Source organism: Streptopelia decaocto (assembly GCF_964273445.1).
Source record: "Streptopelia decaocto genome assembly, chromosome: 6".
Classification (NCBI taxonomy): Eukaryota; Metazoa; Chordata; class Aves; order Columbiformes; family Columbidae; genus Streptopelia; species Streptopelia decaocto.
Genome location: NC_138660.1, coordinates 41161647 through 41305825, shown reverse-complemented (window position 1 = coordinate 41305825; position 144179 = coordinate 41161647). Strand labels below are relative to the sequence as shown.

The 144179-nt window shown below is 38.2% G+C and overlaps 7 protein-coding genes across 18 annotated transcripts in view; 3 read left to right on the top strand and 4 right to left on the bottom strand.

Moving 5' to 3' along the window:
- SLC40A1 (solute carrier family 40 member 1) overlaps positions 1-5599 on the bottom strand; it is a 16739-nt gene extending 11140 nt beyond the window's left edge. The window contains exons 1-3 of the mRNA XM_082055559.1: positions 5306-5599; positions 4973-5040; positions 758-917 (exon numbers count right to left, since the gene is read on the bottom strand). Of these exons, the coding sequence (XP_081911685.1) occupies positions 758-917; positions 4973-5040; positions 5306-5348 (271 nt within the window). The 5' untranslated portion in view covers positions 5349-5599. The remainder of the gene's footprint in view (positions 1-757; positions 918-4972; positions 5041-5305) is intronic.
- Positions 5600-34812: 29213 nt separating this feature from the next.
- On the top strand, positions 34813-38080 carry ASDURF (ASNSD1 upstream open reading frame). Its single transcript, XM_082055319.1, has 4 exons — positions 34813-34977; positions 36378-36431; positions 36977-37052; positions 37945-38080. The coding sequence occupies exons 1-4, from the start codon at positions 34900-34902 to the stop codon at positions 38013-38015; spliced, it is 279 nt and encodes a 92-aa protein (XP_081911445.1). The 5' UTR covers positions 34813-34899; the 3' UTR covers positions 38016-38080.
- ASNSD1 (asparagine synthetase domain containing 1) lies at positions 38038-44285 on the top strand (the record flags this gene model as incomplete). The annotated part of the gene is made up of 3 exons (XM_082055311.1): positions 38038-39522; positions 41132-41313; positions 42391-44285. The coding sequence occupies 3 exons, from the start codon at positions 38038-38040 to the stop codon at positions 42647-42649; spliced, it is 1926 nt and encodes a 641-aa protein (XP_081911437.1). The 3' UTR covers positions 42650-44285.
- Positions 44286-46076: 1791 nt separating this feature from the next.
- OSGEPL1 (O-sialoglycoprotein endopeptidase like 1) lies at positions 46077-52720 on the bottom strand. 9 transcript variants are annotated; one of them, XR_014184299.1, is made up of 9 exons: positions 52106-52720; positions 51352-51739; positions 50255-50459; positions 50022-50170; positions 49365-49495; positions 49147-49218; positions 47931-48041; positions 47101-47179; positions 46077-46178 (listed from the first exon to the last, which is right to left on the bottom strand). XR_014184299.1 is itself a non-coding variant. In XM_082055313.1 (8 exons), the coding sequence occupies exons 1-7, from the start codon at positions 52315-52317 to the stop codon at positions 47948-47950; spliced, it is 1251 nt and encodes a 416-aa protein (XP_081911439.1). In that variant the 5' UTR covers positions 52318-52719; the 3' UTR covers positions 46355-47179; positions 47931-47947. The 9 variants fall into 9 exon arrangements, 5 of the variants coding, with proteins under 5 accessions (XP_081911439.1, XP_081911440.1, XP_081911441.1 ...); XR_014184300.1 differs by having other exon boundaries at positions 47945-48041; positions 52106-52719; XR_014184301.1 differs by having other exon boundaries at positions 47961-48041; positions 52106-52719.
- Positions 52721-52816: 96 nt separating this feature from the next.
- On the bottom strand, positions 52817-60228 carry ORMDL1 (ORMDL sphingolipid biosynthesis regulator 1). 2 transcript variants are annotated; one of them, XM_082055317.1, is made up of 4 exons: positions 59650-59852; positions 58193-58373; positions 55795-55946; positions 52817-54314 (listed from the first exon to the last, which is right to left on the bottom strand). In XM_082055317.1, exons 1-4 carry the CDS (start codon positions 59736-59738, stop codon positions 54179-54181), a joined length of 558 nt encoding a protein of 185 aa, XP_081911443.1. In that variant the 5' UTR covers positions 59739-59852; the 3' UTR covers positions 52817-54178. The 2 variants fall into 2 exon arrangements, with proteins under 2 accessions (XP_081911443.1, XP_081911444.1); XM_082055318.1 differs by lacking the exon at positions 59650-59852 and adding an exon at positions 60043-60228 and having other exon boundaries at positions 52821-54314.
- PMS1 (PMS1 homolog 1, mismatch repair system component) lies at positions 60222-104549 on the top strand. 3 transcript variants are annotated; one of them, XM_082055309.1, is made up of 13 exons: positions 60222-60332; positions 62898-63051; positions 66330-66512; positions 68608-68710; positions 70323-70486; positions 80852-80968; positions 84777-84899; positions 86882-87025; positions 88322-89217; positions 94252-94707; positions 95133-95263; positions 101320-101471; positions 104172-104549. In XM_082055309.1, the coding sequence occupies exons 2-13, from the start codon at positions 62920-62922 to the stop codon at positions 104361-104363; spliced, it is 2793 nt and encodes a 930-aa protein (XP_081911435.1). In that variant the 5' UTR covers positions 60222-60332; positions 62898-62919; the 3' UTR covers positions 104364-104549. The 3 variants fall into 3 exon arrangements, with proteins under 3 accessions (XP_081911435.1, XP_081911434.1, XP_081911436.1); XM_082055308.1 differs by lacking the exon at positions 60222-60332 and adding an exon at positions 60355-60694; XM_082055310.1 differs by lacking the exons at positions 60222-60332; positions 101320-101471 and adding an exon at positions 60415-60694.
- A 27036-nt stretch (positions 104550-131585) lies between these two features.
- MSTN (myostatin) lies at positions 131586-141023 on the bottom strand. The gene is made up of 3 exons (XM_082055911.1): positions 140535-141023; positions 137991-138364; positions 131586-135679 (listed from the first exon to the last, which is right to left on the bottom strand). The coding sequence occupies exons 1-3, from the start codon at positions 140905-140907 to the stop codon at positions 135299-135301; spliced, it is 1128 nt and encodes a 375-aa protein (XP_081912037.1). The 5' UTR covers positions 140908-141023; the 3' UTR covers positions 131586-135298.
- Between the last annotated feature and the right edge of the window lie 3156 nt (positions 141024-144179).

Sequence of the window (144179 nt, the reverse complement as noted above, 5' to 3'; positions counted from 1 at the left end):
GTATTTTTATTTTCCTATTCTCTCCCTAAAATACAAGTGGTAAAACTAGACATCATATTATATTTTTAATCTCCCATTGTCTTAGAGAAACAAATTAATGTCTGATTTAACTTCACAGATGTTAACAATTCAAAGCTCTTAGTAGGTCTTTTCTCAATCAAAACCCAACTGTACCTGTTTAAACACTGACACTATTTTTGAAGGGGTAAAAACAAGACTTATCTTGAGCCTCTCAAATGGATGTTCAGTGTTCCATGGAAGTGATGCTATTTTGTAAATTATTTGGAAGTAAAAATGTGTATGAAGAACTTGATGTTATGTTATTTAAAAAACAAACTAAAGCATACATGTTTAAGACATGTATTAAGCAAATGCAGTGTATGTTTACAATTGAGTGGAAGATGTTTGTATGCAGACAGAAGACAACAAATAATGCAAGTGTATATTAGTATTAGACTGTAAAGAACTTGGTTTGTAGTCCTTAAAGTTACGTGTTTTACCTTTTGCATTTCTGTGCATCTCTATGTATCATACAGGTTTAGCCTGAGTAGTGGACATATCATGACATAAAACTGTTTTCCTCCTGTCTTTGACACTATCTTTGTATAACCATTACCACTCTGAAACACTATTCTTCCTAAAGAAACTAAGCAAGCCCCATTATTGTATTTGACTTGAGGAGTGAACTCCAACAGCTTTATCTTTTCACATTAATTCAATCTATCCTTACGTAAATAACCTGCTCCAGGCATCTAACCTTTGAGCCTGGAGTTCTTGTCCACCCAGTCTCCAATAATGGCTCCCAGGAGAAGAACGGATCCCGCCACTACCAGTCCATAGACTGCAGTCAGGAGTAAGCTGTTGCCATACAGTTCAACCAGGAACACAGACACAGCAAAATGCCACATACGATCTCCCTTGAAGAGGAACAGAGAGTACATACACAGCATTACTATTTTCTATTATAATATTAAAGGACAAAGGCTGTTACCAGCCACATACAACAAGCCTCAGAAAGCTTACATAGATTCTCCAGGATAGACCAAATATTAGCAGGTTTATAGATTAACAATACTATTTAAATAGCTTTTCAAGACAACAGTATGTTCCCAGATGATCAAAGCTTAAATGCTACTTTAAAATACAAGAGCCAGTCAAGTCAAAGCAAGTCATAATACTATTTGGGATAGACACGGGTAAATCAAGGAAGGTGTTGTCCTAAAGCCGAGGGACGTAAGCTCTTTTTAATAATGATAAGCACTGGCATATTAATAAGAGGTGGAGTATCAGGGCTAGTTTAACCTATTGTAAACCCATTCCTAGATCAACCTCTTCAGCCTGTTACTAGTTTAAGCTAGTGCTCAGAATACAGCATTTTCAAGTTCTGATACCACTTACTACATATAAAAAAAAACCCAAAAATGCTAAATGTGTCCAAGTGAAGTAGTTTTTATACTACTGAAAACATTTTTTTTATTTGCTACCAAACAAACCTGTGGCTTGCTAATGAATACTCCAAAGTTTATGTTGTCACATGACAGGAGTCACATCTCACTTTGCTTTTAGACATATTGCAAGCAATGCACTACAGAAACTGCTTCATGTAATCAATTACAAAGCAGATTAACAGAAATCATTGATACTACTCTAGGGTTTCTCTCATAAGGGTCTGCTATAAACCGAACGCGAAACTGTTTTATTCTGCTGCATTATCTTAAATAAGAAATTTCTATGTGATACAGCAAGCAGCACAAATTTCTAAGGACTTGAAATATTCTAAAGGGTTGGGGGAGGTATAACAGAAAATCACTTTTAAAAAAAGCAAAGTCTGCCAAATCTAACACATTACGTAACACAGTAATCAAGAGATACATAAAAAGCATGCTATCTGGAGAGTCAAAATAACTACAGTTTTATTATAGTCTTCAATGTAGCATAAACACATTAAAAACTGTTTGCCTTTTAATGTTATTGAAGTTCTCTGAGTGAGGTTTCTTCAAACATTGTAATGTGTAAACATTCATATTTGTTTCCTTAACCATATGCAGAAAAATAATTACATCCCAATCATGTGGGAACAAAATTTCAGCTGTTCAAGGAAAAACTAGCTATTTTCTGTGTTTTCACATTAAAACCAACGAAAAAAATGCAAACATAAGCACAATCAGCTTAGATGTGCCCTCTCAAATGTAATAAACAAATTTTCACCCTCCAGAGACACATAACTTCTTCTGTAAAATACGTTCCACTTTTATTCCATAGTTAGTAAAGTATGTGAGAAAGTATTGCACAAATGAAAACACAGGAATATAATATCCCAAGTCTAACATTCACTTAAACTTAATATGACCCAAGGTACCTCTTTACCGAATTTTACTTAAAAATATATGCAGGTAGATTAACTAAGTTTTGATTTTATTAAGCTAGAAAAATAAGCCAAGAGAGTACTTTCTTATTAAAATTTCCTAACAGATTTTTTTTTTTTTAATGCAGAAATGTTTCAGTAACTGAATTCTGGCAAGATGAAAAAGGCATCTTTAAAAAAGCATACATATGAGAAAATCAGTGGCAGCCACTGCTGTCAGAGTGAAAAACCTGATCTCACCTGAACCACAGAGGAAGATTCCTTTTACTCCAGTGAGATCATGATTTTGCTATACAACTCACTTAAGGAGCCTGTGAACTCTTTCAACCTTACCCAACACATTTACCCAGAGTATTTTGATCCTGCCAAACCACACAAATAATTTTGGGGGTAAGTAAAGCTGCTCTGACCTGGAAGCATGAGTTTCTTTCAAGAATTGAAAACCATAAAGAGCAAGCAAAGATAAATTAGCATCACAGAAGAACAATATTAGTGAATTACAGAGGTTTGAAGCCAGTATGCAATTTCAAGCTACAATCTACTAAAATTTAAACAGTAAATATTGCCTTCAAAAATGAGCAAATCTTTGATCATGTATACTTAATACCACTTTAAAGTGTCTCAGACACTTTCAACTCTTTCAGATAACTAACTATAGCTATTCAGCCTCACCAACCTTTTAAAGATGGTTATTGCTCTTCTGTCATTTTAGTAATCTCAGACAACGTATACAATCCCATCTCAGACCTGAAGCCCTCAAGTCATGCGTTAGCCAGGCTACTGCCTGGCGTTAGCCAGCCTCCTGAGGCCCGAGTGACACAGGTAAGACTGGGAAGTTACAAGCAACCACCTGGCAAGCACCAGGCCTGGCACCAACAAGCAGAATGCAGCTCCATCCCGTCCTTTCTTTACCAAAAGGTGATAGACAGCAGTGAATTAAAACAAAGGCAATAGCATCAGGTGTGAGACTCCAGCAGCGCAGTCCAGCCTATCAAGATCACACAGGCAAAGCATACATCCAAATGGTTTACTGAAAAAGCGCCAAGACATAGTCTAGACGTTGTTCAAACCTGAACATTTGTGGGGATGTGAAATGTTTAATAATTTACAGGTTCTCTCTGTATTTGGGAATGGCTTAGTAACACAGAAAGCAAATTAGCTCTCTCAATTACAGCAAAACCCCATTTCCATCAGGTTCTGTATTATGGACATAGCCATTTTAGAACTAAAATGATACACTGAGTTCTGAAAATTAAAATGCTTGCTTATTGTTCCTGTTCGCACAAACAGACTAGGAACACTAAAGTTTACAAGATACAGAAGGTGCAGTCCTACAGCCAGGTCTGTCAAAATAAGCTACATTTCTGTTGTTTCAGCAGGTTTGGTTGGTTTTTTTTGAGTTAAGATTTTCAGTACAAAACACGCTGGAACAACGAGTATACTATGAATACTGCTGAGCACCTGGAGAGACATCTTACAGTCTAATGTTTGTTATGGTGTGTGACATGGTTTTCAAACACTGCTCTGTCACCTCTACTCATGTACTGAGAGCAGCCCTACTGCTGAGCTCCAAAGCACTTGGCAGGGAGGGGTCAGCAGGGTTGGCCAAGTGGCCAGTTCAGCACTTTGTGGGCACTACTGACAAACACTGTTGCAGGTAACAAGCCTGGCCTCTGAAAAGCAGTGAACCAAACACAAATTCCACCACCAAGCTCCTTCAGTAATATTAGTATTTGCTAAAACATTGCATTTGTTTAAACAAGCATTTGATGCCATTCCAAGCCTTCTTCCATTAACAGAAACATCAATATGACCTTTCAGGTTAGTGAAAGCAAAGAGCTGCCAGAGTTATGCCTGCGATGTTGTAACTGTATATCAGCCATTTGTTCAATGCTATACAAAGCACACATTAAACCTGTCCAAATCCAGGACTAAAGATAAACCCAAGCATATTAGGGAGGCAACTTTGCACTTCTTTTTGAATCAAGCCACTGGATGGAGACTTAAGATTGTATTATGAGACATATATTCTTAGTTTTATTATATAATACAGAACCAGATTGTCTACTAATTTTTTTCGCATCTTTCAAGTGATTAAAAACTGATATAGTGAGTTACTTTAGTACAGAAGGAAAGCATTTCAGAAGGCAAATATTTCAAGAGAAAAAGACATCCAACACTCTCAACAGGTAGTAATGGGCCCATCATAAACACTAAGTATTTTCCATCAGTGAGAGTAGTAAGTGTACAAGTCTTTCAAAATACATGTTGCAATAGACTATCTTTCATTCTACTATGGACTATGCTTCATTTCTTTCTCTCAGAACTTACTCTATAAGGAGTCTCTCTAGTTCTGTAGTTAAATAAAAGCACAAAAACGTACAGAACCAGGGCCTCAGAAAACAGAGTACTGCACTACCAAAAACTAAATCTACAGCAACATATCACGTAAAGATTATGAAGACTTTTAACAGCAAGGTGCTGTAATGATACCTCTGTGGCAGTGTGCTGTCTTCTTAAGATTTTTTGAAAAGTACCGCTAATGTTCAGATTAGATATAGCTAGATTAATAAAATTCTACCTCTACAAGGCCAATATTTTACTTACCCAAGTGGACAGTGCATGTCCAAGATAAAGAAGAAACTTTGCAGATGTAAAATAGGCAACCACAGATCCTAGACGAGAAATAAGAAACAAATGCTAAAGGAGATTCGGGCACATGCACCGCATTTCGCTACACACCGCGTACTACTCGCTGCCGTGGAGGAGCCCAATATCGTTTTTCAGAGCGAAGCCGCCCCCGGGACGCGCCGTGTTTTGGGGCAGCAGCCGCCGCGCCGGGGCTCGCGGCCGCCGCGCAGCAGCCTCGGCGGAGCCCCTCGCCCCCCGCCCGGGCACCCGGCCAGAGGCGGCCCGGCCGCCCCGCCGCCGCGCACTGACCGCAGGGCCGCCGCTCGCCCGCTGGCTCCGCTCCTCGCGCCATGCCGGCCCGCTCAGCCGCTGCCACAGCCCGATGCCGAGAGGAGGCGGGGGGACGCGCGGCTTCGCTCCGTGTTGCCTTCCCCGACTTAGCTAGCACTGTAGCTGAAGTCGGAAAGCCTTAGCCTTATGCGCCGCGGGCGGCTGGGGACACTCCGCCGCGGAGAGGCCGAGCGTCGTGCGACGCCCGGCTCGGTCCGCAAACCCGCTGCTACCGGAGAAGCGGCAGCCCCGGGCAGGCCGTTGCGCCGCGCACCGCCCTTTGTAGGCGGCCACGGGCACCGCCCCCGCCCGCCCCGGAGGCGGCCCCGGCCTGGGGACGGCCCCGCCTGCGGCCGGGCAGCCGCCACCCGCGGTCCGGGGGCGCGGAGCCCGGAGGGGAGGGGACCGCAGTGCCTGCTCCGCAGCCTTGGCTCCATGCGGCCGTGTGCTGGACCCCCAGGAACCGCCAGCCCCGCTTAAAAATCCGCACAACGTGCTTTCTGTGCCCTGGTCATATGTGTTGCTTGGTTTGTTTGGCTCTTTTTTGTTGCCTTTTTAAAATGTGAAATTATTGACGATTCAAATCCATCAAGAAGTTGGGGTTCTAAGATCAAATATCACAATACTATGCTGAAACACCTACAAATGCCAGTGCTCCCAATTCATACCTTTCAAAAAAAAAAACAACCCACCACCAAAGCAGGGTGCCAAAACTGAAGGTCTTTAACTGAAATAACATTCTGTTTTAGTGAAGATGGTGCAGAATTCACCCATTCGATGCCGGCTCAGGCTGTCTGCTTCAGATCAAGTATCTCAGTTCCTACTGTAATTTTTTTTTTTCCACCTTACGTGATCTATGTTTGGTATTGCGTACCACCAAAACCTGCATTTTTAAAGAACTTAAAAAATTAAAACATACAATAGGCTATTTTGGGGTGATACTATGAAAATAATGAGGAAGTATCTGTCCTTGTGCTTCAGAAAATATAACAACTACTCTTGGTTGCCAGGGCTGAAATAATTTTTTCATTGTGTAATACTGCAAAGTTCCCTCCTACATGTGTAAAATTGCTTTTGGTTTGGGTTTTGTTTTGTTTTGTTTTTTCCCAAGTATATAGGCCATCCCAGAAGCAAACGCCTGACGTAATAGACCAATAATCTGTTCTGGTTTTGCCACTCCTGTGATCTTGTTCAAAGTATTTCTTGTATTAATTAATGACTTTCTGTGCATGAATCATGGTTTATCCTTTGCATAAAGGGAAGTACACCTTGGGAAAAAGTAATACAGAAATAAAAATTCATATAAACATAGGAAGCCTAAAATTACTATTTTAATGAGATTGGTTATCCTAGGTGAGTTAAGTGTTTCTTACAGTATGCTCCTTAGAAAATGCACAAAATCTTTTATTAGATTGGCATCAAATGTAGAGGAAATTTTCTTATAAAGCTTCACTGCTTAAACTGTATTCTTCTTTACTAACATAAAACAAGAATTATTTTTCCTAAGACTTAATATTTTTAATATTACTATCCCATATTAAATAAATAGCCTAAAGTATATCAAAATCAACTGATATTTAGTTGCTTTTAAGTCCATTAACTGTCAGTGCTTGCACCTTTACTGACAATTTTGGTGTATTCTGTGAGTAGATGCAATGAATTAGCTCATGTTTCTTCTGAAGTAAGGCTCTGATTAGCGTCTAAGTTCCTTGTGCCTTAAGCAAGAAGGTGACACACAATTTCTAGCATCACTACGAGATGCTTGCAGTGGTCCAGACAGGCCAACGCATTCCACTTGCATCTTCTCCACCCCTGTCCCTGTGGCACTCGTGGCCAATATTAGGGTTTGGTTACAGGACTAGATGGGCCTGGGCTCTGGTCTAGGCTGTCAGGTGCCTTACACAACACAGCAGCAGGATGCTAAAGAGATCCACTCTCCATACAGTAACACTAGGAACACTTCCCAGAAAAACGTTGCTGCTTACACCTCTTTTTCTTACTAGAGAACAGCTTGGATGAATTATAGTTTAAATAACCATTTCTGATGGAATGCTTGCAGTACTTTACACATGTGCCTTGGATTATATAGCTGAAATGATCATCCGTGTTACTATTTCCTACTGGGCAATGAGTCTTTTGTGATCTTTAAGGCATGAGAAAAAGGCAAGAAAACATACCCACTATCCTTCGAAATATAAACAGCAACAGCTCCCACATCTCTCTGAGATTTCCCAGACAGAAGCATATTTCTCCAGTGTATACACAGTGAACCCAATGTGTCCATGAAATATTGGATTTATTGGATGTCAGTGAAAGATTGTATTGCATGCAATGTAGAGTTGATCTGCACACAAGTGAGCCTGTCTGGAGTACACAGTCTACAATGCAAATGATTTGCATAGTGCAAATAAACCATGCAGTTCATATACTGGAGGTCATGTATGTCCCAGGCATACCAGAGTCAGCCTGCACCAAAAGGTACAGTAGGTACCATCCAGAAATTGTTCGATCTGAAGGCAGTAACAGCAACTTTTCTAACAAATCACCTGCCAAATGTCCAGAGGTCCTAGAAATACAGCTAAAAGGCCATAGCTGATTTATGAAGCATTTGTCTACTTCCAAAAGGAGTAGCGTTGTCAGGTAGCAGAAATCCATAGCTTTTCTCCCGAATTTGCCATCACTTTTCTGAATGAACTTTCCCCAGATGCTTATTAAAATAAGTTTGTGCTCAGCTTTCTTTCCCAAGCAAATGGGGAATAACAGATCATTTGTTGTAAGACTGATGTTAAACATAATACAGTAGCTTGAGCACTTTGAGTTTTACATCTAAAAGGCTTTTTTAAAGTCCCAAAGATTCTTACAAATACCACACTAAATCCAAATTTTGTTAGATTGCTTTGTGAAGCCCTTGTGAATATTTTTAAAGAGGCAGCTCTTGTTCCAGGTTGGCTGGTTCACTGGAGTCTCTTCACCGCAATATTTACAGATTTCAGGTGCATTTAGGGAGGTGTTTAATAGCTCTATAAGAGGAGTTACCAGTTTTACCCGACTCAGCAGTCTTACAGCAATAATTTACATAATGGGACAACAAACCAGCTCTGGATTTGAGCCCAGGCCTGACTAATTGTCACTGGCAGCATGGAAATGGAGACAAAAAATGGGATTTTGGAGACAAGTATTGACCCAAACAGTAAGACAACCTTGCTGTGCAGATAACCAGGGCTTTCCACCACTCTTTGCAATATACATGTTTGTGGGCAGCCCTATAGTGTCTCCTACTTAGTAACATGATATGCCCTGTTCTTACCTACATCTCTGCTTTTCCTACGGGAAGGCTTACTGATTTATTTTATTGCTACTTTTCCAGATTATTAGAGAGCACAATTTATCTTTGTTTTGTTTCTTCTTTCAAGTGAGGAAAACCCTTTCAGAATTTATATTTACTGCTATTGTAGCGGTTACAAAGGCACTTTATTCTCAATAGAAATAGCTTAATTCTTTACAACCCATCACTGGAGATGCACAGGAATTAACAAGATATATTTATGTTATAGTCTTCCTAGCCAAAGTTTTTCAGTGGATAAATTCCTTATGTTTTATTAAAAATATGTGGCTAATGTAATCTCCTTAGTTATTATTTGAGTGAAGAAATGTAACTACTGAATTAGTTTTTAGAATTACTAAGTTTCATATTAAAATACAAAAATAATTTCATTCAAAAGACAAAAAAATCTTCAAAATGTTTCTAATAAGACAGCTGTCTAGAACTGAAAAAAAGTTACAGTATGTTTAACTTGTCTGGCAACAAGGGCAACAATTCAACTACAAGATGTAAACAGCTGAAAATGTTTTAATTATTGGTAAGTGCATAAGTATGATGTCAAGAATATTCAAAGATACCCTTCCAGGAGAAACATGTCTTGAAAAATAAGAGAGGATATATTTTGGCTTCAAGCAAATGCCCACATCAGTGGCAGCTTCTTTAAGCACTATGCTTGTCATAGAGCTGCTGAATCTAGAGCAAAAGCAATTTTACAAAATCATACCCACAAACATCATCATGGTTTAACCAAAGACACATGAATAATAGTGAGAGACCTCATACAAGCTCAGATCTTACACTCAGCTGAGAGGTTTCATGAAGCTTAATTATCATGAAGTTGCCATGCTTCATTAAGATGCCCCTCTTGGTGAGCAAAGTGTTTTTTTACTCAGCTTACACAAGTTCTAGCAAAACTGGAAAGAATATGTGTGTATATACACAATCTGCTGTCTTTTGAAGGATGAAACACAGAAGCCTTTACTGAACTGCCCCATGCTATGACTGAGGCATGGAAAGCTGCGGCCCTGTTGCTCATAACCACACACACTGAACCTTGGTGCTGCTGTCCCCGGACCAGCTGACACTGGGAGGTTGGAATCACTTGCACTGGGAAACAGGCAGAGATGGGGAGGAGAAAATTCTCCCAGGTTTCTTAGGATTCCTGCTTTCTTTTAAAAGAGATGATTTTTAGTTCAAAACTGTTTATTGCACTTACATGTAAGTCATCTGAATACCTATATGTACTAATCCTCATTAAGTAAATGTCTGCTCGCTCCCACTGTCTCCAAGATTCATGGTGTTGTGCTCCTATTGGATTTGTTTCTCTCAGACTTCAAAGTGACAGCTCCTGTCTCTCAGGGCTAGATGACAGACTGCAGTCATTTTAACCTCAAACAATGATCATTTTCATTACCAGAGCTAGATTCTGGTGACAAAGTCTTGTAGAAAAACCATCCAGAAGCTCTAGCAACTTCAGAAATCAGAGGTTTATTTGGAGTGGCTGGAATTATCTAACTTATACAAAACTCCAGCTCAGGGGCCTGAACCAGCTCTGTGCTCACATGCCCAAACTAGGATGTTTGTTATTAAAAAGCAATGGCTTAACAGTGAGCAAAACAACTTGCTTAAAAGCCTAAGTTATGTGTGACAACTGGTTTCAATGAGACTCCTTTTGTCTGATCTCCCTCAGTCATAAGAAAACAATGTACCCAAAACACAAATAACGAAAGCATTTTGTCCCAAATGAGACAAAAGTAATTAAAAAAGAGGAAAACACTACATCTACTAGGAACAAGTGGATGTTTCACACCCAAGTGTCAACAGTAGCACTTCTGCAAACTCCCTATATCATCCTTAACATTCTTTCTCAAGAGTGGGAATTATTGACTTGAATTGGAACGCTGTGTGTTGAGGAAGAGACTGAAATGAGTCTGGAGGGTAAGATAACAGCCTATCTGCAACTTAAGCTCATTTTGTTTAGTTTTCTTCATTAGAACTTTACTGTAGTTTGTCTCCTACAGGGTGTCATTGTTCTGTTACTAAAATATACAACAATGCTTAATAAATATTTTGTTTCCTGTCTGTGTTTTAGTGTGCAATATGAAAACATTGGGATTTGTTTTTTCCCCTACAGCCTTCCAATACTTCCAAATTTTGCCTTTATTTCTTAACTCAATGTTCAGGAATTTTGATACATAAAATAATATCAAACGTGAAAGCAAGTCAGGTAGTATTTGTATTGCTTAAGAAAGAAACCCTGTTTTAAGTAGAAGGCATTCCTCTCTTGAACAACTCTTGTTGAAGATTATGGCTGACCTCATTAAGACAGATTTTGACCTCCCTGTTCACCTTTCTTCAATGCTCTATTCTGATTCTACACCAAGAAAATACTTAAAAGCACTTCAGGCACATAATTAGTGTCCATAAATTTCAATGAAGTTAAAAAAAAAAAAAGATAATTCATAAATTTAAGACAATGTTGAAATACTTTTTGGAATAGAAGTGAATCAGGGAATAAAAGCTTCTTTTGACCTGCCATTAGTTTGAACTCAACAATCCATATTATCAGTGATCCCACAGCAGGGAAAGGGAAATCCCTGAGAAGAACTTCAGTTGCACTATCAATTTCTGTTACTGGGTGTCTCCCAAAACAGTCTTTAGAAAAACATGTTTTTCTTTGTAGACCAATATTCACTTAAGTTCAAATTAGCCACAACTTTAAAGTAATTTTTGGAAGGCAAAGTATAAAGTACAAGAAGTACTTAGAATGACATGATGAAATAAGTATATATCAACAAATAAAAACACTAATTTGAAGTGTTCTGCAGTTTTAGAAATAACATTCACCCCAATAACCATCAGTTTTGCAGGTGAATGAGTACTGGTGGAGCCCTTCGCCCATACACAGCACCCTACGTGAACAGGGCTCTGCACTGGGCATGAGACTTAGCCAAAGAAATCTTTAGCAAAAGCTGCGTAGGTGATTCTGGCATGCATTTATGGGTATTAAAAACCCCTCATACTATCACCTGACTGTACTTGATGTTAGGCACTGATTTACTAAGTTGCCATATCTGATTAAGAATTAATAAGCCTGTATTTTACCCTTTTGCAATATCATTGATAAAATCCTTTAGTGTTAACACTGTACTGATTATTCGTAATAACCCATTTAGTAATTAGCCATCATTCTACAATTACTTAGCTTTCAATTCTCATAAATTCTAGCCTTAGCTTTCAGAGAGTAGTCTACCCATCAGACTTGACCTGACACCTTCTTGTCACTGATGGCATATGACATCACTAACGCTAGTAAACATCAACTAACTCGTTTCAGTCAGATAAAGCTGTTTCCATAGAAAGCTTTGTCCGTCTTCAGGCTTTTTTCTTAAAAGGTGTTTAGCATTAATAAATAATTGAAAAATTAAAATAAAAACCTGAAAAATCTAAGTTTGCTCTAAAATTTTATTTATAGTGGCTCTAAAAAGAACATTAATATAATATTTTTATGTTTATTTTCTAATTCATCTGAAGCGAAACCTAAAGTAATACCAAGCACTCCCTTTCTGTTCCATTAATGACACCTGTGGACTGAATCATATTACAGAGGTACTGCTGGGGAGACCCCCCAATATCCAAAATAGTATGTGGCATCTGTTGGCACCAGCATGTTTATGTGACTGTGCTCAATGACAAGATATGAACCCCTCTGCCTCAGGATGTTTTTCAAAGAGATGGTCTTTGGCCACAATGGTGGTCTTAGGCTTTGGTTTCATCCTTGGGCAAGCACTGCTCTAGCAGGGCTGAAAATGTGGCTTACAGTATTTGCAGAGCTCTTTCTTCAATATCATAAGCACAAATCTACTCATTAGCTTGAATCAAGATACAAGAAAACACAAATATGATTGATAGACTGCTTGTTGTTATCTTGCTATAATATTTCTCCACCCTATTATTATGGCTAGCACTCCCAAATGGATGGGATGACCTGTTATCTTAACCCAGATACCTGGCTAAAGTACAATTTTTCATGAAACAATTATGCTCAATGGCCCAAATTGTGAAACATTTAAATAATTAGGGAAATCCAGTCTCAATCTGAGTGCCCACTGAAAATTTGAAAAACAGGTGTGGTCAACATTTCAACAGAAAGTTCATCAGAAGCAAATGCAAAGTCTTATATCTGAGATCGAATGACTCCAACAGTACAGGCTGGGGGACAATTATATAAGAAGCAGCTTTGAAGAAATGGATCTGGGAGGCCTGGTGGACAACAAGTACAACATGAAACACAGAATCATTTTGGTTGGAAGAGACTCTCAAGATCATCAAGTCCAATCATTAACCTAACTCTGGGCACTAAACCATGTCCCTAAGAACCTCATCTAAACATCTTTCAAACACCTCCAGGGATCATGACTCAACCGCTACCCTGGGCAGTCTGTTCCAGTTCCTGACAACCCTTTCCATGACGAAATTTTTCCAATATCCAACCCAAACCTCCTCCGGTGCAACTTGAGGCCATTTCCTCTTGTCCTATCACTTGTTACTTGGGAGAAGAGACCAATCCCCTCCATGCTCAAACCTCCTTTCAGACAGTTGCAGAGAGCGATAAGGTCTCCCCTCAGCCTCCTGTTCTCCAGGCTGAACCCCCCAGATCCCTCAGCCACTCCCCATCACACTTGTGCTCCAAACCCCTCACTAGCTCTGTTCCCTTCTCTGAACTCTCTCCAGCACCTCAAGGTCTTTCTTGTAGTGACTGGCCCAAAACTGAACACAGTATTCGAGGCTGAATGAGCTGAACATGAAGCAGTGTGTCCTTGCAGCAAAGAAGGACAACTACATTCTGAGTCATTTGAACAAGAGTGTAGTCAACAGGCCCAGGGAATCCATCTTTTCCCCCATCTGACACCTGTGAGACTGCATCTGGAGTACTGCGACCAGTTTTCTATTTGTCTGGACAACAAAGAGGTTGTCATATTGGAGTGTGTTCACCTAAGAGGAGAGGCTGAGGGAGCAAGGCCTGTTCACACTGGAGAAAAGGAGGCTCAGGGTACAGGAGGCTCAAGGTACATCTTAATGATGTCAGAAGCTACAGAGAGGATGGAGCCAGACTCTACTTGGAGGTGCACAGTAACAGGATGAGCAGCAACAGACACAAGTTGGAACATGAGAAATTCCAACAGTTAAAACATATTTTTTTTTTTTTTACCACAAAGCTGGTCAAATACTGGAATAGATTATCCAGAAAGGCTGGGGAATTCCCATCCTGGGGCTGTGCAATACTCAACTGGACAAGTCCCTGAGTAACATGCTCTGGGACCTGCTTTGAACAGGGCATTGGACTCGATGACCTCCAGAGGTCCCTTCCAACCTAAATTATTCTACGATCATGGAAACTTCATCACTTTCAGCACTCAATTTCTCTAACTGCAGGCTGTGGACCTCCCTTTTGGGAGAACTCTAAGTAAATCCCATTACAGATCCACTAAGTAGAGTCAGTGTATGTGAAGTAGAAATGGTCAAAATCTGATCCTATTTGAAAAGGAAATGTTGACTTCAATTTGGAGAAAGCTTGTAAATAACTAGATATTACAGGAGAACTGCTCATGAAAAATAAGTCTGTATTCAGTGCTTATGAGTCAATTCAGTTGAATCACGGTCAAATTAATATAATAAACACAATCAGATCTTTAAGATTTTGCATAGCAGAAGATCAAACATTAGGGGAACTGATAGGGAAAGCTAGCAACATCATGGAGCTCCTGGTCATATGAAGTCTGGCATGTGAGCCAAACATGAGTTAGCAAAAATCCTTTCCCGATATATCAGTGTCCGGAAAAAGAGCAAATATTTTCAAACAACTTCAAACAGTGAGAAGAAAAAAAAATCTAACAAAGTCTGTATATTATTGGTACTGCAAGGAACAGCTGTATATTAGCTATATCCTTACACTACAGTGCATGAGTTAGCACATGAAAAAAGTAAAACAATGGCAAGATCAGTGCGTTTCAAATTGTCTCTTAATACAGTATATTGGGGTTTTTTCTGACCTCAGTTGGGGCTGAGGCAGGGCTGTTGCTTCACTGCAAAAGAGACTGACTTGAGTTGCTTTTCAAGGTAAGTTTCAAGTAAGTAGTCTTTTAAATCTATGGGCTGCTCACTAATTAGGTCTTCAGTCCCATAAAACACATAATTGCCCATTACTGTATTCAGTAGAAATAGTCAAGTACTTATTATGCACGTGCGTCCAAGTGTTTTCAGGATGAGAGTTTGTGCCAGAGTCAATTAAGTACAGGGCTCCAAAGTGGTTGGAAGATTATACAGGATCAACAGGCAGAGGATGTTTCTTAAGTGAAGGTGCAATGGTCTGGATGTCAGACATGATCAGAAGCATTGTTGTGATGTATTTAGCCTTGTGAACAAACAGAAGAGTTGTTGTAACATATAATTATGGAAGAAAACATTGACACAATTAAACCTCTAAGTAATGTCTATTTACACAATATTCACATCCAGCCTGAGGAGCACAGGTTTTTCATTTGTGAATTCCTTTCTTCTGTAGTCTTTCTGTTTTGACTACATTCTTACTGTTAGCAATCAATTTTGTACCTCCTGTTGCAAAACAAGTATTTTATGTTGTTGTGCATAACGAGTTTCAAAATGGTGATTAATTTAGGTAAAAAACTGCACAGTGACTACATGCTATGTAAGGCCAAAATAAACTGCTTAAGTATAGACATCTAGTTTGAGAGACTCATGTGTATCTGAGACACCCAAATGGCAAATACAACATAGGTCCTGTAACAGACCTGTGCTTTTCTGGGGTATTAACTGGGTAGCAGGCAGGATACCCTCTCAGATTATCATCTCAGATGATAACAAAAGTCTAAGTTTAGGAAAACAGATCAAACCTTTACTCTCTAAAAACCTTACTGAGGCTGTTGGAGACATGCTAAATCTTTAGGACAGCATATGTTTATTAATATGGTATGGTTTTGGTTTGTATGTTATCCTCAGAGTATTTTGCCAATATTTCTACATTGAGACTTGGTAGCAATTCTGCAGCACTTCTGCACTAGGTATTACAGTCACATTGTGGAAAGCTGGAGGTTCAGGGAGATAGAGAGCTGCATTCAGTTTCCCCAAAGTGTTTTTCAATCTTTGTGTCCAGCATTTTCCACTGGAAAAGCCTACAGCCAAACAATCAAAACACTATTACTTAGTTGCGCTTTAGATGGCGTGAATTTGGCCTTACATAACTTCCTCCAGGATGATCACTTGGAGCCATCAGAACCCTTGGATGGAGCCTTAACAGGGAACTTGTCCTGGCTGAGTTTTAGAAGGCAGTCTGAAAGGAGAATATGACGGCTCTACAGTACATAAGCTTGTTCTGTTGTAGTGAATAAAAGGTTGTAGTAGTAACTGAAGAAGCTACTCACTAGGACAGTGAGAATCATTCCAAATTGTCCGGAGGAACATGCTTATCTTCACAATCATTATTCCTTATACAATTAAACACATAGAAATTGACTGTGGGAATCACTGTTTGGAATAAAATGTTTCAGTTCTTTAAAATTTTGTATAGGTGCCTAGACTTAGAGATTTAAAGGAAGCCATCAAAAGAAATATTTCATTAACTAATTGAAGACATGAGATTCATGTTTGTGATTCAGCTTTGTTAGGTACAGCCATTTATTTAGTAAAATTATACAGTTATGCTCTGATATATCAAATTAACAAATGCAAGATACATTCAATTCAAGGTTGGTTACTTTTTCTGAAATGCACAGGCCAAAGACAGGACCCAAGAGAACTTAAGGCTGGACATATACTTAAGTAGGAAAGGATGGGGGAAGAAAGAAAATTCAAGACTGTACCTGACAATGTGGACATGATCTGATCTCCACAGGGGCCTGTGGGAAGTGGAAGGCAAATGGGAGGAAAAAAAAAGGGAAAAAAAAAAGGAGGCTTTGGCACACAGGAAGACTGAGAAAGTGAGAAAGAGACTAAATCCAGCAACTGACCAACAGGCTGGGTGCCAGGCATTCTGATCTTGGATTCATTGCTGACTCACCAGGTGGCCACCAACAAATGACTCCACCTTTATGTTTCAGTTTCTCATAAGCAGGGTAATATTTATCTACTAGTCTCATGGAATGTTGTAAAGATAATTAATAAATGTTTGGAAAGTCCTTTGAAGATGAAAGGCCAAATTCACCGTAATGGCTGGGAGAGCATTGAACTAACCTGCTCATTCCTTTTGAGCAAAAGCAGTCTAGACTTCCAGAAAGCACACAAAAAAATGCCAACATACATTTGTTACTGCTGTCTACTCTCTCCTTTACTTATTTTCACCTATGATTACACTTGTATTTAGCTAATGTTTGATTCAGGCAAATCATAGGTGTTCAACTATTTATCAGCTAAAGTTAATCATCTGCCCAACTGATTGTCAGGTAAGATTCCAAGACTAAATGGTGTATAGAGGGCTGTTTTTTATCGTATATCTACAGAAACATCTGATAAACACTTTTTCAAATACAAATAATAATAGCTGGTAAGTTATAAAGAAGCGACAAATACATTTAACATTCATCATCAGCTCTCTGAAGTTGGGACCATTTTCAAGATCTATATTTGTGCCTTATCATCAAAGTACACTATTGATGGTCAGTGTTTGCTAGAATTCTATTGTTAAAATATATACTAAAAATCACCACAAACTATAAGCTACATTTATTATAGGATACATCTGTCCCTACTCATGGTAGTGGGGGTTGGACTAGATGACCTTTAAAGGTCCCTTCCAACCCAAACCACTCTATGATTCTAAGATTATTTCACCTAATGTCAAAAGCCTACTACATGTTAGGCAGCTTTGTGTTTATTTATTCACAATCAGACCGGAAGCAGACTGGTATTCTGGGCTGGTCAAAGTCTGGTTACTGACTTTCCCTAATGATTCCTCTACTCAAGACTGAGGTCTCTCAGGAAGGCAAAGCAGTCTTAGGCCATTAGTGTCTTACAGGTGCCAGAAGTCAACTGTAATTTCTATCCCACTATGCCTGTCCTCCCTATGGGTCTGTTTAAAGTTTTGTGTGTCAGGATTTATGTATGCAACTATCTCTGAAATCACAATGACTTGACCTGATTTGGTAATATTGATGAACAGAAGAAAGCTCAATTGAGAAAGTTTACTAGCCATCCCTAAATAAAGTTTATTCGTAAACTATGCAAACAAATAATTTAATGAATATTTTTGAACTGTATATTTAGTTTGTTGCCAATTAAGATTTGCTGTGTTTGGGTGAGGTACTGCCACTGACCTAAGTAAATTAACATGATCTAATACACCAATAGAAAAGAAGACTGCTATTCAGTGTGAATTAGTAGATGAAATACCAAACATTCCATACTAATCACGTGATTAGTACATTTCTGCTTCTCCTATACCTCATCAGTGAGTAAACATTTTTTTTTTTTTAATCTAGGAGAACAAGAAAAACTGCTGAAAGACCAAAATATTATTAAATGCTGAGACAAAATTTGGTTTTATGGCCTAATACATTTATAGTTTTGGGCAAACCACTGAAAAGCAATTTATCATCCCTGCAAGGTAGAAAGCAGGGCTGTGTGCTTTATTACCCAATCAAAAAGAAAACAGGGTTGTCCAGCCCATTTTCAAATGGGAACAAAGCCAAGTACACACATAGGTTTTGTAAATAAAAGACAGTGTAATAATTTAGCAAACAAAATAACAGTTAGTTAAAAAACAAACACAGGCTGTATCTCCAAACCATAGCACACAACCTCTAGTTTTCAAGAACACCAGGTATAGCATCACTTGGCAAGTTGCAAAAAGTGACATTACATCTAAATATTCACATCTGAATATGAAAGAAAAACAACAATGTTTTTGTGGCTTGAGTGGCTTAACTGAAAATGGGATGCAAACACTGATAATTCACTGCTTGCTGTCTCCTTACTGATACCCAAATGAAATGATCTAGCAGCTTACTAATAGGTAATGTTGGATTCCTCCTCTCTCTGGCTTTGTCAGTGATATACGGTGCACCTGTATTGCAGCCTCTAACACTGATCTGGTTCTGGCGGCCATGAGCTGAGCACAAGCTACAGCCTGTCTAGGAAACGGGGCATGTGCTCAGTCCATGTCAAGCTTTAAGCTGCAAACCTACTACTCCTGATACTGAACTAATACCACATGTGCTACTAACTCCCGGAAAAACATAGCAATAGTGTGTCACATTTACCTTTATGCTTTAGCAGCAGCTTGATAGCTATAAGTGTGACAATCTCCTGGTCAGTGTCTATTTTTGGTTCTATCACAGATCTTTTGTGTATTCCTAAACAAGTGCGTATTTTGGCTTAGTTTCCTGTGCTATAAAAAGAGAGATATTTTCTAAGGTCTTTTAAAATTTGTGGATGAATAGTGTACTGCATAGTAAATTCAGAGTGCTGTCATATGCAGTCATGTCTAGTTTTATATCCTCTTAATTTCCTTATCTATAGAATGAGGACTATTTTATGTGTTACAATTAACAGGTCACTAAGAGATTAAAGTAATGAATGTCAGTCAAGTATTCTGAAAACCAGAAAACGGAGGCAGCATTCAAAGAATATTATCATTAGTTTCACCACATGCATATTACATAAAGCTTCACTCTACACAGAGACCAGGGAGCAGGAGACAGGGAACAGTGATGTTATTGTGCCAGAGTGGTACTAGAATGATTACCATTGTAAGCCAATGTACTCTATTAGCTGAAGGAAACAGCAGCTGAGGCTCAGAACCCAGTATTCCATTAGTTGTGACATTATAAATCAGAGAGATCATAAAAATGAGGTCAGTTCTCTAGGCTAATTGTGTTTGGCTATTTGTTGAGAATTGTTTGTATCGGAAAGGTCTGTAGCTCAGTTTATAGATCTACTGTACTAAAAAATGAGAAATTCAGAAGGCCTAAAACTCAGCTGAGCTCATCCCCCAGTGGTACCTGTCAGGTTCTCTTGTAGCAGGATGCTGAACACTTTCAAAAATCCCACCGAAAAGTATGCAGTTTGCAAGATTCATGTCACGATTTGTTCTTTGGGAGGAAAGATCACACTGTTAACACATAAGACATATGTTTACACAGTGTCCACACTACTTGGTGCTCCTCAGGGAACAAAGCAGTTGGACAAAGCTAAGTACTAGGGCTACTGCTTTATTTTTCCTCACCTACTTGGTTACTAGATACATATATTACACTAGATATTTGGGTAACTCAACCACCATTATCCATCTATCTATAAAAAAATAAATATATTAAAAATATAGCTAACAGCACTGAACAGAGGGAACAAGAGAGAAAGTGGAATTAGCAAAAGGAAAATCTGAAACGCAAGGTGTGATTGTATGGGAATTGCGCAAGAATGGTGAGAAGGCCAATTGTAAATATACTCAAGCAACTGCAGCTGGGGTGTAGAAAAAGCACATACATCACACTAATTGTTTTACTGATCTTGTGTGCTTGACAAGTAGAACCTGTGTTACATGTTACATGTTACGTGTTATGTGTTACATAACATAGACCTGTGAGAAACTCTAAGGCACCTTATTGTTATGCCTGAGATTCCTGCTTTGTTGTGAGAAAGACCTCAAGGCTGAACCTGTTTAAAGCCTTGAAATACAGGTGAACGCAGCAGGCCCAGTGATCTTCTACCAGGGCTGAATTCTGCAACGCCTGTGTCTCCGCTTGTGTCACCTCTGCCCGGGAGCTTAGGTGCTGCTTTGGAGATCCCCCAGTAGCGAGGTAACTAAAATAAATTTGCTCTTTGCAACTGCATTTGTGGTGTCTGGTTGCTTCTTGGGCTGAGCCTGTGTTGGTTCACACAGTGATTCATTTATTTTAGGTGATAGAAAAATCATGGGAATTAAGGAATGGCTGGAGTGAAAGGATGAATGTGGCTTGACTGGCCAGGTCAAAAGGCTTATTCTGGTGCAAACTGTGTGATAAAAGCAGGAAAAGTAGAAAAACTGTTTAATTGATCACATACGGCACTATTATCAGCATGAAAGAGGTAAGGAAATTAACTTCAGTAGTTGACTACATAAAATAACATACCAGAAGACTTCCCAAAAATATAAAGAGCATTGTACACACTGTCCTTGTCCTCTACTCTCTCCAGTATGGAGAGAGTTTAACTTAATGGAAGTTAAACAGAAATTCCATTGCAGCCTTGTACTAGCGTCTGGTGTAGATCAGTGGATGTGGGAAATGGGTTTTAGGTAGCATTCCACACAGATGCAGGTCACCTAACAGAAGCAAGAGATGTGAGCAGCCTCACTGGAAAGAAGGGCAATCAATTAAAGGAGATGTTGCAGGTAAACTTCAGGCAAGATTGTGGCAGGTGGTATGGGCCTTGTGAGATGCTAGACACCTTCAAGCTTTTCTTGATCTCAAAAGATATGAATAATAGGACAATTCAGGTTGGAAAGACCTCAGGAGGCCTCATGTGTAGTCTCCTGCTCCAAGCAAGGTCAGCTATGAGATCAGGTCACTCAAAGCTTTAGCCAGTCAGGTCTTGAAAACCTCCAAGATTGAAGATGGCAAAACTTCCCTGGACAACCTGTTCCACTGCTTTGCTGTCCTCATCTGCATCTGCTTTTATCTCATCTGAGAAACTAATTAATGCTTCCAGTTGCCAAAGATCTCCCGTATCTGTCCCTGCTTCATCCACATTGATATTGGCACCCTGGAATTGCGTTTGTTTTTTTATTCTGTTTTTTATTATTTTTTTTTAATTTATTTACAGAGTTCATACAGTATGAGCTGTAGCAATGTAATGAGAATAAAATACAAGGGAGATGATGCTGCACTATAAACTTAAAAACCCCACCTTTGTTCAGAAGATTGTAAAGCACTAGCAGATGGCATTGCCATGTTATGAACAGTCTCATAGTTGGTATATTTAAATTCTGTAGGCTAAAAGCTGATTCTAGGAGCTTTTACCTCACTTCAGTACAAGCTGAAAACATTCTCACTGTCATCAGAACAAGGATTTTAGTCCCCAGGAATGTTTTATGAAAGAAGAGAAACAGCTGTGCAAGCATTCCTGCCAAAATAATCAACACAACAGTAACTAGCAGTAACTGGAGTAAGTGGGTGTATATTTTGCACCCTGAGAACTGCAGGGAGTCAAAGCGAGAGCAACAGCTGTGGAAGAAGTCGTTAGAGAAATAGAAAAGGACAGCAAGATACTTTATGATACAGATTTTTGTTCATTCTGAGGTAGGCATATTTTTCTTCTGAGACGTGGCCAGGAGGCTCATCACCTCAGAGAATTAAAAATCACCAATGTCGTTTGTGTCACAGACAAAGCAATGATAAATGTGCTTCCCACACCTATGCACAGAGGTGTGGCACTCTGGTCTTCCATCAAATCTCTATTTGCAGGAAAACAGCTTGCTAGATCAAGCTCCTGCATAGTAAGAGCCTTTCACTATGCACACTTAAACCTGACTGGCTTACCCAGGAAATTTCCTCCAATTAATAACCCTTCCTGTTTGAAGATGGGTTTTTTGGATAAATCTGTAGAGACTGCAGTGTGCTCAAGGTCAGGATATTGGCCCAATTATACCACTTTCCCTTCTCAGACAAAATGCAAAATCTTTTGTCAGGATGTTGCAGCTGTTCCACCTCTGTGCGTGCAAGAATTTAGGCCAGGAAACGGAGATTACTTCACACTAATGAGAGTTGGGGATGATTTTTTAAAATTCTCAGAGGTAAAATATTATTTCACAATAAAAATAGTATTATAAATCAATACATGAAACAATGACACCAAAGTCAAGCAGGAAGCCTGTTTAATAACTTTCAAATATGAAGGACTAAAAGTACAGTCTGACACATAAAATGACAGTAACATATGTAACAAATAAAAATATCCTCAGCCTATTCACCTCAACTGCAGAGTTTACAAAAAATATTTAGCCTGTTGTTGGATCATACAGAAGCTGCTCCATCGGCGGTAACAACTACTTGCTTCAAACTTGCACTACATTCTGTTTTATAAGAAACAAACTATTAAGAATTAAATAATGAAATGCTGCTAAATCATTTTTCTAAGCATGAGTAGTAGTATTTGAAAACAACTGCCATCTATTCTGCTGGTCAGAAATTGACAGACATACAATAAACCCTTGCAAAAAGACTTATAACTATCTACAGCTATATTAAAAAAGTCTTACCTTTAAAGATGGACTAGTTAGAAAACAATTGTACCTACTGTACCCTGTGACAAAAGATATCATAAGTCCTCATAAAATTAGTCTATTAAAAAAAAAATCAGCATTTTAAACTAGGAATTTCTGTGCCATTACTTTTTATCCACCGTGTGCAACATTAATATTTTAAGTTCTAAATGTATTATGACCCCACCACCCATCAGTTCTTTTGCTGTTATAAGGCTAAATTAAAAAGAGGCAACAATCCCTACTATTTGGATGTCTCACTCAACCATTTTTCCAGTTCTAATACAACTGTAAATAAATTCTGTCACACATAAACTATATAATATCAGTGAAGTGTTAGATAAGAAAGATAATGAATGTCAACACTATTAGCAATCATCTTGCCAATCATCTAGTATGTATTTCCTCATTGTTGTTCTGTGTAGGGCAAGATATGCAGGCAGAAGAGATGGTGAAACCTGTCATTAGAAGCTCTGCTGGGAAGAGGCTGAATACTGCAAACTTCTCCTCCCCCAGCTTCCGAAAATCACTTCCCTACCTACATATGAGAGCAGCAAATCTTTACCATCAATATCCTCAGCTTTGTCCTCAGCATCAGAATATGAGACACACTTACAACTTTGCAATAGCTAGAAACTGAATTGTCCAGGAACTAGAGTCAAATCTTCAGGTATATATTGAATACTGAATACATTTATCAAGATAACTACTAAGCCATTTTGCATGGTTTTGGAATGGAGTAGTGCCTAAAAGAAAATAGAAAACTGCAGTTATCTTTGATGCATGTTCAAGTCTGATTCATTACACGTGGCAGGGAAACTGCCCCCTTTGCTGCTCCATTTCTACTAGTGTTTTAATTCACCGGAGTTTACATTTTCATGACTTCTGTAAACTTGAAAAAAATAACAGTTGAGTTATCCATGATGATTTTAAAAACCTTTTTGAGACAGGATCCGGCATCTTCAGAGGTCATCAAGCCTAAGAGAAAATTTTTTCTCAGTAGGCAAGGCAGATTGAAAGTGGAGTAAACCCAGTATCTATTAAGGTATACCACTATTTAAAATTCTTCCCATTCTCCTTAAATGTTTTCTGGTTTGGTCATTCTGTTTGGTTTTTTTGTTTTTAAAGTGTTCAGTATCACCTAACGTCCTTCTTTAAATTCTAATTAATTGTTAAATATTTCAAACAATGTGGCTCCATTAAAAATCCAAACTTTTCTTATAAGTAACTTCTAAATTCTTCATCCTGGGAACAGCTATTCAGCATAACACTTCTTGGCACTTAGGGCTTCATCCTGAAATGAGTTTATGCTCTAGGATAAGTCTGACTTTGTCACCTATACAGAGTGCTGATTATTCCCATATATTCCACTACCCACACAATATTTTTCAAATAGTTTACAGTAGTTTTGTTTTTTATACGTAACATATAAACAGAATCTGATCAAGTCCAAACTTAATTTGGAAACTAGTATGGGTTTCAACACAAGCTTGCTTAAGCATGTAGGCACTTTTCTACAGATTCCTAGTGATTTATACCTGGTCCTAACCAAAAATCTATAAAAATCTAGTACTATTTAATTAGAGAAGCTGTTTTACAAAAACTCAGTATCTGTATTGCATCATCATCTCCGCTTTGCTTTCTAGAGTCTCCTAATCTGTTTTTAGTGTACAATTTTAAAACACAGTTCTCTGAGACGATTCAGCCTTTGCCAGTTTTTCCCCATTATTCTTGTTTGATTTTCATTAACAATTTCTTAAGCTTTTCTGTCTATACTTGCAATATTTGATCTTTGCTTTACTCCTTCCCAGGAATGATGCTAACTTCAAAATTATTTTTTTTAGAGTTTAACTACAAACTCCTTATTTGACATCATACATATGAAACATAGAATTCTACAATATAAAGAAATGCTACTAACAATAATTATAATATCTCGGATGATTATTAGCTAATACAATATGCTTATGCGCATATATATAAACTTGTATTTCTGTACTCACACACAAACTGACACACACTTAAATTTATACAAATGAGACATGAAGTTCATTAAAATAACAGAAGTCCTCCAGCAGCAAGACTTTCAAGGCTGTATTGCTTATATTCCCTACAGAAAGAATGCAGTCACCCAAATAATTCTTTCCAAGCTAAATCTTGCTCATCTTGCTAATCACACTTGTAATCAACAGTCATTCGACTGAAATTACCCACAAAAGAAAGGCAGCAGAATTTCGCTTTGTGGACTACTATTCATTTAAACAAATAAGATGGAGATCATATGTCCAAGTTATTATATAATAAGATGATAATTACTTTTATTACTGTTAAAAATACCAAATATAATTGGAAAATAAAAATAAATTTTCTGATTATTACACTGAATAATAAATGCTTTTTATTTCCCAATATCACATGTGAACAAAATGTCTCAATTTTTCAGTCATATAAATATGTATTTTATTCTCCAAGGTGTTAGCTGCTAGCTTTATTAAAAAATAAATAAAGGTAGAGTACCAAAGGAGGAAGCATACAGTCTACAGAAGTCTATCCTAGTGCATGATTGAAAATAAGCATGACAAAGTCTCCTGGCAACACTTTGTGTAACAATGCAGTAAACAAATAAGTGTAAGTTACATGCACAGTAAGTGAATGCTAGAGCCTTCATTTCTTACCTAAAAATAAAACCTAAGTAAAATTAAAAAAAAAAAAAAAAGAACAAGTAATAATCATCTTACTCTGATTTTTAAAAAGATCATGACATCCTTCTAGTTAATATAATTTTTAATCAGATATCTTAATGTAATTTCTGCAGTAGCTTTTGAACTCATGGAGTAAATCTAATAGCTGCAAGGGCTGGCTATGAGGCCCTTTCAGCAGGTATTTGCCAAACCTGTCTGTTCTGCTTTAATTGTGGTGAATACGCTATAAATTCTTTAACAGTTGGGACAAACTTAACACTCAAATTCTGCTCACCAGTAAGCCTGGCACAGACTGTGACACTACTGTTCAGGAGCTTGGCTGTGGGGTTTTTTCTCAGTGGGACAGATACCTCAAGAATCTTTGGAGTCTGACAGCCAACGTCTTAACCATACTCGTTATGCCTAAGGATTGCTTTAAATTTTGAATTGTCTCTTGAGTTTTGAACACTATTACTAAAAGGATTTTGACCGCACTTAATCAAGGATTAAATTATAAGCCTGACATTGACATGAACAGTGAAAATGGGGCAGATCAATTTATGACACTCCCCGATTTAACCAATGCCATGTGCAAATTAAAATGGTCTCAAATAACCATTTTGGGGATTAATTACTTACCACTTGCTGCTTTCTGTATGCTATAAACACACATTGCTACTGCAATATAAGTTATTCTGCAGAGTGTTACCTAAACAAAACGTGGCTGTGTTTCCTTTTTACCTTGCACTTGTGCTAGGAAACTAGTTCTCCTAGTCCAATACATTAAAAGAAGCAAAGAAACATTTATTCCTTAAAAATTCCTCCCAAATGCTTAGCTGTTCACCTGTAACAACTGAGAAACAAGTTCCCAAGAGATTTTGTTACACACTGCATTTTCTTTTTCCTCTCTAAAAAAGTACACACCCAACTCCTCCTTGATCAGCAAACAGTAGGAGACAAATCCATCCCATCTTGTTATGGAAGGCGGTATGATTTCAGAAAAGAAAGTAACTTCTGCCACATACATCAGCATTTGAAACAAATTGTTTTTTCTTGTTTATACTTCTTTGCATGTTGATTGCTGGGCTTCATTTATCAAACACAGAGACAGCATATAGAGCTAGATGACCTTTGATCTGACTCCATGCAGACTTGTATATTATCTTGTGTGTGTAACTTGTGTGCTATCTTATGTTCTAAACTACTTTTTTCCTTCCTGACAAAGTGCCATGTATCAGAAGTAGCAGAATTTTCATTGTACCAGTTTGGTCCTGTAATTCAGATATGAGTGTACCAATATAGTTTTATGACTGAGATAACATTATCAATTATTTTTGGTGCGTTACAAGGAAGAGCCATATCCATGTAATATACACATAGTCCACACTAGAAAAATCTACCACATTCCTTAGGCACCTGTTTTCAGCTTCCATATCAAGGACTGAAATTCATTATCCCCCTGATAATCATTTTTCAACATATCATTGAGGATGGAAACCAGCTGAGAAGGCTAAGAAGATACAAAGAGAGTGAAAAACAGTTGCCAGTTTTCCCTTCCTTTGAGAGAACTTTCATCCTTTTGGAATGGAATAGTTCTAGACGTTTATGTTCCTTCATTACAATTCATTGTAATGCCTCTCTTTTTTTTGTTCTGGTCTGGAGAAAGCAAATGTCGTCACACCTTGCTCATGTTGCTTGCAATTCTAGCAAGGAGGAGTAACTCCCCAGTTTAGTTTCATAAACTACTAGTGCTAGGCCACTCTAAATTTTTTTTCCTTTATGTTAATGTAAAGGTGACAGTAATGTAAGTATCATTTTAACCTATTGAGACTGTAAGTACAATTTGGCAAATGTTGTTTATTCTAAGTTCAATATTCTTATTTCAGTCTTTCGTTGCTAATCAAAGTCACTACTTCTGAGTATGCCTGTCAAGTTACACTGACACTTCCATGGTCCTTTTAAAATGTTTTAAAAGTTTGCTCTAACAGCATTAAATGAACTTGTAATGTCTGTAGGCTGAGATTTTCATTTACAGGTATCTAATGTTAGTTTTGGATTTTTATTTTTTTTTCAGACAACTACCTTACTGTCTTGATTTCAGAAATGCTAAATACCAAAATCTTTCATGAAAGAAATGTTGGTGTACTTATAAAAATAATATTTTGCTCTAATGTTCAATGTTGCAAAATTGTACAATTTATCTAGGCTACCTCTGTCATATATGCTAATGTATATCACTGGCAGAAAGACCTTTTTTAAGATGTCACCTAAACTATTGGTAAGCTTCTGAGCCAGCAGCTATGTTTTGCTAAATATCCATCAGTTAAAATATACACCAGGAATTATTTAACGATGTCTCTCCCTCCCTTGTTATTCTTGCTCTAAATGATAAACTATCACATTCAAAAATGAGCACTGTGAATACTAGGAACTCCATCAACATTACTGCATTTCAAGTAACTGTGTCAGCTACAGATAATACTGACTAGTAACATTCAAAGCCTACCAACATTTACATTGTTGGTTTCTTAGCTTCTAGCGCGTCTGCCTTGGAAGGGACGGAAACCTTTTGAGGACTATTATAATATCTGAAAGATGAGGTTCTTAAACCTCCCGGTAGTTATAGCCCTTTTGTACTACTACACATCCTTCTTCCATAATTATAACAGCTCTAATTATTCCAAAAATTGTGGCAAAAGTGGGAAAGTGTACAGGATCAGTGATGGTGATTCATATGAGGATAGTTGAGGAGAACAGTTAAATCTCGGTGATATTTAGACTTTAAATAAGATGACAATCATAGTAATGCACAGGACACAGCAACTTGCAACTAGTGCATTCTGCCTTTCTAAAGGTTTGATGTTGACATGACAAATGGAACATGCTTTTGTCCTGTGATATTCCAAAGGAAATGTTTAATGAAATCTATTTGTCAGCTTTTCTTTCAGAGTTCACCTAACTGTGGAATCCTTAGTCTGCTGCCTCATGAGAACTTGAACAGAATATCTTCCTTCTGGCTACTGAGATGAAGTGTTAAGGCCACCAAGCAAACATGATGGTTTATAACAATCAACATGAAAACTGCGATAAAATTAAAATAGATACAAATTCACTACTCAGTGCAGTAATTTTTTTTGTAATGAGTAGTTTTCTGACTGTGGCTTCATAAAGCAAAAATAGTAATGCTCATAGGCAGAACATATGAAGAAAAGTCAAGATTCAAAGTTCTGTTCCTCACTCTGCCAAGTAACACAACTTGGGCTTACATTTCATCTCTGTATTTATCTATCTCAGTCAGGCATTTTGAGTTCTATGGACCCTCAAAGCATTCCAAGCAGTCAGTATCATATTCATCATAAAATGATGGTGAACAAGTATAACCCTCAAGACTGAAAACTCCAATAAGATTTCAGTTGTTTGGGTCCCAGGTTGTTTTGCCATGTGTGTAGACTGAGTTCTATCAAAGCTTCAGGTAGAGGGAAGAAAAAACAAAAAAAAGGCTAGAGAGGAATAAGGACAATGGGTAAATGGGAAGCCCTTGGTATAGCCTAAGACACAAAGAATGAAGTATAAAAATAAGTGACGGCCAACAAACTGTCTGATAATGTGGCCTCTAGCACATCAGAATTTGAAAACCTAAGGGTTTTCTTTCAAATAATTCCCCTCTTCAAACCTGGAAAAACTAAATTTTCTCTCCTTAGTGTCCAAGTGGCTGTATTTGCTCATGAGCAAGCACTAAGTTCAAACATCTGTAACAATGGGAACAAAGAGACAAAAAGCACTTGAGAGCAACACATTTAATAAATCAATCTAGGTAAGATCCTAATCCCACTGGGCATCTTAGAACAAACAGCCTTACCTTCACTTTTGCCTCAGAAAGCCTTGCAAAGTTACGAGGCATTTTCCCCTCTCCAGCCTACTTAGCCATGTCCTGGTCTGCCCAAGCTCACACTTTGGCAGGTCTATTTCATGTCTGCGGGAACATGCTTTGTGAGACTGCAACCCACCTCAGGTGAAATGCCCTAGTCCCCAAGTCTAGCAGACCTGTATTAGAGAAACACAAGCAGGCTGCTACTTCTGTATCTTCAGCCCATCCTGCTTGGGCGTGCCTGCTCCTTGAAAGTAATCTAATCTCTGTGGTTTATCTTCAAGAAAATATCAGTTGTACATAGTATAAAACACAGTACTTACTGTCAGGGAGGTACTTCCAGCAGGAAACAGAAGCAAGCGCTTCATTAGTCTTCTCCAGGCTCCCTAGCTCAGCTTGCAAAAAGCAGACTACAGGGCAGGCTGACTCTTCACTCAGGGTGTATTTGGTGCAGTTCTCTTTTCCTTTTCTTGTTAGGCAGAAATATTAGCACTGATCCGATTTTGCATCAGGATGCCACAGTCCAGGGTAACGCAAATGAGCCATAGGTTCAGCCAGTGTTCATGTCAGGGAGGTACTTCCAGCAGGAAACAGAAGCAAGCGCTTCATTAGTCTTCTCCAGACTCCCTAGCTCAGCTTGCAAAAAGCAGACTACAGGGCAGGCTGACTCTTCACTCAGGGTGTATTTGGTGCAGCTCTCTTTTCCTTTTCTTGTTAGGCAGAAATATTAGCACTGATCCGATTTTGCATCAGGATGCCACAGTCCAGGGTAACACAAATGAGCCATAGGTTCAGCCAGTGTTCATGAGCAGTTCAAAGCCACTCATAAGTCTGCTCCTTAGCAGCATCAACAGAAGGGCTTCCAGCTTCACACTGCAAACAAAACATTTGTTCTTGTAAGACAGAGCACTTCCATTTTTAAGATCCCTGAACATTCATTGCTCAAAATGTATACCTGGAAATCTGATTCCATGTTCAAACTTTATGGTTACTATAGTAAAGCTGTGTGTTGGTTATTCAAAGCATGTGAGGGACTGCTGTGCCAGCTTATTAAATCTGTTTAACAAAAGAGACTTTGTAAACAAGAGACAAAACCAAATCTTTTAGTTCTACCTTTCTAAGTCAAACTACTATTCACATGAACTTCTCAACTCTCTTTTAAACTCTAGCAAAGTGCACAAGGTGCACTAAGGAATCAAAGATCGTGAGAATTAAAAGTCAAACTGTGTTCTCAGCCACAGCAACATTAGAGTTACTTCATTTTTACGCTGAAGAATACAAAGTGGACTAGGAAAAGTCTATTTTTAACCCCCCTTTTATTTAAATAATCAGATGAAAGACTATGCTGGGAGCATTCTACAAAGAAACTGCTTGGTCCAGCACTTTTAGAAGCTTTAAGCAATGCAATTAGATTGTAAAAACTAATGATAGTACACAAGTTCTCAGCTATTTTCACAATAGCCTTAGGATCTCTCATGTGAAAGTGATGAAATTCTGCTTTTAATTAGAAAATTAAGAAGTTTATGCATCTGCCACATGCAGAAGTTTTGTGCAATGGAGTTTTTACATTGCTTTGACAGTGTATCAGAAGTAAATACTGAAAGAACTGACTGTATTTCAAGCTCATAAAAGTGCTCAGACTTCTTGTTTTGTTTATAGTAATATGACTTTTAAAGCAGAATGATTATAGGGTTTGCAAGGTTTCTTGTGCAATTGATAATCTAGATACGTAACCAAGGAAACCAAATCTTTACATAGATTTGGTATATAGATCCAGATCCCTGGTTGTATAAACTTACCTAACTCCCTTCAAAACCTAATCTTGCAATCAAATTAGTAGGATTACCATAAAGCAAAACCAATTACTTTGAGCAATTTGAATTTTCCTGGACTGGTATGAGTTGGTAAGTTATTAAATTTTAGGTTCCACTGCGAAGTCAATGTAGACTTTACTGATACATCTCAGAATGTTCTCACATGGATTCTTAAGTTACAATGTCTGAATACAAAATAACCAAGGATCAGAATTTAAAATATTCCAAAAAAAGACAAAATCACAAATGCAAATACTTCCTGACCATGCTCTCCCCCTTCTAGAGATCTCATCTACCTGTCCCATGTCCCAGGCTCCATTCTCTCTTTGACTATCCTGAGATTCACCAAGCGGCCAGCACAGTTTCAGCTTGCTCTCTTGTGGCCAACATTAGAGCTACAATTGTCCTTTACCGTTTAGTTCCAAGGACCTTCAAGAGTGGTTCTTCTAAAAGCATAACAAGTTTCCTCAGATTAGAGTAACTTACAACTGAAACTAGTAAATTGCTCAAATTTGAAGCCACAATCAAGTTATCATGGCTTAACATGTTACCGAGCATCAGCTTAGATGCAGCACTGAATAGAAGCAGATTTCCAGCCCACAGCAAAGCACAGAAACTTGGCACTAAGTCCCAAAGGCATTATCAATGCTACCCTGTACCTCTCGCATTTATCTGTAAAATCACCTAACACAAATGTACTGCCAACGTCTTCAAAAAAGGTCTTCAAGACTGATAGCGGTTTTCAGAAGGATGGCCTAACATCTTCAGCATGCTTTTAACAACAGCCTGTCAGAGCTTGAGCTTCATTATTTGAGGATACTGTTTCGCTCATGTGTTTGCTAACACATAATGGCAACTTCAAATATTTTCTGGTACCAGTAAGGACTGCCTTTTGTTTGTTGGGTCCTTTGTCTTATTTTGTATATTTCTAAAGATCACAGATGCTGAAAAGCTGAGGACTTTAAAAGACTCTGAAATATTCATTTATACTTTATTAATGTTGTGTCAGGCATTATTAACGTCCCAAAAATAGTTTTATGCTAGAAATAGTTTACAGCACCAGAGCTGGCACAAGAGAAGTGCAGAAGCACCATCAGATCAAACAGAGATGTATCAATCACTGAACTGCACTGCCCACTAAGTTGTCAGCCAGTCACATCACCACCCCTTGTGAAGAAAGTGCAAACACGCAGCAAACAACAGAACTACAGCAGCCCTGAAAAAAAGGTTGAATTAAGACATCACAACTTCGCAGAGGGATATAAAAAGTTGTCTACAAAAGGTTCTATAAAAGGTGCCGACCTTTTCCTTTGTTGAGTACTAAACACAGTTGCTCTTATTGTGGGTATGAATGTGGGTAACTTCATGAGTAATCATGTTGCAGGAATTAGTTTATTATAAAAGGGACTAATCAAAAGCACATTCCATATCAGCAGAAGCATTAACAATTTGTAACAAGACCAGAAGTTTAAAACATTCCACATTCACTATTGTACCTCAACACCATTATCATCACTCTTATGAACCAGCCCATGAAACATTCTTATAAACAGAGTGAGAAATTTTTATTAAACATTAACTGTATTTATTACTGAACATGAAAAGGATCATCAGTACAGAAATTATACTTTGACTACTGGGTTACTTGATCACCAGCCTTTGTAACATATCAACAGCAAATAAAATACTCAGGCATCAGAGGGTTGGAAGGCACTCAGATTAAACAAGTTACTCCTCAAAAGAAGAATGACGAACTACAAAGCATGCTGAGGAATAGTATCAAAACTCTTGCATGTGGCCCAGATATGCATATTTCTTCTGGAATTTGAAGAACAAGGCCCAGAACCTCTCCGATCCCTAGGCAACAGTTCCCCAGCAGCTTCGGATAATCTGCGAGAATCACATAAGCACTGGTATTAATACAGGGCAGAGAAAGCCAGATCTGGTACCTAACATGGTCTCACAATCAGCTGTGTTAATGCAAGGGTGGAGGCAAAAGTGTGTGGTTGAAGGTAGAGGGAAGAGAAAGACTGACCTTTTATGAAACTGTAACCTCAGTCTCTCTTTCTGTTAAAGGTAAATAAACATAACATTTGCAAGTTACTGTATTGCTAAATATTCTTATAGCCATATTGTCTTTTTTTCATGCTTCTACTAGGAGCCAAAATCCTTATTCTCCCTACACTGCTGCCAAAACTTCCAATTAACACCACATACATTCCAGCCAAGCTCACAGATACCACCAAAACAAGGTGTAATCTTACTCATAAGCTCATATACTCTTAAGTGTTATCAAAATACATAACACACATAATTATGTGAGCCACAAAGCAGCAAAAGTCAACCCTCCTACCTCACTTATTAGAGTAGCAAATACTTAAAATAATTCATGAAGACTTGCACAATACCTGCAGTGCAGTCAGTAGCATAAGGACTTGTAGGATTTTATGAGATTTCTACCCCAACTGAGCTATCAGTAGTAGTCTATAAGTTTGGAATGGCTCTCGAGTCTTTAGAATACTTACACACAATATTTAAAAAGAGGGAAAGGTATAATACAAGACCAAACAAACTCTAATGTTCCTACATCAACCACCTGGACAAAGTCTTACTCGAACTCCGCAATGATACCAATTACTCATTAATATATTACTACGATATTCATACTCATTAATAAATATTTGATCTATTTTCTATGAAGATCAGCAGGTTTCTGTTTTCCTTCAATGTGCAATTAATTCACCAATTAACTCAGTGGTCAGAGCATATAATTCCTTTCATAAGTAAAACATACTGTATCTTTTTTTTTTGTTCCTCATTGGTGCTACTGGAAGACATTTTCAAAAGCTTCTTATCATAGTCATTGGCTCCTTTTACTATTTCTCTGCCTATATTTATTTATGATAGCAAGTCATGATAATATCATCTGCCCTTGTGCTGTCATTATTCTGTCACTTAAACAACTTCCCTGATGTATTTAGAAAGACAGGAAAACAGATGTGTCACTGCAATATATCTATAGTAAAATGGATGAGGCAGAGAAATATTAAGACGAACCTACCAAAGAGGAAAACAATCAATCTTGATGCCTGTAAATATTATATAATCTGTATCTCCTCTGGAATACCTTTAAACAAACTGCTGCAAGGTATTTCACAACAAGCTGCCTGACTCCGGTCCAGGGTTACCGCCACACCAAACAGTTCCAGGGAAAAGTGCTTCTTTTTATTTTTCACTTTATTTATTTATTTAATTATTTATTTTTACCCTTCACACTCCATAAGGCCGTGTCCAGCGCTCATTCCAAACAGTCTATTCACTTCGGCCTTGTCAATGGCCTGGCAGAGCAGGTGGCAGCTCTCCCAGGAACCGTTTCACCGGGCCAGACTGTCTCGCAGCGCCCGTCACGGACGCCTGAGGTGCCGGGCGGAGCGACTCCCTCAGCCGTTACCGCCAACGGCGCCTACCGCCTCAGCGAGCCTAGCTACGCCCGCTGATTGGCGCTCCGCCTGGCCCTGACACACGCATGCGCACACGCTCCCCGCCGGGCGCTGTGCGCAGGCTCACGGCGGTTGGGAGGTGGCGCGCGCAGCTGCTGCCGCGGGCGCAGTGAGGGGTTGGTGCGCGTGGGGCTATGTCGGGCCGGCCGCCGCGGCAGGAGGAGGGAGGGGACGGCGCGAAGCTGCGCCACAAGGACGAGCTGAGCCGGAAGGTGAGCTGGGGCGGCTCGCTGCTGGGACGCGGCCCCCCCCCGTATCTCCGCGGTGCTGGTGGCGGTGAGGGGTGGGCTGAGGCGCATCCTGGGCCGCGCTGCCGCGGGGAACGGCCCCGCGAAGCCTGTGGCCTCGGGTGTGCAGGAGGGCGAGCCCTGTGAGGAAGCCGAGGCCCCGGTTGATGCGGGTTTTCGTTGTAGGGCTCGGCTGGGCCCTCTGTCGTATAACGAGGGCTTGTCAGTGTTGCTGCTAGCTCTTCTCAAAGTGTTTTTTCGGTTCTTAGTGCTTGAAATGTCAGGTGAGTCGCAGTGAGGTTTTTCTCTGTAGCATCTGTTTGGGCTGTATGTGCTCAAAAAGTCCCAGGAGACTTCAGTCACGGAGGCTGGCACTCATAAATCTACTGCTTTCCATGGTGTCAACAGCGCTGTTTAATATTAAATCTGCCAAGTCCTCTGGAAATGCTTTCCCTCAAAAAATGACTTCCTTTTCATATGGCCATGTGATATAAAGTCAGTGGTATTTTTGATTGCCTAGGATATAATAGTATTGCAGAGTGTAATTTCTGTTATGTGGCTGGTTTAGTCTGTGGCAAAAGATGACGTTGCTGTTTTGTCTGTTAGAATCGTATAAATAAGATATTGATGTTGCTGCTGGAAAAGTTGTCTGCTGTATGCCACACTGTTTGGCTAACCTGGCTCTGAGGCAACTTTGTACTGTTGCACTGGTTCTAGGAGACACAAAGGAAGAACAAAGAAAACCGTATGGTTTGTTTCTAACAAAAAGTGCTAAATGCCCACTGACCAGATTTTGTTCCATTTTGTTGCTTTTATGGTACTCTTGACTGCTCTTTAGCATTCGCAGCTCTCATTGTAGAAGAAAATGGGAATGGCTGCCACCTCTGCCTGTGCCGTTGAACGGTGGTAAATTCCACAAAGGAAATTTGTGCAAAACTTCAGAGCAATAGGGAGGCTTCTGTTGCTCTTAATACAGTTTTAGGGTTTTATTGGTTTTGTTTTGAATCTGGAGAATACCCATGATTATAAAGTTTATTGTAGATAGTATGCAACATTTTGTTTTCTAAAGTGATTTGATATTTTATTAGTTGTTTGCATGTTTTCTTCTGGAGGGAAAAATGTGATCTCTGATTATAAATAGCTAGAGGCGCTCTGGTTTCCCAGTACTGATTGCTTTTGCTTGCATCAATCCATGCAAGATAACTTGTTTCTAGAGCAGTTATTTAGTATTTCATTTTTAAATCTTTGTCTTCCATGGTCCATTTGGAGAAAAGCAGCTATATATGCACGTAGCTGTCTTAAAATATCATTGTGTTCATCTCCAGGATTGTAAAACAATGGTTTATTTTTAATGATTAAAATGAATTGTGTCTTTTGTCTTTAAGATTAAAGAACAGAAGGTTGTAGTTGATGAGCTTTCTAATTTGAAGAAGAACCGGGTAAGTATTTACAAATTTGCTTTTGACTATTTCATTTTAGCATCAGAGAAATTAGTATAGAAGAGACAATAGAGGCAACAAAATCAGAGCATGCGGTCTTTAATTTGTTTTAATAAAGATTTTTGTACAGATGTGGTCTGTTGGTCTCAGAATAATTTGTCCTCCAAATGACTGTACAGTTGTGCAGTGTAGCACAGTACATTGTTGGGTCTTTTTGCCTTTTTATGTTTTATCTGAGTTATTTTGTTTAGATGTTGAAGTTGATCAGAAGACTTCGTTAAGTATTCTTACTTTCCATGTCTCTGTGTTTTAAAATAGAATGTCATCCCTCATGTACGAGGAAAAGAGAAATACAGAATAGTTATACGTTGATCATGAAATGTTTTTGATGGTACGACATTAAAATGTTGGTGTTGTCAGGGCAGAACTTACCCTTCTGGCATAAATGTTAAGGACTGTCTCGGTGGACGTACATCAGCTCTGTTGCAGTGTGGTTGCCACAGTTGGTTGCTTTGATTTAATGCAGTTTTGGTTTTGTTTTACAGAAAGTTTATAGGCAGCAACCCAATAGCAACATATTCTTCCTTGTAGACCGAACTGAAACACTATCTCAATGCAAAAGTAAGTTTGCAGTATAAAAGTTGATCAGACAATTATTTAAAAGCTGCCTCTGTAGCTGTTAATGATTTCAAAGGTATATTAAAATGAAAAACCAGCAGCTGTATATCAAATGCAAAGTAGACTTCAGACATGTGCTTGTTTTTCTGGGTTGGATAAATTCAAAAGTGTTTCCACTTGATAGATGGATGTGATAAAAGAGCAAGTGCTGAAATATAGGAAGAGTGAGAATGTCTGCCTCACAGTGGAGTCACCGTTCTCCATGCCCTTTGGGAACCTGTAGAGCACTTTATCCCTTTAAAAAAAAATTAAGTCTAAAAGTTGCATGGGATGAGTAGGAGGAAAATAATGACAATTTAAACTGAAGGCTAAGCTAGACATCTTCACATAGTTGAAATAATGGATCTGTGGGATTATGAAGATAGGAGAATAGATGATAAAGAGTTGATAATTGAACAAACATTAGAAATGTATATAAATTTAGAAGTATAAATATCTGGAATGAAAATTTCTACTTTCATTTTCTTTGAGTTAATAGTGCTGACATTCTAATTGATAGTTCACTTTTCTTATTATTACAAATGTGTTAATTGTACCAATTATATAGGCAATAGTTGGTCATTCCCCTAATTCTTACATATTTTGTGTGGCTTTCTTTGGGAGGAAAACAAAAATTAATCTTTGTATAATTAAAGAGGATTAAGTTACAGTGGGCTATATTTTTGTTGCATCACTACTATAGCACTTTTGTTACATAGCATTTCATGTTTATCTCTTTAATTGAACAAATGGCTGGAGTTACTAATTTCTTAGACATACTCTTATCTACTTGTAAAGTCACTCATAAACTTGCCAGTTTATGAAATTGATTGTTGATTTTTTTTTTCTTGCATAGATACTTTAGATGAATTAAAGAAGGCACATCAGGAGATGGAAAATTCAGAAAAGACTAAAATAAAGAAATAGTCCACCTGAATTCAAAGGCACAATGTGTGGTATTTGTTGCATTGTTACTTTGTGTAGCCAGCATGATATTCATGATTTCTTTAATGAAGACATACTCGGCTGTCTTAGAAGAAGAGGACCAGACAGTAGCCAACAGTTGATAAAAACTGTGTCTGATTCTGATCTCTCTTACGAGTGTCTGTTTTCTGGCCATGTACTTCACTTGAGGGGACTGATGACGACTCAGCCTCTGGAAGATGCCAATAACAATATTTTCCTTTGGAATGGAGAAATTTTTAATGGAGTGCGTGTAGGAGATTTGGAGAATGACACTGCAGTAATGTTTCATCGTCTTGCATTATGCAGTAGTGAAGCAGACATTTTGTCACTCTTTTCATCACTTCGGGGTCCATGGTCTTTTATTTATTATCAAGCATCTAGACACAGTTTATGGTTTGGTAGAGATTATTTTGGTCGTCGTAGTTTGCTTTGGCAATCCAATAATGAGGTTGGTGGTGCTTTCTGTCTCACATCTGTAAGTGTTTATTCCAAACCAGGTAAACAATGGCAGGAAGTCCCAGCATCTGGAATTTTCAAAATTGATCTCAAAGCTTGTGGAACAACAAAATCTTTGTCTTTAACGTTGTTTCCATGGAAGCACAGCTGCACAGAGAAAGCAGAAGAAATATTCATTGAAGTCCTGGATCAAGTTTCAAAAGACTTACCGAACCACGTACCTCTCATGATGAATGAATCAAAACTATGTCTCAGAGCACCAGTTATCCCCTTAAATAAAACAATTGCTGAAGTTTCAGGTGAATGTCCAGGCACTAATATTAACAATGTTACCCATATGGTTTCTGTAGAAACCCTTCAACGATTTCTTGCAGAAGAATCCAAGAAAACAACAGTCCATCAGTTTATTGATGTTTTAAATGAAGCGGTGAAGAGACGGGTTTTATCTCTCTTTAGAGATGAAGATCAGAAAACAAGAGAAGTTCCAAGCACGTCTAATAGGAAAGCACACATTGCAGTGCTCTTTTCTGGTGGCATTGATTCGATGGTTATTGCAGCTCTTGCTGATAAACATGTGCCTGTAGGGGAACCAATTGATCTTCTCAATGTAGCTTTTTTGATAAAAGAACAAGCTAAGCAAAAGCATACCAGTAAAGAACATGCCAACCAGGAAGTACAGCTGGATTTGCTTTGTCCTCAAGAAAGTTGTAAAGATCTTGATGCTAAAACTGTTGCTCATTTATCTTGCTTTGCTGTTCCTGACAGAATCACTGGTAGGGCAGGACTGAAAGAATTAGAAGCCATTAACCCTTCAAGAACTTGGAACTTTGTGGAAATTAATGTTACACGAGACGAACTGAAAAAAATGAGACAACAACGCATTAAGCACTTAATTTATCCACTGGATACAGTCTTGGATGACAGCATTGGCTGTGCAATTTGGTTTGCTTCCAGAGGAGAAGGTTTTATTAATAACCAGGGGGAACTGAAACCATATAAAAGTCCTGCAAAGGTACTGATTGTTTTGTGCATTATGCTTGACCTGTTAATGTTAAAGCAGTTCTGTTGTTTCGGAAATTGCCACGAGTCTTTAATGTTGATAAGGCTTCTGAAATTCAGTGGCAGAACACAGAATAGATCTCTACTGATAATCTTTGTGTAATTCTGGAGTTAAAAACTGCATTCCATTCTTTTGCCATGTAATGTGTATGGCTTTTCATTAAGCTTGAATGAGCAACAGTGTGACTAGGAAAAAAATAATGACAATCATTATCACTTTTGGTGTTCCAACTGCAGTAGTGGGTAACTGCTATATAATAGGTTAACAAATGTAGAGATAAACATTAATGAGATGGTAAGTAATGTTGTTTTGTGCCAGCATCTCAACTACTGTAAAATTACTAGCTTGTTACTTAGGCACACTATGTGACGAAATCACAATTAATAATGGTAGAGAAGATGACTACTTGGAATCTTTTGTAATTATAGAGTCTGAATGACAGAACTACAAAAAGTAGTTATTTGGGTTTTTGTAACTTATGTATGTAATGTGAAGTAAAATCTTTTTAGTAATTAGATTATTTTATCGGGAATTCGATTCTTATTACTCACTTCCCAATTCCTGACAGTTTGTGTAGAGAAGAATAAACCATTTAATTTCAGGAGTTTGCAGTTCACTGCTGCCTTTGCTTTTTGAGGCTTCTATTACTTTTCTATTAATTGCTACATCTTAAAAACACAAAAACCAGCACCACCAAAAAACCCAACAAACGCAATAGTTTGTATAAAAATGACAGCTGTGGAACACAGTTGATTTATGTGACTGATCTACTTAAGGATGTGCATCTCAGATTTGCAAAACATGCAAATTCATCTTAGGTCCAGAATATGTAGAAATGGGTAATGAGTTAATGAAACATGAAGTGAAATTGTCATGCTCCCATCAGTTACTTACTAGTGTACACAGGTAATAAAATCAGTTGACTGCTAGCTGGTGTCAGATTGGTAAAATGGACTTGACTGTTAAGAGACTTCCACTTTTATAGCGAATTGCAGTTGAAGGCACAGTAATGGACCAAGTGTAGTATTGGTTTTCCCTGGATAACATTTTATGTACTTAAAATTGAGTAGACAGACAATAAGACACATTTTTATTTTGTGTAATGCAGTTGTTATTAACGCAGTAGCTGATAAATTAATAATAATCCAGATGAATATTCAGGTGACTATTTAGAATTTCTGACATACTGCATTATATGTGGCAATGTTTTTTTTAAATAAAGGCTGGTGCTTAACAAATACTGTTTATTGCAATAGAAACTATCAAAGACATGCTTCAAAGATACTGGTGTATTTGTGATGCACACAACATTATTTTCCTGTTTTTTCCTTGCCTTGGTAGAAATGTTTGTGTGTACTTTAGGTCTGATTGTGAACCTACTTCAAGTTGCTAGTCACTTTATTGTCAGGCTCTATAAATGTGTAATGCACATCCCATCATGATTGTTAATATATTTAGAAGATGTTTATTATTCTCCTTAAGATGTAGTTAAACATTTAAGAGCTGTTACATATAATCAGCTTGGACAGATATTAAAAAAAGATTTATTCTGCTTTCTTAGGTTGTGCTTACAGGAATTGGAGCAGATGAACAGCTTGCCGGATATTCTCGACATCGTGTTTGCTTCAAAAAATATGGCTTAGAGGGGCTGAATAAAGAACTTGAAATGGAGTTGGATCGCATTTCTTCTAGAAATCTTGGTAGAGATGACAGGATTATTGGTGATCATGGAAAAGAAGCCAGGTATTATTGTTTTAACATGAAGCAAAACTGGTTTTGCTGGTTAGATTCTGCTTTAACACTCCAACAGAAAGCTTATTTGAAACTTCTATGCATTTTATTATCTCGCAGTTTTGTTAATGTGTACTGTGTTGTGGGGTATTTTCTTTTTTAAGAAGTGCTCCGTAGTACTGTGGAAGAGGTACTTAAGGAAATTTAGCAACTTGAACATTAGACTTCCATCTGGCAGTTTTAAGCAGCAGCAGGAGATGTTGAAATTGTTAAAATCAAGTTCATCTTGACATTTTACATGGAACAGTCTTCAGCACAACTTTGAAGTGTTCTGGTGTGGTCACCTAGGAAATGACTTTGGAAATGACAATGTAACATAGAAGCCACGTATTTCTGTCTATGCAATAGAGGCATGATCAATACCACTGCATTTCCTGGTTGTTAAGTCAGAATAGTTAAAGAATCGTTTAATTTGTGCTTTCTTTCTCCATGCTACCACCAACCTGCAAAAAAATCCTTAGGTGTTGTCCAGTAGCAGAGAATACTCAGGTACATGAAAGGTCTTTTGATACGATCTTGGTGCCAGTGTTTTTCCAAATCTGTGCTTAGTTGCACATTATCAGTTTAGCAGTTGCAGTGGTGGACATGTAATGTTGTTAATCATGTTTGTGATTAGGTATGAATGCCTGGAATTCAGAATGTTGTCAGAATTTGTTGTGTAAATATTTTTTTCCCCGATACAGTGTAGCTTCACACAGTATTTTTAAATACTTAGAAGTTGTCTGGAGAAGTGTTACTTTAAAATTTGTCTTGCTCTTCCATTGTATTTTTTAAAAAATTTGTTTTGTATACACCAAACACTTCTGATGCTTTTTTCTTTGCTTGAGTTTTGAAAACTTCCAGCCTTCTGAGTTTTCTTTCTCCAAGACAGTGTAACTGCTTTGGAGACTTGCTTCAGTGCTGTGACACTAACGTTTAAGGTACTCCTATAGTTAGGAACTGACACAGACCCTGAAGTCTTCATATGTGGTAAAGGGGAAGACCAAGACTATTTGTATGAAGTTTTAAAATCTTTTATCTTTCCTTTAGGTTTCCTTTTCTTGACGAAGATGTTGTATCATTCCTCAATTCTCTGCCCATCTCAGAAAAAGCTGACTTGAGTTTACCTCGAGGAATTGGTGAGAAATTGATTCTTCGCCTTGCAGCCAAGGAGCTTGGCCTTACAGCCTCGACCATTTTGCCAAAAAGGGCTGTACAGTTTGGATCTCGGATTGCAAAACTAGAGAGAAACAGTGAAAAAGCATCTGACACTTGCAGCAGACTGAAGTTACTTTCAATAGATGAATGATAAAGCTACATTTTGAGATGTTGCGTTTATCCTATATGCAAATGAAATCAATCTTTGGAGTTTTCTTAGAATGGTCTATTTATTTACACACTTGCAAAGAGGGTTCAGGTGATGGCTTTAGAAGGGAGGGCATGGTGAGGAGATGGCTTGGGTTGCCAGAGCCAAAAAGCGCCGAGGATGTCGGGCCTTGTTGCCTCTTGGAGATCTGCCCTCCAAGTATCTTGCTTGCCCTTTAATTACTTGAGAAACAGACCCTTGTTGGAATTTGGTGTTTAAGCCTTCCATCAGTTCAGATGCAAATTGTCATCACAACAATTCTTGTCAACTCCCTCCAGCTTACATTGATAGAAAAATGGGACAAATTTTGATCAGTGTTGATTACATGGCAGAAGTTTGGGGCATATATGCCCAAAGAGAAATGTGTTGGGTTCTTTGAGCTCTGGTTTTCTGAATATGGGGAAAACCCAAACAGATGGAAATACTACTTGAGTTTTTCTTCAGGAGGCAAGTACTAAACACTCCTATTTAAAAAATACCTAATATTGCATGTAGTTCACACGTGGCATGCCTAGAAGCTGGGATTATTACTCAGGAAAGTACAGATCATTTGATCTCATGCAAAATTATAAGTTGATTTGAAATACTGTAAATTAACACATATCTAAAAGAGCACAGCTTCCACTGTGGTGTTTAAGTCGTTAGCTTTCCAAAATCCTCAGTACTCTGAAGCATTCTCTGAGAATGACAAGAGCTCCAAGCTTCTGAATTCTTTAAAATACATCTCTAAAGATGTGTGCATATATTTTTTCGAATATTTTACATAGTTTTATTTATATTATTTGCCATGCTTGTATAATTAAGGTTTAAAATTAGTTGCCTTGCCTTGTTAGAGACAAAAGAATCTTCTTTCTAATTAACATATATTTCTCAGTGTATTGATAACAATACCTTCAGGTTATATATGCAACAGCAAAGTGCATCTGACAAATACATTTTTAAAACTGAAGAATAATGCTTACATTTAAGTGGTACAAACACATTTTTATGGCAAGCAACTATAGTATTAAGATACAACAACATAGACTGCAGCGGAGGTTGGCTCTTGAGCAAAAGCTTCTGAAGAAACAATTGGAAAAAATCATAGCTACCTGCAGGAATCTAGAGTACCTCAGGTTAATGAACTCTGATTCCGTATTATTTGGGTTTAAAAAGAAGATGGAAATCTCAAATTTAAGTAAATGTTTTCAGCTGTATGCTAGAAAACTGTAAATTTATGGATTTCTTTAAATTCAAATCTGACATTGATATTTTTATATCCTCTAGATATCACATCTTACAGATTTTTATATGTTTATATCTTTTATATATTAAATACTAAAATAACCTTAGTGTTTTAAGCGGTTGTCATATTGCTACTTCTAAAAAAGAAAACCAACTAACCAAACAAACTCATATTTTTTTTTTGTATCTTGTGGAGTTAAAACTGAAAAAGAACTACCACTGTTTTGAGGGTTTTTTTGGACAAAATTTCAAATGTCAACATTTTAAATATGCACAGAATGAGTATTTTAATGTCCATGAGGGAACACAGTTGGTACTCTGTCAGTAAAGGATATTTCATTAAAGGTCACGATTCCAGTTTGCTGTCTGTTGTGTAATGCATGCAAATGTATTTATAGCTAATGAAGTATGAGAAGACATTGTAAGACATTGAAGTTGGCATCAGAGATAAGGAATAAGCAAGTTTGCTCCAGTTTAGTACTTATTTTTTCAAAGGAAAGTGCTGTAAGAACATTTGCTGATACTGAGCTGTACAAGCTGGCACAAGATACCTTAATCGTAAGGACAGCGTTGCCCTAAAAAATGCATCCCCTTTAGGTGATGTTTCTAGCTGGCACAAGAGCAGTCTGAGGAATTTTCGAAACAGATTCACCTCAGAAGGTATAAACTGTTCCCTGAGGGATGCTTCTCATTTTCATGAGGTTTAATTTGCCACGAGGTGTGCAAAGGATCCCTGTAAAGGATCCATTTCACATTTAAATGTGAAATGAAATCAAAATTGTGCTTCAGCTTCCATGTTGGCTGAGCATTGGTAAAGCTTGATGAAGCCACAATTCTGTGGGTCGCTGTATTGATGTAGCAGCTGGGTATTGATGTAAATAATTCTCACTGCTGACTTAGGAACTGTTTTCTCAGGCTGCCTGTCACGCATGAGGCTGTAAGGCTCATGTGTTTGACATGGATATGCCAGGTAGGGAACGTTACCCCATTCCAGTCATGGAATTCAACTGTAAGAGGTAGGGGATGTGCACAGTAATATAGGTACCATAGTATCAACCTGGAAATAATAGATGTCTTTTCTGATTTCAGATATGCTTTTACTTAACTGAAATTGCTAAGTGTACTATGAAAGCTTGAGAAGAAGAAAGATTTTCATAGCTTAAGAGAGAAAATGTATTTTGATTGCAGTCTGTTTATTTTTAACAGATTAAACAATACTATCAAATAGGAGTTAAAGTTCTGTACATGTAGTACAGTTGCTGGCAACATACAGGGTTGCTGGCTACATACAGGGTTGCTGGCTAAACACTGTGCAACCATTTATTTTGTATAATGCAGTTACTTTTTCTGGAAATAGTGGAACAAAAGTTCTGTAGAAAAAATAAAACCAGCATTGTTCATCAAAATAGCAACTTGTGTTTTTTCAATGCTTTAAATTCAAGCATGTGAAAATATTCTTACAAAAGCATTATAAAATTGAGGTTTAAATTGTAAACAAGCAGAGACTGGTTGAGGGATTTTTTTTTTCTCCCCTTATCTGAGCCCTGTAAAACTTAAAAATGTCGTATCGGAGGCAGTGGTTGTATTATTTCATGTAAGAAAACTGTTCATCTTGCTATAGATGATATATTAAATGCTAAGTAAATGTTTTCAATTTTACTAACAGCTTTAAAACTTATTTAAACATAGTTCATGAAGATAGACTTTCAAGATGGAATTATTTTCACATTTAAAACTTAATAACTGTTCGACTGTTGCGGCTACTGAATATACTTAAAAACCAAAATGACTCCTAAGGTGATATGAAATTATTGTGTTCTATAGGTTTTAATAATATCCAGAAGGTTAATACGCAGTGAGGACAAGGCATATATATTGTGAACATTATGGCAGTGTAGGGCTGCAGGGATCTCCAGAGGTCATCTCGTTTACATCCTTGATTTGAGTGAAGAATGAAGTATTTAATACCTAGCATGCAGTGACTGAGCAATCCGTTTCAATAGGTAACATACCGTGTTACTTCCCTTCCTTAAAATTGAAAGCTTTTCCTAACATTTTTTTAAGCCTTTTCTGCAAATTAAGCTAAATATTTTAATCCCTCCTGCAATGAAGAACAACTGAACACTGGTTTTATAACACATTTTAATAGACTGGGAGTTCTTCAGTGTATCACCTTCATTGTTTTAGTCAGCCTCTTACTGCAGTAAGAAAACCCAACCTTGTATTTCTTGTCTCTTATGTGTTATTCCTACAATAAAGACCAAATACATGCCTCTTTTAGCACGATATAGTTGATTCATATTAAATCTGATTCCATTATAGTTCCAGAAATCTACCTTATTATTTCTAGTTGGTATTTTATATTTCATTGTCTTTAAGTGTACAAGTCTACTGAATTTTGTTAATTTTTTTTAAACCAAAGATGATTGTAAGTAGGTTTTCAGAAGTTAGCAGCTGCTTTCAAAACGGTATAAGCTGCAATTTCACTGCTTGCTTCTGTGCTGTTTTCAGCCACAATTTTAAAAATGTACAGAATGAGACAGTGAAGCAAACCTTTCAAGACCCTGTGTGCTCTATAATCACAGTTTATCAAAAGGCCATAAATAACTACACATTAAGCACAGATTTATCAACTGTAATATGTTTTATGTGTTTTATTGAGATAGACCAGAAATTTGTCATGACAGCATTTCCAATTCCTTGTTACAAGGTATCGCCACTTAAATATTTCAGAAAATCTTATTATATAATAACTTGGGACATTGCTCCCATGTGCTTCTTTTGGAAAAGCTTTAGGTATTTTTAATTAAAAATTATTATTATATTTGCTGTATAGACTCAAACACATAGTGGATATGAGAGAAACATAACAGTGGTCTGTTAATTGTATTTTTAGTAGCATGCAAGGAGGTTTCTGGTCCAAACAAGGGTAGTTTTGAGGGGCATGGGACATACTGGCACCACTCGACCTCCAGTTCCCCCAATGGGAAATCTGTGTTGGATTTTATTAGCGATTTCATCCTAAATGTTCAGAGAGTTTGCAGGCAGGGAGATACTTTCGAGCAGCAAGGCTGACTGGCTTGTTGACCCCAGGAAAGGTATGACCAGCACTAAAAACCAGCATAATTGACAGGTGAGGTATAATATGGAGGAAAAAAGGTTTTGCTTACTGTTAGTTTCACAAATTCCAGTCTTTCATCTATGTTGAAATCAGTGAGCCAGATGCATACAGATACTGCTGGGCAGGGTCTGTGAAATGTGACAGTTAAGTTTATTAAATGGTGTATTATTTTACCAAAAAGATAAGCTACTTAATGATGCAGATAAACTACTAAAAGATAAATTACTTGTAGTTGAAATCCCATGAAAATGAGACTCAAGAAATGCTACGTATCAAAATGCAAATACTATTTACTCTTCCAATTTTTTTCCTTCAATGGGGAAATTTAACCTTTCAAAAACTTATTGGCAAAAAAATAAGGTACACATCTTGTCAATTTGTTACGTCTTGCCTTTGGGTTATAAAAAAAAAAAAAGGCAACTTGTTTGCATTTAAATGGAGGCAAATGTGAACATATGCATTATGAATTAGAAAACTCTTCTTGTCATCCAGAATGAAGAGGTGCTTAAGTATGTATTCCAGTAAATACCATTGCAATGAATAACAATGTAAAAGTGTATTATACTGATTATCAAAAGGCAAGGTCAAATAACCCATTTTTCATTATGTGTGGTATATATTATAAATATATGAACCTTGTAAGTTATAAAGTGTAAACAATGGAAATATCATTTCAGTAAGTTTATATTTATTAGCAAGTGCAGTTTTGATGTTTTTTGGTTATCATTTTGGTTCCTAGAACTCTTAGACAGTTGTGGAACAGTAAATGGAATCGTTTTGGTGATACCACAGAGCATTCTCTGGCAGGTGATTTCCAACACTGGTAAACCAAATACTGTCAGTAAATATAACAGGTTTTATTGAACAACTTAGAGTTGCATTTACTAAGTTACTTGTTAAGATGCCAACCATCGTATCTTCTTTTTTAGTTTTGGCACCTTGATGGAATCTTCTTCAACTCTTTTTGAAATATCAATTCCAAGGGGAGCTCTAGGAAGTAATAAAATGATGTATTTGTTAAAAATAAATAACATTGTAACATCACACAGATTCAGAGACCCTTTTTACAATGAGCACAGGAGTCACAGTATTTTTGCAGATTCCCTTCACTGTTGGACTGTGTGACCTTTAAAATGGTTCATCTGAAGCTGCACCTAGAAATATCTTTACATTTACAAAGGTGTTTTTATTTTTCTATTTGTAGCTGTTCCAAACTCAGGAAACATAGTTGTGATTTCAAAGCCATCTTTTGGGGACGTTGTTTTAGTTAGGTTCTGATTTTAGCTGATGATTCATTTCACATCTCACTGGTGAATGCAAGACACGCTAGAAGTTCACTCTATCTCTTTGCGTAGTCTACATACAGCAAATAAAGCCTGGTGTTTTATTCACTGAGATATATAAAGTAAGTTATTTTTTAAGAAGAGTATTTTATTATTTTTAATGTGGAAGTTATAGAAATATTTTTTTTGTCTTCAGACCTTCCAAGTCTGTTTTCCTGGAAATGGGAAAAACCTGAAAAAAATTTCAACTTTAAGACCAGCTGATACCTTTAAAATACTACGATTTTGTTTGGCCTTAAGCCTGGGATCCATAGAACAAGTGTTATCTAATAAGTCCTTACAAACAAGCAAACAAACAAATCAGTATTGTCAGTAAAAAAAAAAAAAACAAACAGTATTACCAGATTTTATATGTCAATTTCTTTTTTTAAATTGATTCCTCATTATGAATACAGTTTGACTGGGAGCATTTTGATTTTTGTCTACAGTGACTGAGCAGCTAGAGGGAGCATATTACAGCTTAACTTGCTCCAGTTTTTCCACACCATAAGGGTGATAGGAAAATACACAGAACTGTCATTATGTATGGTAGTTTAAGTTTCTGAGCCAAACAAACATAAATGTCAGACACAATAATTTCTATTTCACAACTTCATTGAAAAGGAAGTGCTGCTAAGTTTTGAAGCCTATATGCACCACAAAGACACTTCTCATCAGCCTCTGCAACTCTTTTTAGTCTATGCCTCCCTCCACTTTCATTGGCCATAGTGAATAAGCAGAGAACAAGACTGCGAAGAAATTGAGTCACTTACTTTGGTTCATAGCGGACACCGTCGGTACTGTGTAAAACACCAAGTCCTGCACGTAACCGTTCAATACCATTCCTGAGCAAGAAAGCAATTATGTAAAAATCGATGTCATAACTATCTGAACATGCGTACGCGGTTCAGTCACCACCAACAGAAGTTCTTGACTCTGATGCAACTTTTAAAGAACGTATAGAAACACATGCGAAGACAAAACAACTCACCATGCAATCATAACGCCATTATCAGTGCAGAGTCTTGGAGGAGGACACAGAAAAGCAAAATCATTTACGTCTGCCAAAGTCTGTAGACCTTTTCGTATATACTGATTACTTGCGACTCCTCCTGATACGACCTGAGAGCAGTTTCCAACAGAAAAAAAAAAAGTTACCCCTAAGTACTGATGGGTCACACTCAACTAACATCCTCTTTACAAAAAGGTTATTGGATGAAGTTCTGAAGACAGCAATAAATAATACATGTGAAGATTAAAACATATCTTTGAAGATATGAAGATATGAAGAAAACATTTAAGAAAAGAGTACGATAAGTGAGCTTATGCTAAAAGAGATGTCTGAATAAAAGCATTTCAGAACTAGAACAGCTGTCAAGCACTGGGGAGCACTAGGTCAAATTATGTGGCCTAAATTTTTACGGAAGGTCAAATTAGATGGCAAGAACATTTCTTTCTAGCTTAAATCTGAACTATGAAAGACTTTATTGTAAATATTTATATGACTATTACTTTAAATCTGGTATTTTAACAATCTCTAGTACTGACATCTTCCTCACTTGTCAAGGGACAAAGTACAACAAGGCATCTGCATCTTCAAATAATGCTATACAGTCAAATATGAAAAGGAAAAAAAATGTATACCCACCAAAGTAGCATTTTTTGATGATAATATGTTATTTTTTATGCAGAACAGCATAGCTCGGTATGTCCGCTGGATAATGTGAACAGCTACCGCATGCTGTACAGCAGCAGCAATATCCTTAACACAGGATAGGATCTCACCTTCTTGAATACCTATAAAAATGTATGGTCAAATGGGTTTTCCCGAGAATAGGTCATCAGAAACACGGTTTAGATCTGACTTTGTTTAAAAAATACCTTCTTCTTTTTCTTTTTGTATAATGGCTTTATTGACAAGGCACTGAAGTCCAGAAAAAGAAAAATCACAGTTCCGATACTGTTGCATGGGAAGTCTGAACGTGTGCTGGTGCCGGTTTCCCGACTGAGCCAAGTGCTCTATTGCTTTCCCGCCAGCCATGCTGTGGCACTCCACATGCTTTCTTAAAGACAGTCTTCTGGCTACCTAAGGAGATAATAAACAACAGACTTGGAACAGAGAGCTAAATTAATTCCCTTTGTAACTGCATCACTGTATTGTAGTCTATGGAGTCAAATTAGGCACCACAAAATCCAGTCCAACGTGAAATTATAAACAGGGCACAATAAGAACAAGACGCATGCCAGCTGGATTATTTTTTTTTTCTAGAACCATATGGGCACATGTGAGGGTCAAGGAATTTTTGCAGGAAACATTAATTACCCAATTTTTATGCTATAGGGAACAAACACAGACTGCCATACTGTATTACCAGATAAACAGGAACAAAGTTGTTTTCAGCTTTCAACAATCCTCTTTCTGACTCTGCTCCCCACTTTTTATTACTCATAAATACTGTTTAAAAATTCTGCTTGTGTTTGAGAACAAAACTGCAAGTGACCAATGCTGCAGATTGTACTCAGTGATCCAGAAAACTGAAAGCCAAACCAGGCTTTTCAAACTGGACAAAAAAACCCCAAAACACACCAAAAAATATACACATTAAGAAATGTTTTAGCATGTATTGTCTTAAACCTAACAGCATCCTCTAAAATATCACTATCAGTCTTCTGAAATTGATGCAACTTGTTTGTATAATGGGTGTCAACTGAACTTCCAATACCAGTTTTGGTTATGTCATCTGTTTTCTAAAAGTGTAATTAATTTACGTGTGTTGCAATTGATAGTATGCATAGACTTTTAACAGCCTCTTGTGTATTAAATCTATGGTATTTCAAAATAGACAAAATAAAAATTTAAGTAAAGATCATATTGCACTGTATTGCTGTCCTCAGGTTGATAATACTACCATTATGTAGTATGACTACAATAAAAAGAAATAAAACCACTTAGAATCACTTATGTAAGGAAATATCACCTTATCCAGCATGTCCCCCGGCGCTATATCCAGGGACTGTCCAAGCAGAAGGAAATCTGAAACCCCCTGTGCTACTGCCAAGATGCAGTGACCTCCAGAGACTAAAAGAACTAAGAAGGGAAATTCCACAGGATGGGTGAGTCTGACGGTCAGCGCGTGAGCCTCCATGTGGTGGATGGGGATGAACAGCTTTTGGTGCTCCTTCACCAGGTTCAGGCTGTACTGCAGGCCCACTCCCAGGCTTAGCGCAAGTCCTGGCTTTACCGTAGTTGCGACAGCTGCAAGTTCACGTACAGAAACTCCACTGACGTGAAGCGCCTCTTTTACAACTCGCTCAATGTTTTCTCTGTGAAGCTGCTGTGCCACCACAGGAATTATTCCACCTGCTCTAGTAAAAACAAAGAATTACATTTGTATTTTGTAACAGATTGAATGGGACAAAAATAGGTTTTAAACACCTCTTAACCTTGTGTGTTTTTAACAGTAAAAATGGCTTCATCTTTAATTCAAGCTAGATAACTAATCTGTCTCTGTTTGAAAAAAAATACTGGAGGAAACTTATTAAATGCACAGCATTTCTTTCCTCACCCTTAGTAGTATCTCAAGTGGGATATGGTGTGGCCCAAGAGGGTGGTCGTTACACTTACCCACTTCTTACTGAGTTTCATGGAGAAGATTTTTATACTGATGATATTACAAGAATAACAATAAAATCATTAGTAAGGTGAAAGCCCCGAGAGAAGTATATTCTTACTGTAAGTGGACTTTCTTCTGAGAGTGCAGCGCTTCTCCCAGAATGTTGCCGGCATCGTCCACCACAGCAGCGCCGGTGTCATCGCAGCTCGTCTCTATTCCCAGGACTAGTTTCCCAAGATGCTGTTTCCCAGAGTGAGCCGAGCTGCTTCTCAGCCACGCAGCTCGGCCGTGTTTCACTGATTTCAGAAGGCTTTTGGCAACGCTGTTCATTGTTTAAAATCAGACAGTTATGTCTAGAAAGGACCCGCAGTGCGGGTGCAGGTTCGCTGGCAGCGGTGCTGTCTCTGGGCACGGCGGCCGCAGCCCCAGCCGCTCACTGACCCCTCCGCAGGCCGGCGGCTCCGGGCCCGTCCCAGCTCCTTCCGCCCGCCCGGGGCAGCAGCGGCTCCGGGGCGGGGCCGCGGGCGCGCAGGCGCGGAGCGGAGCGAGGAGCGGCTGCCATCGCACGGCGCCCCGCCCGACAGATCCCTCCGGAGCGAGGGGGTTCAATCCGCGAGTCAGGAGCCTCGTACACCCGCCCGAGGGAGCCCGGCCCGCCAGCGGGGTCCCGGCGCTACCCCGGGCCCTGCCGGTGACATCCGCGGCACTGCCGCACAAAACAGCGACGTGCGCAGGAATTCAACTACTACGCAGTTAACACTTCCCGTACAAGTAATACGGTTAGTTACGTCCAGCTGCTATAAAAAAGTTCATAGCTCGTTAATTTTTTTTTTTAACAGCATCTTTATGAATCAAGTAAATAAGCCAGAAAATTCTCTTAGCAAGAAAAGAAATATGCCACTGGGGGCTATTTTATTTTTGATTTTTAATTTGTTTTTTTCCAGCTCAATGTCACTGCAACCACAATGTAAATCAAGCCTTAACTGGAGATTTCTGTTAAAGCTGAGCCTGTTTTGGCTGGCAGATGTATGGCAGACTGCAAAATTCATCCTTTTTTCAAGACAGAAATAAGTGCTCAGAGCTCTAGATGTACCATTTTCACTCTAGAGTTGATTATATACAACATTACTTGATATTACACAGTACCCCTAAACCACAGCATTCATCCATGTTTCCAAGACATGCAAATTACCTACACCTTTTTCCACAAATGCATACAGTTAGTCCATGTGATTTACCTATTCACCTACTTCTAGTTTGGCTGCTATTCTAACTTACGACCTATGCAGAGTTTCTCTTATGTGTTCTGACATTGCTCTACCATGAAGCTGCTCCTCTTAGAATGGCAGCAAGCCTTTCCCCCACCACTACAGGCCTCTGAACTACCGAAAATAACCCATCAGAGTCAAGTATCAGAGAAAATCCTCAAAAATCCACATCTTAAAAGCAATTCCAGTTTTTCAGGATGTCCCATTTAGCCATAGAAAAGTCAGTATCCTGTTAAGCAAAATGGAATAAACACAACAGTAGTGATTTGTAAAAGCGTACATAAACTGAGCTATCAAGCTGATGTAGAAATCCCCTGAGCTGACACTTGAGGACTTTCCTCAATCTCTGTGACAAATCACAAAAACAGATAAGGCATGAATCATACCATCAGTTTATGCCAGCTGTCACAGTAGGTACTGTGAGGCAAACTTTTACAACGCAATGACAAGCACAACCACCTACAATCCATTTAGCAGAAACCAGCTACTTTCACTTTATCTAAGAACGTGGCCTCACCAGTCCTTGGCATTGAGGATCCTGGATTTGTATGTAAAGTTACCATTCAGGTTATGGTTCACTGGGTATTTGTGAAACATTACTCTCCATTTCAACTGTTACTCACATCTTCCTTATTTCCATCAGCCAGGCATACAGTCTGAACGCTTTAGAGCTGGGCCTGCCCAGCTCTTCATGGAAATCTTCATTCTAGAGGTTTCCAATTCACATTTAAGTATTTGAAGGTATCTTCTTATAAACTTAACTTTTGTCCCAGACAAGGCTGCAGGAAATAGGAATCATATTGCAGATGTAAAAGCATCTCTCACCAAATACAATTAGCTACATCACACAGCAGACTACTTGTTCCCTTCACCCGGGGAGCACCAGTAGCCACATCAGGTGCAGTCAGTGTCAGACCTTCTGCTTAATATTTATTGATGCCAAAGATTCGAACGCCATGCAACTGTGGCATCTTGGGGATAAGCACGGTCAGGAGAGAGGTTGTGTTGAGGATAAAGTGTGTCGGATCATACTTGGTGTAGAAACTCGCCAGGAAGTACCTGCGGGAGCAAAGGGAGCAAGCTTAACTGCTAACACTCTTATCTAAAAAATAAACCAACAAAACATAGTCGAAAAAGGTGCTTTAGTAACCAGTCATATTTTACTGATTAACAACCATTCTTACCCCTGTTTTAAATATCTCACCTGAGACTCAAGAATATAGACAGTAAAATTATGGACTAAATATCTTCTTCCCATACCTCCCAAGGTGCTAAAAAGCAACTCTCAGCTGGTATTTTCATCCTGCATTTCTCCCTACCCCTCAACTTCAAATCTCTGACTTCTGCAGCTACAAGCCTGATTTGTGATACAGGTTTTAAATGCTGTATGATCTGTTACCAAAATACTTGCAGTTCTGCTACCCTAGCAAGCTCAGTGACAAAACACTTGACATTTTTCAGTGCAAAAATCATTTATGCTGAGCACATCTGTGATTGGCATGATTTTAAAACTCTTCCCATCTAGCTGATGTTCCCAGAACATTTTTCTTTTAAGCTAGTCCACAACCTGCACAAGGGGAAGAATAAGGAAACGTGTCTCAGAAAAACAATTTCCTTATGCTTTGAGCCAATAATTTCATATTGTTCTTGGAAAAAAACTAGTCAAACAAATGAGGCTATCACATATTTTTTCCCCCAGCATAACAGAGATGTTTATTCAGCTACTTATGCATTATCAGTGTATAAAGAGAGCTATGTTCAAGTGTTATGAATACAAAATTCCCACTGGAAGATGGGAAGCTATCTTTGAAGAAAGAGCGGAGTTTTTTTTTAGGACTTATATGTATTTTTTCAGTATCTATCCTTTGTGTACATTGTAAACGTGATGCAGGATCTTCCCTTCCCCCCCAACCCTGCCATGCAAGTGGACGACTTCCTTAAGAGAAAAAGAGTTCTTATTAGAGTTGGATATTAATATGTTATCTGATTTCCTTTAGTTACACAACCATACTTTTGTCAAGAGACAGGCTGTGCAGAATTTCTCATCTTTTTACAGAACTAGTACATACAGAAAACAATCTGTACAAAGCAAAACTGACATGCAAAATCTCAGACCCCACTCAGAGAGCACTGTCACACTGCTCTGAACTCACAAGTTGCAAAATGGTTAATAAATGCTGTCATGTGCATGCACTACAGGCAATTAGTTTAGATTCTCAATATTTATGACTTCACAATCTCTTAAAGAAGTTCAAAAGTTAACAGTAAGTTTTCCTCATAACATTTTTCATCTTTAAAACCTGCCCCATTAATAACTTGTTTACAAATTTTGACTTCAGTATGTGAGCATGTTGAAAGCTCCAGGAATAAAAACTGTTGATTATATGGCCTGTAAATCCCTATGTGTGTGACACAGAAACAAACAAGCAAGAAAAAGAGAGAGAACGCTTTTTCAATGTCAATTGCAACTCATTTGGTTGCAGCTTTTGAAATAATAGTTTTACAATTCAATTAATCCATAATACGGTTTTGAACTCACAGAATTATAGGAGAGATTGTGAAGAATTTTCTTGAAGATGTAAATTGTACTCCATAATCCAGTTGTTCCCAGTGTGTTAGCAGCCTAGCTTTCCCCTGATCAGGTGTTTCAAAAGGAGTTCCCTTTACCGCATGCAAAAACACATACATTCCCTGGGAAAAACAAAGTGAATACAATGGCACTTTTAGCTGTTTGTTTGTTTGTTTGGGTTATTTTTATAATTTTTACGTTGTTCAATGTACTGCAAAAAAAAGAAAGTAAATGAATTCTCACCCAGAATGGCTGCAAGCCTGTAATAGCAAACTACAGAAGAGGAAGGAAGAGACAAGAAGTGATTTGCATAAAGTCTGAAATGAGTTATAAGGTAAAATCATCACAAAGGAAAAAAACAAAAACCCCTGTGAATCCTGGCAATATTACAAGAACTTTTGAAAGCTTTCTCAGCCTCCCAGTAGCTTCAAATGCTCAGAAGCTGACTCCCAGCAATCTGCTGACACCATCTGTCCCGTTCTTCGCTGCTTCTTAACCACACCGGACTGCTCTTTGCTGCTGTTTCTGCTGGATCTGGTCTGGTCTGAAAGATCAGTTTGGACCCAAAGATCAATCAGACAGGGGAGTCCACCCTCTTCCAGTTTTAACAAACATTTGTTTTTTGTCAAAGAGAGCACCCCAATTCCAAGCAAGAGTCTCTATCAGAAAATATCAAGGACTGCTGTTTTCTCTCTTTAATTCATTTCTTACGCACATGCAGAAATTATAGTAGAGAGCTTTATATAGAAAAATCACATTTCTTCTGAGTTCTTACAAAGGAGGTGAAAGTTGAACAAGTCACTTCGCATCATCTTTCACTTTTTTTGAAACACCTCCCTGACTGGAGGCTTATTAACCTAAGAAAATTAATTTGCTTAATTCATTTTTCAATTCATGAAGTTTGCAGTGTCTCAGTTTGACTAACAAGCAAAAAGGCACTTTTAGGACAGATCTAAAAGCTTACTACACTGGTACTTGCAGAAAGGACCATCATAATGCTTTCAAAGTCACCTAAGAGATTTCCATTAGTGGAAATCCAAGATTTTTTTACTTGTCAAATCATTCAAGGATTTGTTTCGAAAAAAGTGCCATTTAAATGCTGAAATATCCAAATGTACAGTTTATACTCATCTTCTAGTGTTGCACTAGAAAACCACTTGCCAGTGCATACTCTCATCGCTGTTGTCATTATATCTACTTGCAATGAATTCTGTAAGGCATTTGGGAAATATTTAGTAGTACTCATCTCTGCCAACATCTCCCAAAGGCAGGTATGCCTGTGCAAGATAACGTACAAAATGGTCCAATGATGCTTACGATCCCACTATTAGTTTTAAAACTATACAATCCCACTATTAGTTTTAAACCTACCTATAAAAATAAAAGCTCAAATTAAAAAACAATTTATTTTTACAGGATTCCAGATGATATTACCTAACCTCAGTCTTTGAAGTGAACTATCATTTTCCTAAATAAGGAAGAAGCTATCTTTTTGTCAAGACTTCTTTGCTACTTATCTCAGAAAGCTGAGTTATCAAACCTCAAGTTTAATCTAAATTACTCCATTATGACTCTCTTTTCTCTAAGCTTGGCAGGTTCAATATACATATTGCATTACTTTAAATGATTACAACAAAATTATGGCATCCTGGGGAGAGGAGGCAGAAAGATTCTTACGGTATTCAGCTTCCAAATCCTTCTGCATACAGAAGTCATCACGCAAATCACAACTCACTAAACAACAAATGGTTTCAGGGCTTGGGTGAAGGTAGTCCAGTTTTTCCCCACTGCTTTCAAACAAGATATTTCTTATGTCATGTATAGTGACAAAGTTGTACTCTGAAGTCATCTTAAGCTAAAATTTATCTAGCTTGATCAGAAAGCAAAGCAAGAAGAAAAAGATCACAAATGTTTTTGTCCGAGGAAACAGGTAAAGTGCTGAATTTAAACACTTTGGGATACTAACAGACTTATGTAGAAACATTAGGAGATAATATCCAAGCATTAAAAATGTAATATATTTTATGGATTCAGCACAGCTCTCCAATATATACAAAACAATGTAAAAGTCGGTTCGCATAATGATTTTACATTTGCAAGATTCTAGATTAAATGACTTTGAAAAGAATATATAAAACGCGTAAGGACTATTTAATATCTTTTGTGCTTAAACCCAAAGGGATTATGTATGATTCCTCTTCCTCAAAGGAGCCAAGGCATTTCATAGTGGATAAGCCAAGCAGAGGTGGTGTTTTGGCTAGCTGGATGTCATTATGCCTACAGCCTGGCTATTTCACTCTTCTCCTGCTACTACAAATAAATACGTATTAACAGCTTTTCAAGTTTTATTACAAGAGAGGGTACTTACCAGGTTGTGAATCACATTTGTTAAAGTCCAAGCGACAGGGACACTGAAGAAAGGAATGCTGAGCAAGACAACGTGCAGCATGCTGACTCCGAGCGCGTAGGTCAGCCACATTCCCCGACTGTTCATCACCCGCGTGTTTGGATTTACCTCGCTGTGCGCAACTCCTACATTCATTTTTACCCTATAAAACAGAAGAAGTGGTTGAAGATTGAGACTACTGTTACGGAGAAATACTTAAATATGCAACTTCCGAATTTGGGAAAAGGCTGTTTCATATAAGCAGGCCTAGAAGCAACACAGAGCACAAGTGAAGATCATAAAATTAGGGTCATTTCATTTTGGTTGGAAGAGACCCTCAAGATCACCAAGTCCAACCATAACCTAACTCTAGCACTAAACCACATCCCTAAGAACCTCATCTAAACAACTTTTTAACCCCCTCCAGGGATGGTGACTCCACCACTGCCCTGGGCAGCCTGTTCCAATGCCTGACAACCCCTGCCGTGAAGAATTTTTTCCTAATATCCAATCTAAACCTCCCTTGACACAACTTGAGGCCATTTCCTCTTGTCCTATCACTTGTTACTTGGGAAAAGAACTTGCTACTTGGGAAAAGAATGATGTACCTCAAGATCTTCAAAGTATGATGCTACAGAACGGACATTAAAAAAAAAAAAAAGTCTGCTGTGCTGTTAGAAGCTGCAGTAGCAAACCCGTAAGAGACCAAGCTTTCTAACTTTTGTCATCTAAATTCCTTTCTCCATCCACAACAATATCCACAGTTCTTTTCCACTTTCCATATCAGACAATTTTCTTCCTGTTTCTCATTTGTGTAATGGCTGATGAATTCTGCATATACCAATTGCCAAGCCACCTACTTCTAGAAAGAACAAATAACGACTAATTCATGCCTCCTTTTCTTGCAGCAGAGCACAGATTCCAGATTTTCCTCCTCCCCCCGCCTGTTAGTTTTCAGACAGACCTTTCTGTCTGTCGAATCTGGGTGAAATTAGCCAACAGGTTCACAAGTTTCCTAAGTCACAGACACAATGCAAAGATGCACAGAACAATTTCATAATCCTGTTTTCTTCAGGAGATCGACAGAACCTCCTCAAGGTGATACTCTCGTCCTGTTGTACTAAAATTTGTAACAATAAGTGACCTGTAAGACTATTTATATCCATTTATAGGGCTGGAGACTTTTAAACTTCATTCTAAACCAGTCTACAAAGCATTGTTTAACCAGCAAAAATAGTTTGCTTCTGGTAGGAAGTTTATTTCTTGTATTTGCTTATTGCTATAAAGCACTGTTAATACCTGAGCATTTTGCCCTATTAACAGGAGGCTGTAAAATAAAAACAGATATGATGAACCCGAAACTGAACTGGGGCAATGCTGACTTTAATAAATACTTATGCAAAGTATATTAAAACGTGCACATGAAGGGAACATATTACCTGAGACTGCAAAGTGCGCTTGTGCCTCTCTCCCTGGATGCCGCCCCGCAGGTGAGTACCCAGACAGACCTCTCCACATAATTTACCATCTCTTCCTATTTTCCCTCAGGTTTCATGTCTTAATCAGACGGGCACCTCCTCTCAGGTCGCTGGGCCCCTGCCTGTCCTCTCCCACCCCGGAACGGTTGTACCCCCACACCCGGCGCAGGTCGGGGCCTCCGCGGAGAGCGGCTTCCTTTCCTTTCCTTTCCTTCCCTTCCCGGCCCCGCACCGCGCGGGCTCCCCGGGAGACTTTCTGGCTGAGCCCCCTCCCCAGCAGACGCCCCTCCCGCCGCCCCGGGCCCCGCCGCTCCCCTCAAGGCAGGGCCTGGCCCCGGGCCTGCTGGCAAGTACCGGCGCGCAGGCGACAGCGGCGGCTCAACCCGGGCTTCCCTCCGTCGGCCTCCCCAGCGCCGCGCCGCGCCACCTTTCCGCAAACCCGCCGGCCCGAGCGTCGCCGGTGCCGCTGCGGCCGCGGTCGCTGAGGAACAAGAGCTGAGCTAGAGCCGCCGGCCGCAGGTGGAGCCCGCCGACCGGCTCGTGGGCTGGGCTGAGCCGGGCAGGGCAGGGCAGGGGAGGGGCCAGGCCGGGCCAACCGCACCGCCCACAGCAGCGGCGGGAACGGCGGCATCGCGGACGCGCAGGTAGCGCAGCCCTGGGGCCTCGCGGGGGCGGGCACTCGGTAATGGCGGAGGGGTGGTGCGCGACAGCTGCCTGTTAGCGCGCCCGCCCGCCCGCTGTGGGGTAGGCCGGCCACCCCGCCTCCCCTCAGGCCTTAGCGGGGACGCTGCTTCCCCCGGGCTGCTGGTGGCACCGCGGCAGGAAGCGCTGCAGCTCCGGGCTGCGCGGGCCGGGCCTGGGCCTTGCGGGGCGCGAGGCCGGCTGGCCGCGGCGGGAAGCGCGCGCCTCTCCTCAGGGCGCGGCGGTGCAGCTGCTGCCAGCGCTGCCCCTGCTTTTACTGTCGAAAAGCCGAGCCGGGAGCCGTGGACCGCTCGTGTGGTTTTAGGTAAACTCAAAGGTGACTGCCCGCAGGCTTTCTTTACAGCTTTCCTCAGTTTTTTTACCTCATAAACTGAGGAATTACTTGAGTGCATGTTCTCATGGACTGCTAAGAAACGGGGTGTTGTTGCAGGGTCTGGCTGCTGCTGTAGGAAACTGTGAGGCTGCGACTACGAAGTTTAGTGAGTTTTTGTTGGCACTTCACCTCATGGTGAGCAGTATTGCAGCTCCTGAGAGAGCCCCCGTTGCCAGGGTGTCTGACACCTCGTTTTGGAGGGTTTAAGCACTAAGTCAGTGATGGTGCTCAAATAGAAAATACAATGCCTTCCCACGGAGCACAGGTTATAACATGTCCGGTCAGCAAAGAGTTATAGCAGTGATGTGGCTTGAGCTACAATATATGTCTTTTAGCTGAAAGCAGTCAGGTTGGATGCATTCCCATCGTAGCAAGTACCAGAGGTGCCTCCCTCCCAGCGGGGGCCCTGAGGTGAGGCCAGCGTGGCTGTGCGACCTGCATGTCCTACCTCTCTGATGCAGATCTGCAACGTTTTCATTTTAAAGACCTTCCCTTATCTCAGTACCTTTTTCTGAAGATATCTAGCCCTTGTCATTAGTAAATCATGAGGAAGTTAATGTGGGAGACCTGTATAACACGTGAGGAAACCTGCCTTCCTGAATGTGTGGACATGATTAATAGTCTGACTTCAACATGTGTCTTCCCATGCTTCTTTTCCTGTTTGTTTGGTGGAAAGCTGATTTGTCAGATCTTTTTACCACATCGGAAAGGCAAACCCCCTTTGGAATGTACATACCAAGTATAAAGAGGAGATTTCTTTGTAGCTGTTGTTCTAGTGCTGCTTCCTCTTCAAAACACTGTACCTTTTTTTTTCCCCTAAGTAACCACCGTTTTGTATTGTCTTTTATGTTTAAAGCGTGGCAATCTCAAGAAGGGCGTTGAGGCAGAGAAGTGTCCTGTAATTACTGTATCTGCTGCACATAACCCTGTAGGACAGTGGCGCTCTGAGCTGCTGGGTGCAGGCCCTTGCTGTGCGCTGGTTGTGTCAGGAGGAAATCTGGGTTTGCTCCATTCCTCCACATCTGCTTATGTCCTTGGGATGGGTGCTGAGCATGTGGTCTTTGTTCTCCAGCACATAGCTTGGCCTGAATCTATGTGGAAGCTGGGACTGCTGGGATTGTTTGTCTTTCAATGTAAATAACGTTGTGTAACATAACCCAGTAAAGAGTGCTGCTGTGGAGAGAAGAAACCTTCCTTGTAGGACAAAGAGCAACCATCTGAAACATTCTAGAGGTGTAAAGAGCTGTGTGATGCTCTTTCTTGCCCTTTTCTCATGTGCATGAAAAACTGGGGTTGAGTTCCTTGTGTCATGCTAATCAGGAAGGATTTTTTTTTCCCTGGAGCTTGGTTAATTGTGTCTACTTGGATACTTAAACAGCAACGTATACGCAAATTTGCAGACACACACTCTTTTCATGGTAGAGTTTCTCTGTAATGTAGCATGAATTTTATAACCCTTTGTAAGTGTTTTCAGTGATTAAAAAAAAATCTCCATTTGTTTATTATAAAATGAGGCATCTCTCCATTTTCAAGTGGAAGATACAGAGACACAGAAATAAAGTGACCTGCCTGAAGGTATGAAATAAGTCTGATCAGAAAGGCAAAGTTACAATTCAGAAGCATTGTAGGGTTGGTTTTTTTTGTTGTTGGTTGGTTGGTGTTGTTTTTCCCTCATTATTGCCAGTAGATCACATTGCCATTGAATACAATTGTTGCCTCAGTACCACTGCTTGCTCTCCACTTCTTTCTCAACTGAACTTGCCAACTTCCCTCCCTCCTTCAGGTCATATTGCTTCTGTGAATTTTTGGGTACTGGGAATTGTACACACAGTGCAGCAGTGCTGAGCTCAGAATTTGTAAATGTAAATCTCTGAACTCTTTGATATTTTTCATTAGAAGTTTAATTTGCTTAAGATAATGTTTTCTAGTTTAGGCCTATGTGTTCTGTTTCTTATGCAAGTCAAACTCCCATTGACTGCAAGGGAAACTAGGTCCTGCTTTATCTTGAAAGTTATATTATTTAGCTATAATGTTATATTTTGTCTACATTTAAAAGTTGTTGCAAAACAGTTGTTTAGAAATGTGTATTTGTAATGTGTCTTTTACATTCTTTTTCTGTCATCTTTCTACACAGCTTCGCTCACTCTAATTCCACTATGAAACAGCTGTCGGCAGAAACCATTCGTCTCATTTCAAGTTCTCAGGTGATCACATCAGTTGTCAGCGTGGTGAAGGAGCTGATAGAAAATGCGTTGGATGCAAATGCCACAATTATTGATATTAAACTGGCAAGTCCTCTTTCTTTCTCTTACAAAGAAATGGGTGTAAAATAAGATGCAAGGAAAGTTGTTCCACTGCAAATGTATTTTTAGGCTATTGTGGTTTGGGGAGTGGAAGGGTATTAATAGTATTTATACATACATACTTTAACCCCAAATGAAATGGCCTTAAATCAGTTTCCATTAACATTTTTGAGGCCCTACTGAAACAGTAAGGCATATTTGTGCTCCTCACTGTATTTTAGAGAAAAACTGTCAACTTCTTTAGTATTTCTTTTCCTACTTACAAATTACTTTTTCTGACTAGTAGCTTGTTTTAAATTATATTGAGCATAAATTTCACTACTAGACTGACATATTTAAAACTCATTACGAAATAGTGTCAGGAAGCTGGAAATGGAAACAATGGAAAAGGTTGATGGCCATTCTAGATGTTTTTGTAATACAAATTACCATGTGGTCTCTAAATAGTATGGTGAGCTCTGGCTGCTTCTAACATTTCAGTTTTATGAGATCTTAAAAACAATTGGCATATTACTCAAGGATAGTTTCTGAAAAAAAGAAAATACTGCTTATAATAAAGATCTTGTACTTTTTTCCCCAGTTGGGTAAAATGGCTAACTGATCAGCTTCTGTTGCTGCCATGAGGTTTTCTGGTTTTGCAGTATATTGTCAACAGCTGCATAGTAGCAGTATCTCCTACTTAGTACAAAAGCATGCTGTTACAGTCTGCATAAATGGATGTCATCTGCACTGCTGTTGCATTAGTTGCCAGTTCAGCCCAATCCAAATTGCTCTATTTCTGAAACAAACCAACCAACCTGGCTTTACACAGGTTGTCAGCAAGTAAACAAGATTTGCTGATTGTCTTTATGTGGGTACTAGGGGAGAAGAGAAATTCTTCAGTTTGCACAGTTCTATGTAGTAATACTGTAGAACAGTGGATTATTTTTCAGGATTTTTTTTGTTATAAGAATATTTTTATAGCAAAATACTATTTTAATTTATTTAACTAGGGTTGACCATGTTAACTCCGGATTGATTCAAAAGTATACAGAGAATGGAAATTTTGACATTTAATTTTACAGCTTGATGGGTTTTCCCTGAAAATTGCAGCATTTTCATTGTTTTAACCTTTCCCAGATGGATTAGAAAGACTAGCTGATTCATTCAGACTTCTTACAGGATTTGCCTGGACCAAGACAGGAGTGGCTTTTTTTTTTTTTGAGACAGGCAGAGAGGAGTTAACTTGGGGGTGGAATGGTTCTTGGGTAGAAACCATGGCAGTGGCCAGCTGTAGCGGGAAGCTTTGGCTAGTGTTTTATTCTGCTTAACTTCTTTGTTGACCAAACTCTTATAGGTGATGTTATTAAGCATCTTTACACTGTGTCTCAACTAACTTTTACGCAACACTGGGAAAACATCAGCTCATGCTTTAGTTTTAGATAATGTGATACTGCTTTCATTACGGTATAAAACAAATAGTTTTATTAGAACCTGAACTGTGACCTTTCCATAAGGTGCTGAGTGGTATCTCTTTACTGATTGGAACTTCAGCTTTGTTGAAATTAGAGAGATGAATGTGGTGGAGCTTGCCTTGTTAGCAGTGGGGTCAACTGCCTTGGTAGCATGGCTGGGCATTAAGCATATGTAGAGTGATGGTGTTATTCTTGACATGATGTCCTGGCTTCAGATTTAAGTATGCACCATTCATTAATATGGAAAGTGAAATGTACCCACATTTCTATTGTGTATCAGTTAATTAAATATACATAGTTCTGTGCCTGCCTCTGAGGCTTTTGATGTTTCCTAATGCAGATTATGTGTGGAATACAGATAATATATTTAGATACCTTCCTTTTGTTTTTAATTGCATTATTTTTTTACTTAAAGAAATAATGCTGGGAGTTGTTTGTTTGTTTTTTGTGGGTTTTTTATTGGTTTGTTTTTTGTGGGTTTTTTATTGGTTTGTTTTTTGTGGGTTTTTTATTTGCTTGTTTTTTGTGGGTTTTTTATTTGCTTGTTTGTTTTTTGTGGGGTTTTATTTGTTTGTTTTTGTGGAGGTTTATTTGTTTGGTTGGTTTTGTTTGTTTTCTCCACAACTGTCTTCAGTATATGCCCAGACAGGACAATGAAGTTTTGTTTAATCAATCAGCTTCTGTGAGCAACCATCGTGTACTCTGCACAACATCAGTGGTAGCCACTCATTAAAGATGTTCTTCCTAAGCAAACCACTTTTTAGGTCGCCCAGATGTGTATTACACACTACAGAACATTTTTCTGTGTGTTCCATCACAATCTTTTCAAAGAGCCAGGCATGATTCTATAACAGAAGTGTAGTTAGTGATCCTTCAGCTCTAATACTTTCTTCTCCTGGCTTGTGGTTCTTTTGGGGTGTGTTTCGCATGTACAGATTATAACATAGCTGGAAGGAAGCATTTGTTTGCACCTGTTCAACATATTACAGAATCTCAATTCAGTATTTCATTTAGCTGTCCTAATTATCTGGGTTTTCAGAATTTTACCCTATTTATGCTGGTGTTTATTGAAATCACACGTCTCAGTCAGAATTCAGAAAAATATATGTTGCTTATATGTAAAGGTAAATCTCAAGGATTGAACTTTGCTTCCTTGAAAGTGCCTCTAAGAACCTTTACGTCTTTCTGTAAAGTATTGCACCTCTTTACAAGCATTCTTACTTCTGACTTCTCCCCATTCATGTTCTGCCCCCCATTAGAATTGCAGCTTCTGTATATTGAGAGACAATATAGAGAACGGAAAACCTCTGCAGTAGTGAAATCACATAAATAAAGAGTGGAATTGAAAACAGTTGTCAGTGAGGACCCGCTGACTTTAATGGATGCAGGGCTGCATTTGTGGTGGTTTGAAAAAAATTGATACCAAACAAATAAGAGAGGTGAAAAGACTTCAGCGTTCCAGATATTGATCTTTTTCTGAACTTAGTTTTTTCATATTTCATCATAGAAAAAATAAATGACTGAATTACTGTTTCAATTTACTGTATTTATATTATTGTGCTATTTCCAAACCACAGGGTATGAATTACATTATTTAGTTAGAGAAACCATCACTGATGTCCGAATATGCTGTATTTGTCCTTTTTAAAAAACAAAACACACATATTTTATGGTTACTTAGTTTCTCCAAATAAGCAAAACTCCTACTTCTGTCTGGATGACTAGAAGCTGTAACCTGGGCCACTTCAAACTTGGATCTTAATTCATTCAGCTGTTTTAGTGCTCCTTTATGTGTTGTTCTTTTTTTAGGAGAATTATGGGCTTAACAAAATAGAAGTAAGAGACAATGGCAATGGAATCAAGGTTGCTGATGTCCCAGTTATGGCAATTAAACACTACACCTCAAAAATAAGTTCTTCTGAGGACCTTGAGAGGTTAACAACATACGGGTTCCGTGGGGAGGCTTTGGGAGCAATTTGCTCCATATCTGAGGTGAGCAGTTGCTGTCAAAGTGTCTAGTCTTTTGTGCTGTGATTGTTTGTATGTGTGTTTGTGAAATTTTTATTAAAGTATCAGTGTAAAGACCTTAAACTGTTCCAGCAGCCTGCCAGGGACATGTTTTCTGAACAGTTTCCTTTCCCCTCCTCCCCAGAAGTCATCTCCTATGGTGAGGAAGCAGTATGTTTTTCTTGTTAGTGTCAGTCCTGCCTTTCTGTTGTACTGCTTACAGCAGGGCTTTATTCATTTTCCTCAGTCAGAATAGATGAGAGACAGATCATGTAGTGTTTCCTTTTCTTTTGTATCAGGATGTAGATATGTGATTCCTTATACATAGATGACTCCTTATATGTACATGTATAGGCACATGATTCTTTTCAACACTGGCCTATCCGCTTTAGTATTATCACCAAATATAGTGTAAAAGAGCATAGTTGAGTTTGCTACTTGAATTAGGGTAAATCAAAATGAGAAACAGCAGGTTGTGGCCAGGAGAAGTCACTTCAGGGAAGCTGATGGCCCACATAGCTGCCGTTCCAGTAAAGATTTCTGCCTTGATGTTATCTAGATGATCAGCAGTCATGGGATCTTGCTGGACTCCATGTTGCTCATTGACATATATATGACTGCAGTTGCACAAACTTTGTTGTCCATATGAGTAATCAGGAACTTGCTCCTTGGCTTGAGCCTGATCCGTATGTTTGTGTTAAGAGGACTGACAGTGTACTGATACTTAGGATTTAACTTGTTGACTGAAAGTTGGTTCAAAACCCTCTGAAGAGCCTTCAGGCTGTTGAGAGCACAGCATTTACCTCTTCCATTGTGCTCTGCTTTTTTGTATTCATGCTGTACCAAGGTCAAGTTTTGGATCCTTCTTTCTAAGTCTGACAAGGATTAAATCCTGCAAGAAGATACTGATATCTGTGTCTGGCACTATCAACTGTCAAGGTCAGGAGAGATGTCAGAGCTTGACTCCTTGCTAGTTTGGGCTGCATTCATCTTGCTTTCAGCAGCAGTGGGTTGTGTATTTAGATGGAGATTTCCAAAGATGCTTTCCAAAGTGTTGGTGTTTGGACAGATGATGACAGACCTCAGTCATTGGTCCCTTGTATGGGTTTTCAGAGCAGGATGCTGTCTGTTCTGTGCATTTAATTAGTTTTAAGGTACATTTCGTAAGAGATGGGAGGTGGTCTGAGTGTATTAAGTACTTTAATAGGTACTACTTTAATCCTTGGACCAGTAATTATGTTAATTAAACACTCCTGGCATTAATTGCATTCTGACTACTCAAACTGCCCTCTGAAGTTTCAGTTATAAGGTACTTTATTATCGGCCCTTAAATAGGTCTGTAATATTGTTATTTTCAATTAATCAATTACTATTTTTTCTCTCCAGAGGCATGGCTAAACTCTGAATGATTCATGCAAGACACTAAAATAACCCAAAATATCCTGAGGCTCTGTATGTGTGATAACCTTTATGTGTTTCAGGTGGTCAAAGTGCATTGGCTCTGTTGTTCAAAATATTCATATGTGAACTCCAGGAATTGCAGGCTTATTGAACCTGTAGTATATCACTGGTCTTGCTAAAGCGAATCTGTGTATTAGCTTTGTAACTTACAAAACATGCTACTACTGATTTCTAGATATATTTGAGTGTGGAAAGATAATATATGGTTTGCTTGATAGTAGTCATTATGTTTGTGAAATCTCACATGAATTTAAGAAGTTGTCATAGTATGGATGAAAATGCGAAATTATCAATTGATTTAGTTGTTTATTTAACTTCTATTTAGAATAGAGGATACAGGAGTCTGTGTTGTAGGTAGTAGGGGTTGCAGTGGTTTGTGTATTAGTGTGATAGAAATGCATGGCTTTTACTTAAATGGGTAGAAAAATGAATAATAATGCAGAATGTTTCTGTGACTGTAAGAAACATCCGAAGAAGAAAAATTTTATAAACTAATTAAATGTAATTGTGACTTAAATAGCACAATTTTAAGAGTGGTAGCAAAGCTTGTCTAAGCTCATTTTCAACTTTGTAAATCCTTGATTAACATGATTTTTTTTTTAATTATTATTCTTTTCAGGTTTTAGTCACAACAATGACAGCTGATGATGATTACAGCATTCAGTATACTTTGGACAGCAGTGGGCATATAACTTCTAAAAGGCCTTCCCACCTTGGGCAAGGTAGGATGTCATTGCTCTGGTGTTGCACGGTGACAGAAGTATTTTGTTTCTCTGGTGCTCTATTTGATGTTGAAATACCTCTTCTGTACTTGAAGGCTGAGTATGAAATCTTTGCATCTGTAAACATCTATTGCCTTATGTTTATCTACTGAGAATGTGTTGTTGCCATAAGAAATAATGTGTCGTGGAAGTTGCTTTAGATAGTAATTATAAACTATTTTCTCTAACTCAGTTTTTTCAAGCTAACAGCAGAAATAAAAGCTATAAAAATTCAATGCCTCAGGTCCAGGCTGAAGCTATATATGACAGGTTTGTTTGGGACCAAAATGATGTTTCCATACATAGCAAGGTCCTTGTTTAAAGGAGGAGGAGTTGCCCTGCTGCTATACGAAGGAATTGCTGGCTGCAGCATGGCTATAGTCACAGTTCTTTCTAACCTGCAGGAAGGGTGTGTTGCTAGAAATCCTTCTACATGTTTGTGTGGAAGATTAAAGGTTGCCTGCATCTTAGAGGCAGCCTTGGTTGTTCCAATGTGGTGGAGGTTAGGGGTAGCATCTGCTCTGCTTCATGCTCTGCTCAGCTAATTGTTGCTCAGCGAGGATGGCCAAAAACCACGCTGTGTCCTTGCATTCACACACCACCTGGTGTGTATTGCCAGAAGAGAAGCGGTTTGCTCCTTTCTTGTGATATGCTCCTGAGGAAGCAGTTGAAGCTCTTCCATAAAGCTCAGCTTTTCCCAGCTGAGGCGCAGGAGCTGCTTGTCAATATTGTGTCTACAAGCTTTCCTCCAGCTGGCTGCAGCACTTGCACCCGTAACGGGGACCTGACCCAGATCCCTTCCTCCTCAGTGCTAACTGGCCGCAGGGACCAGTTAGACCAGAAGATGGCATGGGTTAGTCAATAGTTAAATACTAAAGAAAAAGCTGAAGCTGAGAACTCTAATTTTAAAGAGGGACTCTTAAGATTCAGGCTCTAGTATTTTCCATGGCCACAAAATTCTGTGGGTTGCGTTGCCTTGTCTTCTGTCAAAATTGTTGAATGATTGACTGAATTCTGTGACATAAATTTAATAATTTGCAATATCCTTATGGGCTACAAAAACATATGATTGTGTTAGTAGATGAATATTCCTTCTCTTCCCGTGTACTGTGCCTTGAACAGAGGTGTCAGGCTCTTCCTGTGCTACCCTGATGCAAATGCTTGTGAAGGGTCTTGATCGATCTCAGTGTTCCAGATATGTCTGATTAGATTCCAGTCTGTTAACCATTTTACTAATGAAAGTTAACTTAATACATGCTGAAAGAGTCTTCAGCTTTATTTAGTGGTGGTTTTTGCTATCGGCAGTGTGTACCAAAGCAAGCTTAATGCTGCAATCAACTCTGAATAAAGGAGGGGAATCACAGCTCTTGAGGTCCTCTTTGCGGGGAGGATGACTGCTAATTTGGTATGTTTCTTTTCATGCTTATATAATCTAATTTGGAGTTACTGGACTTTATTTTGTATGCAGCAGCATACAGACAAGGTTCTTCAAGTGAAAGTGAAGTTTCCTTGATATCCAGTCAGCAGTATGCTTTCAGTGAGTTTCTACTTGTTTTTTCTCACCTGCTTGTAGGTACTACAGTAACAGTCCTACAGTTGTTTAATAATTTTCCTGTAAGAAAGCAGTTTTACTCAACAAATAAAAAATGTAAGGAAGAACTGAAAAAAGTCCAAGATCTACTGATAGCATATGGTATCATAAAACCGGACCTGAGGATAACCTTATCACATAATAAGGTAATAATGGCTTTTTCTCTATCAGCTATCTTAAGCATCAGTTTCTGATACATATATGCAGTTCATCTAATACTTACATAAAATCTTTAATTTGTAGGAATTTTCTTTCATTGCAGGTTTGTTTTAGACTTGGACTTCTCTCTTCCCTTCATAGGTGTGTATTTGTGGTGGTTACAGATTTTTATTCTAAACTTATAAAACTCAGGCTCAGATCTTTCTGGTCTGTTCCAACAGATGCCTGATTAGATACATGAAGTATAAAAATTATTTTATGTGCCAGTGGTTAGTAATGATGTTGGTGATCTGCAGAATGAAGAAGTGAGACCTTACTAGGCCACGAGGCCTGGTCAAGCATTAATCTAAGCCAACTGAAAAAACTCTCAAAACTTATTTTGTTATATTATCTATCGGCATAAACACTATAGCATGTACAGGTAACTTGCTGTACGCTGAGTCAGAGCTCAATATACAATAATAATACATTATTTTAAAAGGCTAAAAAGTTCAAACCAATTTGCTACATTGTTGTAAGTAAGAGTAACATTATAACAGAAGGCTTTAGTTGAGCTAATTCTTTGTTTAGACTTGGGGGAATGGATTCAGAAGCTGCTTGGAGGCTACTTTGACTTCACAGCATACTGAACAATAATTTTACAACACAGCTACAGAAATAAACACACAACTACAAAAATGACACGTTGAGCAGTTCTCCTTTACCTGACCCCAGTTTAACTTCTGCTTTTGATTCCTCTGAGAGAAAAGCTATGCTCATGTGTTTTCAAGTTGCCACCAAGGAGAGAGTGACATCTCGTGGCCAGATCCCTCACCAATTCTTTTTCTGTTCTCAAAGACTTTTGTTTATCTATTTGACCTGTTCATTGAGCAATTTTGATCAGTTACTCTGTCAACCAATTCATACTTCAGTCCCTTTTCAGTGGGAATGATGAATGATACTGTGCTTTCTTGAAGCTACAACAGATTGCCTATCCTTTTCTGGAATTGTATAAAATGCTCTGATTACATTTATGTATGTATTTTCAAATATCAAAGTGTAGATGCTGTGAAAATTAAAAGGCAGCCTTTTGGCTGCAGAATTAGTATTCCAAAGCTGAGAAAGTGTAGCTGCTTTCAGTCTTCTTTCATGGACACTATATCAAGTTTGATACTTGATATAGCAAGAGATCTCAGGGGTGTGCACTTGTTAGATTGTGTTAAGCTCCTTGACATATCTAACAGTGGTTCATAGTACTGGTCTTAAATGTTGGTTAATAAAACTAATTTTGTTTTTTATTGGCCGTTTTTGTCCTCTCTGACAAGTTGCAAATGATTTTATGGTATTTTGAGTTTGATCCTCTTTGATTAGACTGTCACATATCTTATTAGAGATTATATATATATATATATTTAATGTGTCGTATATGGGCTCTACAGAGTGAGTGAGGTTTAACAAGGCCAAGTGCTGGGTCCTGCACTTGGGTCACAACAACCCCAGGCAGCGCTACAGGCTCTGGGAAGAGTGGCTGTTGGAAAAGGACCTGGGGTCATTGGGGGTGGCTGAATATGAGCCAGCGTGTGCCTAGCAGGCCCGAAAGGCCAACAGCATCCTGACTTGTATCAGCACTAGTGTGGTCAGCAGGACTAGGGAAGTGATTGTCTCTCTGTACTCGGTGCTGGTGAGGCTGCATCGTGAATCCTGTGTTCAGTTTTGGGCCCTCTGCCAGGAGAGGTTTAGATTGGGTATTAGGAAAAATTTTTTGACAGAAAGGGTTGTCAGGCATTGAAACAGGCTGCCCAGGGGACTGGTGGAGTCACCATCCCTGGAGGGGTTTAAAAGGTGGGAATACAGATTCTTAGGGAGATGGTGTAGAGGTGAACTTGGCAGTGTTAGGTTAACAGTTGGACTTGATGATTTTAAAGGTCTTTTCCAACCTAAACAGCTCTGTGATTCTATCTTGTTTTTCCTTTTTTTCCTCTCTTTATTTTAATACTGTGGCAATAACATGCAAGAAGTTGATCACATGTCGCTTTCACAGTACTTAACTGCAAAGTGGTGTGGAGAGTGGCGTGATAGTAGCCATGGCACATTGTTTTTTACAACCTATGCTGTTAGCTTTGGAGGTAAATTCTTCAATACACAACTTGAGTAGTTAAAATCAGTACAAATTCTATCTGCAGGCAGTATTATTCATTGGAATGACAGAGATGGTGCTGATTTTTTTGAGCTCTTCATTTTGCACTGCTAGCCTTATGTTCATTTAATGTATTTAGAAAAAAAAGCAAAAAGAAAGGTCTCAAACATTTCAACACAAGAGGTCGCTCAGTAGCTATGGCTCAGCAGGGGAAGAATAAAGGCTTGAGAAATCATACAGAAAGTGTAGTCTGTCTCTATGCATGTGTAAGTGCTTTCAAATATTCTGAAAATTTTAAAAGGCATGCAGATTCCTGTGTGTCTATTGCTGTTGTCATTCATTGCAGGACAAAAAAAAATACCTATTACATTGTACCTTTTATGAAATTTGAAATTCTGAAATTCCAATGCATAATAAATTTCAGCAGGTCTATGTGCATCCATTTTGCCATAATATCACAGAATGTGAGCATTCATTTTTTTTATTTCAGATGCTAGGTGTTATTGTCATTACAATTATTAATTCAGATCAGAAGGTGTTTTTCCTATAGTGATACTACAGTATATCTGTGCTAAATAGTACTCTACTGAATAGAGTTGTCTGTGATATTGTTTTGTTTTGGGTGGTTTTTTGGTGGTGGTGGCTGTTTTATTTCTGCTTGAAATGTACTAGGAGAAAGAAACAACTTTTTAGAATGGCTTTATTTTTCGTGTAGCTCATAGATTATATATTAGTTTTTAAAAATCCTATGTACAGTTATTCAAAGGAGTTCCTAGAATCTCAAATTCTTGAGGCTGAGCCAATACTTCTGTTGCAATGGAAGAAGATACATGTCAGGAGTAAGATCAGATTCTGAGGCTTAAAACAGCAAGATGGTAGCAGAGATGAGGTGTTACAGAAGGAGGTGAGGAAAGTTGGGTCAAAAGAGTAGAAAGGGTAGTAAGTTAAATAAGTGAAAATATATTTCAAAGAAATCTTGAAAATAAATGACAAAACCAGTGCATATTTTTTTTTTAAAAAAAGTCTTTAAAAAACAGTCTTTGAAGTCCCCTATTTTGTAAGAAATGAAAGGAAAATGGAAGAAAACCATAACCCTAGCTTTACCAAGGAAGAATGTAATGAGATGGAAGCTTTCATAGAAGTGTCTGGGCTTAGACATCTGAAAATGGTTACCTAATTGATTCTAGCAGAAACTTACTTTGACAAGTCAGGCCTCTTATTGAGCTGTTGAATGTATATATGTTTTTAAGAAGCACAATACATGGCATGTTTTATTTCCACCATGGTTTTTTAAAGGTGTATGTCTTGTGCTTCTGAATAAAATTTCCACAATTTTTTCTTGTTATTGTGCCACATTTCCCATCTGTGTTAGTTTGGAAAATATTGCTGTTAAGTGTCTGATTTGTGTGAAGAACCATGATGCTCTTCCTGCCTTTGGGTTGTTTTCTAGTAAGAAAGAAAATAGATATCCTTTTATCAACCATCCTAGGGTTCATTTATTGTGTACTGTCAGTGGATTTCTGAGATAGGAAATACTCAATTGCTCTTTCTGCTCAGAATGTTTTGTTTGCATTAGCAATAAATAATGAATCACTTTGCAGATCAACCCTTGAAGTACTATTGCTATTTTGACAACTTGGATTAGCTAGTGCTCCTTCTTTTTATGAAGGTTTATCCTGCCAAGACATTCTTTGAATACTGATAATGTTGATCCTCTTGCCAGTATGGTTACGTTAGAAAGAGGTATTTTTCTGCTTTCATCACCATGTTCCTTGAAAGCATATTGAATAATGAGACAGCCAAATGGAAATAATTTACGTGAGTGTTCAGCAAGTTTATTTAAAGTTAACATTATCTGAAGGCATGTTAAGAACATTACGAAGTCAGCTATCACTTAAACCGCATCAAACTCTTCAGCCTGAAATGCCATGTTCTAGCCCCCGATGAGCTCTGGCCATGTTTTACGTGAGGTGGTGCGGGGCTCTTCCCTGGAATGACAGTTTTCCCACTTTTCACCATTTAATATCAGTAGCCATTGACTCAAACTTATAAACCACCGATGTTCAATAAATGCCTTTGCATGTTGAAAGGCTGATGACACGGAATACTTCAATTCTGTTCTAGTTGCCCTAGTTCCATGGATGCTGAAATGAGAGAGGATGCATAATAACTATACCTGTTTTAACGGTTTCAGATATAACAGGGCTGAACAAATTATGGTAACAGGTGGTTTAGATGGTGCCTATCAGCAGGTCATACCATACACAACTGGTCCCATGTCTTGCACAAAACACAAGTGGGCCATAAGCAGATTCAATAAATTTTCCAGTTCCTGTTGAGGAAAAATCTGCATAAGGGATGTTTTTTCCAGTATTTTTCATGCATAATATTTTGAAGCCTTGGTCATACACAGTTCTGCCTAGAATGATGTCTTGTTTGTTTCTTGAGAGACATGGGTTGGACCTTCTGGGTGAAAGAGGTCCATTTAAAAGCTATTATTGTAAGTGTGGATGATATTCTTCCCTAAACCACCTTTGTGGTTGTGGTTGGTGTTGACCTAAAGGAGGCTATCTTAATTTTTTTTTTTTTTCTTTACAATAAGTCCCCTCTTATTTCAAAATTGGGATAATGTCAACCCACAGTCTGTATCCAGTAGTCCAAACTCAGTTTGTTTTCTGTGTCCAAGTCCTCTGTAGTAAGTACAGGATTTTGGAGACAGAGTAAGTGCATTAGGGTAAATTTACTGTTTTTAATGATAGGATTGTAAATTTAACATTTTTTCATAATAGGATTATAGTTTGCATTTATTCATTGTGCTTCTGAACTCTGCTATAACTGCATGTTGAAAAGAAATCTGCATTGAGTAGAAACAGCATGTAACCTCTTTGTTGGGTTGGAAAGGCTACTCTCTTTAATGTAACGATGATAAATTAAGTCCCTCTCTAATCTGTGTGTCTTAAAATATAATGCAGAGTTATGATTAAGAATCTGCAGTGCTCTGCAGCCAACATGCTTTCATGCATTCATTCATTTAACTCAGTCTTCCATTCGTTGTTCAGTGGCTTTGCTGAGAAAGCTGAACAGAGAGTTAATTATGGTGTTTTTTGTGATGAGGACACCTGTCCACTAGGAATTGTGCTGAGACCCTCAACTCAATTTACATCAGCCAGAGAACAGCTGCCAGATGGTAACTACTTTTGGTCACTACCAACCTGGTTGAATTTGAACTGGTGACCCAGAGGTGAAATGCTTTATATCCTATTACTAATTCCTTGAGGTTTCCAGTTTCTCATCCATCACTTTTTTCAAATGACAGCACAGTATATGTCTGAAATCTCAAAACAATTACTGTTTCACATATGTGGTGTGTGTTGCAGATTCTGAGATGTGCCTTTAGCTCTTGCAAGGCTTTCACACTCACTTTGTACACTTTGAAAAGGTTAGTAGAAAAAGGATGTTTTCTGAGCCATCTGGGAGTTTTCCCTCTTCCTTACCAGTGCACTTTGTCACAGATAGGTATGTTCTCTTACTTTTAACTGCTATTTTATGAAAGGCTTTTAAACCTCCTTTATTTAAGTGGAATTCACTGTAATGATGTATATCCTCGGAATGTCAGTTTGGGATTAGAAACTGTGTGTTTTTTTGACGGTAGGTTAATTGTTTGGGAGGTTTTATTTTTTTTCCCTTCTATGGAAGTGGAATTTCTCTAAACACCCAAAGTTGAACATGTTTGGTTAATGCAGTCAAAAATCTTAGAACTCTTTCTACAGTCTTTGTAATTCTTGAAAGGCTCTGAAGACATGAGTTACCACATGAAGGTCTTTAGCTCCTTATAATATCTCTTAGCTCCTCTCCTAATTTACCTTCCAGCTCCCAAATCTAAGCATTTCTCTACTGCATGATGCTCAAGAAAGCCTTTTCATTGAGAGAGTGCTCTCTTATCACGAAAGGGAAATCTGAGAAGGAAATATGTCAGAATTTGTGGGATGAGCAGTGCTGTGGAACATTACTGTCTTTCAACAAACCCCCTCGATAGCTGTAATGACTGATGCCCATGGGGATGGATAGGTATGTCATCTGCATCTGGTGAAGGGAAAAATGGTGCCTTGAGTTTCTCTGCTGCATACCTCTGCTGGTAGTTCTCCCAGTATCTCTTATGAAGTAGGTGGAACAACTGATTCCTCAGGGTCAAGTATAAAATATATGGGAAAATAGTTATAATTATGTAACGAGTTGGATTATTGTTCTTTATGCTAAACTGAAAAACTACCGTGATTTGTTTTCAAGGCAAGATTATGCAAGAACTCTCTTTTAGTAAGATAACTTACCATTGGTTTTAAAAGAAGATACCAATTAGAGCATGGAATTGATAAACAGCATCAACACTTATCAAGGCTGGGATTTTGAAGAATGTGGTTTAAGACGTTATTTTGATGTCTTCTTGATGTCAGCTGATAGATTTTTCTTCCACTGCAGAGGGCGTGACAGTCCTTGGAGCTAGGCGTCTGCGCATCATAAGCAAAAGAAGTTATGCACATTGTACAAGGTGGTGTCTTTTTGTTTCCCTTTGGCTGAATTCAAGCTCTCAGTATTACTGCCTGGTTCTGTTCCTGTTTGTATACCCCCTTAACAGGTAGACAGCATTGTTTTCAGGTTTGTTGGAGCCTAATAAACTGTTAGGTTGTAAGTCAAGAAAGCTAAGGAATATAATGACCCAAAGAGTTAACTGTCTGCAGTGAGATCTCAGATGCTAGGGTGACAGGATTTTTGAAGCACGTAAAACAAAATTAAACTGTGAAATAACAGTTCTCTTTTACAGAGCTAACTCATGTTACATTACCAGCCCACAGTTCCTGTACAGTGCTTGCTTTACTAGAATTTTACACCCTGCAAACTATAGGCTAAATAACACAATGGTTGTCACAAAATAAAGAAAATAAATGTTTTCTGGGTAGTAGAAGTCCACTTGGTTGAGTTATTGCCATTATGTAGTAATAAGGTAAACAGATGAATCTGTTTAGCTCACAGAGTCATAGTTGCACTGAAGTAGCCACAGTCAGCAACAGCATCCAGTCCCCAGCTACAATTAAGATTTTTCTTTTGTCTGTGATTGCAAATGATTGTGGCTGCTGATAGAAGTTCTAAAATATGAAGGATGTTTAGGGACAAGGAATGGCTGCAATTTTTCTGTGTCTTTCCTTGCTGTCTTTGAGGAGACAAATAATAAGCAGCTCTTACTTTCCTTAGTGCCATATAATAGTGACCCCAGTGGGAAGAGGTTGCATGCTCGTGTTCCCTTCTTTAGGTGTTTTTCCAGGAATTCTTCTTCCTGAAATTAGAGAGATGCCTGCTTGATGTGTGCGTTGTCATTGTACATTGTCATCATTCAGGAAAGTATGCATATGTCCTAGGGCTGGCTGGAGGTGCAGAAATACACACACACACACACACACACAAGTACTTATCTTCTGTATATGTGCAACAGATTTTATATATGTTATGACATTTTGTAAGATATAGATAATGTAATCCCCTTCAATGAAACAAGGAGGGAGGTGGGATATATTTGGCTAGCTCTAGCAAAACCTAAGATGGGCTGTATGTAATAATATATCTCTGAGTAGGCTGTTTGTGCAGTGTCATCATACTGACTAGAGTCAGATTCTTCCTTGGCTCATCCTGGACACCCGCTTTATATGACCTAGAAAAATATGGGGAGGTGTGTGTGGGGGTGTGTATTTTTAGCTAAACTAAAGGGTATAAGCAAGGTTAAAAAAATAGGGTATTGCAGGAACCTCATGGAAACAGACACTTTCTAAAATAAATGAAATGGAACAGGCCTTGTTTCTTTGTGGATTTTTAATGTCTGTTGATACATCTGGAGAGTCTAGAAAAATAGTTTTCTTTATATTACTGGCTATTCCTATGTTGTTGCTTTATAATGTGCAGTAAGGGCTAAAAATGAACAAACAATCTATTCTGTGTTTCTATAATACAGAAATTTAGGAGTTGTCTGGCCTTGTTAGCATGTAGGCTTTAATGTAACCTACAGTGGTAACTAAAATTTTGTCTTTAGTTCTGAGTATTAATATCTCATAAATATGTGACCAGTTAAAAAGTAACCCCCGAACTTATTAACAGTATCTAGTTTTAGCAAGTTCATATTTAATAAGTTCTCATTTTCCACAGCTTTCTTGAAACTAACTTTACTGAAGGGATCGTTTCACAGTCCTGAGTATCAGCCATTCAGCAGGTCAAGCAGTGTAATAACCTTGCATTAATCAGCAGCTAAGATTTATATCTGTACCTGTAGCATCACACTAGTATGACCTAAAATAAACAGCATGATATTTATATTAGTCATGTAACAAATGTCTTTCTGAGTTTGGTCACAATCATCTAATTTGAAGTATATCCAGTAAAGAGAAAATTGCTTGGCACCTCATGTTTCCATTTTAAGTAACTGATTTTAAAATAGAAGCGGTACAGGATATGTTTTATAAGAGGAGTGCTAAAGAAGAGGACAAATTCTTTCATCACTCCAAAATGTCTTTGAGGAGATTTACAGCAGGTGTAGAGGAGAGAGGCCGAGAGGCAGCGTGCTTTGGGCAACCCTGGGCTGTCCTTTGCCACCGCCTGCTGCTGAAGCACAGTGGGAGCTCTCCCTGTCAGAGCTGTGGGCACCCGGCCCCTGGCTCTGCTCACTTGTTTCTCCTTCTCCCCTGTTTGTACTCCCTGCCCTCCCTGCCCTAGTCTTTCTTGTTTGGGTGGTTTGTGCTCACCGTAGGATGGCAGAGCTGTGGTCGCAGCACATGCAAAGGGCTGTCAGGCTGGTGTGCAGGAGGTGAGTTAGGTTCAGGCAGAACTGAAAAGCTGCAGAGTGTGCTTGCAAATGGAAAATTAAAGATTCGAGGAACAGTTTGAGGCTCAACAGTCTCAAAGCTTTAAAATTCCACCTGTCCTGTAAGAAGGGAATATCATTTTACAGGACCACTGTGTTCTTCTGTGGAATTCACCCCTTAAGGCCAGCAAATGTCTCACTGGACAGGTGGAATTTTAAGGCTATGTATTGCATTTCTTGAGATGGTTGCATGTATATTCTTTGCTTGCTCATCGTGGTTCCACATAACATCCTGTACTAGAACATTGTGAACTCATTTTGAATTAATTGGACACCTATCACCTATTTAAAACATCAATTTTAAACCAGCACTGTAATGTCAGATTTAATGTGCAACTTGCTGCTTTCTGTTTTCCCCCTTTTGTGTTTGAATGTTGCATGCTGGAATACTCACAGTCAGCTAACAGTGACAGAAATAGATGTGAAGTGTATCTGAATCTCTAGCGGTCTCAGTTGCCTAGAAGCAAAATGCCATCTAAGCAAAATTTTTTTTCTTCTTGATACACAGCAATAAAAGTCAGCAGATGCAGGGTTAAATTTGTGGCTCTTTAGTGTAAGGCAAAATTTCACCTCCTGAAGTAGCCAGTACTTTCTTTATATGTAAGAGGATTTAACAGGTAATTTCTGATACAAGTTGCAGTTCATGCTGCCATATTGTATTTATCAAATATTTGCAATAGTATTGCAAGATATGTAGCTAGTAGAGCAGATACCTATCTGTCCTTATAACTTTTACAAAGTTTTCATTAGACAAACAACTGTTTTCCTTATAAATACTTGCTTAGAAATTGCCTTCCTTTCTAAATAACAGGCTTGTCATAGAGCTAGAGTATCCAGATGAGAGCTATGAATAGATGTCTAATGGCCTGATTTCTACCCAAATGGCCTGTCTTAAGTACCATAAGCATTGCAGTACCTACCTTCAAATGCTGACCAACATGCCAGAGACATGTTGTAAACCTGCAATTTATCTGCTCAATAAAAACACATAGCCTACTGCTATAAATCCAAGAGGAGAAGTAGCATTTTTTAATTGATTTGTTTTTAACAATTGTTTCAGGTGCAGAAGTCCAGATTAGCCATGTAATATCCATAAATACAAGCTTTGCTAAATTTCCTGATCGCTGTGAGCCTAGATAAATAATACAATATGAAAAGACATGCCAAAAAGTACCATATCATTTATGTTAACACTGAAAGTTGTGAATGTAAGAGGGTCAAAGTACAGAATGTTACATATACAGTATGTGTGCAGTTGCATATGCATGTTCATCGACATGACTTGAGTTCGGCAGATATAATGTCAAAAATTTGACTCTGTGCCATTTGTTTCAGGCAGTTATTTGGCAGAAGATCAGGGTGTCAAATCACAAAATGGCCTTTATGTCAGTTCTGGGAACAGCCGTTATGGGCAGTATGGTACCTTTTCAACATTGCTGCAAAGATCCTGAGGTGAGTTTAAACTTCCTTCTCTCAAACCCACTTAAAGCCTGTCAAATAAGAGAGCTAAATAAATACTCAAGAAGGAGACTGTGAAAATGAGAATATTATTTCCAGATTGACAGCTGATTAATGTGTGTGATTCTATTACTGTCCTCTCTGTAAAATTAATTGGTTCGGTGATTGAAAATCCACTCCAAGAATCATCTAGTCAGGACTCATGTGGCACTGATCAAATGGCAGTAAAAACAGTTGTGATGACAAATGCAGAATTGCTGATTGCTCAGGGCTGTCTAAGTTGGGATTCCTGGCCCACAGGCAGGTTGTGCTCTGATTAGTATCTAAGCATTTATATCATACTCATCCTTGAGGCCTCTCAGCCTTCTACTCTAAAGAATAACCCCTCAATTTCAGTAAGGGATACCTGAGCAGCAAATGAAACACATACTTGAAAGGCAGGTTATGCAAAATTTCCTCTAAACATATATTTCAAGGAAATACCAGTTAGTTTTCAAAAAACTGAGTGCACTGGGTTTCTTTGCCCCTGTTGAAATTGAGGGAATTCCCATTATATTTTCAAAAACATTTTTACTCTGCTTCCAGTTTTTTGGAGACATTAGTATAAAGGGGAGTGTTACTACTGCTGATCCTTTAAAGTTGCGTTTTCCTGTATCTTGTGGTAATAAGTCTTGACCAGTCACATAGTTGAGATGAATTACCATCTCTAAAGTCACAGTGGCTATTAAAACACAACTTAACATGTTGCATTCAGCATGGTAAGTTGTGTTTAATATCATTATTCAGATTTTAATAATGTCTGAATATATGTATATATTAAAGTTTAATAACATTATTCAGACTTAAATCTTGAGTTTGTCAGAAGTAGTAATATACACATGTAGGTGAATGAGGGGAAAGAAGCAAACTTGCTTCTTGTAGTTTACAGAGTTTTATTTGCTTATGTCTGAACAGAACATCCAGAGTCGTTCTTACCTGAATGCAGGCTCCATGTGCCCCACTGGGCGAGTGCCAGGGGCTCCGAAGGGAAGACACGGATATTTAGAAGGGACTAGCTTGAAGGAGGCACTCAGGTTCTCACATTACCTCTCTGCTATATCATGAGGCATCCATATTCCTTGAATAGAAGTTGGGGAACATTCCATCTCTCTCTCTGTCTCTAAATAGTGTGTAGAATACCACGTGCATCATTTATAGGTGTATAGCTGATCCATGCATATTGCTCACACACAAATCTACATTCAGAAACCATGGACATCTCCAAATTAAGCAGCCAAACACTATGAAATGACAGAATCAAGGTTGGCTGTGAAACCTTTTATTTTTACCCTGTATGCATGTATTGGGATAGGCATTTAATGATAAGGCATATGCTGCTTTTTTCCTTCCCATGAGGTCCGTGCCTCATTCAGTACAAAGACCAACTCTTTAATTCTTTTCTTTTCCCACTTGCTCATTGTGTTGCTTCATACTCCTTTGCTGCAAAGTCTGCTCTAACAACAAAACTAATGTTGCTATAAACAACTTTCTGTAAGCTGTACATTACTAAATGCAGAGTTAAAACTTGTGTAACAAGTGATCCAGGGAGTTTAAAGATTGACCTTCAAAACATCTGCATTTTGAGTACTGAATGAAACAAGAATGCATGTTGAGCTGACTCCAAAGCATGCAAACTCAGGAGGTACTTGTAAAATAAAAAGAAAACTAAGAAAATAAAGAACTAGCACGACTTTTTACATATACAAAACAGCATCTATGCTATTCACATCCCCAGTATTGTAAATGGATGGATCTATTTTGGCTGAAACCTTTCACACGGGGAATTTTCCTAGTCTATTCTGTTTGCATGGAGGTTAAGTTTAGCAGATACACAGGCCACTGGGAAAAAAATAAGTACTTAAAGACATTCTACTGTCCACTCAACACAGATATATTTTAATACATATGTAGGTTGTTTTCTATTAAAGTGTTAACTTTGAAAACAGTTGATATAATTTAAAAGCAAAAATTCTGTAGTATTTTCCAGACTCTGTGATTTTGTCAGACTAGATCATGTACTTTTATATATGGAAATTAATAATTAAGACTAGTTTTAGAAATTGTTGCTAACTTTTAATGAGCATACTGGTATTCTATGTGGCTTTAAATAGTAACAGCAGTCAGCCACTTCTGAATGTGGCAACTTCTTAAATTAGTTATTTAGAGGTTTTCAGTTTTGCTTTTATGTTGTCTGTATATAAAAATATTACTTGAAGGGAAAGACTTGTACAAATATTTGGGGAATTCAAAAAGGAGCTTGAAGGGTAGAGAAGGAACATTCAGGGAGGATGTGCTAAAGTTGCAGACTAAAATCTAGAAGCACCACATGTTGTTTTCTGATAATCATCCAACAGCTATTTGACACCTCTTTAACTTGACCAGTGGTGTTTGGTTATGTGCGACGTTGCTGACCAGAACACTCCAGCTTTAGCACAGAATGCTTGTTACAAGGTCAAGAGGGAATAAGGGAGCACATGAGCAGATCGCTGCTGTGACGTAGATGAATGGGAAAGATAGGCCAAATCCCAGGGATTTTAAATTCCATTTCAAATGCATGATAATTTGGATTTTAGTAAATACAAGTGGCTCTGCCAAAAGCAAAGCTAATGAGGTCTAATTTCTGTGTCCTGTTATCCACCCTGCTACCAGAACATTATCCAGACTTTCCCATAGCTCCAAAATCTCCATCCTCATGAAGCCCCAGTGTTCCTTAATGTATTATTTTGGGCAGGTGGCAGAGGGGTGATGTGTGGGGCAGTGTGTGGGCTGGTTGGCATGTCAGTGCTTACATGCTGATGGATCCTGACTTTTGAACAGTTACAATTTCCTTTTCCTCAGTAAGGTTGTTATCTCAAGGCTCTCCTCTCCAAACAGCTGTCGGTTATCACAGAAATTGAGGAAATATAATGTCTTCGGGATTTCTGCTTCTTCATCAGATTGAATTGAAATCAATCCAACAGTTTCAAAGTTGCTTGGTGGAGGAGAGAGGGAGGTGTTGGGACAGGCAGCACAAGTCATCGGCCTCATTTTGACCTAAAAAACCCCACACTAATGAAGTTCAACAGAAAACTGTTAAAACTTGGACTTGATGTTACGTACTTGAATTGTGTGAATTTTTGAGGGTCCTTGGCAGTGCTGTGTGCTCACACGTTCTGCTGTGGTCTGTGAATCATGGGTGCTGAGCATTCTTGGGAGTCAGCTGATTTGGATACAGGTGGCGTAGGTAAATTTAGGTGCCCTATGACAGGCTATTTAAGGTGCCCTGCATCTAGAAAGGGTGGGATTTTGTGTTTTGAGCTTCCTGCTTGGGGCTATTTCACAGCTGCCTTCACCAGGCTGGGCCTTTGTTTCTGCAGGGATTAAGCTGGCAACTCTGCAGTCAGCAAGCCTGAAGCTGGCTGGCCTTGTTCTCTGCAGCGGGCAGCTGTAGACAGCAACCTGGTGCAACTGGCAGCCGAAATGGGAAATCTCTCAATAATTTGATTAAGGAAAAAATATGCAAACCAATCCTTCTCAACCCCTGTTTTGATTTTGGTTTTGTTTTCTTTTTTCTTTAAGTGTGTGTGTTGTGTGGTTTTGTTTTTTTTTTTTTTTTTGGTAACTTTCAAGAAGTAATGCGTGTGTTTGAATGACTTGGACTCCTGTACAATTCCATTTCTATAGCTCACCTCTAAAACAACTTTTTTTGGAGTTGTCTTTGAAAGACTGTTATACTCTGGGTTTGGTTGTTTTGTTTTGGTTTGGTTTTTTTTTGTCATTGCAGATAAATCTTTCTGGATTTCTCCCAAAAGCTGATTCAGACAGTTCTTTGACAAGCCTTTCGAGTTCAGAAAGGAGTTTTGTTTTTATAAATAATCGTCCAGTTCATCAGAAGGAAATACTAAAGGTAACATCCTCTAGCTTTTTATTCAAAGAACAGAAATGTTAACTACTTTGAGGGCAAAGGCACCTATGCAATCTACAACCATTTTATGACATAAAATAAATAACATATTACAGGTGAAGATACTAGCATTTACAAGAGAAACCTCTTCCACAAGTCTGATGCTCCTGGTGCTTCAGCTCTATTCCACCACCACAGAGCTAGAGGTTATGTTTATGGCTGTTTAAAAAAATGTCATTTCAGGTACTGTATGTGAGAGACCAGAATAGTTGATTCTTTCTTTAGTTACCCTGCAGGAGTATACCAGTGCAGTTTTCCACGAGGGAACTTTATGTGTTTTTTTGTAAGAGAATTCTTCTAAAAATAAAGTTTTAAATTTTGTTCACCTCTTGCTGTGAGCTTATCAAGCTATTATACATAATTTCCCTTTAAATTTGTGTATGCATTGGATAAAAATGAAAGTGATAGTGCAGCACAGCTAGGCATTTTGTAGGCAGAATTTGATACTCTTGGGTTTCTCACACTACTCAACCTTGCAGCAGCTCACTTGGAACAGCCTTGACCTCCCCAGGAAAGAAAATGATGTTCATGCCAAAGTGTATGTGTAGGCTTTAAAGTAGAAACAATGAAGTAGTTTTCAGTTGGCAAGCAAAGCTTTGTAGATGTAAACCCTGAACTTGTGTTGGTATTTTAAGTGACAAATAAAGCTTATCCATCTCCACACAGTATCTGATGTGCCTGGTTCTTGCTGGAGTTTAAAGCTCAGCTTGAGTCCCATGACATAGGCAGCTTTTTAACCAGAGCATGGGGGCATAAATTTAAGGTGGGTCCAGGGTACTAACAAGTAAAGTAAAAGCACATTGATCTTCATTTAGGGCTGTTCTTGTAGTAGTGCAAGTGATAGTCTACCACTGCTCCCTGCGCCCCCCCCCCCCCCCCCCAGTTTTTTAGTTGAGTTTTTTTTTGGTCAGGTGAGGATAACAATACATTTGTAAGAGTACATCTTGATAGGTTTGGAAAACAAGCTGTAGATCACTTTTATCTCCATGTAATGTATGGGGAAGAAGTGCTGGTGCACCTCTTAGTACTACAGTTCACTGACAGCTGAGGACAGACTATGGGAATATTAAGGTTAAAATAACTTGAAAATATTTAAGTATGTTTAATGTTATTTAAACAATATTTAAGCATAAAAATTATTTTAAAAATTTAAATTTAGTCTGCAGTGGCTCCTCATCTTTTATGCTTTCAATTTTTTTCTCTTTAACATACTCTTTTCTCCAGTATATACGTCTGTTGAAGGATTCCTGATACTAGAGGGAAGTGAATGGATTTTTATTTGATCATTCTAGTTAACAAGACCAAAATTATGAAATGACTAACCAATTCTGTAGTCTTTTGGAGAAGCTTTTGGGAGGATTATAGACAAAATAGTAAGGGCAAGCAGAGTTTGAAAAAAGCTGTAAATTTATAATGAGGTTAATAAAAGGAACAAATTATCCTGTTCTGGGAAAAGGACAAGTCTGTGGTGCAAGTGCTACTTTCTCAGTCTTGAGTTTGTCTGAAAGAGACGGAGACAGTAATGTGGTTGCATGCTGTGTAAACAAATTGTCTTTGAAATCAAGCAAATAATAGTATTTGTGTTAACTGAGGAAGTAACTATTGGAGTTGCAGTCCAGTCTGGGCATATCCTGTCTTTTGAGTGTGATCAATGCATTAATCAGGTCAAAGTAGCTACCGTTAGTGTCTTGGAATTGGTTTTTTGTTTTAATTTTGCTGTGAAGACATGGAATCGGCCAATAACTGTCCCTTTGGTGATTATTTCAGCATAAATGCATACCCACGAGGACTGTTTTAGCATTCCTTTAATTTCAAAGAAACCTATCAACAAACCAGTTATCCTTTTGCAATGTCAAATATTGTTTCTATGCCTTTGTGTCAATTTTATTGCTTTTCACACATCTCTTTATTAAATCCATCTGTAGTTAATTCGAGAGTACTACAATATGATGACACAAAAGGACTCTTCTCGTTTGTACCCTGTTTTCTTTTTGAGTATTACTGTACCTGCCTCTGCTGTGGATGTGAATATAACACCTGATAAAACTCAAGTTTTACTGCATTATAAGGTAACATCTTCATTTGGTTCTGAGTTGTCAGCTTTTTACTTATGTAACCGTAATAAGGGCTTCTGGGACTACTGAAGTGTTTCAAGGTAAACAGTGCTACTGGATTTTTTTTTTTTTTAGCTACACAATACCTTGCCTTTACCACAGGACTGTTTTATTTCAAAAGTGTTGAACAGGTTAGTGGAGGATTATACATAATTCCTTTCCCAGTTGATTTCAAAGATCATTTTTACACTGTCAGATGCCTGTGTGAATCACTTTGTTTCTAGTTGGCTTTATAGTAAGAGAGGCTAAATGGAATTATGATGTATGTACTTAAACAAATCTCATCCTTAGCTTCATAATTATATTACGTAATCACCTTTTAAACACTGAACACTTCAAGGTGTGCGTATGGGGAAGCTGAGTGCTGGTGGAAGCAGTATTTTGCCATTATGTGTGTACATTATTGTCAACATCACTTAAGTTTCAGGATATCTTGTTCATTCTCTTGAGACCTGAAATTTTGACTGTTGTAGAGGCTATGTAGTGATAGATTTCCATAAACTCACTTTCACTTATTAGCATTCCATATGAAAAATAGTGCCACAGAAACTAAGAAGGCTACATAGCTAAGGTGGTTATTCAGGGTGAATGCAGGTAGCCACACCAGTGTGTTAATCCTCTTCTTCGCTGAAAGTTTTTGTATTTGTCTATTTTAATCTTGCAAATGTACTGTCTGTTAAGAGTCACTTTTATGAAAATTAACACAGTATTCTCACATTTGATCTAGTTTAAAACTTTCCTTTGGCATTAGAAAGAGTTGGTTTTTTTATTTTTTCAATTTTGGGGGGATATTTTTCCTCTCCATCATTTGGTGCAACGCTCTCTTGGAAACACACACCATAAAAGCACCTACACAAACATGCTTCCATGAAATGGGATGTTGTTGGTGCATCTGTCTTCTAAGCTTCTAATGCCATGTTAGGTGGGAATAGCTTTACCTGATGCTGGTTTAAGCAGTCAGTACCCTGCTATAAAGAAAACATTTTTTTTGTGATAGCAGAGTACACCAGTAAAGCAGAATACCTATCATGAAATATTTAAAACTAAAGGTATCTAGTTCAGAGTCTTTTTGAGTGTGTGTGAACAACTGAAATGCAATCATCTGTCCAGATTTGTCTGAAAAAAATATTCTGAATAAGATCATTTTGCTTGTTGCTCTGTATTCTCAGTATCTGTCAGTTACGTTTTCAGGTATGCTTGTGTGTGTGGCTTTTCTGTGTGGGTGTTTTAACTTTTTTTCTTTTTTCCCAGGAATCTGTCTTACTTGCTGTTGAAAATGTGTTGAAGTCACTGTATGGGCCACTACCTGCTGCAGTCCCTGGTGAAAGTAATAAAACAGATGGTACCTCAGAAGACGTGTTTGTTCATAGAACAGAACAAACAGATGTGGTTGTTAACAAAACGGGACCATCTGGAAATGATGATCTGCACGCTCATACTTCATTCCCTTCATTCAGCAGCAATGTGCAAAACTGTCAAGCAGGAAAAAACACAGAAGTCTGCTTAAATCATCAGACATTTTGTGGTGATGTTGTACATAGTCACCTGGACAAAAAAGAGGTTTCTGAGAGTGATGCTCTTCCACACAGTTCCTTAAACTTATTGTGTGAGGAGGAAGAGAACAGACAGAATATGATTGAAATTCAAAACAATGGTGTTACTGAGGACCTCAAATCTAAAAAACCTGACGAGCATAATTTGAGTTCTGATAAGGCTGACAAAACAGAAAAAATTGGGGAAGCATTAGGCCCTAAAGATTTACCTGAAATCTCTGCTGATAGTTGGAGTATGGGAAGTGGATTTAAAAGCTGTTTAGGAGGCAACCTGAAGCATATTAAGATTTTGGTTCCTGAGGCTGGAGGAACAATTAATAAGCAAAATGAATGTGCCGGTGAACAAAGCAATGATCTGCAAATCTCAAATCAAAGCATAAAGAAAAGAAATGTGATAAGTGAGAAATTTGGACGTGTGAGGGCTTATGACTTAATTAATGGTAAACCAATAAGGAAAGCAAGGACTCCAATGGGATTTTTCACTGAAGAACGTCGTCCACAATTGATAGATGATAATCCAAGCACCAGAATGGAGGACATCCTGCTGATGATTGGAGAACAGTGGAAGGATTTGAATCAAGATGAAAAAAAGCAGTAAGTTTTCAGGCTGTGACTTGCTTCTCAATCTTGTAGTTGCCAGTGAGTCACCTGTAGGGAAAACAAAACAAAACAAATCAAACTTCCTGATTATTTATGAAAAAATTGAACAAAAAATTATTTTTGACTTTTTAGGATCAACATCAGTATTGTCAGTGGTCATCTTTTGCGGTAGGCAGGCTGATTTGAGTTACTCATTTTGCCACTGTTCAATGCAGCAGTTAGATAGAGACAGTTTTGCTGAATTGTTATTTAGAGATAACAGGCAAGAAAATGTACTGTTTGCATCCTGCAAATATCTTGTTTCTAAGGGCTGCCTGTGTGTTGTCACTGTCAGTAAAAACCAGTGTGGTGATGGATGGGGCACTGTATAGTTCCTCCAGAGCTTTTTGAATGAAAAGTTATTTTTTTATTGCTACAAAGTGACATTTCTTTTCCAGGATCTTTAGTGCTCAAGCATTTGTTGAGCTCCTTTCCTCTAAATTTAGTACATATCCCAACCCAGGCTACCTCAGAGTTATATTTATAAAATCCAATCAGAGGACATGAGGAATTTATTTTTCCCTCTAATTCCAGTGCTGGTTCCTCTGAACAGTTTGAATTTAGTTCTGTATCAATCAAAGCCAGACATTTTTTTAGATTACCACCTGAATAGCTAAATTCCATATTTTTCTGAAACAAATTGTCACTGAGAGTTTGAAATCCATCTGCAAGTAAGGGAAATATCTTTGCCTAAATTGGGATGGGGGTTGGATTAATAAAAATATTAGGTATATGATGTGGAACTTATATTATGGTAAAAGGTGAATTAAAGTAATGGATTTTGAGATATTCTAAGACAATTTAAAAAAAAGAAATAATCAAAAATGCCAAGCCTTCCCCATCTTGTTTGTAATTTTATAACATTTAAAACACTGTAGGGCATCATACAAATGAGGAAGGTAGAAGTAGTTCTTAGATAGTTTTACATGTACTGATTTGAATGCATATTGTGAGATGTAGCAGAAAGTTTGGGAAATGAAATTTTGGTTCTGAAGAACAAAATCATTGTTCAGCATTGCGAAAATGTGGGGTGTTTTTCATGTTATGGAAGCAAGGAGAAGGAATTAAGAAAGACCACTGAAAAGGATGTGATACTAGCCAAAACAATGTAATAATAACACTTATGAGAAACTTGATCAGGAGAATAGTAAAGAAGAGAAGTGATACCTATTGAATTACTGTGAATATATCTGTTTTTTTTCCTTGACTTCAAAGACATTTGCATTGTTCTGTATACCAGCTATATCAGAGTTAGGTAAAACGGTTATATCTAGCTTCTGATTTAAGTAATTTAAAGCTCACTAAGTAAGCAACATGCCGCGATCACAAAACCATACCTGCGATAAAGTGTTTTGTCCATCTCTGCATCATTAGAAATATTAGTGTAACAGTAGAAATTTACTTCAATTATATTAATGCTTTTAATTAAATGAAACAAAAGGTTCTGCCAGCTGTTTCAGAAAATTTTAATTTGCTCTGCTTTAGCTTTTGAGATTTCATGGTTGCTTTGCTGGTACAACACTTATGTTTAAGAGTGTCCCTACAGATTAACTTTGTATTAGTTCAGGAAGGAGACCTCTCCAGTAATAAAGTTTTCTTCATATGGAGGATTGAATGCAGTAGATGTTAAAGTGAATGCAAAATTTACTACTAGTTGTATCCTTACAGTTCAGGTCTGGTATACTTCTTTTCCGCTTGTACTCTTTCAAAATTGCCTCAGAAAATAACAAATAGGAAGAGATGTACAGAGAGATGCCTTTTCCTCCAATGCAACAATCCAGAAGGACTGTTGTACGTCTGGCAGAGAGCATAAGTCTTGCCTACCAGATACTCTGGATAAATTGGGCCACCTAGAGGTAACAACAAAGGAATATACAACTGGGCAACCCAAGTGCCTCAGTTCTGCTGAACACACTATACCTCCAACTTCAGGCAGCCTTTCTGGCAAGATATCACTTTTCCTGGGCTCTGATCTCACATCCTTCTGTGATAAAGTCACATATTGATGTTACAATGGGTGTACTTGGCTTCAGCATCTCTGTTTCTCTCTGTGGCTTCTCCAGCAGGTCTAAATGAGTTTAAATCCCTTTTGGGAGCAGTACAACCAACAGATGTCTCATAGTGACATAGGATAGCCTTTACAAAACTAACCAGCATTTATTACTCAACCAGAATGTAAAATGTTATGGTCTTTATGTTATAATAGAAGAGGAAATCTTCCATGCCTGTCCATGTTGCCAGCCTTGTATATCCTTCTGCTTTGCAAAGCCAGGATTTAATTTCTTGTGCTCCCTCTGCTTTTACCTAAAATGCAGCTTGTATGTGTTTCTGGCTTAAAAATTCCTTGTACATCAGGCTCAGTTAGGAGCAGGAGGAGTCCCTCCAAGTGCCATGGCAGTGGCAGCAGAAGTTGTTCTGAAGATGCAGGAAAGGTTCAAAGCCACAGATGCATTATCATGGGGCTAACAAATTACCTTGTCAGTGCTCTACAGTAATTCTTCGTGTGTATATCTGTACCCTGGGAGAAACATCATTTCAGGTAATGCAGACTTTATTGACTGTTGACTGGTAGGAGTGTGTGCATAGACACTCATTAGTGGCTGGTAGTAACTAGCTCATGGGTGGGACCTTTTTATTGCCTGATAAACTTTCTGGGCACCTCATGGCTTTTTTAACTCTGTTTTAACTTTTTAGTTAACATGTTTTCTTTCCTTTGGATAGGGGTAATTTGGTGGTACCATCTCTAGCCAGCTCCATTCATCTACTGCCAGATATTAATCACAAATAATAGTATTAATAGTTGGTATCTGTTGTTTGTCCCTAGCATCTCTTCAGTCATAACAGCAGGTCCATATTCTATACTCCTAGGAAACAGTGCCAGCTTCTGAAACCTATACATTTCAGAAGAAGGCTGTGAAAAGCTGATATGGGCAATTAAAAGCTGCTTTTATTGTCCTCTTCACAAAGGAAGGAAACACATAAGTAGAATGAAACACTCAGGGTGATAGTTTGAGTTGATTTGGTTCCATTATGTGAAGAGGATGATGTCAGGAGGTATTACATTCAGAACGAGATCCCTCTCTGTTCTGGACATGTATGAATTTACACAAGTGGCCATGTCCAGAGTTTATTCCCAATGTTCAAATTCAGATAGTCTTACTTGTCTTATAAGATCTGAGAGACCTTTTATTAAAAAGCTTTTGTTACATGCTGAATATTTCATTTGGGTTTAAGAAGCATGGGGAAGGTGATAAGCCATGGGATCCATTTGTGTAGTTAAACCAAAGCTGCTTTTGAAATTAGATTTCATTCTGGTCTTCCACTTCCCTCCTTACACCCAGTTTTGCAGATTTCCTTGGCTTTAGGTTTTGTAGTTTGAGGAAAGGATTCTGAATTCCCAAACCTAAGAAGAAACTGTTCTTCTAGCACTTGTTGATTATACTTGCTTCTGTGGAAGGATTTTTGGAAAGGCAAAGGTATTCCCCCATAGTTTGTAAACCTGCTGTTTGCTTTGATTCTGAAGAAATCACTGATAGTGATGCATAGAAATTTGCAAAACCCTCACAATCAAGGCTTGTAAGGCTAGGATTGTTCTGGTAGCCTATAGTGATAGACAAGTTGGACTTTATTTGCAAGTGCTTTTGTTTTGCACTGAAAGCTCAGTTCTCTTATAGTGAGATTCTCCTGCATTACAATTGGGTTGATTCAAAACCAAGTATTTATCTGGTCAAAGCATGAATGTATTTGGGATAAAAAAATTCTATTTAAGTGATTTCATCCACTCATTTTAAATGGAGCAGATGTTTTCTATCTTAACATTTACTCTGCATTTTCTAGGACATGATTTATTGCAAGAAACTACTTAAGCTAGCTTTTTTAGTTAACTAAATATTGGTACCATATGTGAATGCTAGCACATCATAATTAATTGCAAATGGTGACCCTTTTTTTGACCTTAATTTTCCAGCATGCATACACATAATTGAATCAAACTGTTCCAGCAAGTAGCAATAAATAAATATGGCCAGCTGAAATACTTATTTCCAATATTTACCTATGATAGTACAGCTTTTTTTTTTTTTTTAATTGAAGATTGGACTGGTTTAAATTACCTGCTAGAATTCAGAATATCAAATAAAGATAACAAGAGGGAATTCAGCGAAACACTCCTCTAGTGTTCAAAAAAGTGAGATTGTTATGTAGTAGGCAAGTATAAACCTGGCATCTATAAAGGTTGTGCTATCTTCCTCACATTTGCAAACTTATTAAGAATCCACTCAGGTTGTGGAGCTTGAGTGTGTAGTAATGTTTTAACTACTTAGATAGCATCTAGGAGTAGCTTGTTATTGAGTACTTTTTGAAAACTCTGTAAGTTTATTAATTATAGAATTTTGTGATGATAACATCTGTAGTGTAATCTCATGCTTTTTATTGGTGGTTAATTTTAGGCCATTTGAAGTCAAATACATTTCCTCATAAGCCTCAGGCTTTATTTAATGCAAAGTGTTTTAGGGTCTAAACTCTCACCTAACTGCATGGATTCCCCTTGAAGTCTGTAGATCTCTGGAAGCTTAAATGACTTTTGAATTGGGCTGGATGTGCCTAGGACAAAACTCTTTCCAAAACTATATGTGTGATTTTTAATTAGGATTAAACATAGTCTTTGGGAGTGAGGTCAAAAGCAACCTGCTGTAGCTCTTCGTCTGATGCAGTTTACTCCTCCCCCTTCAGTAACTCGAGTTTTGCTGCCTGTCATCATGAAGGAAAATTTCCAATTTACCATCTTCACAGGGTAATGTAATAGGGGCACAGTCCCTGGTCATCTTCCACTGCTGTCACAGTGGAAAGCATATTGATGTGGCTACTTGGATGAACCATGGAGTCCTTGTCAGTTGGAAGGGTTGCCTTGCCTTCTGTTTTAGTGTGTTAGGAGCTGGGGCTTGGTTTTTTTTAATCTGATTATGCAACTGGTTTGTTTTCTCTTTTAAGATATGAAATAAAAGCTGCCAAAGACCAGGAACGGTACAACAGAGATGTTGAGAAAGCTATGGGGCAGACAGCGCACCGATCAGCAAAGGAGGCAGAAAAAAAGAAATCCAAGCTGAAGACTTCCCCATCCAACCAGCAGAAGCTTAGCAAGATGTTTAATGTTCAAATTGAAAAGAAGTGCAAACCTGAACTGCCTGCAAAAATTGTGACAGTGCCTTTTTCTCTGAGTTCCTGTAAATGTCAGGTTCAAAGACAAGAGAAAAATTATTCAGATGAACATGAGCTTTTCCTGATCCGTCGTCAGAGTTTTCCTGATGTCTGGATGCTTGCTACTGAAAAAAAGCTGATGTTGCTGAATCCATATAGATTGGAAGAAGCCCTGCTATGTAAAAGATTACTGATGAATCATAAGCTTCCAGTAGAGAAACTGGACACACCAATTGTGTTAACAGACAGGTATAGTACAATTGAGCAACAATTTGTGCATTATTTCAAGTATCATTTGATAATTAGTTACAAAAAACTCTGCTAAGGTCCTGATTGCTAAATCTGTGATTATTTACATATTTGTAAATATGAATTTTGACCATTTGTCAATTTCTTTCCCCAGAGGAACATTTAGTGCTCCATATTTTCACAACTTTGCCCTAGCTAACTTTCCCCCATTGATTATGTAATTACATGCCTAAAAATGGTTACTTTTAAAGATATGTGAATAGCTGCTATTTCATTTCTTTAAACAAATTACTTTTTCAGAATGCTTTTAAAAATCTTGGGCACTTTTAATCACTTAACTACTCTTTACTTTTCTTATAGTTTTTATTTTCAAATTAAGGGTTTTGGCTTATAACCCTTTGGGGACTTTTTTTTTTTTTCACCAGTCTTCTTGGTGGATCTCAGTATATGGCTGCTCTTTATAAAATGCAGAAGGATTCCCGGAGTTTCAGTGGCTCGGGTTATTTGTCAGATCCAAGGCTTGTAGCAAATGGTTTCCAGATAACAGTGATAGAAGGTATGATGGTTTTAAAATCTTGTAATCATATTGGATCTTGTTTCTTCTGATTTAATGATATAAGTAATTGTTAATGTAGATCATAGTATTCTACATCATTTGAAGCCCTAGCATCCTGCTTTCCTTAATACTGAGATTTTGTTACCTGGCAAAGAATGTAATGTTCTATGTAGAGCACTGAGTAATGGAAACTGATAGCTGAACAGAAAACTTTAATAGTATTTCAAAGAATGCTCTGAAATCCACATTTCCCTGACCTGTATGTTTTTCTTCTTTTCTCAAAATGCTGGATGTCGATATCCTTAATTGCTATTCTGACAGAATTTAGATTAAACTGTTGAGATTTCCTTGGTCCTGGCAGCTTCTTTCAAGGTGATAGTTAATTGCTGAATCTTCTGAAGCATGTGCTTTAGCTGACTGCTGTTGAGCAGTGGAGGAGGTCCAGTAAGGAGCTGGATCTGGTTTTTGACGTCCTTTCATATCAGGGTTGTAACATGGAGCCTAAAGGGGCCAGTAAAGAGAGGGTGACAGGATCACCATCACACCTTGGATAGGGTTCAATGTGAACTTTTTTTTGAAATGGCCTACTTTTCAATGCCTCTATGGCAATCACAGAATAAATCTGTTTCATGTGAGATCCTTTTAACTTAGCAAGAGAGATCAAATGTTTATACATTTTTCTGAGGAATGATTTATAGGGATGCTGTTGGAGACCCAGGGGCAACCCACCCAGAGTCAGTTCTGCAGACTAGAATTTCTCTAGCAGAATTCCAAGGAAAGCAAACATCTTTGGAGTTAGTACCTAGCTGACAGCTCAGAAGAAGATTTCCTATAAGAGCTGTTAGAAATGCTATAGCTTCATGTGTTATAGATCCCCACATATGTACAGTGATGACAGATCTACTGTAGCATATGGGATCTTTTAAGGGTAGATACAAAAAAGGGATGTAGAGCAACTTCTTCACTCAGAGCCTGGCTCTTGGGAAGAACAGAGTCTAAGCTGTTTTCTTTACTGAATCATGCACAGCAAAACCAAGGGAACTTCCTTCTCACTGGCTAAATCTGTAGATAAATAGCAAAAACTTTGTAGGAGGTGTTCATAGTGATAATCTTAGAGGAATAAAGGCATATTGTTAAGAGGCAGCTCTTAAAAGGTTTATTCAGTATAGGGATTATTGCTTAGCCTTTTTGTGCACATACCTTTTTTCTTTTTTTTTTTCCCCTCACTTCCTGCTATCATAAGTTTGCTCAAAATCTAATTAATATAAACTGGATATGAGTAAATTGTATGTGAATAAATTGAATGTGAAAATTCGAAGACAGTTTATAGGTGGTTGGCCAGTCTTGTGGTTCAGGAGATGGACAACTAGTTTTAAGATAGGTAGTTTAAGAGCAGAATTGTACAATATAACAGCAAGGGGCTCAACACGGTAACCATGAAGTAGTAACTGTCTTCCAAGCCTGTGTTCCTAAGTATGTAAAATTAAGGAAATGAAATCTTGTGAGAAAACTGTTCTCATGTGGTTTGCAGTTCTTGAAAGTAAAAGTGCTTTATACGCACTATGCAGGTCGATGCCCTGTGGTTGTAGACTTGATCAGTACCATACGGCCAGCTCTTGTGAAGAATGGGAATCTAATTCAGTTCTTTGTCCCAGTCTTGCACTTTAACTACTTGAATGAAACATTAATAACATCTGAGGCTTGTCAGTCATGTTTATAAGCTTCTGCTGATGACATTGTAGCAGTTACAGCCTCTGTTATTAAAAGAACATACTATTGAAGATGAAGGTAGAAATACCAGCAAACAAATGGAATTTCTCCCAGCCTTTTTCCCAACTCACCTAAGGATTTTTACTTAATACTTCATCAGCCGCTCCTTTTTCTTTTTTTCTTAAACTCATCCCTCAAATATGCTATTTTCTACAGATATGCTACTATCTTCCACAAGTACTCATTAAAGCTGTCTTTAGAAACACAGATGTTAATTATTAACACTCCTCACATGTGTCACTCTGGGAATTTCCCTATGCAATTTAAGGTTCTTTAATTTATAGATTCTTCTTGTATAATCTTTATGGAAAGTGACCTGCAGACCAGGAGTGATTTGTCCCACTTATGCCTGAGTATTCTATAGGATTTCTCAACTTTGACAGAACAAGTTCATCTCATGAAACATTCTTTACCAACCCTATAGAAGCATTTTTTTATTCACTGTCTGAATTCAGGAACTATTTTTGTGTTTTTTTTAAACTCAGACACAGCCTGAAAGATGGACATTTGCTCAGATGTTGTTGAACTAGAAGTTGCCTCAGAAAAGTTTTATTTCTTTAGGATATGTTATTAATGGTTTGATTCAGAGGTTGCCACTTTGCGTGGTGGATGATACCATCACAGCTCGCTGGCATTTGTGGAGACATGTTGAGAGCAGCTGGAGAATTTCACCTTAGCATACCTTAGGATAGTTTTTACAGGAGTGTGAGAGTTCCAGACCTTACTGGTCTATTTGATGGTAAGTCTGTCCTTTGAATGCTGTCATGTTCTAAGACAGGAATGTAATTCACCATTGTTACATGTTGTTCAAAGACTCTATATGATTGCAGCCAAAGTCATTCCAGGTGTCCTAGATCTTGGATATGCCCTTTCTTCTCTTTTTGGTAGACTAAGATCTTTTGAAGTACCTCTTTGTTTCTCTTTATATTGACTGCTCAGCAGTCTAATGAGTTTTCAACTAGGCTTTTCTCTGGGTAGCTGACAGTGAAAAACATGTTGTGAAATAGTTGAGAAAAAGCTTTTTGCTGTACTCATGTTAGGCAAAATCAATGGTTTCTTTGTGGAACATGACAGTTGTGATTTGCAAAGCTGTGACACTGAGCTCCAGTCCATCTTCCACTGCCCTCCCGCCCTCTCATGTTCTGGTCTTACGTCAAGTGATGCTACCTTGGGGAGAGCCGTCTGTTTGCTTTTACTTAACTCAGTATTCTGAGATCTGCCAGGCATTTGTTTGCTGGGTAGAGCTTGCAATGACCCCTACATACAGAGAAGCATTTCAAGAAGTAAGATGGATTACTTTCCATCCAGTTCTTCTTAAGATGTGTTTGTTATATGTACCTTCACAACACATCTGGCTGTTTCCCTCCGTGAAAGTCCAATAGGGAGATGTGAATTCTTGTCTGGAAAGGAACTGAGAGCAAGGAACCAATTTAACCTGGTTTTGTAACCATGGTGGGCTTTGAGCCATGCTCCAAAGCAGGCTTTTAGGGTAGAATTGTCTGCCCAAATGCATATGTGTACCCAGCATATGTATATACAATGAATGTGCTTACAAGACCTAACAGGGCAGTAACTGATAAATACTCCATCTTCCTTGGTAATATAAGCTGCCTCAGCTCTTGTAACCGACCAGTGGAAAAATCCTGCTGGTACTAAACTTGAGTTTGATTTTGACTGTAGACTGGAAGATACATAGTCTTACAGTGTCACCTAATCTAGGTGGCAGCTGGAAGCGAAGTATTTTTCCTGGCCGTCAAGAGAGAATTAGCCCAAGATGATTGTGAGTGCTTTGTTTGGAGAGAGAAAGGGGAAATTCGTAGCAATGAGAAATCCACATTTTTAGTCAATTGGAAGCTAGTTTATTCTCAGAAATATTTTACTTGGAAGTTGCAAAGCATTTCATAGAAACTACCATGGAAACTGCTGTTTGAATACTCTAAGCTCTTAATGTATATTTTGTCAAAAATTTACAAGTACACTGAGTCTCAAACATCTGCTTATATCATCAAATGTTGCCAATATCAGAATTCCTGCAAAGACTTCCAGATAACTATATGTTAATCAGCATGCGGTGGGTTACTTTTCAGTCTGAAGAATATAAGCAGAGGAAGAGAATGGCACACAAACAGATACCAAAGAAGAAAACTTCTCTTAGTCAGGATTTGGATTATTTATTCTGCTGTTACATTCTTCAGAGCCCCCTTTGACTTTCAGATTAATAAGCAATATGGTGAAGTCAAATCTGGCTGTCAGAATTTGCAGAGAGGAAGATTTCCATTGGTAAAATTGAAGAGTATCAAGCATTAGCAGTCTTGTTAGCATGTAGGATGGGTTTACTGGATTTGCAAAAAGGAAAAAAAAAATCACAAATTCAGAACCTCATTGCCATGAAATTTTAAGAGGAAGCACTAGAAATATAAATTTTTAAGCTGAAAATCCTAACAGTTGAAACTTAACAAAATGTTGTGTCCCATCTTTGGTTGCATATAGAGGTGGTTACTGAAAGGTTGTTAAATAGACTAAGTTCTCGTTTTAGAGAGAAAGCAGCATAATGAAATGGTCTGGAACAGTTACTCAAAACTAGCTTTTTGTTAAAGCAACATTGGGATAAAAATGAAGCTAAAAGAGCTGAAGGAGATTAAAATCAGACTTTATTTTTTGCTCCTGTCTCTTACTGGCAACCTTTTCTGTGGGGAAATATTGGCATAGTACATCATCTTATCTCACCTTTAGTAAATGGCAAACTTTCAGATAGTTTAACATTTTGCTTTAAGCTGAATCTGATCACAGGCTTACAGCAGTACCTGAAAAACACATCTGTTTTTGCAGAGGAAGACAATGCCGGGTGAAAAAGAAAAGAAAGTTTCAGGTTTAAAGCAGTGTTAAATATGTAGCTGGAAGGAGATTATATGGTTTGTTGGCAGGGGAAACATATATCAAATTCACACTTTGGTCAAAGTATCTCTTACCGTTAAGCTTAAAAAGGCCCAGCAGCGCTATTTACCTGGTGACACGCACATACTTAGAAAAATTTTCAACCTGCACAGTCCTCCTGTTCAGCTGTGCTCTTGTTTATTGACCATCAAACAGTCCTTGGTCATGCAAACAGTCTCCTACTAGCTAATGAAAGTACCTTGAGGTGACTTACACTGCATGTATATGTCCTCTCACTTCTGAAATATTTGACATTGTTGTTCATATTAGGAACATGAATGATCCCTTATCACGTTGTTAGTTTAATCTACTTTGTAGCACTCTATTTGCCTGCAGTTTTTCTGACTTGGCAAAAACCATTTGTGACTCAGGTTGAACATAATTTCTCCTACCTAGGATTATTGCACTAGAGTGAATTTATTTCATTTATGAATTGTATTCTTCCACAATCTCCCTGTGAAGCTCTCTACTTCTAGACTTGTAGTGGAGGAAAAGGGAAGGTGGCTGTGCTGGTTGGGTTGGGATTTCTGTGCACCCAACATGAATGAGCAGAGGAGCTCTGAAGGACTCTGGGAGTGAGCCTGACCGCTGGAGAACTTGCTTCTGACGGGGAATGGAAGAAAAGTTAGTTGTACAGTAGAAATTCCATTGAAATTTTTTGCAAGTAATGCGAATGAGAGGTGAAATCTCTTACACCTCACAGGTTGAATAGGTATTTTTGTTGTTTAAATGCTTTCTTCATCATTCCTATTCAGAGTGATACCTGCTGCAGCACTGATATCACTTGAATGATTGTATGAACTCTGTTACAGAGCCTTCAGTTAAATTGGCTTGAATTCTTCCTCTGCTGTGGTAGGAGAAAAAACTGCTCTTTATTTCAGTAGAGGCGTTTGTTACAATAAAATATTTGAACTTTACAGATGTTTAAACCAATTATGTAAGAAATAGTGCCAACAGTTAAAACAATTTAGTTTGAAAAAAATTGTTGCTAACTTCTACTGTTGTAATTTCATGTGTGTTCTAATTAAAGCTACAAAAACTTTAGTTAAAGCTCTGTTCAAGACTGGAAATGCTGCAAAATGTTTAAAGCATTTAAACAGTCCCAACTAGGATTTGAATTAAAATAAGCTCAGTCATTTGTGATGTGAAGAGGCACACATCATCATAATGAAAGATTGGACAAATAAGTGCTTTACATTCCAAGGGAGGAGCAAAAAAAAGTTTCCCAATTGTATTGAATTTGTGAGACTAATTTACTAAGTGATTTTTGTATCAGTTTAATTTTCTCTGAATTGTTCCACAATAGAAATGATAGCAGTCTATAAAGTACTGTTTTGGTTTTGTATTTTCAGGTGCAGAATGCCATCTGGAAATAGAAGGGATAGCTAATTGTCTGCCCTATTATGGTATTTCTGATTTGAAAGAAATTCTGAAGGCAGTAGTTGATGGAAATGCAAAGGAAGTACATGAATGTAGGCCTCTCAAAGTGATAAATTACTTGGAGGTAAGACAGAAGTTTGCTTTTAAGTATTAGCCAGCTAAGCTTATAATTCTTAAACAGCTTGAAAATCTTTCTTCAGCTTTCTGTTTTAGTTAAGGTAGTTCTGTTCTATGCAGAAGTTATTTTTGAAAAGGAGAATGTCATATCCTCTCTGAGGTGTGTGGGTTTTGCATTGTTTACCAAAATAGTTCTATCAGATATTTCTAAAACCAGTCACCCAATGTGATATAATACATGCTGAGAGCTGGTGTTCACCAAGTGATTCTACATAAGCAGTTTTCAGGCTAGAAAGACATTCTCCATGTTATAATACGAAACTGCCATGAGATTGCTTTCAAAGTCCAGAAGGCAGCTGAATCCAGAAGAGTTATCATGATTTAACTCCTTTAAAAATAAGTCTGTGAAGAAGTTATAAAATGGTCTAAGGTAATACTGTATGAAAAGTAGGCATTAGTTGAAGCTTAATTCTCGTGTAAAGCTCAAAGAGTTGTACATTGTGAAAATCAGAAAGTGCACCATTTCCACTTGAAGAAGAATACCTATTATTCATTTAAAGAAAGGGCAGAGACAGACAAATGGAAACACTTTCTTTTTGCTAAAAAAGCAAGCAGTCCCTGGAATTAAGACATTGAAGTAACAGATGAAGAGTTGCATGTGGTGAAACCCATATGCTTCTGGAAATGCTTGTGTTTAGTTAACATCAGTAACTTCTGCAATTAAAGGAAGTACGTACTGACAACCTACAGAGCCTTGTAAGTCCACTCTGTTCAATATGTTATTAAGTTCTTGGGTGCCCTGGCAGAGAGGAAACCATGTGTTCTTCACAAACAGCCAGCATTATTAGTTGCCAGAAACATGGTACTTGAGTAAAAGGATCTTTAATCTCTTTCTTTACAGAAGTTATTATGCAACAGTTGAGACTGGAATGACTCTTGTTAATATTTGATATGCAAATAGATAAAATCATCCATCCAGAGAAAATAATGGGCGTGAAGTTTCAGAAACAAGTAATATTTGTGGTAATGGTTGAAGCTGAGTAATTAACAATAGTAATTTTCTGTCACTTCTTGTCTAGATGTTTCGCTAATGCTATCTTTAATCCCAGTTCTTACGATCTCTGTTCAAAAATGTTACCAAAATAAATGTTAAGTCTTATTATTTAAGTGCTTGCTAACATGCTTTCCTGAATTGGGTTACTTCAAAATGGGACCTAGGCATTTATACAGAATATGTGTTTCACTTTTTAAACAGTTATTATACAAACCTTTCCCTGTCTTTTGGGAGCAGTAAGTTTACAGCTGCTATTCTGTTGTGTACTACTGAACCATTCTTGTGCACTCATGAAAGAAGCTTAAAGAAGAGACGAGTTATGTGTTGAGACAGGAATGATTTGTAACTTGGTTTGGGGGTGGAAGCTTTATTTCCTCAGCTTACAAATAGCCATCAGTCAGATTGAAGGGGATGGAGTTGGTTTATGTATATATATAGAGAGAGATATTCACACACGCACACGTGTGTGTATCTGTATACAGATATATGTAGATATACACACATACATATGAAGGTATATATCAAGAGATTATCAAAGGAAGGCTTATTAAGAGCACTGTTGATCCTGCAAGGAATTGTTAGAAAGAAGATGCGTGTGCAGCAGTAAGAGTAGCTGGAAAATATTAAATACTAACTGGGAAGTATATGGTTTGCTGTCATGAAAAAAAAAATGACAAATAAGCACTGAGTTTTTTTGCCACTCTGGGGGGTAAACACTGGAAACACCATCCACTGTCGTGTTCAGAATTGCAACTTCTATCATAAGTTTTATGTTTGAGCGGGCATGTCTGCAGTTTTTGCTCTCTTTTGGTAGATCCAGAAAAAAGAACAGTGTGATGCCTAAAGCAGCAGCCTTCCTAGGTAGAAAATAATCCACAGTGATGTTTTTTTTTCCACTTGGAGGCATGGGAAAAGATTCCAGACTAACAAACTGAGAAGATTCAGATTAAAAGATTATGAATGCTGCTTCAGGTTTGTACAATGTAAAGGGAGGTTGCCTGCCACTTCCCTTTCTGTCTAGGCAACACAGAAGAGAAAGCAATGGCAGCAAGGCCCATCTTGGAGGAGGAAACAAAAAAACTGACTTCTTCTTTTTGAAGTTGCTTGATTATTTGAGGGTGGGTGCTTCAGTAATTGTGTTTAGCAGTCACTTCTGCTTTCTAGTATTGAGAGATAACTGGATGCAATAGACAATATTTAATACAACATTAATACAAAATTTCACTATAGTATATTTACAGTTTTGTTTTGCTGACTGTTAGACTTCATTTATGTTAGTTCTAAAGTTTGTGGTGTAGAATGTATCCTGTGAACTGGTAAACATCTTCAGCCGATACTGGTGCCAAGAGGAAATAAGATATTCAGGTACACATAGCACGTTGCAAAAGTGGACCCTAAAGGAAAGAGTACAAGCATGACCAGGAGATTGACTTGGTGTGACTCCATTGTACGAGTGTCATTAAATAAGTGATAAGATATGTTTAGAGTTACGTTTGGATTTCTGGCATTCGGAATATGTATCAGCAGAAAAGAGAAGAGGGACCTTTAAACAGTGTGTGCTGAATTTGTACTTTGTGGTAGCCCCAGGTTAATGTGTTAAAAAGTGGTACTTTAAAACTGTTGACTTTTTGTGTTTGTTTTTCCTTTCCACAGGGAGAAGCAGTACGTTTAGCTCGGCAGCTGCCATTACATTTGTCAAAAGAAGACGTACAAAACAAAATTTACAGGATGATGCAACAGCTTGGAAAGGAAAATAAAGGCTGTGTTCATGGTCGTCCTTTTTGTTGTCACTTAGCAGATATTCCAGAAGATGACAAGCACAACTCCACGGAAATTATTGAGTAAATGGAACATTTTGTTTGGGATCATATATCTCTTGCTTAATTTTGATCATTATTCTGTAATTTCAGTATGTTTTGTGCAAAGTTTTTGTATAATGACTTTTCATTATCGTATGTTCACACTCTAGAGACTTCTTTATTTAAATTCAAATACTACTTTAAAACTGGAAATAAATACTGTAGAGAAACAGTTTACAACTATTTTTAAAAAGAGTTTGTTAAAGAAATGTTCTCAACTGGTTTGATGCTTTCCTTATTGCTGCAGGTTTAGAAAATATCAGTATGTCAAGAAGATTTAGATGTGAAGTGGCTAGAACTTGCTTTCATGAGAGCCTGGCAAAGTTTATTGTACTAAGGATATAAAATGTTAATTTTCAAAGGAATGCCAGATAGCGGTAGGTATTTAAATGTGGCATTGTCATATGCAGTTATTGTTGTTACACTTTTATGGTGTTGCATTTGTATTTCAAAGTTGTTAACTGACACAAATGAGTATTGAAATCCTCATGTCCAGGCTTCAGAAAGCTTTTCTCTAAACCGTGCAAATAATTCAGAGTATTTTTAACCTTGGCTTACAAAAGTATGATTCTTAAAAATGTAGTACACTCTTAAAACTTTAGATAATTAAAAACTGGCCAGTGACTTGAAAGCTGAAGGGAGCAGAGTCACAGAGTGCAGGTTGGCACTGAAAGCATATGCAGATATGTGTGTTGGTGCAGTGCTACACAGGAGCTGTTTGGGGTTGGGAGACATAAGCAGTCCTTGCTCAAAGAGAATGTGGCATAATCAGGGCAAAGTCTGGTGTATAGGGAGCTACTGCTTCCGGTAAACTTGTTCATTCTCTTTCTACTGGCAGGCAATGTTTACTCTTCTATTTCAAATAGTATCAGCTTCTCTAATCTGCCCAGTTATGCCTTCTCTGCACAGCAGGTGGAACATCTGTGGAATAATATGTTTTAAAAGTTTCAGGAAGGACCACCTGAAAAATCCTGTCTCTCCGCAGTTGTTCTGCTGTAGCCAATCTCTACATGATGCAAACATGGTGGTTAGGCTGAGCTTTGTAGTGTTTCTATGGCTGCTAGGCAGATGGGTGAAGGTTGGCGAAGGGGCCTGAGTGCAGACTGGTTTGTGGCCAGGGGTGTCAGACCAGACAAGCAAATCTACAATCTGAAAGTGTAAATTATCTGTGGCTCTGTATCAAACAATGCCAAACTGGTGAACTAAGAGATCACATCCCAGCAATACATGAGAGCACATAAATTCTGAACTGAAATGTAATTATTATATTTTTCTGTGGTTAACTAAGTTCATCCTTTTTGTATAGAGGAGATGTTTATAAATTCTAACTGGAGAAAGGTAAATACAGAAATACAAATAGATAAAACATTAACTGCACTCTCTAGCAGTCATTTTAGCTACCCACATTAATTATGGTGTGTCTCCCTCAAAGTAGCTCTGTTATAGTGCAGAGTTCATGTACGAGCATTTGGAGTGAGCTGCTTAGGGGGATGCTCTCATCTGCTCTAGCACATGTGGACTTCTGCTCTGTTCACAAGTGCTGATGTTTGCCCAGGAGGCATGCAGAGGAAGGTTTAGGGGACGTAGAATGGAAATGCATGGGAAAGTTTTGTTTATTACCTCTCCCAATACGTGGCAGAATGGTGCAAAAGCCTGAGCTAAGACGTGGTAGCAAACAAGGTGCTCTCCTGTTGCTGTCCTGGGGTGTGCATCCTTCACCCTGTGCAGGAGGAGGAGCACAAGAACCTGCAGCTTCCTCCTTTGCTGTTTATCACCTCTGCCATGCATGTGAGATCAGATTGGGAACAGCTGAAGGGTATTGAGTGAGTGCTGTGTCGTAGTAGTTCAGTGTAAATTGGGAAGGAGAGGTCTCTTTCTGGAATGAGATAAAGTTTGATATCTGGGAATAAAGACACAGCCACGAATAAAACAACTTTCTGGTCATGGGTACCTAAGGAGTGTGGGCAGCATGGGGACTGGTGGGGGAAAAGAGCAAGGATGATCAGAGGGCACGAGCAGCATATCTTTCCAAACTTAACTGGGGAGAGAGGCACAAGATGAGAATGTCACTGGAAGACTGGGTGCTTGTTGGCTGTAAATGTCACTTAGTGCAGAAGATGTGAATTTTTAGAATGGACGTGAGAAGGTGGATAGAGACACAGGAAGGAGACGTGACTCTTGGCTCTAAGGGGGAAACAGGATCCTGGCCTTGCAGTGGATGCATAAGGTTATAGTTTTATTTTTATTCTGTTTGGATACAAACTGCAGGAGTTTAGAGAGTAACCATTAGAGAGTAACCATTAGAGTAACCAAAGGCAAGCTGGAGAATAGAAATTTATTTCCAAACTGAGTTTATTGGACTTAAATGAATATGTGTACCAATTTTAGCTGATTAGGAGTACAATGTGTAGTATTTTAAGTTCTTTTCAAAAGGTAAAATAGCTGTATCCTAATTCTACTGGAGCAAATGCCAGTATCTTCTATAAGATTAGAGTCAACATCAAGTGCTTTGATATAATAGTACCATTGCAGAGGACAAATTGTTTTATAGGTGTTCAGGCCCTAGGCTGAGGATAAAAACTGATTGGTTAATTGATTTTTTGCAAGTGCTGAAGGGGGGGGTTAATTGCTATTGGAGCCAATTAGCATCAGGCACTGCTGTGGATGTAGGTGTACTAGGGGAGGTGGTTGGGAGCTGGTCCTTCCCTCTTCCTTCCCTCCCTCCTGGCTGGGTTTGCTGTCCTGTGCCTCAGAGCGCTGCTGTGGATTTCTTCCTTAGGTACATGTATGTACAGTTTGTTTTCTGTCTCCATGGGACGCTGGGGACAGACGTGTGGCTGGTGACTGCAGTGGGTGCTGTAGCACAATCCAGGTGTCTCCCTGCTGCGGTGCTCATGGTTGGAGTGGTCGGGGGTTGAAACTGAAGTTGTTGAAATTGTTATTTCTTCTGATACTGTGCTGAAGGGAGATCACCTTGGATAGGGTGGGTCTCTCCTTGTTTTATCCAGTGTGGACAGAAGGAAATAATGAGTGTGTCAGAGTGGGGCATTTCAGGAGGCTTCTAGTGTTTGTGCTGCTCTCTGCTGGTATTTTATTTTTGTGCAGTTTTGGCCATTTAAAATGATGGATAGGCAGGTCTGAGGTTGACCATGAATGAGCATCATTCCAGCAGGTCCAAGTGTTACTGCTTATGATGCTTCTCCTGTGTTGTATTTTTGCCTTCCCAAAATATGCCTAGTGCAGGTAACAGTGTTCCCCGTGTGATAATGTGGAGTTTTCCAGGCTAAAGCATGATCTCGTAATGAAAACTGAAAAATCTTTTGGTTGTGTGTATTTTTTGGAGGATCATTTGTATGATTGGTGTGCAGCTCAAGTGTTCACCTCACCCAAATTCTGAAAAGGTACTTATTCTTTAAATAGCAAACCACTGAAGATCAGTTTTCTTTCTAAATACAGGAAAATCTCATTGAAAAAAGGAATTATTTTTCTTTCCATATAAATATGGGTATAAGAATGAAAATGGAGGTAGCACCTTTTGCATATTTCTTTTATGAATGTCTTAGGGATCTTAATGTTGAAGTTCGCATTTCCTCTCACTTAAGTGCATGTGTAAATAAGTTTTGAGTATTTATGTAGGTTTTTTTATCCTTTACTATGGGTAGTAGCAGTTCAGGAAATAATAGCAAATACAGAGGAACACTTGACTTATTTCAGGAGCACTTAGGAAGTTGTTGGTGACAGTAAAATCTGTATGATATATTTTGTGATTTGTTAGAATGGGCTCTTCTGTATTTCCATATTCTAATATGGAATAACTAAAATATCTAGTAGTAGAATCAATGTTCCTAAGCAACATACTGTATAGTTATCTAAGCACCTATTCCTCAGTCTCAATTTGTGCAAGTGGCTTCCTTCCATTTCACTTTTTTTCTACATACATATTGGTATTGCTTTCATGAAAGTGAGCATCAAAGACCATTTTCTTAGGTTTTCGAAAGCATTGTAATGTCTGTTTTTCAGAGCTTGTTTAATGTTGCATAAAGCAAGCTTGGTTTTAGTTTGATAGGATTTTAGGGGCTTGTTTTATTAAATCTGTAATATTGAGTTGATTTTTTTGGTTGCAACAGAAATATTGAAGGATTTTGAATGTTTCATTTCTTTTGCACCCAGCATTTAACAGCCTGGATTAACAATTCTAAGTTAGTTAAGGTACATCCATTTAATTTTGCAATTGGAAAGCTGCCAGAAGTAGTTTTTATTTTTTTTTCCTCTCTCCATGTCATTGTCCCTAAGTATAGAGTATCATATCTGAAATTATGGAGAATATAAATGTGGAAATGTTAAATCTTTTGTTAATGGCTTCGAATTAAGCACACATTGTTGCAGATGATTTGGAGGACTTATTTAAAGTAAATATACAATTTCAAGCTCAATTATCATTCATAGTTTAACTAAACATAGTGAGATATTAAGTCTGTGAATTTGATACAGTGTTACTTCGTAATTACAATGCTTTTTTACAGTAAATTTGATATAGAACAGTTGCAAAAGGAAAGCTGCTGAATAGTGTGACCAACCATTTTATGGGACACATCTGGTGCATTAGTTCAGGATGTGCCCTGCAGAAGAACAGAGCCTTTTGCACAAACCGAGAAGGAAGCTAACTCCACATGTATATGTTTTGCGGACATGCGGAGAGGTTAAACAATTAGGGGTTAATTGTGTAAGCTAATAGGAGGGGTGTTCGTAATGTCATTTCAAAATAACTAAGGAGGAAATGGAGGAGAATTATTGTTTTGGAATCTCAAATGAATGGTTTACACCTGTTGATGTTACATTTAGAACAGCTGTTTCTTTTATTATCAGTAAACAGATGCAGAAAGTAATGGAATGTTTTAAAGCAATATGTTAATCCTGTCTTCCACTACTGAACATTCTCACAATATCCTGATTAAATATTAACTGTAATGCTGCTGTCATCTGCAGTTACAGCATTCTTACTTATTTTTTTTAGTCACTTTTGTACCTGAAGTTGCAAATGTTTACCCGAAGTTGTTGTAGTCTTTCATCGACCCATCCTACGTCTTTTTGCACATCAGTCACTTTATCGATGATTCAATTGGGCTGAATTAGCCAAAGCAACCCTGACTTTGGTTTTGCCCAAAGGTTATTTCTGTATTTGTAATTTTAGCATGAAACAAAACAAACTGAAAGGGGAGAAAAAAAAATTGCTCTTGTGTGCCTAGGCTAATGCACATTTTATATGAACTCCAGCTGAAGTTGCTTGGTATTATAGGTGAAGCTTTGCTCAGGGCCAGCACTTCCTACTGGAGTAGTACCAATCGTATTGTTTAATGCATGGAATTTTTTGTTTTATGTGAAAATAATTTTAATAGTTTTATTTTCTGAATGTCTTACAACAAATATATAGTGCTACAAAGGTTTTGAAATACAGAACATCTATTGTTCTGACAACCTCTTGGAAAAAAATGCCTCAAAACTGCAGAAGCAAAACCACATATACCTATTAAAAAAAAAAAGTATTTAAAAATATTTTAAAATTAGTGCCTAAACTGACCGCAAGCTTCCTAGAAACCAGTAACTGCCACTCAGATGCCTAAAGGTGATAAAAGTTCTTCAGCTGGAAAAATATGTCTTCATTTTGGAATTACATTATCTGTAAATGTTCTAAAAAAAAAAAAAAAGTGAAATAATGTGTGGTTGTGGAGCATTACTAACTCAGCACTCCAAGAACGGAAGTGCAGAAGATTAATGCTGTAAAACTTGTTTGGCAGATTAGTTTTCAGGAAATGTAGAGACCAATGAATATGGCAGCTGCATTATTAAAATACTGTATTTAAGCCCAGGTCAAATTGTTCATTCATGCATGGAGTAACTCAGCATTAATTGAATCATTACATGTTTTAGATATTTTACATCACCAGTATTTTTTGCTTTGGTACCTAAAATGCCTGTTTAATTTAAAATATTCACAAGGAACAAACATTTTGACAGAGGAATACTGTATCAAGCATTTATATGAGTGTTCACTTGTCGGGTCATTGCAGTAATAAAATTGCATTGGTACAGCTAAGGTTCTACCTTATTTCTAATGTCAGAATAGCCTATTGTTGTAGTATATTTAAAGATGCTTAGGTAAAACTATTGAAGTTGATATAAAATGACAAAGAGGTAACATCTTTCCTCGTTGTTAGCTTGGCACTGTTTATGTTAGATGAGTGTTCCTGATGAAAGAGAATTTACTTTCTTAATTAAAAAAAAGGAGGAGGGAGGAGGAAACCTCTTGTGTTTAAGTAGTTTTAAGATAGTCTTGTCATCTAATTTCAAGAGAATGGAAAGGAGAATTATTTTGGACATAATTTGAGCTTATTTCATATGAAGTAGTTGCTGAAAGGTAAATGGTTTCAGCTGTGAGGAGCAGATCTAGGTATGATTCTTGTCAAACTTGGCCAAAACTGATTCGTAATAAATAGATCGTTTCAAAGCAATGTGCTGGTGGATTTATGTTGTTCTTCACTTAAAGCAGGCAGAGTTTGACTATTATTTAGTCAGTACCTATTCCTGATGTTCCCTGACAGCTCAGGTGTGTGTAATTTAGAACAATAACCTGTTAATAGTTATGAAGATGTGTGAAACTATGTACATGTAGTTTTAGAAAAATATTCCCTCATCCCTCCATCACAGAACATTTCCTTAATTGTTGTACTCAAAGCTTCACATTCAGCTTCAAAATCCTCTGTTCCAGAACTGCTTGCCTGAGATCCCATTGCCATTTAAGGAGAGCCATAACTTCTGTGCTTTATTTACATCAACCTTTGAGAGACTGAAAATGCTAACAACTCCTTTAGGGAGTGTGGAGTTTGAACTTCAGTTTTGATCTGTATTTTTGAGTGTGATGATGCATCAACAATACTGGAAAAAAAATTGAGACTGGCCTTTTAGAATTGTAATATTTTGCACTGTTAATGAGCTTTACTACAGAATGTGAAAACACTTTATAGTTCACCAACCATGTGTAGATTAGGAAAGTGAAGAAACAGCTCAGGCAACCTGAGCTGGATGCTGAGATAACAGCGGGGAAGAAAACCCCAACTCTTCAACTTGGCTCCCACTATTGTGTTTGTAATATCATGAGCACGAACCTAACGTTTAAGGGGTGGATACACTTAATTCTTGCCTAATTCTGAACGTGTGGAGTCCTCAGGACTGTAATTTCTGATGCTATACTGCTTTCAGTCACTGAAAGTTATGTGGGTTTTTATTATTGTGTGCTATTTCTTCTGAATTTATTTGGGTACTATATAGCAAGAAGGTGGTGTGTTGAATTCTTAAATCATGTAAAGTAATGAGGGTTTCAAGAACCACTAGATTTTTTTTTTTTTTCTTTAAAACAAACAAACAAAAAAAGCCCCAACACCTGTGTGGATGCAGAATTTTAAGACTAAAAGCAAGCCCAGCTAAGGAAGGACTGATAAAGTATATTGCTATAATAACTGTCTTACCAGTTTTCTTCCGGTTGTCAGTTTAAGTAACTGTAGCTCAAAAATCTGGAGCAAGTATTTTGGCATAGCACAGTTTGTTGTAAGGAAGATTTAGTAGCTTGTTGTGTCCTATTTCTATAAACAGAAGTCATTTAGAGTTCAGCAGATATATTTAGAATCAGCATTTGTGCTGGTAGTTACAAGCTGAATAAGATAATCTTTGAAAAGCTGAATATGCAGAAGGGAATATACATGTTCAAATTTACCTCTCGACTAATTATCTTTCAAGACACTTTGGCATATTCACTAAAACTAACCTAAAAAATTGGAGAACACATTTATTATTTTATTTACAAATCTTTTAAATAAAGAGTTGAAGTGTTGTGTGCAAACTTTAATAGTTTTATGATTATTGCCGTACTGGGTCTGACCTTGTACACTTTACTGCGGCAAAATTCCATAATCTTCATAGAAGATTTTCTGTCTCAAGGAGTGAGTGTCAAACCCAGTAAAATGGAAAGCCAGAAGTTCTGGAGAGGTCTTCTCTACTTTAAGCTGTTTAGGGTCAAAGTATTTTTTAACTTGTAATCTAACTTGTGATTTATTGACTTCAAGGTATGTATAATACCTGAAAAATGTATGCAAAGTCTGTTAAAAGATGAAGTTTTACAGCAAATAGTAAATTAAAACCATAGTGACCTTTTGGTCTTGCTGGTCATGTGCATAAAGATGTTCATCTGTTGGTCTGTACTAATCGCAGTAACAGGGCAGGGACAGCAGGCAGGAGCAATTCTTTTGTATATGTGTTCTTCTGCTGTGCTTTTTATTGAGAAAATTTCAAAATGAAAATGTTTATAATTACCTTGATGCAATTTTTGCACATTTGGTTTTGGAAAATATAGTGGTTCTTTTCCTATGAAAAGAAGGTTCATTTAGTGGTGCAAATAGATAGCAGTGGCCTAATTTAAATTTCAGTTGATATTTCTCCCCTTACTGGTAGCTCTGGCAATGTTGGTGTGAAGTCTGGTAATTTTTACTATATCACTTCTGGTGTAGATTTTGCCAAACAGGAGTTTGAAAGCATTGACTTGAAAGTATGTTGTGCTTTTTCCTCCTGTATTTTCACACATTAGCAACTATTTTCCTTTTTCCTATATCGAGTCTCCATGCTTTCAGCATCACAAAAAATGTCACCTGATCATATGATCACCTCATCACCTTACTAAAGAAGGGTCTTGCAAGGATTGTTTTGCAAATAACTAAAACCTCCATTTCATATTATTGTGTCTAAACAGGATGTTTTTCAGTTTTTACCATGTTTGAATTTTGATTATTTCAGAGAAGTTTTCATGCAAGTGTATTTATTTTAAATGTCATTAGAGAAGAGAGAAAACATGAGTACATTTTCTTGGGTTACTTACAGAGATTATAAAGCGATACTTTAGAGTGTTTGTTGCTGTTCATGCAAGTGTCAGAAACATGGAGTTACATGCACAAATGAGAGGCATATTATGCCCATTTGTCCCCTTGTTAAAGTGGTGTATTGAGAGGAGGACTGGACATGTCGCTGGCTGTTGGCAAATCTGGGAACAGAACATATCACCCTGATAGTGTTTCCCCACTTTAACTACACTGGAAGTCTCCTTGTCGGGGAAAATGATATGCTGGTACCAAATGATATATATGATGTGCAACACAAAAGATTTCCTGTTTTCAGTTTATGTGACATGACCTGAGGGCTAACTGGAGAAAACATCATTGAGAAAGTGCTACAGCTACATATACAAGTGCTCCTATTGATACGTTATTTTTCTAAGATTTTGCTGAGTAAAGCTATTTTCATACATAAGTGTTTTGGCCATCTGCAACTGCTTGTCAGTGAGCCTGGTTTGAGAACACTGGCCGTAATTGTAACCTCAGGAATGTGTGACCAGCTCGCGGCCAGCTGTGCATGCCCTGACTTTTCCCAGGTGTTAAGATACATGGCCACTTTTGTTCACTTTAACCAATGGGGCAAAATACAGTCCTTGTTTTTCCCCACCTTGTGTTAAACCTAAAACCTGCTGTTCTTTATTACTTTTTTTAATATGTCATAGCAAACAATTAGATGAAGTTGTCCATGTTGTTTAATTGTGCGTATGTGACACAGTGCCCAGCATCTATATGATAGTGTGTATTTACAGAAATACAAAGAGTCCTCGGTGTGTCGTGATCTTGTTACGAATTAACAGTGCTGACCCTGCAAATCACACAAATGCTCTCTTTTGTTGTTGTTTGTTTGTTGGAAAAAGCTTTTACTTACATTTCAGTAGCATAGATATTTCTACAGTTCAAGCCTCTTCAGCTAGAGTAGGTTTGGCTACATTTTCTAATTGTTTTTATTTTAATGATCCATTTCATGATCAAAGAAACACTTACTAGCTGTCTTCTGCATGCGAGTGTGGTTGGAACTCCTAAATCCAACCTGGAGTTGTCTGCATAGGGGTTTTTGTATTTTGACTTTACCTGTGTAGCATTTTCTGTTCAAGGTGAGACATTAATAGCTTGAAAGCAATACATGTGAACACAGGTCTTCTCCTTTGAGGTGTTGAAGGGGGAGAGCACTTCTAGTAATCACAAGGACAAAATTTCCTCCATGGCCTGTGACACTCTGTTTAGTCAAGAGAAAGCAAGAGATTACTTTATGGATGTGATAATTTGCACAGTGCGATTGTTGTAAAGGACTAAATCCACTTCTCAAGTCACTGCAGGTGGCTCTTCTTTGCCAACAGTAGTAGATATGGACAAGAAATGGGTTTGTAACTTACACCGATTCTTTAGTGATAACGTGCGTCTTTTTGATCAAGTAAAAGTTACGTACCTATTTGGATTGGTTTTCATGGGATGAACTCAGAGCTTCAAGCAGGCCTGTGTCTTCTGTAACAAGTTTTAAGTTCATGAAATATGAATTTCTGCCTTCTGTGACCTTTCAAAGACCTTGCACTGTTGGTTTTGGTCATCTTTGAACATAGTAAGGATACACAAGTTCTAAACCAGTGCTAGGGTTTTCTTAAATGTTCAGAAGTCAATGAGGGATGAGCACACATGAAAACTTTGTGCCTAAACACTTTTCAAAATCCAGTTCTGTTAAGTCAGAAAAGCTCATTTAATCTTGAAAGTCAGTGAAAAATTAGGCCCTTGAACACCTGCTGACCCCTTGAAAAACGTACCCAAATTGTTTGGGGTGGGGGAGAGGATCATGCCAATCCAGTGCTGAGACCTGCTTAAACATAAATTTGTAGCAAGACCAGTTATCCCGCATGACTGCAATGATAGGGAGCACTCTTGCATGATGGCCTTATATAAAAGACTGAATGATGTGCTTTTTCAAGGGTATTTTTTTAGTTAAAGTACCGCTCTGTGAATCATCTTTGAAAAAGAGGGACTGTCCACTCTCCAACAGAGCACACGGCAGAGCTGATAAGACCTGGGATAAAACGGCATGGTACAAATCACTCTTAAGTGATTTGTGCCTCTGACTGACGTCTCTGGTGAAGGCTCCCAGATGCAGACCAGCCCTGTGAGATTCCCGTAACCACTGGTCTTCGGTATTTCCTGTGAAACTTACACCTAATGTTCAAAATCTGCATCAGCACTGAACTGTTCTGTCTTTTGTTTTCTCTTCGTCAAGGTGGCTTTTCTCATTAGCATAAATCATAAAGCTCCTGCAGCAGTAGCGTTGTCTGTATGATATACAGCATCTCCACTGGGGCCAGGGAATATTTACAACACAAAATGCTCTGTTTTCCTTGGTTTGGCGAAGCTTTTCATTGTTTCTTCTTTCTCAGTTCTGGCTATAAGAGTCTTTAAGAGAAAATCATATAGAATACCATGATACTTCTATAATTGTGCTCATCTGATGTGAACAAATGCACCCCTGTGGTCATTCAGAAGTTTAAAAACATTGAAATAAAAATATCTGCAGTGCATTACATTAGAATATAGTAAAGAAGTGAAATGGCTCTAAATTGTTTTGTAACCTAGTTGAAGAAATAACTTCTATGGGGTTTGGATACATAATGTAAACCGCTTCAAAGAGTATTTGGCAGTCTCTGGGAATTTGCTTCAAATGCTTTTCATTCAATAGGAGTGAAAAGCATTATAGCTTCACTTGGTATTTTATTTTGGAGGAAGGATGCTTGGAATCAAGTCTACTTTTTTTTTTTTCTAATTGCTTGGAGGCGACAGTGGGGAAAAAAGATGAGCTGCACGCTTATATTTCTTCCTGCCTGCTCATCTTTGTTACTTTCATTGTTGCCTTTAAGTTTCAGTCTTACTTAAGAAAAAAAAAAAAATGCACACACATAGATCTACTAACATAAGATATATTAATAAGTGTAATTGGTGACATTGACTTCATATATGGAAGAAACTGATTTGTACACAAGCTTTAGTTTCCTGTTCTTTCTCAGAGGAGGAATAGGTATTTCTGATGCCATCTTCCTATTTGTGTATCTTTATAGTACTTATTAATTGTTATACCTGCTTTCTTTATGAGCACTTAGGACTCACTGGAGTAGGAAACATTTTCTTCTTGTACAGCTTTTGAAAAATCACCAAGAATTGCTCTCATTCAGTGCAGCTTTCAATCATGTTTCCTTCTGCCACATTTTCATAAGATATTGCAGACTAAGAAGTATTAATCTGCTTAGTTGGTGAGTGGAAACCATAGGGAACAACTAGAAGCTGATGATTTTTTTTTTCTCTTCCCCCCCACTTTGCTTCTGTAGCAGCATAGGAAACAAGTTGAGCAGAGCTGTTAGCCTTGCTCCTGAGGCCTAATATGAATTAAAGGTCCTGAGCACTAGGGGTTGTTAAAATTCTCATAGGGCTTTTTATAAGATGTTAACCCCCATGGTCTGGCCATGCTCCAAACAGGGTAATTACATTCTTCCTACCTAAATTCCCCCTGCAATTGCAATTTGATGTGCTGGTATTCCTCACTTCCCCTCCTCTGCCGTGCCCCGTGGAACAGTTGTCGCATTTCATCCCAGAGGTACTTGCTTTCGGTGACTGATGGAGTGATCTGTGTGGCGTCTATAAAGAGCCATGTGGATGAAATGTAACTTATGATGCTTAATTTTTTTTTTCTTTTTTAGTTATCTGCTGTTTAAGATGGACTAGGTTAATGTGAGCCCTGAATGCATGTGAACTGTGTGTCACAGACCACGAATGAGACAGTATCAACAACTGTTCTCCTACCTCATTGAACTTCTTCCCAGCAGTTTTTAGATAGAAGTAACAGACCAAACTAAAAATATAGGAATGCTTTTCTAAAGGGTTCATTACAAAATAGGAAGATGAACTATGTAGTAAGGCTATTTTTTTTTTTTCAGTTGAAGTATATATTGAACGATATATATGCACACACACACACACACACACACACATATATATATATAATGTTCCCTCTGCTAAGGGGTTCTGTTGTAACCTTAAGAGCAGCATCTAAACACTCACATTCTAGAAGTTACACTTTTTCTACCATTTCTTATACTATAAATGCCTTTTATTATAAAACAACTACAATTTCTATTAAAGATCTTGCATAGTAATTGAAAGTAAACTAATTATATATACATTTAAATGTTGCCTATAAGCAGACAGACACGGAGTTAGCACTCAGTGTTTAACGAGATAGTAAGGGTACATCTGTATGGGGCCAATATACAGAGACTTCAAATACAGTGTTGTCTAAACGTGGTATGCGCTTACCAAGTATCTGCAATACAAATAGGATACAGTGTTGTGGGGGGGCATCTTTTTGTTTAGATCTAAGCCTAACTGTGCTACATAGGAAATCTTTGTACAAACACTAACTGGAATGAACTTGACTTTTATTTCACGAGATGAGTTTGTTTGGTCTGTTGTGCATGACAGGCCGTTGCATTTTGCTTGCTCTTAGTGTCAAGCCTAAATATGTGTTTAGGTCATGTATTTTTTCTCCTAGCATGTGAGCACATAGGCTACAGGTAGAAACAAAAGATTGTTGTTCACCTGTGCCAGTGTCCTCACTGATTTAGTGTGATCCCTCAGGTGAACTACTCACCATGCTGCAGGGAAAGTTGAAGATTTTGCAGGTGACTTTTCCGGTAGCATAAGAAATGTATTTCCAGTCCCAGATGGCAAAAGTCAATATATGACCCAACGCAAGGGAGTATGATGCACCATCTGAGCTTCCGAGGGGATTCTCAGTTCTGAGTCAGTGCGGATCTCTGGGTGACTGAACCCCTGCATCAGCCAGTTACTCTCTGGTGATTCTGAGGAGGGTTTAAAAAGGCAAAAACAACCGATCAACAGACAGAAATAAACTCCTCTTTATGTAAAAATAAACCAAAATCTTTTCACTATGATAAAATAAGTTTGAAAGCTTGAAGCATGAACTGTCCTTGCGAGGTCTTTGTGTTTCAGTGAAAAACTATACTATTATGAAAATGAGATCTTTCTCTTTGACCTTTGAGGAAGGCTGAAATAAATTTACTTAAATATTTGACAACAAATTTAGCTCAATGTGCTCTACTGCTTGTTAATTAGAAAGGAGCTTATATTAACTGCATAGGCATGTGTTAATATGAGTTATACCTGTGCAACCCCCCTCAGTGTGGCTTTAATGGATTTTAAGTTGGAATTGGAAATTTAGTTCTGTTAGCTATGATCAGTTCAGACATACAGACTCGTACTTAAAAACAGTTTGCTGTTTAAAATAGAAATAAGCCATTTGTATGTTTTTAGTACTGTGACCTTTTAGAATGTGCTTTTTTTATTTGCAATATATAATAGTAAATATTTGCATAAAATATGGCAGTGCTATTTATCTTATGATCAGTGATAGTGAACATTAACAATGCAGTTTAAAAATACATTTAGCTTGTAATTCTGTTACAGAAGGAAATGGGTTCTTTTTAATTAGTTTATGTCTAAGTAAATATAAATACCTTTAATCAAACTGATGGTCTCCTACCAGGCACTAGAACAATGTACTCTCTCTTGCCATCAACTGTCAGGTGCACTCATGTCTTGTAAGCATCCTAAAGTGTTTATATTCTTGAACTTTGGCAGATCAGCATCCTTGTACGTTTTCTAATAGCTTCTCTTTCCAAGATGAAACACAAACTCCTCAAAGCTTTCATGCAGGAAAAAAAACCCTATGCATTTTAATACTATAGAAACATTTCTTTTTTTTAATAATATTTTAGCTGAAGGCAATCTGATGGAATAAGGCAGCAAAGGATTTATTTAAATGGAAGATGATTCATAACTCAATATTGCGGAGACACAACCCCATAATTTTGTGCATCTTTCCAGCTTTTTTTGTTTTGTATCCTTTTTCTTTACCTGACCACTGTGGTGGTCTGTTTTCCATTAATGTAAGTATCAAAATTATTTGTCCAGAAATTAAAGAACAATGTACTAAATTTATCTATATTTTGGATTTATTTTAATTCTGATTTTCTGTTCTTTCAGCAAATAATCTCTGGTATTTGTGCTGCCCCCACCCCACTCCTTTGTTGGTTTTTTGATGCTGCTGCTTCTTTTATCCTCTCCCTTCAAGAGAAGGGAGGAATGTGCTCTTTTCTTCTATTCATGCCTGGCTTTCTCACTGTCTCTTGCTCTTTCTGTTTTGTCACTCACAACTGTCTGGTTTTGTTTGTTTTTTGACTCTCCATCTACAGCTTCTTTTCCCCCTAGCACTCGCTGTTCTCCTGAATAACTTCAATTTAATTTAAAATGCCTTTTTTGTTGAATTACAAATTCCCTTTTATAGCACTCTGAAGCTTTCCTGTCTAAGGCTGAAAGAAAAAGGTTTTTTTTTTTTCTTCTCCACGCAGTTTCCTACCTCCTTTTATGTTTTTTTTTTTTCTCATCGATACCATTTTTCTTCCTTTTCAACCTGTCTCTTTAGCCCCACAAACTCAAAATTTCCCTTCTGTGGTTTCATGTAATTAAAGACACAGTTTGATACTTAAATATTCTAAATTATGTACAAAATTTGGTTAATTGGAGTTGTTTTAAGCGTTTTGGGGAAAAATCATTTTCAGTACTAGTGTCCTACTCAATGTGGGAAAAATACTTCAGAAATTTCAAAAAAGGTATTAAAGCAATTTTTCTCGGAGCCCGAACTTCCTCATATTTAGGAGATTGTGTCGTCTACACAAGTCTTGCCATTCACTAGAGTGAAACTGTAGCTGTATCTGTACATACCCCAAAAATTCATCATCATTATGGGATTCTGTCTTTAATGACTGCTCTAAATTCCTTTTTTTTTTTTTTTTTTTAATAACTATTTTGTTAAACTTGGTTGTGGAGACAGGTGGATATTTACACAAAAATTTGTTGTGCTCTTGGGGAAACCAGCCATACCAGGAATACTCACTTTAACTGAAATTGAGATAAATAATTTGCGGGTGACTTACGTTTTGAAACAGTTAATGCTCTTTTAGGAGGAGATGAGGGGTAGATAAATGGTGAACAACTGGGAAGCTGGCTCTGAAGCACGTGCTCCTGAATTTGAACACCGACTAATCTGTTTTGGCTGTTGCTGGCAGTGCAAATAACAGCATGATGCAAAACCTTCCTGTTTTCTGCCTGCCCTCTGGATTTAAGTTCCCCCACAGAGCAAGCAGCAGCCCCGGGCCGAGCCCTGGGCGGCAGGGCCAGGAGCAGCAGTTTGGCCGGGGCTTTTCTTCTAGTGTGGCCAAGTCTGCAGCCTCCCTCTCCCCCTGCAGCTCTTCTGCTGATTGATGCATGAGTTTAGAAGCTTTTTTTTCCTCCTTTGCCAACCCAGAGTCAATCTTTGACATCCAGCGGCTGGTAAAGGGGTGTCAGCTGTGGCCGTATGGCTTGTCTGTGCCCAGGAGCAAAACTAGACACCTGTAACTGGTTTGTCTTGTACCGTCTCCCCTCTTGCCTTGGCCAACGTCCTGAGCTGACAAAATCATCTAAAGATAATTGCTAATGCGGAGATGTTGCCATTCAGGGTCATCTCATGCTGGCTTCCTATTAACTTTCTGTGCTATGTAGCACTGTTAGATTTGGTTTTATTTTCCTTCCTTTAATCACTTATAAAGGTGGTAAGGTGTATATGTGACTTTCTCAGAACGTTCTCATATTTAAAATACTTTTGTTAGTTTCCTTAGAAACCCAATCGTTTGCCCTGTCTTGAAGAGAAGTCGCACTCTTCAGAACTCATCACAAACTTAATGATATTGAGTGAAGTTTTGCCTACTGTTTCATCAACTTGTTCAAAAGTTGTTCTAGCATTTTATATCCTTAACTGATGACCAAATGATCTAAAGTTAGTCTTTATTTTTTTTGTTTTTAAAGCATCAGGGAAATGGAATTTATCCTCTATTTGCTCTTCTCTTATACTTTAATTGTCCATTTTACCTTGGCTTATTTTGTAGATGTGTGGGTAATCCCTGTGTTACTGAAGCATTCCCTGTATGATCTCTGTTTCGTTCTTGAAACACAACAGCGGTTGGTTGTTGAGATGTGGATCTAACGAATAGTATATCAACTTGTTCCTCGCATCTACGTGGGCTTCCAGCTTATGGGCAGCTTCAAGACTGTGGAAAGTCTGTGTGACTAGAGAATAGTGTGTTGTGATGCTCTTGGGCGTCAAGACCTGAATGTGTAGTTTGAAATAAGTAAAAAATATGCAGAGAACCTATATATCAATGTATAGTAATGCACACTTCATTCTGGAAATATGAAATTGCATGTGTTAGTATGTATGCTAATATAAGTTTGTGTGCGAGTCCTACAGATGAAGCGTTTGATTATTTCAAACAGTGCTGCCACCACCTGTACTGTGGGTGCCCTCTTTGACTTTGTATCTGAAGAGCTAAAGTAGCTTCAACCACACCATCTTCTCCAACCCACTCTTGCAGTATTTTGTGTTTGCTGCTGGACAGAATATTGTGGGCTGCCTTGCCCTCAGGACTGATCATCTCCTTAGTGTTCCCGTTCTTGCCTTCTTGCACCAAATCCCTTTTTAGCACATCTGCATTTCTTGGCTCTGTCCTGTATCTAAAGGAAGCATCTAAAGGAAGTATTCTCTGAGCAGCTTCTCATCTTCCTGTCAGCCTAGGGGTTTTTTTTTGTTTGTGTAGTGTATGTTTGTTTTTTCCTTCCTTCTGGACGGTGTGAGAACACATTCCTGTGCTCTCAACAGCTGCCAGCTGGGAAGCCACAGCTCCATCAGAGGCTGGAAACTTCCAAGGAACTTCACATGTCCATTGTATCATTGGACCAACACTGAGAAACCCACTACCCAATACTGCAAATTTAAAATTAATATAACCTTCTGTATGGCTGTTGCTTCAGCTGGAAGAGATTATATGGAAAGGATCTTGTGGAAAATCTCTCATATTTTGTGTTGCAAGAAGATTTAGGTATGTTCTCAAATTTCTGTGAAAGGTAGTTTCAGACTTTCAGTGTAACCAAATTATTTATCTTCTGTTTTTCCTCTCAAAGCCCATGTTTTTCAGTGAACCATGCTAAATTTCACACTCCCTATGTGAAAACCGGTCTGTGGTTCAATGCAGAGAAAAATGAATAGTTTTCATTATTTCCTAGACCTTTTTCATACCCTCTGTCTTTGTGGCTGCTCAAAAAAAGTAATCGGTTTTATCAATCCTGCCTTGATAAAGACAGCCTTTACCTGTTTCAGACTCTTCTAACTTTAAGATTAGCTATCAAGTAGCAAGGAACATGTTAAAGCTCTCTTCCTCTAAGGTTCAGACACTCCCTGCTGCTTCCCTAGAAACTACAGCAATTCCTTGTTTTTTGGTTTTGTTCTTTTTTTACTCTTTTCCATAGCTGGTAAGTGATGACTGGAATTAATCATAGTCTTGATATGGTGCCATTCATACGTTTTCCTTATGGTCCTATTTGCTCCTCAGATAACCTCCTATATTTTTTAGTTTTAGCAGTGATGTTAGTATCTTGGACAAAGCTCAGCAAAGGAGCTACATTAGTTTTAAGTTTTCCCAGTAGTTCCTTACCTCATATTATGGCTCCAAAATAACTAAATATTGTCATCATGTTTGGTTTGTGCTTTTGATCTCCATTCCCAAGCTGTGCAACTCTCAAAATCATTCAAGCCTGATTCAAACTCCTCGAACAACTGCAATACTAAACATGGGAAGTGGAACTGGTCAGCATTTGGATAAATAAAAATGCTGTTTGCCTCCATTCCTGTACTTGGAAGTATGTTTGTGTAAGTTACCGAAGCGGAGGAGTAAGATCAGTAGCAAATGATGCTGGTCAGCAATGTAGTTCGTGTTGCAAAAGGGCATCTAAGAAAAGGTGGTTGGAGTATGTTTGGCATAGGCTGGCAGACAGATGACTTCAAAGATCTTCAAGGAAATGTTGAATGAACACGTTTAAGGATTTTTTTAAATCATGGAAGGTTGGACAGATGCAGGAAAACAAGATGGCAACTGCATTTGGGTTTCCCTGTCAGGTAGAAAGTAAAGATTTAACCTTGACTGTAAGAGGGCATTGAAGCAGTCATAAAGGAAAGCCAGGCTGGCATGAGTGTATTGAATCAGTTGTAGAGTCAAGGTAATGATGAATAATGACTAAATACATTTGTAAACAGGTGCAAACCATTTTTTTCCCCTGCCTGGAGAGCTGCCATGGTTATGTGATAGCTTAATATTTCAGCTAGAACTACAGCTGGAAAGGCAATGATATTGAATGATTTTCATTATCCATCCTGTGCTGCTGAAATCAACATAGTTGTGTAAAATAATACTAAAATAAACTCATCAAATAGGCTTTACAAAATGGGATTATTTTAAAAATTTTTTCTTTTGTAAATGAGTGTACATTTGTGGAAACCATTGGAAAGAGCTCTGGGCTGCTGATTGAGTTTTCATGTAATTTTTTTTTAAACCTATATCACTTAAAGTCCTGATCTACAGCTATAAAAGGCCTTACCCCTGAACTTATCACTACTGCTGCTCTCTGATGTGATAAGTGGCCTTTGAAAACTGACAGCTTGCTGGGACAGGCTGATACCAGCTCCTGAGTGTTTTCCAGTATTACTGTTATGCCACTGGGACTCTGTTGTAGGTGCTGCATGACCTTGCAGCACAACTGCAATCCCTAATCTAGGAAAATTAGTGGCAGTTGTTAGGCTAATGCAAATTAGAAAATTAGCAGTAATTTGTTTTCAAACTGCATTTCTTGGCTTCAATATGTTCATGCTGCAGGTGCCTGGAAACATAATCAATTTTGATGCAATTGTAATGTTGACTTAGGTTCTTGCTGACACTGCCTTATATTCAGAGCATCTATTTTTATGCATCTAACCTCTCTCTGTTTTATAAAAGCCTGCACAGCAAAGATTGCAATATTCCTGAGGCAAAGCATCACTAGCTAACTGAGGATTATTATTTTAAATTATGCATAGTATGCTGTCGTGCCAATTCACCTTCTGGAAAAAGACTTTTGAAAGCAAATATTGTATTTCCATTATTGGTGTATCCTCCCTGTAATGCTTAAGATATTCTAAGTTTCTCATTCAGTTCTATGGTAGGGAATTTCCTTTTTCTCAAAGGCAACCAGAATGGGCATACAAAGAACTCAAACCAGAAATCTCTAGACTTCTGTTTTCTGAATAGCAGGTCAAATAAATGTTTGTGTGTCCATCCACTTGCCCTTGTATCTTTCTGGGTATTCCCAGCTAAATTCCTGGGAGGAAATACATTTCTTCGTAGTAATCTCTTTTACATTCTTTCCACGTGTATAGAATAAAGATTACCTGCGTATCTTTGGACAACTTGAAATCTGGAATTAAAGACTTTCCTCTTATGAAATAATCATCATGAAATTCAGATTCCACTTGGTGATTTTGTCATTGAGGTAGTTTTATTCATTGTTTTACTGTTTGCTTAAACACAACCATCTGGACAGACCAAAGAAAGAATCTTTCTGTGACTTTTTCTGTATAATAATGCCAATAACTCTTCCAGTTATTCATTCTGGCCAAGTATTATTGGAAAAGGTCAAATATTTAAAAATTTTATATATGTATATATATATTTAAATTAAGAACATTATTAAACTTTAAACATGTCACTGGAAAAGTTTCATTTTTTTTTAAATTACAAAACGTTCTTTACTGTCTTTAATGTCTTTCTTTAATTCTTTAATGTCTTTACTACTACACTCTTTACAGCTCACAGAGTGAGGGGCTTGTTGGAACTCTCATGACCTGGACCACTGGTGAGAGAACACTTAAAAATTAACTATAACAAAGGATGAAAATATTATTCCTCCTCCTGCCTGGTGAATAAGTCAATACCATTCTCTCCTTGCCCTACGAAGTATATGATTACGTCTTCCACATTGGATAGTAGTGCTTTAGCAGAATTATTGCGTATCTTGAGAGTGCATTCATCTGGGAGGAAAGAAACACAGAATATAGAAGGCAGTTGTGGGTCCTGATGCAGAAATGAAGATGCTTGTGAGTTGCACCTGTGCGTTAGACTTAAGTATCTAAAATGTCTGTTTTGGATTTACTCTTTAAATGTTGTCAGGTTGTCAAGGTTTGAGTCAAAAAGGGGATTTTTTCAGGGATGTCTTGTGGAAAATATCAATCTACTGTATCCCTCTCCTGTAATTTACAGCAGAGAGAGAATATTAATGCCAGACTTTCAAAGACACTGATCCAAGAATATATTCCCTTCTCAAGTCCCAGAGGAAAACTTACCAAGTTACTTCTCCAAAATATCATTCTGTTTGAGATAGTATTTGCCTGATTTTTAGAGAAACAATTTTAGGTGTATGATGAAGATCTGTTATCTCATGATTTTATTATACTTCATTCGCATGACCTTCTGGATATTATCTGTAGGATATTTAAAAACTTACATTTTGTGTAAATGTAAAATGTTACTCTATTGAATACAAGAAATATAAAGCCTGAAGCCTCAGCACAGTAGGAGGACCAGTGGAACAGGGGCTTCTTACATCCAGTAAACACTTCTGTTATCATTTCAGTAATGATGAAAAACATTGGTGATTCAAGGTGCCTGATTCTTATTTCCATGTTAATGCCACACAACCTTGATTTTTGCCAAAGTTTAACGAGATTTTAGGAAAACAAGGGTTGATGAAGTTGTGCTTTGCTTTGGGTTTTCATGAGGGGTGTGTTTGTTTTTCTTTTTATTACAGTAAGTATTCAGCTTTTACAGGAGAAAATTTGACCTTCACTATAGGTGCCTACATATCTTCAGTAGCTCTGGAAACATTTACTGAAATTCTGTTGAGTGAAGTATATCTAATTTTACTATGGTTACAGATCAAATGATAAATGAAAGTTCTGATAATAGTGGTAAAGGTTATAGAGACAATGCTGTGAAGTGCAAGAACTGCTTTCATGGAATGACAACTGTCTGATTTGGCTTTCTGTTATGTCAGACTTGCATGGATGGACAGGAACTGCTCTAGACATGAAAACTTGATGCTTTGGCTCAAGAAAGGGACAGGAGATCATTGAAATAATTCCCTTTGAGCTTATCTGTTTCTATTTCAATTTTCCAATTCTGTGCTTGCTTCAGTTTGTTTAGCACTCTTGAACACATGAGGCAAATAGAAAACAATATTCTGAAAGAAAAGGTTTTAAATCCATTTCACTAACTTGAAACATCAGTTCTACCTCCTCATATTTGCAAAAAGGACCCAGAAATGTTGCTGCTAAAGAAACAGTTGTCAAAATATTGTTGACTTCTTATGTGGTTATTTTATTTGCTGTCCGCACCGATAGCAGTATCTCTTCTCTAATAGAAATGTCCCTTTCCGCACACCCGGCAGGACCATTCCCAGATTGTGCGGAGGTGGTCCTTGGGGATGGAGGTCCCTCCTGTGCCCTTTTGCCTTTCAGGGCAGCTTTCCACCAGGATTCCATTCCTGGAAGAAGCCATAAGCCCAGGGCTGCTGTTCTTTTATTTTTGCTGCTCTGCTATCTCATAGTTGCTCCAGCAGTTACCCCCAGTTATCACATTCCCATCCAGGTATGAGTTGCAGAGCCAGCAGAAGGTCTTTCTCATGCAGCCCATCCCACACCCATCTCCAGTGTCCTCCAGAATGCTCCAGAATAGCTGGTTCCCTGCTGTGTTGCCCTTCCAGCAGGTGCTGGGGTGCTTGAAGTCTCTACATTAACCTGTGACCATGAAGTTTCATCTAGTTCTTTAAAGAACGCTTCCTTATTGAACATTGTAAGATGTTCTGCAACAGATGCCCACTGTGACGTCTCCCTTGTTGGGAGCCATCTCTTTGATCCCAATGGCTCTGCAAATACTTAGGCAATCCTGATTCTTCCTGCATGTTTCCCACTATGTACGACGTTGTTTATGGGCATTGGAGATGGACCTGATGGCTTTGCATCTTGCTCAGGGGCAGTGCCACCCCTCTGTCCACACATGCTTCCCCTCTTCCCACACTCACTGCCGCCTTTGCTGCTCAAGCGCTAACCACCTTGTCTTGCCTTTGATATTGTGCCTTATACAGCAGAGGTGGTTTTGTCTCTCTATGGATGAGTAGAAAGAACAAACTGTGAGGCTTGTGGGGAGGTGTTAGATCAGCCCAGGCTGATTCAACCTCACCAGCTCTTGTGAGAGAAGCTTGAGTGTCAAGTCCTGGGCAGCTGACTTGCCAGCAGACATATGGCTCTTTGCTGCTGCATCCTGACTGTTGCTCTTGCATCAAGCAGATTATGCTTAACTCAGAATGTCTGTCTAGCCTGTAACTGCATATTCTGCTTACAAAAAGCTTTAACTTTTTGTTGTGAAAATACAGTATTACATACAGTTAGAAGAGTTTATCTCGACTGACACAGCATCCCACCCTCCCTGTCATTGTAATGGGCAAGATCTAATATGGATAACTTACTGTAGTATAATCAAGCTGTGGGTGTACTGGCGTCATTGGTGTTTGCTGTAAGCTGATGGAGAAGGTGTTGCTAAATCTTTGAGCAAGATCCATAGCAACGCTGTAAAGAAACAATTGGCTTCCAAACCAGAATTAGGGTCCGTGGGAGCGGATCTGTAAGCGCCTCATGAAGACTGCATGTCCAAAACCGAATAATCGCATTTTGTTCTAACTAAGCTCCTTCTTAATCACAGTCAAGAGAAAATTGTGGAACCAATTTTTGGTTCTTTTTCAGCTAAAGATCTGAAGTTTAGCCATATCTAGTCCAAACAACAGAGACTGAGGATTGCATTGTGCCTTCTGTAGGCATATTTTTTTTTTTTGAGATCAACTCAAAAACAGAAGAAAAGAGGATTGTCATGTATGATTATATAGCAGTAACAATGCAGATCTAGTCAAATGAGATCTTGCACAATTGAGGTGGGAGGTTCAAAGAAGTGGCCAGTCATGGGCAGCTACAGATTTCTGAAGCATTTTATAAAGGCTTCTAGAGGTACACAGATGAAAGGAAGCAGGAGTATTGCTGTCACCAGAAAAAAAAAGGTGGTAGAAGGTGCAGGTCTGTGTAAGATCTCTTACTAGACTGGTATCCTGCTGCCTAAAACCTGTGCTCCAAAGTAAGAACCAGTAAAAAGTAACTCACACTATTGCTTATTACATGTCATAATAGAATAGGTAAGGAAAAAAGCAATCAACAAATATCTTGTTCACCAGTGGTTAAGATGGAAAATGTCTTTTACTAAAAAAAAGTTTGGTGGGTTTTTTTTTCCCCTAATGTTCATAAGACAGCTATTTTTAAACAGAAATAAGTAAATTAATAACTTCAGAAGTTTTTAATATGGATAAAGCACTAAAAAGCTGAGGATTTTTTGTGAATAGTTTTTTCCCTGCAATCTGAAAATGTCTGTGTACTTCTACAATTTTAGTGTGAAAGTTTCCATGAAAAAAGATGGAACCTTAAAAAAAAAAGGAGGAAGGAAGGAAAAAAGAGAGTTCTAATAGCACATAAAGTTTTTGACAAGCAAAGAAACCTAAAATGATAGTAAGCCTGCAGGTCACTGTCATTCTGTGGCAACTAGAGCTTGAGTCTAGATCTGAGTTGGTTGATAAGGAGAGTTGAGACACTTATTTGGGAACAAGAGGAGTAAAATGCTTCTAGAAATCTGTGAGGATGCTTTAACATTTCCAGTTTTGAGAAGATATTTGAAAACTGAAATAAAGATATTTGTACAAAAGAGTAGATTAATAGGCGAGTAAGCCATAAGTTATACATAGAAGCTGACAAGTAAGAGCTGAGGCAAGTACCCTGAGAATATTTCAGAGACAACAGAGTGGCCTCAAAAGAGGATGTTTTGAGCAGCTGCATTTTGTGTCTCCCTAGGAAAATAGCATCACTATAGAGGTGATGTTCTCTCTGAATGCGTGCCAGGTAAGAACTTCTTCTGGAAAAAGAACAAACAAGCAAAACCAGATTAAATAATGATGCTGTGTCTGTATATTTTGATGTGACTTCAGAAGAATGCTTCTGCATGGGGAAAATCGCTATTTTAATGTCTGTCTAGAAGGAAAATACTCAATTATGATAAAGTTATGCTGATGTCAGTTGTAGTAACCCATACTCTTCAGTACCTTTGGACAGACAGCGGTCATTACTGGAATTGCATGGCTTCTGTTCCGCACTGCAATGGGTGAGCAGCACGACTGAACAGAACACTCTGGCCAAGTGGTGAGGCGAAGCTTCAGCAGATTTGTGGTAGGTGTCACCTACAGCAGTGAAGCAACGGGTTGTTGCGTTTTGGTTATTTGCCCTGGACTAGCACCTAGGCTGGGCTGTGCCCCGGCAGGGTGTGCAGCTGAGCTCAGGCTGCAGGCATGTATTTGACGTGCCTCCCGTGCTGCCGCGACCACCTGGCACCACGCGTGAGGTGAAGCTGCAACCTGATGCTATAACGCGTGACAGCCAGGTGTTCGGTTTTGCTGTTTCATACATCAGTGCTACTGAACTTAATGAATAACATGAAAAATGATGAGGAAAATGTTAGTAGGAAAGAAGATTGCTCTTTGGCTAAAGTCAGAATAAACCTCTATTTCAAAGGTGCAGATGCTAAAGTATAAAGTCTTTGCTCTGCATGCTGTTGTGTATGGTGCTTAAGAGGGAGCATTATTTTGGAGTGCTTTATGGCATTGAATTTGCAGTGCTGTCTCCTGAATACTGTTGATTGGTTGGGAAGGTAATTGCTGATCTCTTAGATGAAAGACTAATGAGGAAAATAAAAATGTTGACAGTATTTCTGCAGGAAGAGTTCATTAGTCAAATAATCTTAACTGCAAGCTATTAGCCAAGTAATGAGTAATTGTATTTTGGATTGCTACATATTCAGATTATGATGCAACAGCTTATAATTAAGTTAGATTTACTTTAAAACATCTTAAAATGTTCTTTTAATCTTGGCAAAGAACAGATCTTTTCAGTTTAAGTATTCATATAGTCAAGAAGTCAAAGTTTAGCAAATGCCTCCAGTATCATCCTGTACTTGGGAAGATAAAATCTTTCTTGCTGTCTTGGTTACATCACATCAAATTATTTGACTCCTTTAAATTTTGGTTTTTTGTATTATGTGCAGTTTCTTGACGTATATAGAAGCAAGCCATCCTGTGCACATGACTGATTTACAATGAATTTTATACCTTGCATGATATCAATATATTCTCTTTGTGTGGCACTTGTCTCCCAGACTGCCTATTTTAAGTTTTGTGGAAACCGTCTGTCAAGTAACTCCTTCATAATGCTCTCCTGGATACTCTTCCCATACCATCCTAATCTTTAAGGGCTCTTGTTAATCTTACTGGTGAAACGTGCTGTATAAGGTGAACTTCCATATAAAATGAGCATTATTATGCTTTCCTAGTCAGAGATCTGAACCAGATCTCACCCAAAGGTCATGCATGCAGCAGGAGGAACAGAAAAGCCAGTGCTGAGCCAGGGCTTGTCCCTCTGCCTTTCCACAGGCAGGATCCTCTCGAGCTGAATCCTTTCCACTCTTGAACAGGGAATGGCTTTGCTATTAAGCATTCAAGGTAGCATGTGGTAAATGTAATGGAAAAGCAACAGGTTTGGAATTAAATTTGGGGGTTGATTGGCAGTGAAAGGCATTTCTATGAGGAGAAAAGGCTTTAGGTTTACTGGCTACTTTGGATGCGTAATTAGATTTAGAGCACAAATAGCCTCTAGGTAAAGAACTGGTACATCACAGGTTGGCTTGTAGACACTAAGCTGCTTTTTGCTTTCTCTGGAAACTACTATTTGCAAAACATGCATGCTTAGTGTGAATTATGTCTACTTCTGAGGGAAAGGAATGGTCTTTCCCATAGCCTCAGAAGGCCTTAATGGTCAAGGCTGGTGAAAGTCAGCCAGACTTACACCCAAGATGCTGCAGAGCTCCTTGCTGATCTTGACACCTCACCTACCAGAGGGGTTCAGGGCTTGTTGTCATCTGTGCTTCTGGAGTACTGAAAATCAGACAGTAGAATACCCACTGTAATGGTTCTTCATACCTCAAGTTCAGTCTATCCAACCACCAAAGAAAACAATTCTGCTTAATTTATTGATACACCTAGTAATTAATTGCAGTAGTTTACTGTTGAATGAATGGTACATTTATACTCCATAGCTTTTTTTTTTTACCATGAGATTGCTTCAGCAGATATAGACACTATCACTTAGATTGTGATTCTTTAGAAACAGCCGAGAGTGAACAGAGCTGTGCTTCATGCCTATTGAAATTCAGAAGCTGGCCTATAGCCCTAACTTCTTCTGGATCTCGTCAGGGCTTTTATAAACTAAACGGGAGAGAGAATTGGCATTTCAGTGTTTCCAGAGCTTGTTAACGTCTTATTTTTATGGATTCAAACATGCTACATGTGCATTCCAAGGGAGAATTATGGTCTTACCGCTTGCAGGGGAAGATTGCATAGAGAATCAGATGCAGTCATGTTAGTAATTTACTGAGCGGTTCTTTGGCGTGTATTAAATCAATATATAGATATCTACTTGCTTTAGATAATATTGTTGGGATGAAGCTGAAGTGCAAGCACACAGCTAACTTGGGCCAGTTAAAAGAGGTAACTAAGATTCTTTGTGACCTTTTTGCGGAATTACAAAGGTACAATGTTGTTTTGTAATAAACCTGTCATGTAAAGCTTCTGGTTAGTGCCTTCTGTGGCCTATTTCCCAATATTTTTAAACTATTATTCACTAAATTTATAAGTGGAGGTGGGATCATTTGTTTATTCAGTTTGTCCTTCCAGTACTTCTCATTATAGTACCTTAATTTGGTTTGCTGTAGCTTTAACAAAATGTAACTGCCTGGACTGAACTGTCCAAGCCTAGTCTCAGGCTGATTTCTTTTTGAAGACATTGAGCCAAAAGAGCTCATTCACATCCAAGAATGAGTCAATTCAATAATCTCCCTGATTAAAAAAGAAACCGCCCATAAAACCTGGGTACAGCGTGATCTGAGGGACACATGAAGATGCTGAAGTATCTAGGACCTGAGCCTTGGAAATATAAGGATGTAACAGCAAGAACTGAATGAATCATTGACATCTCAGATCGATTGCCAATAAACACACTAATTATGAATCATTCAGCGTCTGAAATCAACAAGACCAAAGCCCAGTGTGTGCTCCTTGAGTAGCTATTTGCATGTGAGGCCAGCATTATAAACATGGGAGCCAGCACTTCTCTATGATAATTTCAAGTTTGGCAAAATATGAAGGACACATACTGCATAAAATTTTCGTAGGATAAAATGTATCTGAACATCAAGATGGAATGCCAGTTGGAGTTGATGCTATTGGGATTTCATATTATTTCTTTTCTCCTTTTTGTTTTATCTTATTTTTGTTTTATTTTTATTTTCACTGATACCAGCAAAAAAAAGATACCATCACTTGTGCACTGCATTTGTGCAGGGTACATTTCTTACTAGACAGCCCCTGATGTCACTTACATGGAGGTAACTGAATTTGCATTAGCTTTAGTTTAGCTATCAGGAGTCAAAATGATCATGTGGGTGTTGTAAAAAGACTTCAATGCAGACTGGAAATGTATCTCCGTGGCTGTTGCTATATGAACTGACGTCTAACTACATGATATACAATGAAAGCTAATTTGAAATCTCCAGTTTAAGAGGCTTTTTGTATGCCTTGTTCAGAGAGAGAATATGGATAGTTCATATGAGCAGGGTGGGACTATGCGGTGCCTGAATGTCATGAGTTAAAAGTCAAAGGGCAAAACGTTGATCTCCCTTAAGGCCAGTGGAAGTTGTGCTGTTAACTTCAACAAACCTAAGATTTCTGCCTTAGTTTTTAGAGAGGAAGAAACTGCATTGTACTTCTCGAGGCTTCACCAAGACTCTGTATTCTAAGAGTTTTTAAATTATGTTTAATTTACTCTGATTGTGTTTTGTGGGAAACTAAATTGAAAGTGTATTTAAGGGCTCCAGAGAGCTGCTCTGATGAACTCCATGAGGAGACGCTGAACATCTGCTTGATGCTCAGACACAACTTTAGCAGAACTCCTAATTGTTTAAAGGAAATTGTAGAAAATCTCCTTGCTTTTATGTTTCAAAACTCATCACTCAAACTTCAAAATTTAGTGTCCTTACATGAAAAAAAAAAACCTAAAAAATGTAGAAAATGCAATACAAAATACTTACCACCTAGGCAGAAAATATATAAAAGAGGAAGGGAAAGAAAACCAAGGATTTTTGCAATTTTAGAGTGGTTTTACACAATTCAAAACTGAATTTTGGATTATCACAAATGTGTATCATACCAACATGAAAATGTTTTAACAGTGATTTTGTTGTTTTAATGAGCACCTGGTTTATCAGTTGTATTTCACATGTGAAATGAAATGGACTTGATAGTAAATAGTTTTTTTTAATTTCACTTAACAATTTTTTCCCAAAAGGAAAATGTACAGAAATCGTGTGGAAATCAGTGTGCTGTGTTTGCTCAAATAAAGATAATACTTTGCTGCAAACTTTTAAATATAATAAAATGCATTTAATAGCAATCTTTTGCGGTATCATCATTATTTATGGACATAACATTCAAAGTACGGAAATTCAGTTATGGATCAAACTGACCATAAAAACAGTAACCCAAAGAACCTTATAAACATGTCAACACCCATCATGTATCACAGATGGCTCATACCAACGTAGAAAAAACCCCAACATATAAAATGTAGTATAATTCTCAACATATGGTTTACTTTGTTGCATTGTTCCTACGTATTATTTGTGTTTAAATCCAGAAAATTATATTATGAAGAGAGTATTGGTTTTGTTTATTAAACTAAAGTACAGGTTAAAGTCACTCTTATCTGCAATGAACATATACCAACAGTGATTAAAAAATAAACATTTATTTACAAAATATTGATGCATACATATTACACAAGTCAGTTATATCAAAGTGGTTTTTTTAAACAATATCTGTAGCAACCAACTATTTGCATTGGTTTATCATAGTGCAAACGGTAATGTTGCAAAGGCAGGTTATAATGTGGGATTCTGATTTCAGTGTTAGCCTTCTCTGCTGCCTTTTGGTTTACAACGTCTAGAAAACTATTCCCTTTCGCTTAAAAAATAGCTATTTCTTGCGAATGTTGAATAGTGTACCTGAGGATAGGGCAAATTCATTATTATTCTAAATTCTTTCACTTAGATAACTATCTATTTACTCAGCCTGCTTACGTAGCACCATTGCCATTGATTACTAACATACTAATGAGAAAAAGGAATGGAAACACGCTAAATACACTATGCCATCCCAATGTCAGGATTTGTCCATTTATGTGGAATTTCGTCTGATACATTTCACGATTCTGCATTATATATTCAAGTGTTTAAGGATAATTCTGGTGGTATTGTGTAGTGGTGTATATGTTAACCAGTATATATTTTTCTGTAAGTACAATATGAAGTGAAGCTGTGAAGAAATGGAGTTAAAAGCCCGCTCCTTCTGTCCACAGATGAGAAGGAGCTTGCTTTTGATTACCAACGTGTACTGAAACCTGTATATAAATTTGCGTCTGAATGACTGAAAATTGATTCCCTCACAATGTAAGAACTTTGTGTATCTAATCCGGTGATTTTGATTGTAGCTCTTCTTTTTCACTGGCTCAAAGCCAGCCGTTACGTAACTCTGTCGTCCTTTAGTTCAGGTTCTGGAGCTGGTGCTGCACTAAATCTGTACGATAGCCTATCACGCAGCATATAGGATGTCGGCAATGCCTAGTGTACGTAGTGTACATAACTTCACAGTTTCAAAGACTGGTGAGGGGGTACAACTTTTTTTGTTTTTTCCTCTTTTTTTTTTTTTGGTATCTTCCGCAATTTACGAAGTGGTGGATCTCACAACCATCTCATGAGCAGCCGCAGCGATCTACAACCATGGCCGGTATCTTGCCATATATTATTTGTTCTTTCCCGTTGAAGTACAGCATGTTTATGGGGGACATCTTGGTGGGCGTGCAGCAAGGGCCTGCTGAACCCCTGGGGTTTGCTTGGTGTACGAGGTGAGTGTGCGGGTATTTTTGTAAAAAAACAAATTCGCATTCTCCGGAGCAGTAATTGGCTTTGTATCTTTTAGGTGCGATAATCCAGTCCCATCCAAAAGCTTCGAAATCCACGGTCAGTGGGTAGCGACAACATCGGGATTCTGTTGAGTGCTCGTCACAGTCAAGGCCAAAATCTCTGCGGGACCGTTTTGGTGTGTCTGTGACTCTGACCTCTAAAAATGGGTTCTGTGAGGAGAGGAGAAGGAATCAGAAGCATTACTGAGGTAAACCTAAGTTCAGCAAAACCATGCAAATATAGAATGTTTCAGACATAGATGTATTATGTCAAGTCAATACACTCAAATAACATTTGCAAATGTTTTTGAAGTTACACCCTCTGGATAAATCTGTCCTCCTCTAAATCTCTGTTATATTTGATCTCTGCTTGAGGATTATTCCTCTTTCTCATGCTAAGGATCAGCATTTCCTGAAATCACCATCTTCTCAGTGCTAGCATTTTTTCTGTTAGCTGCTAAAACAATGTTTCAGAAATTTTGAGGATGCTGGATTTTCACTTTTGCTGTGGGATCTGTTTGTTTTAAACCCCATACTAAAAGCTACTTTTTTCCCATAGAAGACCTCTTAAAACTTTTGAAGGGCGGGACTGACTGGTGCAGGTCTCCTTTTTTTGAGTCCTGAAATTCCCTCCATTAAAACCATAACCAGTTCAGGCTCTCTGGATATCAAGGAAGGTTTCTTGTGCAGACCAAGTAGGACAGAATTTGTCCTGTGATTGCTATTTTTCTTGAGTGACTTCGGTGGCAGTAGAAATGTCTGTTTCACCTACTGGGACAGGTTACTTGGTCTTCACAGCTTTCCCCTTGGCCAGAGGGCTGAATTTGCCCTACTGAATTTGGAGGCACAGCTAATATTTTGACTCCTGATAGAGCCCTGTGGCCAGGAATGTAATTTTGGCAGGCTCCTGAGCCATGTGCCTCCTCCCAAAGGTGTGTTTCTATGGCGACCAACTGAGAATAGAAAGAAATCCTAACCTTTACCATCACGAGTCTGAAAAAGTTCCTGAAGTTTCCTCCCTTCCACATGCTGGTTACAGCCCTGTGTGTCAGTTTGGCTCTGACCAGGCTGTCCCATAAAGGAAAACTGTTCCTTAGGAGTAACTAACAGCCCAGCTGAGTTTGTTAGGTGGGTTTGTCCCCTCCAAGATACCCGCCTCTGTGGCTGCAAGTTGTCCAGCTGCTGGAGATGCTCCTCCCAAAGGTAAATGATACAGGCAGGAGCTTGGTGAGAGGAGCATCCTGGTACCAGGAGCTGCCAGAGAGCAGCGAAGAGAAGAGAATTTTCTCTCCTGTTATCAGCTGTGCATCTAACTCTGCCCTGCTGCTGAATTGGTGATGATGATAACGATGATGATAACAACCATCGTTATCCACATGTGTGAAAACACAGAGTTGGGTATTTGAGTGGATGGAGGTGGTGAGGACGTTCCATTTCATGATATCCAGCAAGCCTCTTTCACGTATCTTGAGATACACATCTATACTAGATGTACAATTAAGATATCACAGCATTTTTCCTTTAAGTTCTTTTACCTGCACTATACTGCTGTGAAGTTAAATGTTACATAGCTATGTAAATATGGATGGACTCCATGATCTTAAAGATCTTTCCCAGCCTAAGTGATTCTGTGATAAACAGATTGATCTACTGCATAGAAGTAAAAGTAAAACAACAATGTTGATATTTTGTTCAAAACAAGGGATTTCTTGGTTGTGATTTCTTTTTTTCCAGCTGTGATAGGTTCAGGAATTTGTATAGGTTGTAGAAAGTGACTTGCAGAAACAGTAACAAGGAAGATGATGTAGTTTAACCAGTACACTTTGGATTTAATTTGTTAATATCTACTTGTGAAAAGAAACCAGATAGTTATTTTATGCTCTTTCTCATAATTATCGCCCATTTATTGAACCAAGCAGAATTTCTCTATTCAAACATTACTAATAAGTGGAATGATACACTTTATCACATAGTTTAACATTATGAAAACATGTTCTCACTTTCACAAACATAGCTAATTCTTGCTGTTGTTAACAGAAAATATAGACATATAGATCACAGAGAAACTCCCTCACTTTCTCAGCAATATCAGATGCAACTTTCCTATCAATGAAAGAATCTAACAATTCTTCTTTTAGCTTTATGTAACATAACTGTTTATCAAGCAGTATTTGCTCTCAAATTTGGAAACAACATTGCTTTAATAGTACCATTCATCAGTAAATACCAAAACATTTTCTAGTTAATGCCTCTCAACATCCCTCTGAAGTACTGCAATCTGCCTCAGTTTTTCAAATAGGGAAACAGAGGCACAGGAATGCTATTGATTTTTACATTATCAGGAAGCAAGGAAAGAAAGAATTTGCTATACAGAACTCTTCCATTCCCTAAACAATGCTTCCATTTTATCCTTGAAACACAACTTAAATGCTTTCCAATAAAATGCAAGATATTTAAGTGAGATTTTTCTAAATAAACTTACCAATCCATCTTCTCCTGGTCCTGGGAAAGTTACAGCAAGATCTCGTCCATTCTCATCAAAAGCTTTTATTTCGATGCCTAAATTGGATTCAGGCTGTTTGAGCCAATTTTGTAACACTGTCTTCACATCGATACTCTGCCAAATACCAGTGCCTGGGTTCATGTCAAGTTTCAAAGATCGAATTCCAGTATATCTTGTGCCGTCTTTCATGGGTTTAATAAGTCTCAGGATCTGCACAAACACCGTTGTAGGTTTTTGGACTTGCCTCAAGTATATCCACAATTGTGCCTTTACTACTTTGTTATATTGGATTTTAGAGCTAAACTTAAAGAAGCAACATTTTGGTTTTCCCTCCATTTGTACAAGAAAATCAGCTATAAATGAATGGAAAGAACAGATTACTGAAAAGGGAACAAAAAGAAATATGCATATATAAACCAAATTTATTTTTTTCCAGACCATGTAGAAAGTCCTACAATACGTAATAAACAGTATCAGTAACAAAGTGGATTTAACTTAATTAATTTCCTGTGGTTTATGCCCTGCAACAAATTCAATTGATATCAACAAAATCATTATGCTATCATAAGTAATGTAAGTAACATAATGTGACAAGGAACCAATGATTGTTTTTTAGACAGGCTAAAATGAAGTTTGGCTAATCATTTTCTAATTAACTCTAGCTGGTGCCCTGTGCTCCACAGGCTGCGCCGAGCAGAGGTGTGCTTGGGCTGAAACTTGGAGATGACGGGCAATGACGAGAAATGCGCACTGGGGAGGACCTCTGCGTGCTCGGGGCTCAGACCAGGGCTACTGGTGCTGTGGGCTGACCTGTCCAGTGGCAAAATTGCCTCTTTCCCAGGCAAAAACTGCCTGGGGAGAGGGCACAGCCTGTACCGCCTCACAGGGACTACTGCCACCACCCTTCTGCTGGCCACCTCATGAGGACCTTCCTAAACCTGCACAACAGCAACTTTGCACAAGCTGACTAACGTGTGTGTGGTGATCTAGCTCTCTCTAATTTACTAACTAGCCTTAGTGTGCTATATACATCGTACAGAGACAGCTGTGGGCACATGAACACTTTACTTGGTTTTCCACTAAGAAGAGAAATTAATCAACAGAGCATTAATCTAAGGATCATTTTGTTTTCATTTGAATGATATTATAGGAAAGTCATGTGCAGTGCGGTGTTCCTCCTTCCTGTAGCCTATGATGCAGCTGTCATACCTAGTCATGGCAATAGCTTTCCATGCCAGGATAAAATGGGCAATACTAATCTTAATACTAATCTTAGATGGTGCAGGGCTTTAACAATCATAAATCTCACCACTTAAGATACCTGTTTCTTTAGTGCATTTAATATGGTTCAAGGGCTTTTTGTAAAAAGCAGGAAATGAACTCAGATCAATGAAGCCCAATGACTTTTCTTCGGTCATTGAAATTATGTAACAGTTTAATTAAAAATAGTTATAAAGCCTTGGACGTAATAGGCTGGAATAAAACTGCTGGCAGAACTCAGCCTTGTGATAAGGCTGCAGTAATATATTGCTATTAAGTACACATCTTATTAATTAGTGTGTTGAAAAATTTTACAGATAAAGTTACTTTTTCATTGATGTGCACATTTTTAGCTGGCTAGAGCGACTGATACTGTTCTAATATGTGTATCGTAATGATATCTGTAACTGCTAACATGCCTTATATGTCCTGTCATCTTTTTCCTGTTTGACATCATATTCATAAGTGTTATTTTAAAAAACAGCTGCCATAGCCAAATACTTTAGCTGATGAAGAACATAAGATACTATAGTATTAGCCATGCAAAAGATACTTGATAGGAGCCATAGCAGATGTTTAGCACTCAGAAGATAACTCAGAATCTGCTCATTCAGTAAATGCCTTCATTCTTCCTTGGCACGACTACTGGAGCTGATTGCTATAGCATGGACATTTTAACATTTAAATCTGTTACACGCATATTTGCTTTAAATATCTAGTTTTAACTCGGAGGTGGGTGGTGCTAGTTTATGGGATCAGCAAAGAAGCAAGAATTTAACTCTATACTTGCACTTACTGTAACATGTTGCAGCTAGGTAGATCTAGTGCTCTAAGCTGTATTTCTGCTGACTTCTCTTGCTCCTAAAAATACTGGCCAGTGAAACCTCCCTCAGAAAAATATAGTTAATTCATTATCTACACTCGTACTTTGTATTAGTGATAGGAAATGCCCCGAGCACTGCAGATAACGAAGTCAACTAAACTGCAGATCTCCCTTTGCTTTCTAAGGCAATGGACAAATCCCAAGTGCTACAGGGCATATGTGTTATAAGGAGCTGAAAACCGAACAGTAAAACAAAGGATCGCAACACAGTCATCTGAACCTGGCTCAAATTCTTTAGAAATAATGCTCTCCTCCTTCCCTCCCTCCCTCCAGCAGCCTCCAGCCTGTTGGGAGACCCGAGGAGGAGTTGCGTGGCTCTACGGCAGGGAGACAACTCTCTCGGAGGAGCAGCGGGAGACGAAAGCAGTGGGGTTACTTACACTCCGTCGGCATTGTGATTATCGTTTCGGTGGTGGCATGATAGTCATCGTCTTCCAAAGAGCCATCGCTACTATCGTCTCTCTGGACATCATACTGATCAATCAGTTCCTGTAGCGGAGGAGCTTTGGGTAAAAGTTGTTTAATAAGATCCCTGCTAATGTTAGGAGCTTGTTCCAGGCGCAGTTTGCTGAGGATTTGAATCTTTATGGCTTCTATTCTGGAAGATTTTGTATTCTGTCTCCATGTACAAGCATTGCATAGTCCATCTTTTTCGGAGTTCTCTGTGGGCTGACTCCCGTCATCAAGAGCCAAGGGATGAACTGAAATCAGCATGCACAGGTAAATATAAACATAGATCGCTAGCTTTTGCATGATCTCACATTAACTGCAGCTTTTTTTCCTTTTTCTTTTTTTTTCTTCCTTTTTTTTTTTCCCTTTCCCTTTCAGTACTAAATAGATCCGTGAAAGCAAATGCAATCTGAGAGACAGCTTGCCACACTGGTGTACCTTATATATTCCAAGGGGGCTTTTTATACTCCAACTTTGATTAGGCTCATGTCGTCAAACCCGACGATTGGTTGCTGTCCCAACAATGAATCTGGCTGTCAGAGGGCAAAGCCCTGTCGATCACAAGTCACTAGACAGCGTTTAGTTACAGCCAAGGGTGAACTGATTTATCTGAGTGCTTCGTAGAGGATATGTCTTCGCATACTGAAAGGATATATTTCCAAGCATTGTGGGCAGCAGTACTGAAAGACAGCACTGTCATCCTTAAATATATACTGACTGTGTACTTGCTCTATGAATCAAGATAGACCTCTCCCTAAACTTGCTGGAGGCTTCTACAAGTCTTTTTGACTTGAAAGTTTGTGCTATTTAAAAGAAAATCCCATGGGATTACTGTTAGCAGGCAGGGGAAAAAATTAGAAATGCATGGCAAACAGTACTCACTTCTGTTGTTCAACAACTCAAATATATTAAGCAGTTCATACTTTAGAAAGCCGTTATGTTTTTTTCTGCTAGGAACTCGCTAAAGCAGTAATGAAGACTTTGTGCATATATGACTCCCAGCAAATGCTTATCTTGTCTGTCCCTTCAGAATATTTCAAAATCCACAGAACAAATCCTTTACTGAATTAACAGTAAGTTATGAAAAATGAGTCTGTCCCCTCTTCATACTGTCACCAGGTCAGCAGAATCCTGGGCAGAAAATTAAATATTGAGAGATCTTTAGTAGCAAGGGTATTTTTAAGGAATATCTTTAGCTACTCACACTAATATTATACAGAAATAATACAGCTTGCTTTTTCCATTATTAGTGAAAGCACTAAAAGACTTAAAACATTTAAATCTTTACTTTGAGAATATCTTATTTTTCCATGTAATCTTTTATTTCTGTTCAAAATACCTGTATTATGTCAACTTAAATGATACTTTTCTGTGCTTTCTTCTGCTTTCTACTCAAATAGTTGCAAGTTCTCTATATCCTGCTTATATTTTAAAAATTACAATTTTGATATGCTTTCTGCATAAGAGAGATACATCTATATGTGATTTTATACTTACAGGTTATAGCTTATAAAATCTTACAGCAATGCAGCTCACATTTGATGTGCTGTTAGCAAGAATTGTGGAATTCACACTTAGCTGGGGAGGGGGGCTGGGTGGTGACTCGTCAGCAAAGGCTGTGTACTACAGCAGACAGAAATCCTGTCATTTGTATATCCTGTATGTATTTGTATGTTTGGAATCTGTATATTACAGCAAAGGGAAATCCTAGAATTTCATGCAATATGCCAAAGTTTGCCTGCCTAAGTTAAGACTGAATTACCAGTTTCTCACAGTTTCTGTTCTTTTCTCATTCTGATTACAATTAAACTGTGGCCAATAAGTTTTTTTTGCTTATTTTCAAGTAGGAAAAAAGTTGGTATATGGAAAGGTGAAGGACAAAACTTTGAAAGGTTGTGGGGTTTTTTTTCTGCCTGGTCATTCATATTCTTTTGTATCACCTTTCCAGGGCATGCAAATTCATTGCATAACGCAGAACTGAGCCTATTATTCAGCTCATGACTAGTGACGTAAATAGTGAGTATTCAATTTAAATTGATTGTCTTACTCTGGTGTAAAGTTGGTGCAAATGATTGCACCATTCCAGGCCTATGGCTGTAGGGTCAGACCTTGATATTCTGATTTCAGCCAAAATCCACATTTAAAGCAAGCAGTTTGACTTCTTAGCTCCTGAGCATTTGCTTCTTACACAAGAAAGTGCAGCCACTCTCAACATGTGGTAACATAAATGGGCTCGTAGTTCATTGGAACAGAAGTCAGGATAGATCTGAGTTTGTAGTGGAGACTGCCTGCTGTTCCTATAACATATTTTAAACAGATCTTTAGTGCATTTCAAGTGCTGGAAATGTATTTCTTTTTGGAAGATGCATAGTAAGAGTCTTTTGAAAAAGCGCTGGCCCTGCTGGTGAATTTTGGGGGGGAGAGTTTAGGTTGGGGTTCTTTTTGTTTGTTTACTATTATGACAGTAAATGTCATAATAGAACTATTCTTTATTTTAAACCAGAATGACTTAACCAGTTGGGTATAAAAAGGGAATCTCCCCACGGGTGGAAACCTTGACAGGTACCAAGTTTCACACCACAACGAGTTTTAAAGAGAGCAATGATCCATCAATAACCAGGTGGAAATAATGATGCAGCCATTAATATCAGAGTAATTAACTGCTCTGGCAGACGGTGGCTGTGAGCCCCTCGTGTTGGAGAGGGGACAAGCAAAGTGCTCAGCAAAGCAAAGCCTCCGGCACCGTGACTCCTCTTTGAATGTGCCCTGTAGCAGCTTACCCGGAGCTCAGCAGCCCCACCGGTACCTGTCCTGCTCCTTCTTCAGAGGCTCCTCACCCTGGCTGTGGTTCACCATCAGCTAATGCATGCAGAACCTCAGGGTTTTCTCCCATCTTCTGCAATAATTCTGTTAATCTGCAAAAAAAGGTCGCCTTCAATTCCTTCCACGAGGCATTTATTTCTGACTGCAAGACCAAAGTCCTCTCCTGTAAGCCTGAAACCCCAGTGAGCTCCGAGCAAGAGCTGAGTGTGCTCTCTCAGCCACCGAGGTGACACGTGGTGGCAAACAGACCCTGCTGAGCCCTGTGCCTCTGCTCGCTATTTAGAGGTAGGTGGCAGAAATAGCAGCTGGAGTGGTGACACAGGGACTATGGACCACAGGTGACAAATGTGCCCCAGAATTCACCAGCAACTGCGTCACCAAGAGCGATATTTTTGCCTTTTCTTCGTAAAATGCACTTCATATCCAAGTACTCTGAATAAACCTAGGCTGCTAGTAGAATACCTTTATCTTCATCTTTTGTTGTTGCCAGGTTTTTTTTTCTGTGAAACTGGAAGAATTTGGAAGAGAGCTTAAACAGTTGCACTTGATCAGGAGCTGTTGAAAGATCTCATCTCTTTAATAGTACAATATGCAATTCATTATTTTTTCTGACTTTCATTGTATGTTTTAGAAAGTCATGACTACAGAAGTAGGTGACAGAGGTAAGAAAAGTGATAAAGTGACCGGGTAAAAGTTCCAAAAATTTATTTGGCAAAAAAAAATAATAATAATAAAAAAAAAGGCAGCACATT

Bases quoted from the DNA above. Each gene is read 5' to 3' on its own strand.
- OSGEPL1 (XM_082055313.1), bottom strand. From the start codon at position 52,317: ATGAACAGCGTTGCCAAAAGCCTTCTGAAATCAGTGAAACACGGCCGA. The intron at 49,496-50,021 runs GTGGGTATACAT...AACTGCTCTCAG, and splicing joins CATCAAAAAATGCTACTTTG to GTCGTATCAGGAGGAGTCGC. The intron at 49,219-49,364 runs GTGAGTTGTTTT...TTTCTTGCTCAG, and splicing joins AATGGCGTTATGATTGCATG to GAATGGTATTGAACGGTTAC.
- PMS1 (XM_082055309.1), top strand. From the start codon at position 62,920: ATGAAACAGCTGTCGGCAGAAACCATTCGTCTCATTTCAAGTTCTCAG. The intron at 87,026-88,321 runs GTAACATCTTCA...CTTTTTTCCCAG, and splicing joins AAGTTTTACTGCATTATAAG to GAATCTGTCTTACTTGCTGT. The intron at 95,264-101,319 runs GTATGATGGTTT...TTGTATTTTCAG, and splicing joins CCAGATAACAGTGATAGAAG to GTGCAGAATGCCATCTGGAA.
- ASDURF (XM_082055319.1), top strand. From the start codon at position 34,900: ATGTCGGGCCGGCCGCCGCGGCAGGAGGAGGGAGGGGACGGCGCGAAG. The intron at 34,978-36,377 runs GTGAGCTGGGGC...TTTGTCTTTAAG, and splicing joins AGGACGAGCTGAGCCGGAAG to ATTAAAGAACAGAAGGTTGT. The intron at 36,432-36,976 runs GTAAGTATTTAC...TTTGTTTTACAG, and splicing joins CTAATTTGAAGAAGAACCGG to AAAGTTTATAGGCAGCAACC.
- MSTN (XM_082055911.1), bottom strand. From the start codon at position 140,907: ATGCAAAAGCTAGCGATCTATGTTTATATTTACCTGTGCATGCTGATT. The intron at 138,365-140,534 runs GTAAGTAACCCC...ATTCATTTATAG, and splicing joins AATCACAATGCCGACGGAGT to CTGATTTTCTTGTACAAATG. The intron at 135,680-137,990 runs GTAAGTTTATTT...CTCTCCTCACAG, and splicing joins GACCAGGAGAAGATGGATTG to AACCCATTTTTAGAGGTCAG.
- ORMDL1 (XM_082055317.1), bottom strand. From the start codon at position 59,738: ATGGTAAATTATGTGGAGAGGTCTGTCTGGGTACTCACCTGCGGGGCG. The intron at 58,374-59,649 runs GTAATATGTTCC...TCTGTTTTATAG, and splicing joins AGCGCACTTTGCAGTCTCAG to GGTAAAAATGAATGTAGGAG. The intron at 55,947-58,192 runs GTAAGTACCCTC...TGTTTTTCCCAG, and splicing joins CAAATGTGATTCACAACCTG to GGAATGTATGTGTTTTTGCA.